Source organism: Talpa europaea, assembly GCF_964194135.1.
Source record: "Talpa europaea genome assembly, chromosome: 6".
Lineage (NCBI taxonomy): Eukaryota > Metazoa > Chordata > Mammalia > Eulipotyphla > Talpidae > Talpa > Talpa europaea.
Genome location: NC_140072.1, coordinates 9479298 through 9620408, shown reverse-complemented (window position 1 = coordinate 9620408; position 141111 = coordinate 9479298). Strand labels below are relative to the sequence as shown.

Sequence of the window (141111 nt, the reverse complement as noted above, 5' to 3'; positions counted from 1 at the left end):
AATAAAGCCCAAATGCCTCACTCAGGGCTCCCCAATATCTGAGTCAAATTGTCCACATCCTTTCCCACTCTTGACCCCACAAATGCTCCGTGGGCCACCCCTCATACCTCACTCTGGCTGCAGAGCGGGCAGCCATGGGGACCTCCCTCCACTACCAGCTGGGTGGCCCTGGCTTCGCGGGAACTGACGGACTGGCTGCCCAGAGAGACAGGGCGTCGTGTCCCCCCATCTGAGCCTCACACTCCAGAGACCATGCTCTGGGCTTTGATGATGAGCAGTCATGAGTGGTGCCAAGACCGACGGATGGCAGAGAAGAGACTCCGGAGCATGGTCCCCAGACAAGGGCACTAACTCAGACTCCCCCAGCTTACCCAGCCCTCACCACCACCCCCAGTGAGAAGTGAGCATGGGGCAGGTTGCTGTTCTCTGCCAAGTGGTCTCCTTGTTCTTTTCTCATCATCTGGACTTTTCTTTATCTTATATTGCTGAACTGTACAGTCTGAATCAGTGGCATCGACTAGGTGATAAATTGTCTATTCATCCCCTAAGTGAAATCAGGTCCACAGAGGCCATTTACACATAGATTCAGAAACTTTTATTTCTTTTTATATTTCTTTAGGTTTTTATTAGTATCTAGCTTTTAGAGAGCTTTTAAATTTGTTTTTTTTTATTTTTTTTTATTTTTTTTTTATAGAGGCATGCTTTATTTATTTATTTATTTTGTTTGTTTGTTTTTGTTTATACAAGCACTGGGTACAGTCAGAAGCACGGGAGGGCGAGAGAATTCACCAGAGCCAGAGCGGGGAGCAGAGCAGGCAGAAGGACCGAAGTACACTGCTGAGGGGAGCAGCGGGCAGCAGGAGAGGTCTGCGCGCCATGTGGGACCCTCCTCCAGTGGCCGGGGAGGAGCCGGGGATCGAACCGGCGCCGCAGAGGCTGCGGGCAGCTTCGCAACCCAGCGCTCAACCGCTGTGCCACCGGGGAGGCCCTAAATTTGTTTTTAATGTCGCCCCTTATCCCGTTTTTTAAATAACAATGTATTTGCTCTTTAAATTTTGAGATGGCTTTTAGACAAACTATACAATTCTGCCCTTTTAAAAAATTAATGAATGTAAATTTTCACCTTCATAAATTATAGAAGCTTTTTGTTTTTAAGTGAAAAATATGTGTATATACAAATCCAAACATTACTTTCAAAACACTTTACTTTGAAGTGATTTTCAAGAAACTATGTGCCTCTCCCATTATTTAGTTCTTAGAGTATTTCATCCATCATTTAGAAAAGACATCCAAATAAAGGTTCTTTAAATTGATTTGCAATGAGACCAATATTCAGTGTCATCCCATTTGCTCCACACACTTGCTCACATACACAGGAGCATGGACATTTGTATGAGCTTGGAAATTTTCTGGAAGGAAGCAGAAGAAAATTTAAGTGTAATTTCCTCTACCGAGTGAAATGAAGAAGTGAGTACCTGCTTCTACGGCTACTGGCATTTCTGCTGGTAAGCACGGTCAAGGACACCTTGTTTTTTCCTTTTGGTTGCAGAAAGAGAAATCTCAATGGCTGGCAGTAGCTGTGTGTTTGCAAAGTGACAGGGTACACTTATGTGAATCACAATCCAGATGGTATATCCTCAAGTCAGCTGCTGGGATGTGACTTCCTCGGCAGTCCAGCACTGTAGTGTCATTATTGGGGAGCCATTCCTGGAGATTCAGCCTTCAGTCAGCATCTCCTGCCTTCCAACAACTTTCCCATCACCACATCCCTGCATGAAGCCTCTTTCCACTTAAATTATCTGGAGTCATTTCCACTATCAGCAAGGAGACCTCAAACTAACACAGGGGCTGAATGTAGAGGGGAAATTACAAAGAGCAGAGAAGGAGACTTCATGTGACATCACCAGCAACCTCCTTTGTACCGTGCATCCCCTCAAGATGAACACCACCCCGATCCCAGCTGGCTGGCATTACTGAGCCTTTTCTTGTTTGAGTTTTTCCACCTCTTCAATGGGACATCTCTGTTAGGAGTATTCAGTTGCAAGTGTTGGAAATTTTAAACTCAATGCACTTTAGGCAAAAAAAAAAAAAAAAAAAAAAAGGAACAAAAAAGGGATTGTGTTAGACACAAATAGCCAGAAGGACAGCGATAGATCTGTCTCCCCCACCCTCATCTCTCTCTCTCTCTCTCTCTCTCTCTCTCTCTTTCTGTCTCCTTCATGCAAGCCTCTCTAGGTGAGCTTGCCTCTGGGTTGGCTATCATCCACAAAATTGCAACTTAGACAGCCAACAGCTCTTGGCTTCGATCACAGTTTGGGAGAGGAGAGAACAGGGGCTTTCCCAGCATCAGTTTGAAAACCCCTGGGGGATAATTCTCCCTGAATCAGCGTGGTTCACGGGCTTGTCCTTTGGATAAATCACTGAGTCATTGCTTGGATCAAGCAGGGTCTGTGACTGGACAAGACCAGAGGAGATGTTGAAAAAAGTCAATGACACCACAGCTTGGACAGCTCCGCCCACACACCCCGCCTTCACAGATAAAGCTAACAATGGTTGTGGGTAAAAACTGACTGTCAGCTGCAAAATGACCACGTTCAACACAGCTGCCATAAATCTTTTCCCGGATACCCTTGTTCTGTTATCCAAGTGAGATAATGGTAAACTGAGGGGGAAGCCCTGGTTTGTAGCTTGTGCCAGTTTCTGAGGCATCAATACCCCCATCATAACAAGATACCAGCAGGTTGACCACTAGCTTGGAAATTCCTATAAATTTAGTAATCTGCTTTCAAGTTTCCATGCCACTGTCCATACCTCCACTCCCCTTGCAAGCAGCTAGGGCTGGATCTCATGTGTGTGATGATGGCAAACTTGAAACGAGCAGACTTTTAAAAGTGCTTGCACATTGAAACTTACCCTCTCTTGATCCACTTGGAGCCCTGACATATGTGAATGAGTTAGGTGAATGAGCGGAACAGCCAGAGACGCATTACCTGGTTCCCAGAATAGGTCTCCAGACTCCAGCCAGAGATAGGAGGCAGCCATTCACTGAAGGCCTCTGAAACTGCAGAAGGGCCACAGAAGCTTGAGATTGCACAACCCAGACAATAGCTGGGTCCAGTGGACCAAGCCCAAATTGCAGACCCCTAGTCATTGACTAATAAATCCCCACGGATTCATTGACTGGTAAATACCCAGACTCATTGACTAATATAAATGGCAACTATTTTAAGCCACTGATGTAAAATCATTTGTTATACAACTAAAGCTAATTGATACACTTCTCCTATTCCCCAGGGAGAAACAGCCTATGAATTAAATCCAGTGACTGCATTCAGCTGAGTCCAGGATCTCTTAGTGAACTTTGTTCCTCTGAAAATTTAAAACATGGTTCCTCCTCATCAAACAGCAACCCACGTGTTAAAGTAGAAACACAATCATCTGATAAACAGTGCTGGAGAGATGGGATAACAAAAAGGGAAAAAGAAAAGGAAAATATCTTTTGTATCAAGTTTAATGACATTTGTCATTATTTCTGACTGCCGCCACTTGAGCTCCTTTTTATACATGGGGAATCCCTCACCTTATGAAGCAGAGCCTGTGTCCCATACACAAGCTAAAAAACATTTCTCAGACCCCCTCCCAGAGTCAGTATGGGCACATGGCCGATCAGATGCATTTATATTTTGAACTAGAAAATTGATGTGAAGAAGCAGAAAGCCCACTAGGCTCGCAGATAGTGAGGGTCATAGAGCCAGTGTCCAGTGCGAGCACCAGTGGTGTGGGCAGCGCAAACCTTGAGGTCTTTCCCAGTGCCTGCCCCCCATAATGCTTCTATTATGATCCAGAATATTGTTCCTGCCTTTGTGTCCTTGTGTCTTACCTTTGTACGTGAATTTTTTAGTCCCCCCTTCTCCCCAATACGCTCACCACTACCACCAGTTCTACAGTGCCGTGGCAACAGACACGCTTTGGAGTCCAACGGCCTGAGTTTAAACCCTGGTTTTAATTAGCTGTGTGACCTGGAGCAATTCCTTAACTTCTCTGTGCCAGCTTAAGTTCTTTAACTTCCCCACTCGAAATGTGAGGTTACTTATAATACCAATCTCAGATACTATTATTGCTATTATGAAGGCTGTGGTAGGGATTACACAAGTTTCATGCATGCAAAGAATTTCGAATGATGCTTGGTTAGTGTGAATGTTTAAAAAATGTTAGCTATTATTATTGTGTCAGTTCATTAAAAATTCCTTTATCTGCATATATCAGTCAGTTTTGTGGCTTGCAATGAGAAACACTGCCAGATCCAATTAGTCAACAATTCAGAGTTTATACCATATCCTTGTAAATAGGAATTTTAAGGTAGATGGCCATTGTTGGGGGCTGCACCTCCCTCACAGCTGACCTGCTACTGTACAGAGACAGAGAGCCTGGGGGGAGTTTTGATGCTTGGAGCCCCACCCTGGAGCCACAGGAGACCAGAGAGAATGTCTCCGGGCACTTGCCTAACAAGCCACACCTCTGTACTCTACATTTCTTGGCTCTGTCATGCCACTTGCATGACAGGGGCAATGCTATGACTTAACATGCTTTCCTGGGGCTTCCCCTGGGAAGGAAGCACAGATTCCTCTGCCCTCAAATTCCCAGACATATCATCTGCATGTTCTCTTGTCTCTACGTGACTCTTGTCCCCTCACCAGCACACCTCCCACTGCAGGGATGTTCCTGCAGGTCCTCCACAGAGCTGAAACCAAGACAAGGTTAAATGTGCAAGAAATGTACTAGGGGAAACCCCAGTGAAAGAAAATATCGGGAAAGAGTCGGAAAAGCCTGGAAATGATGTCGGCCCCTGATGCAAGTCTGACACTGAGTGAAGGAGAAAGGCCAGGAAGAAGAAAAGTTGGGGGAATGTATCTTGAGCAAGGACATTGAGGAGTCCTCCAGGCAAGGTCAGCCTTCAGAGGAGACCCCTTCTCCCAGGAATGGGTCTGCCTTAATCCTCCTGTTACACTCAGTAATGAAGTGTGAGCAGCTGTGATAAGCACAGGCTGGTGGAAAAGCAAGAATGGATTTCAGAGAAAGGAACTATTAGTACATGGCACTGGTACAATTCATTATACTCAATGAGAAAAATGTTAGCATCCTTACCTTATGCCATTAAAAAAATCAAATGGATAAAAGATAATGTATAAAAAAGAGTTATGAAAGAATGTGAGTATGGAAGAATCAAAAGACTTCTGTATAAACATATAGAGAAGAAGTCTAAATGTTAAAAGAAATAAGAAATCACTATAAAAGTCAAAAAGGATCCTCTGAGATCGAAGAGAGGGGTGAGAAGGAGTGGACCAGATCTGTAATATTTTGACTTTTTAAGCAATTAAATGCAAATAAAGGTAATTCAAAAAAGGGAATGAAAGAACCTTTTTCAACAAATCTGAAACTTAGGGAAACAAATAGGTGAACTGCATGCTTCTCTAACTTTTAAATAAATTAAATCAGAAGTTAAAGATTTTATGAGAAAAAAAAACAGGTGCAGGTGACTTTACCGCAACACGCTGCCAAATTTCAAAGAACAGATCATTCTAAGGTTATGCAAATTCTCAGATCATTCTAAGGTTATGCAAATTCTCAAAGGAAGGAAAAAACCAGAAACATTGCCCAGATCATTTAATGACATCAGGCCAGAATAAGACAAAAAAGAAAAATTGAAAGTCAACCCCATTTATGAATATAGATGCCAAATTCCTGACTTCACATTAGAAAATTGAATCCAACCATGTTTTTTTTTAGTTTATTATGACAAAGTAATTTTATTGCAGTGATGCAAAGAAGCCAAAGTTCCAAATATTAATATAAATGATCTGCCATACTAACCAAGGTAACACTAGGCATGATTAAAAAAAAAAAAAAAAAGGAAGCAACTGAAGAGCTCTACTTCATCTCAATGTAAAATCTACAAAAAAAGCTACAGTTGGGCCTCCCCTGGTAGCACTGCGGTTGAGCGCTGGGCTGTGAAGCTGCCTGCAGCCTCTGCAGCACGGGTTCGATCCCCGCCCACCGGCGAGGGTCCCACATGGCTTGATAGACCTCTCCTGCACGCCTGCTGCTCCCCTCAGCAGTGTATTTCTTTGTCAGTCTGCCTGTTCTGTTGCCCACTCTGGCTCTGGTGAATTCTCTCACCCTCTGGCACTTCTGACTGTGCCCTGTGCTTGTATCAATCAATCAATCAATCAAAAAAAAAAAAAAGCTACAGTAAACAATGAACTTAAGAGCAAAATGTTAGCGGTATTTCCTTCAAAATCAGGAGTGGGACAGAAAATCCCACCAAGTTAGCAAGGCAAGAATAAAAATAAAATTATAATAATTAAACATGGAAGAACAACAGCCTTATTTCACGGACAACCTGTCTCTATAGAATCAACAGTAGTTAGAAATAAGTTCAATTTGGATGAATCACAGTCTAATCTACTAATATTAAAAAGCCACAAGGAGTCATCTTATAAAACACACTAATCGTGTCAGCGACATGTAGCCATACTAAGACTGTGACACCTCCAAAGGGGCAGCTGGAAGTAGCATTTGTTCTTGCTTGCCTGCCTCAAGGTATTTGGAGGTCAGCCACTAGGCCCTTGGCCTGGCGGATCCGGCCGGGCAGCCCCACTCCACGTGCTGCTCATCCTCCTGATAACAGCCGGCCCCTCTCGGCCTTCATAAGGCAAAGGGCAAGAGGAAAGGCAGGAATCACAATTCATCCTAAGACCGCACTTCTATAATAACTATACGTTCCGTGTTCTCGATGCTCTGACATTTGGGGGCCTTACAGACTTGGGATGAGACTGCCCCTCCCAGGGCTACCTAACTCCTAAATTTACTGGGACCTGCCTTTTGTATACAAGCCAGCCACCCCCTTTGTCCAGCTTACACATCAAACCCCTATTTCCCCGGCCTGGACCATCCCAGGTCAGGTACCAGGCAATAGAGAGAGCCCCAACTGCTACAAAACCTGCTGGAATTATTCAAACTGTTTGCCCTGCCTGCCTGGCCTCCCCTAGAAACCTGGTAAAGGCTGTGGCCCATGCCTGCTCTTCCTGCCCGAATCTGGAGCTCTCCCCTGTGGCTCCGTGTGGCATGGCAGGCCCCCTTCTCCTGGGAAATGTAAGTCAAATTATTCCTTCGGTGGCTTTGGCCTTTTCTCATGGGCACGCAGTCACCTCCCTAAATTAAAATCCCGCGGTACCAATGAGACCATCTCAGAGTTGGTACATCGTAACTTCCACCCAGAGTCCAAAGCAAGTCTGACAGCACTTCGGAGCATGAATTTTACTCCTCATCTAGGAAGAACCACAAAGGCATGTGTGGCAAAAGCTTGATATGGAAGCGGGTAAGGAATTGGAAGCAATGATGTTTCCTGCCACAAGACGTTATCACCGCCACATTTTTTAAATGGTACCCAGGAGCTAGTCCAATAAACCATCTTTCTGTGATCTATACAGGGGAATGTATATAACTTTACTGAGAGCATTTTAGAATCTAAATAAATGGAGACATCGACCATGTTATTATACAAAGTCCCAAAGTATAAAGATGTCCATTTTCCCTAAATTAATGTGTGATCCAAAGCAAATTCAAGCTAAGAAAATTGGGGGTGCGGAGGAGGGAAGAGCAAGATGAGGAGTCTTGGCCTGAATGGCAAGATTTACTGTGATTTACAGTGATTAAAGCAGTGTGATGTTGTTACAGGAGAAGACAAAGGCAAAGGGGCAGCTCAGACAGCCATGGACTTATGAATTTGTGGGAACATTCTATGTCGGCAGACACTGCCCATAAGTGATACTGGTGAGTAGCTTAACCGTGTTGAAAATTGAGATTAAAATTTAATCCTACTTCATATCACCCATAGCATCAATTCTACACATGGTTTAAAGCACTTAGTGTGAAAACTTAATTTTAAAATGCTAAGAAAAAGGCATAGAAAAAGATGAGTCTGGCCTTAGATTAGGAAAGCGTTTGTTTTTAAAATAAAACCTTTTAACTACAAAGGGATTAATAAATATTGTTTCTATTTAAAATTTAAACTTTTAAAAATCAAATGGCACCACTACAGAACAAGCCACAGCTGAAAGAAAATCTTTCCAATTCATGTAACTGAAACAAATGAGTCTTCAGCTTATGCAACATCTTTAAATCAACATTTACAACTGAATAAGAAAGTAAAATAGCCCAAGCAAAACTCTGGCAATAAGTTAGAAACAGACAGTTCACAAAACAGACAGGAGGAGGAATGAATGACCAATTAAAATACAAAAAAAAAAAAACCCTTTAACTTATAATAATTTGAGGAATGCAAATTTAACTTTAATGAACACAGTTTATTTTAAAAGTTTTCAAATTCTTGATGAAGACAGAAGAGAAAAAATCTAGAGCAAAAGGAAAGCTAAACTATGATCTAGGTTAGGAGATTAATTAATTTTTCATTAACTGGTTAGACATGCTGAAAGTTCCAAATCTCTTATGGAAAACAATCAACCAAACAAGAAAAGCTAGGCAAATTCTGACAGATGGAGGAAGGTTGGTCCTATGGGAAATGAACATATATTTTAAGGCAAGAATAATTAAAAGATAATACTGGGGCCTCCCCTGTGGCGCAGCGGTTGAGCGCTGGGTTGCGAAGCTGCCCGCAGCCTCTGCAGCACGGGTTCGATTCCTGGCTGCTCCCCGGCCACCAGAGGAGGGTCCCACATGGCACGCAGACCTCTCCTGCCGCCTGCTGCTCCCCTCAGCAGTGTGCTTCGGTCCTTCTGCCTGCTCTGCTCCCCGCTCTGGCTCTGGTGAATTCTCTCACCCTTCCCACGCTTCTGACTGTACCCAGTGCTCGTATAAATAAATAAATAAATAAATAAATAAATAAATAAATAAATAAATAAATCTTTTTTTAAAAAAAAAGATAATACTGGCACATTACTAAGTGGAACAATGGAACAAAATTAAAAATCCAGAAATAGACTCCATATGGCTGGAAATACAGTTAATGATAATGGTGACATTACAAATCCATGGAGGAAAGTTGGATTGTTCAATAAATGGTATTAGAACTCTGGGGTAACCATCTGGGAAAAAATACTGTTATACCCATATTTCATACTTTATGGCAAGATAAATAACAAATGAGTCAAGGATATAAGTGACAAAACAGAAATCCTGAAAGCACTATAAGAAAATATGGAAAATGTTGGTTTTATAGCACAAATCCCAGAAGCCATGCCATATGTATCTGTCAGAGTCAAATTAGGTGACAGAAACCATATAGCAATTTTATTAGCAGGAGGTTAATATAAAGAATTTTCAACTACATAAAACTGCTGAAGGGGTAACAGAAAATGATGTGCATGAAATAATAAGAAAGTCTTATATACTGGTCTCTGCCCCATCACCCCACCCCGTTGGCCCCGTTCCAGACACAGAATTCCTTAAACCCGTGTAATCCCCTGAGGGGTAGAGGTGCTGGGAGCATCTTTTGTTCTACTAGTTGGTCTTTGACCCCTCTTCTTGGTCCAGAGCTCCTAAAAGCCTGGAATTTCCTGAGCGTTAGGAGTGATAACGGTGTCTTAGCAGAGCTCCTAAGTCCCGTGGAATTTCCTGGGGACAGTAGTGTCTTTTGCGCTAATAAGGCAAATTGTGGTGGGCTCCTTGATGGGAACCAAACATGAGTAGAACTTGAAACTTTCAGCCCTAATCCCTACCCTCGGGGAGGAAATGAGGGCTGGAGATTCTAGCCTATGATGTGATGAAGCCTCTAAAATTTCCTCAAGTATAGGGCTCAGGGAGCTTCTGGATTGGTAGAGGGCAGAGCGCCCCAACTCCTTAGCAACAGAAGTTCCCACCCTCAGGACTCTCTGGACCTTGCCCTCAGTACCTCTTCGTCTGGCCATTCTTCTCCAGTCTTTCTTATAAACTGGTAAACAGAAGTGTTTCCCTGCATTCTGTGAACTATTCCATCAAATTAAGGAACACGAGGAGGGGATCATGGCAACCCCCAAATAATAGCCACTTGGTCAGCAATTCAGATGACCACCTGGACTGGCCATTGTCACCTGACAATTGGAGCTGTCTTGTGGTACTGAGCCTCACCCCCGGAGCTGTGCTTACTCCAGGCAGTTGGTATCAGAGTTGAGTTAAATTTCGGTACACCCAGATGTCGTGCATTGAAAATCAGAGAACCACTTGGTGTGGGAAAATACACACATTCGATGTCAGAAGTGGCGAGCGTAGTAGTAGTAAAGCAAACATTCATTTTCTTTGTGTACATAATGGGAAAAATAACAAATTTTATTTTCAAGCAAACTAGGCAACATATAATCCACATCTCTAAAAATGCATAGAGGTGACAAGAGCTGTTCAATGCACTTCGTAATCTTTCCAAATGTTGTGAAAGCCCCTTGGGGTGGAGCAGAGAAGTAAAAAGCAAAACAGCCAAAGGGGAACAGGTCTCAGAAGCCACCAGCGTGAAGACTTCCTGTAGGTTAGAGACACAACCTTAGGTGATAAATCAATGTCCCTGCATGCACCAAGAGCTGTGAAAGTGCTCTTCGGGGAAGTGAAACAACCTAGTAACAAGCAACAGGAGACAAACGCTGGCACAAATGTGTTCCTTGAAGCAACCTCCAACACATACGTCAACTGGGGAAATTCAAAGGCATCCAGCATGAAGGCAAAGAGAAAAGTGGCTGGAAATTACTGCACAGCTTACCACTCACAAAGGCTTGGCAAATAAGCTGCCGTGAAAGAAATGAAAAGTCTGTCCAAACATTTGGCCATTACTTAAAATGATTTAACGAAGAAATAGCCTCAGTGAAAGAGAAATATAAAAAAGAAATATGTACTTGAGGGCAGAAACAGCGAGAAGGCAATCAGAGACAATAATACTTGCTCTTGTTTTTTTGCTTGTCCGGTTTTGTTTTCTGAAGAACTTTTATTGTTTTTATGTACAGCAGATGCAGCAGCCTATCCTCACCCAGCCTTTGCTTCTTCTCTTGCTTGGTCTCTGGTGTGAATTTATAGGCCAGTTTAAGCTGCTAATTAGTTATTTGGGGGTCCAGGTCCCAAGTCTGGATGGACTGGCTCACAGCACAGGTGCTCTCAGCAGCACGTGGAGAACGGCCCTCGGCCACGCAGCGGGATGGAAGGGACATTTGATAAAGCGGGTGAGGTCCCTTTTGGGTGGGATGTCCTGGCTGGTGCCAAAATTCTCGGTCCTCTTCTCAAACAAGGGACTTAACACTTCCTGGCCTCCTGCTTCTTCACAATGGCAGCAGCAGGGCCTTCCCCTTGGGCCTTTTTCCTTTTGGCATCTTGGGTAGCTGCAGGAGAGAGTGATCTTGCATTTTTGTAGAACTCAGAAAAGTGGCCCAAGAAGAGAAACAGTACAGCAATCCAAGGCAGGAGAGCAAGAGGGGGTATAAATAGAGCCCACAACATAGTAAAAGAGCCAGGGGGTAAAAATGCTACATGGAGAAGGGGGAAGTGAGGATGTAACAAGCACATACTCCCCAAAGAAGAAAAAGGTAACAATGGAACTGAACAAATAGTGCAAGAAAATGTTCCTGAAATAAATTAACATTCTGTGTACCGGAGAAATTGATACAAAATGATCACTGCCAAAACATATTAGATGCTAAAAATACATAATCTCTCTTCCTCTTTCTCTTCCTGTTTCTTTTCCTTCTCCCTTCTAATCAATTCAGTCCAAAGGTCATTTGCTGGCACCAAGCAAAGCGGGCATGTATGTTGGGAGTGAGGGAGAGCACTGCTCTCAGAGTAAGAAAATACCAGAGGCTGAATGTTTGTGTCAGCCCCAGATTAGGGTTGAAACCCTAACCCCCAATGTGGTGGGAAATAATGGGAAGTAAGAAGGTCAAGGGAGGGGACCCTGAAGAAGAATTAGTGCCCAATGAGAGGGACACAGGGAGCTTCCTGGCTCTCTTTCCGCCATGTGAAGACACATCTGAAAGTTGGCAGGCGCCAAGCTGGAAGAGGGCTTGCACCCAAAAGGAGCCAGGTTGACTCCCTGCTCCCAGACGTCCAGCCTCTAGGACAGTCAGACATAGATTTCTGCTGCTCAGAAGTTGCCGGAGTTACCTTGCACAGCGATACTTCGAAGCAGCAGCCAGAACTGACAGGGACCTGTCCTGGGATGCTGCAGGGGGTGGGGGGTGCATTGTAGGGAATAACTGACTGGCGCAGGTATCAGAGCCCAAGTGGGGTAAGGATGCCAACCTGGGCTGAGAGTGAGGGGCTGGGCACACTGTGTTGGGGCCTAAGAATGTGAGGATGGGGTCTCCCCTGGTGGCACAGGCGGTTGAGCACAGCACTGTGAAGCTGTCCACAGCCTCTGCAGCGCAGGTTTGATACCAGCCGGCCGGCAAGAATCCCACATGGCGCAGCAGGCCTCTCCTGTCTCGCCCGCTGCTCCCCTCAACAGTATATTTCATCAGTCTGCCTGTTCTGTTCCCCACTCTGTCTCTGGTGAATCCTGTCACTCTCCCGCACATCTGGCCTGTACCCCAGTTCTTGTATAAATAAATAAATAAATCTTTAAAAAAAAAAAAAAAGAACGTGAGGATTGTATCAGCACAGGGTGGGAGGCAGCCTGCAGGGTTAGGTAGCCCGACCCTGCCCTGGGCATGAGGAGCAGTGCAGGGTAAATGGTTTTCAGGCTTTTCTGCCCTCCCACCATTAGCATTGGCCTACCTGGTCGGGCACCTGCAGTTGTTACATGTTATAAGCTATCTTGTTTACTTCTGTGGGCCATGGGAGGAGTTTTGAGATAGTAACCAGGAGAAGCAGAAGCAGGAGAGAGGAGGGGATCAGGAAGCCAGAAGAGAGAGAGAGAAGGCCAGAGTGAAGACTTGCTGGGGCCTACGAGGCCTACACCCCTGCCTGGCACCCCTGCCTGCTGTGTACCTGATTGCTGCAATACATGTACAGCTCAATAAAAGCCTGAGAAAGCCACCCAGGGCTCCAGGACTCTCCTATACCCCATCTACGCAGATCATAGAAACCTGCTCAGTGCCCATCCTTGCACTACAAGCAGCTAGAGCGAAGGGGCCAGTGACACTCAGTAAAGCTCAGAAAGGGCAGGTTGTCAGGGCCAGTTGGTCGGTGACAACAAAGGCAGGTGAGGAACCACGAGAGGTAGAGATGTAAGTGGAGAATAGCTACCTGCCCCTGCGCTAGGGAAGCACGATGCCCAGTTCAGTACAGCACGGGCACTGCCCAGCATAACAGGAGGCCGAAGGCTGCCCTGACCATGAAGTTGACCCCAGGGCTGCCCATGGAGACCAACATAACTGCAAAGACAAGGTGTCAGCTGATCTGGGACACGGTGCTTCAGGTCAGTTGCCCTCCCTGCCAGCTGCCCCTCCCCCTGGCTCTTGCTTGCCATTCTCTCACTTGCATTTTTCCCTCCCTCCATCTCAGGTGTTCAGTAGACACCACTTCCAGTTCGAGGCAGGTGCTCTGGGCCTCCTACAAGAGCTGATGATAACAGCAGCCCTGGAAGGTGGAGCCAAAAGATACGCAGGCTACTCTAAGGACCTCGGTCCCAGCTCGGTCTGGCACCTTAGTGACTCAGACCTGTGTCACTGCAGGGAGCTGTGTGCTCAGGACAACTCAGCCATGTTCCAGAAAGGGGAATTTTTTCATGCAAGCGCCTATACTCACTCTCTAAAGCCACTGGTTTAGATTAGTTGAAGAGGATTCTGTACAACAGGTCCTCAAGTAATGTCTTCTCTTTCAATCTCATTTTGTTATAATGTTATGAGAAAAAGAAAATCTCAATGGATGTTGAATAAAACCCTATTGAGGATCTGCTGTCATTTTAAGTCATTTCACTTAAAGTCACAGTTTCCAAGAACCTCTCCACGACATCAAGTGAGAAGTTACTGTACTTAAAAAGCAAAGGCCGGGCCTCCCCGGTGGCACAGCGGTTGAGCGCTGGGTTGCGAAGCTGCCCGCACCCTCTGCAGCACCGGTTCGATCCCCGGCTGCTCCCCGGCCACCGGAGGAGGGTCCCACATGGCGTGCAGACCTCTCCTGCCGCCCACTGTTCCCCTCAGCAGTGTACTTCAGTCCTTCTGCCTGCTCTGCAACCTGCTCTGGCTCTGGTGAATTCTCTCACCCTCCCGCGCTTCTGACTGCCCAGTGCTTGTATAAATGAATGAATGAATGAATGAATGAATAAATAAATAAATAAATCTTAAAAAAAAAGTAAAGACCAAGCAATTGAGGAAGGAAAGACAGAACTCTTTGTCATGAGCAGATAGCAAGAGGTGCTCCTTCCAGGCCAGATAGCACGGGGCGAGGTCACAAATAGGAAAGTCTCAGCATTTAGGGTGAAGAATTCGTGGACATGACCAGGACAGAGAGGCTTGCCTCGGTCACTTCACACTTCTACGGCATGAAGACACTACATTTAATGGCAGATGGACATTCTCCCACAGTGCTGTAACTGGAGGTGCTGCGGTGGTGGACATGTTCTCCCTCTTTCTTAACACAGTAACACCAGGTCCATGTGGCTACTGAGCACTTGAAATGAGGCCAGTGCAACCAAGGAACTGCATTTGTGATTTCGCTTAATTTTAGTTGATTGAAATACTTAAACAGGCACACGTGGCTTGTAGCTGTCATACAAGACAGTGCAGCTCTCAAAAATTTGTTGATTGCTGGTGCACGGTGAGGGATGCTGGTAGCTGTCAATTGTCTCAAATCATCTAAAAATTATCCCTTTGTTAAAGGACCCTTCTTAATTTGCATACATCAAAGGCATGGGGCTCTGGAGTGGTGTGTAGGCAAGTTAAGGAACTCAGCTGCCAAGAGTGGTCCAGATGGTGGTGCTGAGTGGGCAGAGCAGATGAGAAACCACTGGCAGGAAAGTGTTCCCCGGCACATCATGGCAGGCTGCCATCTCGAGTTTTGAAGGGGGCTGTGAATGGGGAGGTGCTAAAAAGATAGCACTGGATCCCAAAGGCGTTGACTTCCCCACTGACCCCAATCCTCCAGCAACTTCCCCCAAACACCTGCCAGATGGAGGCTGAAAGAAGAGGCGTTTTCAGACCAGCACCCCTGGGGTTCTAATGCACAGGAAGTAACTGAGCGAGGGGGCCAGCAATGGGGAAAGAGGACTCTTCATGGGAAATGAGGGGGTAGAATGAGCTCAACAGGAAAGGGAAATTATCGGTGTCTGAGGTTAAAAGAACCCAGCCATTTCTGAGACCCCTCTAGTGAGAATTTATTCATGTGTGAACAACATGCTTTCCCCTGTTCCTGCACACCCCTCAGGAGATAAAAGGCTCTAGAAACTGTGAGCCATAAACCTGGGGGGAGATGGAGGGAAGTTGACCCCATAGGTGAGTGGGACCTGCGCCCAGAAGAGCCAGGTGGAAAGTAAAGTTAGTGAGTTTAAAACAGCCAAGGTCATTGTCGTGGCAGGATGGCCACTGAACAGTTTTCTGATCAGGCAGACGGGTAAAGGAGAGTCCTGGAGCCCTCGGTGGCTTTCTCAGGCTTTTATTGAGCTGTTACATATAGAGCAGCAACCAGATACACGGCAGGCAGGGGTGCTGGGGGGCCAGGAGGCAGGTAGGCCTCCAAGCCCCCAGCGAGTCTTCATTCTGGGCTTCTCTGGCTTCTTTTGTGCCTTCTCTCTCCTGCCTCTCTCCTGCTGCTGCTGCTGCTGCTGCTGCTTCTCTTGGTGACTCTCTCAATACTCCTCCCATGACCCACAGAAGTAAACAAGACAGTTTACAACAATGTAACGACTGCAGGTGCCCCATCAGACAGGGCAATCCTAATGGTGGGAGGGCAGAAAAGCCTGAAAAACCATTTACCCTACAGTCATATGGGGGCTTCCTGGTCTAAGAGGCCTGGAAAGGCTGAGGCCTGGCCTGCAGTCTTCTCACGCTTGTCAGGTCCTATAGCTTCAGCGGGGGTTGCTGTGAGGCCACCAGCAGGTTGTCACCCCTGGTGCAGGAGGGCAGCCCTGCCTGTACCCCTCTGCTCTCAGCAGTGGGTCTGGGGGACAAAGAGCAGCGCCTCAGGACCAGGCACTGTGTTCACGAGCCCTGTGGGCTGCTGCCCTCACCATAAAACAGGAATCTTAGTGCCTAGCAGGAATTTTTCTTACATTTTTTAATGTATTTCACTTAAAAAAACACTTTAAAAAATTTTTTTAATTGATGCAACATTGCTTTATGGCATGATATGAGTTTCAGATGTGCATCATTATAACTCAACATCCCACACAGGAAGTGTCTCTGACCCAAAAGTCCCCACATCCATCAGCCTGTGGATACAGATTCCCTAAGTCAGGTCTCTTGCTCTTGTTCCCACTTGCCCATTCTGAGCTCCAGGGCCCTGACATTTTCTCTGAAGTATTTTGGGAGGTTCTCACGTGTTTGCAGACCAGTCTGTCAGCCACAGTCAGTATCTGCCCCCCCCCCCCGAGTCCTCCTCCAGGTGGTCCTCTCTCAGCCTCCCCGTTCATGCTCCTGGAGTGAGGGCACCTCAGCTCCTCCCCAGGGGCACTGCCCCTGCTCGAGACCTTGTCTGTCCCAAGAATGGCCTCTGCCATGTTTCCAAAGTGCTGACAGGTGCAGAGGTGCTGGGCTCCAGGAAGAAACGTCCTTGATTTTGTGAAATACTTTACCGCCGTAGCCCTGGGGCAATCCGGCTGTTTCACCCAAATATCCAGACCTCAGACACCTGTCACTGCCAAATAAGGTCATTTTTTAATGAAAAACCTAATTTCTAATAATAATGAGGACTTCTCCCTCCCACCTCCTTCTCTGTGAGTTGGAAGTCCAGTCATGATGCCTCCCTGCAGGCATTTGAGGCCCTGGGATACTTCGCTGTCTGTGATTTACTGTCCTGTCACTCAGCAGCTTCCCCAGCCTCAGTCACGCCCCTGGTTCCCAGAGGCTGCCAAACGCCAGCCTCTGGCCAGGCCTGGAGCAGGTCCAGGTTCTCTTCACAGCACTGTTTACAAATAGGCCCTGAAGAAGTGTGCTGAACTCTGCTGAGAGAGTTCTTACATATATAGAAGCCGAGATTCTGCCATCCATAGACATGGCTCCTCCCTCTAATGGCTCAGAGATAGCGCCCCTAGAAACGCAATGATGTCCTTCTTCCCGTGAGAACAGCTCCAGACCCCACTGCGCTGGTCTTTGTCACAACTCAAGAAGGGTTGCACAAGCCAGCGGAGAGCCCCAGAGTCTGGGAACCAGATCACCTCGCCTTTGTGTGTTCTTAGCCTCACCAGCTGCTTCAGATGTCCACCCAAGTGTTCATGGGGGGCTTTACCCCCTCTGGCTGCCAAGGAAAAGACAGTCATCACTCCCGGAGTCCTGTGGAGATCTGAATGGCTCCAAGGCCAGTGCCACAGAGTGAGTGGGCGAGGCCAGCCTGCAAGTCCTCAGGGTTGCCATGCCCTACGGATGTTGTGTAGAGATCCCACTGCCCTCCAGACCTTGACACCCGGGAGAGCCTCTGCCAGAGTCTGCATGGCCCCTGGGTGTGGTGCCCAGGCTCCAGTGTCAGTGGCTGATGTACCTTCTCAACTCCCCACATGACCGGCTTATAATATGGCCTCTCCTGTCTCTACCTGAAACGGCCTCACCCATAGACAGCACCTCCAAGTACCCTGCCCCAAAGAAATATGATTTGCTTCATATTCCTACTGGGGAAGTTGTCTTCCTTTACCCCAACAGGCCACAAACCACTATTGGGGCAGGCTCAGGGCGGCCAGAGTAGACCCCGACAGCAGTGGAGTCCAGAGCACAGGGCAGTGGATGGCGATGTCCTTCCATTCCTCAGGTGTTAGCAGCAGGCAGAAGGGCAGACTAAGAGGGCCTCTGGGTAAGGCGCGTGGAGAACACCTCCAGAGGCTGCACAGTGCCTCCTCTGTTGCCAGCAGCCTTAGTGACATGACACAGGCAGCCCTGATCCCTGCTGGGGCTAGCGGATGGGGTGGGGGGGAACTCTAACACCTCAGCTGCCTTCCCCAGGGAGAAAAATGAAAGACTCCAAACTGAAGGTGCTCTGGGCACTCTCCTGAACCCACGTTTTATGTGGCAACAATGGCAAAATGGCAAGTTTAATGGTAAAATGACAAAATACAGACTCTTTTGAAAATCTCCTTTTCCAGGCAATATATAAAGCAAGAGATACTAGAAAGAGACCCCCTCCCTGCTGCCCTGTGGTCCATATCGCAGGAATCTTCACCTTTTAGAATAGTCCTCTGAGGCTTAAAAGCATGCATGGCACACAGATGGCACTCAGTAAACCTTCACCCAGTGAGTAGATGACCGGAAATCCAGGCCTTCTTACCTGTAGCTACTGGCCTCATAGCCAAACAGGCAGCTGCGTCTCTATCCTCTATGAATAGGGAAAATGTTCATGCCTTCAGAGTCTAGGCTCCTCGAAGGACCTCTATGGGACCTTCCCGGTACCCTCTGCACAAGTCTCGCTCGGCATGAACAGAATCCGGTCTGGAAGGCCCCTGTGATCCTCTCGTTTTTACTAGTCTGGGCAGAACCTGCCCTCACTCCCGTCAGACTGGTTTGGATGGCTTCATTTCTCAGGACCTGCACTCCTAAAGACAGTGTCATAAACGCCTCACAGTGTCACGTCTCCCACAGCTTGGCCTCACTTTCCCGGGGGCAGTGAGGCAGATCTAGATGGTGCCATGCAAGGGGCAGCACCCTCCATAAACCTGTCTCCTCAAGGGACAGGAGAAAATCCCTATCAAAGGTTTCCCCCCTGATGCTTCGGCCATCATGAGCAGACACCGCCCGTGAGGAGCTTCACTCCACACACACTTCCCTCAGGCCTTCCCCAGGTCAAGCACTGTTCAGGAGCTGGGAACATGAAAGCCCCTCCCTCATGGACTCACTTCCTCCCTCTATGTCAGCTAAACTACATTGTCAATAATTCACTTTGGGCCACCAAATTGGGGGGGAGGGGAGAAGTCCCCATACTACGCAATTCTCAAGTTTTGTGTGGCAACAATGGCAAAACGGCAAGTTTAATTGTAAAATGAGAAAATACAGACTGCTTTGAAAATCTCCTTTCCAGGCAATATATAAAGCAAGAGATACCAGTAGATTCTCCTTGACAGCATGAAATGATGGTGATTTATATTGGAGTTTAAGAGCATAATTTGATTCTTGGACTCACAGTCTCAGTCACCGCAATGGCATGCTAGTCATCTTCTGGGGTTGTGGAGGTGTGGTGTGGAGGAGACAACACAAAGTCTCCTGAGCCACTTTTCCTTGCCTTAGAGGTGTCAAAGTCATAGATCTCCCTGTCTCTAGAAGCCACCTTTTTATCTTAAACCAAGCAAAATTGCACTCTCCTCAATGCCCAAGTGTGAGGAGGAATAGATAGGGCTTCCCCCTGAGAAACCCAAACAAGTTGGGAGAATCCCACCCCAGACGAGGTATGGTCACATTCAGAATATGAATATTCTGTCTCTTTAATATTCAGTTGGCCTCTCATCTAAGGCTCAATACAACATAGAAGATGATAGAATTGGCTTCACACACAAACATTCCAAGGATACAATACAAACAAACCCGTGACTTATCCAAGCTAGATTTACTATCCAACACGTGTCACAATCTATCTACCCATTGTTTTACTGACTGTCATGCAAAACAACAGGTAGTTGAGGTTTAGCTGACAGTAGTGTGTTTATTTTGCACAGGTTTTAGAGTAAGGAAGTGGAATTCAAGCCTGCAGGAGCCATGTTCTCCCTCAGAATACCACCAGAATGACAGAAAGAAATTGCGGGAACTACTTTTTGAGATTTGAAATAAAAGCAATCAAGAAAAGCTCTACATGAAACAGGGAATTAAGAATATCTAAGAAAAATTTTCTCATAATTTTGAAAACAGGAAATGGATAGAAATCAAACCTCCACAGACATACTTAAGGAATAGGGAAGGAAGAGAAACGAGGGTCTGGCAGCTATGCCCGGGCTGCTAGGGAGCTTGCTTTGCTTTGGTGTTGAGACAAGGTTTACCTGCAAGTCTTGAATAAATGCCTTCACTCACTTTTGCATTGAAACATAGAGATGATAGATTGATAGTCAGCTTAGGTGATAATAAAACATCAAAAGGAGGGGGAAAAATGATGACTGGAGAGTAAAGGAAACTTTGAAATCAAAACACCATTGTATTGTGGCTGAAAATTGAATTAGTAATATGGAAAAAAGGTTTGATTTAATCATGGTGAACTTGGAAGAAAAAGACAAAGATATTGAAGCAATTAGCAAAGAGATGACCCAGAGGGAGAACAAAGATGTTTCAAATAAGGATAATGATTGTCCCTGAAGTAGAGAATCTGTCCCAGGTCAGTGGAAAGATATTCAGAGATATTATACAGAAAATTTCCCTGAAAAGATAAAAGAAGTTAATTTTCCAAATATAAAGGTTACATTGTAATATCAGGAAAATCTGTTAAAGTCTGACTGACAGAGATATGGTTAAGACATTGAACTTCAAAAGTATGGCAAAAATTCTTAAGTAGGTTAAAAATCAAATCAGCCTCAAACTTTTCCTTCAGACTCTTACAAAAAAGCAATGTCCACAAGACAGCAAGGGGGAAAACAGCAAGACCAAGAATAGTTGTTGAGCAAGGTCATAAAACAGGAAGGCATTTTCAAGCACGAAATAACTTTAGAAATATGAAGCTATGATGAAAGATTGCAAATACACACAAATTCTTCGTAATTTCTTCCCTCAAAAGGCTGAGCGTTTCTTCATCTGTTAAATCTGAGCTGGGCTTATCATTTGCTTTGGCCAATGACTTACAGAGGAAGGGACATCACATGAGTTCTAAGCCTAGACCACAAGAAGCCTTGCAACTGCCCTTCTCACTCTCTGCCACCATGTGAACCAGCCTGAGCTGACCTGCAAGAGGGGTTCACAGGAGCATCTGCTGACCGCAGGACCAGAACCACACAGCCCCAGCTAAAACACCAGCTGAGGGCTATTGGCTAGGTGAGCCCAGGAGTCACTAGCCCAACCTCCCTAGTGAAGTGGCTTAACCTACCAACTCCCAGAGTTGAGATCTAGGGAATGATTGTTGGGGGTGGTTTGTAACCCAAGTAAAAGTTGACTGACACTTGACAAAATCCATACATCCAAATCAAAATTAAGTCAGAACTGGAGCTGCAATGAACAATAAATACATCCAAATACCAAAATTACAGAAAACCAACAGGGAAACGATGGACCAAAAAAAATGTCACTATTATAAAACCCTGACAAAGTGAAAACAAAAATAAGCAAAAAACTTAGAAAATACAAGAAAGAGATAGACATGAAAGTATGCCAATTATTCCTCTTAGCTGGAATTCAGTGCTAACCAAGATTGAAGTCTGTAGTTTGAAAGTTACTCTGGCCTATTGATGAGTCTTACAATTTTTCTTAACTTCTGAGTGACCTGTTATGAATTAATCCCTCGTGCCAGGAAGAAACGTGCATCTGAGCAGTTATTTCCATTATTCTTTTAATAATATTCCATTATTCTTTTAATAATAGATTCAATACTGTATTTTTTCAGTACTGTATTATTTCAAAAATAGCGTGCACAGATTGACACTGTTCCTGTGTCACTCTCTGTGTTGTTCTCTACCCATCTTTCTCTCTATATTTATGCACGTGAGAGTGGTAGTCACCAAGTACCGATGTTAGTATTGCTGTGATATTAAACTTGGGATGACAAACTTTTCTATATTTTTTTAAAATTTTTCCAAAGGTTTTTGTATTGTTTTTAAAAAAACAACAAAGACGAAAAATGTTTACAGGAAGTTTTACAAGCAGCCCCAGTGGAAAGGGGACGTTTGCACAGGGACTATAAAAGTGGCCTTGAGCTCGAAGATATGATCTATCTAAACTGGTGGTTCTCAAAGGCTACACATTATAACCACTGATAAGCTTTTTAAAAATATCAACGTCCAGGGCCTCCCCAGTGGCGCAACAATTGAGCGCTGGGTTGCGAAGCTGCCTGCAGCCTCTGCAGCACCGGTTCGATCCCCGGCTGCGCAGACCTCTCCTGCCGCCCGCTGCTCTCCTCAGTAGTGTACTTCGGTCCTTCTGCCTGCTCTGCTCCCCACTCTGGCTCTGGTGAATTCTCTCACCCTCCCGCACTTCTGACTGTACCCAGTGCTTGTATAAATAAATAAATAAATAAATAAATAAATAAATAAATCTTTAAAAAAAAAAATCAACGTCCAGGCTTCAGCCTGGACCCATTAAATCAAAATTTCTGGAAGGGAGGCTGGAAGCAGATATGGTTCAAATGTTCCTGCAGGTGATTCTGATGTGCAACTCTGGCTGGGAACCACTTGTCTCAACAGGCCATACAGACACATTCCTAAGATGCAATGCGTGTCCTTGGAAAATCAGGACACTCATTCCATTCTATGCCCCCTTCAGCCCACAGGAACAGTCTCGGGACTTATTTACTAAGAAGGAGAGATAGATACTCTGGGCAGGCTTACTAGCACAGGCTGGGTTCATTTGTGGTCATCAGATGCCTGTTAGCAGGAACTGGGGCAACACACTTCCTTGTTAACATCTGGAAGGAGAGAGAGACACTGGCTTTTTCCCTCAGATACTCTGAATTCCCTCAGAAACTCTGAGTTGGCACCTTTTTAGGGCTCACTGGCTCAAAATGGAAAAGGCGTGCCCATTACAGGGCCACTTCCTATCAAGTGAGATGGAATTATTGTGATTGGCCTACCATTGCTTCTTAAACTTTATTGTGTCTGGGAATCTTGTAGAAATGCAGATTCTGATTCAGTAGGTCTGGCAAGAGGCCAAGAATCTGCGCTTCTAACAAGCCCCCAGGTGATTAAATAGCTGTCAGGCGTCAATGACAACATCCACCTTAAGTATCAAGCACACTGGGTATTTATAGAATCTGGGGAGGGCATTCTTTCCTGGTAGGTAAATCTGCAAGAGAAGCCAATTATAAGCAGAAGGTGCTTGATGAGCAAGGCCAGATTACAAAGCATATGTGAAGGCACAGAGCAAGAAGCTGCCACGGTGCATCAGGAACCAATTGTTGGAGACAGACAGTGTCACATCAGTGAAGGGCTGGGATTTATTCTATGCTCTGCAGAGCACAAAACTCCTGAGAGCTTTTCCGTGAAAAAAAGTCTTCTAGAGTGAAATTTATTTGGGAAATGTTACTATATGCCTCACTTGGACATTTACAACACGTGTTTTGATTAAAGATGTCAAGGTGTCTGGTAGTGTAGGTGTCTTGCCAGAATGAAATAATGCCTTATAGGCAGAACAGGGCTATGTAATTTGTGGAAACCAGTGTGAAACGAGGAATCCCCTTTTCCAAAAGTGATGACAACTTTCTAAATGGTGACAGCTGAACATTAAATCAGCTGAGGATCCCTGCTAAATCTTGGGGCCCTGAAGCTGACCCTGCTCATGGGGATATTGGGAGCATTAACTGAGACAACATATGATAGTACTTTAGTTCTTGATGCTAGACACAAAATTAGTAACTGTGGTAGACACACAGCATTTAGTTAGGACTCTTGGTTATAACAGAACCTCAGGCCATCTAACTTAGGCCAAAAAGCAGCATTTATTATAAGACCCAGGATGTGTTTCAGAACTAAGGGCAGAGGGGCCAGCAAGGTACAGAAACACAGGGGACATGAAATATTGTCAGGCTGCTTTTTCTCTGTCATTACTACCCCATGTGGATGGGGTCCCTGTCCACATGGCCAAGAGCCCACAACCTTCCCAGGGGGAGATGGAACTCTTAGTCCCAATTCTATTTTCTGAGGGTAGGCCTCCTTTGGCCCAGGCTAAGCAACTGTGTATACAGACTCTTCTGCTAGTATCAGAAGATAAATGGGGTAGCAGAAGGCAGGCAAAATATGTATCTCCTAGTATTTACCATATTTACTCCATCATGGGACATTTGGTTGTGTTTTTTTTTTAATAGTTTTCTTTGCTGTTCATTTTTGTACAATATTTGATTTCTCCCCTCACGTGTAGTTCCATAATTCTCCCACTACCTCAGCACCCATGACTATCACCAAGTCCCTTGTCCTCTTCTCTCCCCTGTTTTGACCCCTCTCCCGCCTCTTCCTTGCTGTATGCCTTAGATCTATGGTTTCCTGAAAGTTTTGTCTTTTTCTTGACTCTTTGTTTCCCTGTATCCCCTCTATAAGTGAGACCATTTTTTTTTTTTTTTTCCTTCTGGCTTATTTCACTTAACCTAATCCCTTCCAGCTCCATCTGCAAATGGCAGGTCATGGAACATTTCTTAAAGGAACATCGATTATCACTGAACAAAACACACTTGGGAAATGTGTGGGTAAAGAGAATGCAATGGAATGACTGAAGAAGAGGTGTAAGTACCAGGAATCAGATGCCCGTTTTTGATGGCAGTGAATAGAAATGCTGGGAGGCAGCATATAAGAAGGCTAATTGAGAGCCTACTACAGAAAACTAGACCTGGAGGCAAGGACCGTATTAGTGGAGACACAAAGGAACTATTTCCAAAAATATTTATGAAATAAAAATATACAGGCCTGGCAAGTTACCTATAATATAGGGAGAGGTGCACAAGAGCAAGAGACAAGGATGGGTCAAAGGACTGATTTGGGGAACTGGACAATGGCAACACCAAACTGTTAGAGAACACAGTGGATGGTGCTCACAATCAACTTGGTGGTAGTGTTATAGAGCAGCCCCGATATTAAACGGGTTCCTGGCTGTGGGTCCTCACCCGCGCGCTTTAAAGGGACTTATGAATACTCTACTACAGACACACACAAAAGGTTAATAAAAGGTTTATTTACAAGAGAAAAGTAAATAAGGAAAATGTACAACTCAGGGAGAAAATAGGGAAATAAAGTCTTTAATGCGTCCTACCCGATCCGACGACCTGGAAACCCCAAGTCACTCTCAGAGCTGCTTAACCCCACCCTCAGGTCCCAGCCACCTTCCCTTTGGTGGTGATGGGATTTGGAGTTCCCAGTGTCTTTGGCTTTGACCTGGGGTGGGGGTGGAGTCCACAAAGCCTATATGGAATTAGCTTTGGGACATCCTTTTCCCCCTAACAGTAGAAGGTGGAACTTTCCAGACTCCATCTATCCCCTGAGGTCCTGGGGAGGGGGAAAGGGGTAGAGCTGGGGTTTCCACAGTTTTTAAGCCAGTGGGGTTGATGAGAAAGGAACCAAGCTGGCTCTTTGGCAGTTAAAGGGCTGGGGCATCAGCAGTTAAAACTGCTGGTGATGGGGGCCATCAAGTTGTGAGAAGCCATCAAGTTACCATGTGTGACTTTGGCTTGGACCTTGATCTCTGCTCTGCGGACACTATCTGGGATACCACAGATGGCATCTGGCCATGTGCCAGTGTATGCATTCTCCCTCTCAGCTCTCCCTTTTCTCACTCCCTGTGTAAATGAACTCTGTTATTTTGCTTCTCACCATGTGTTTGCTATGGGGTTGTGTCCTGCACACAGGTGAGAACCCCCCAACTCCTCTCTTCCTTTTGCTCTGTTTCAGGGGTTTGGAGCAAGCTCAGTTTCAACATTTGTTACCAGGCGGTACACTCAAATGGAAATATCCAGAAGCCCGAAAATTTGGGTCAGAGGTAAAGGCTCGAGAGGGGTTTCAAAGTCATAGACTTTCTGGTTAATCATTAAAAACCGAAAAGCTCATGAACTCAACACATAACTATTCAGTGCCTTGCTATGACCCAGGCAGTGGGGGGGACACGCAAGAACAAAACACACAGGGCCCCTGTCCTGGAGGAGTCTATAGTTGCCCAGGAAGACAGACTACATTCAGCAAATTACAAGGCCCTGTTTTCGGAAGCGCACACTGTCAAGAGCAGGCTTTGTGCAGACCATGGAGAAGTCAAACCCCGCGCCTGTCCTGCGTCTCTCAGATGTGTGCCAGGGAGGGCCAGGGGCTGGGCCTCAACTCTTGAATTCCCACCATCCAAGTCATGGGTCTGGCCAGCAACTCGTGGGCTCGGGGTCCCCAACAGCAGCGGGGTGTGCGGGGCGCGCGGGCAGGCGCTGGTGCGGCTCGCTCGCCAGCTGAAGACCAACCGAGCCCTTTTGTGTCACCCCAATCAAGCACTGCGACCCGCACCCCGTTAAGCTGGCTGCCCCCGCCCAGAGACGACACTAGACGCAGGCCGTCAGCTGGAGGGGTCGCCTTTACACCCAAAATGGGGCTCCACGCGCCGCCGGGGGAGCGTGAAGGTGACACCCAAAGGCGAGCCCCGAGGGCGGGGTGCAAGGAGTCCACCGCGCTCGGGGGCGCTGACACCCGCGCAGGCCGTTGGGGAGAGCCACGAGCCCGCCACCCGGGGGGAGGCGGGCAGCGGGCGAACTCCGAAGTCTAGGCCGCCTGCGGGGCAGACGGAGCCGCGCGCAGCGTTCGGAACCACCGCGCCTGCGCCGTCCGACTCGGGCGCGCGCTCCCGCCCGGCGCCGCCGTGGAGCCCGGAACCAGCGGCGAGCCCGCAAAGGGAGGGCGGGGGAGCGCACGCCGGAGGGACGGCCCAGAGCGTGCGCACGCGCAGAGCTCCCGCCGGCCGGCGCCCGGAGCGCGGGAGAAGCGGAGGAAGCCTCTGAGAGCAGCCGCACCTCGGTGAGCGCCCCCCTCCCTTTTCTCCCGGAGTGCCTTGCGCGCGCCCGGTGGGCGGGGGGGAGGGGAGGGGAGGCGGCGGTGGCAGCCATGTTGTTGTGAGTCTCTGTGTCTCACCCTCGGTACTTCGGCGGTTCGGAGGAGGAGGGGGAGGAGAAGGAGGAGGTGGGGTGGGGGGGAGGGAGGTAGGTGGAGAAAGAAGATATTGCCGCCACCGAAGGCGGAGGAGGGGAGGACGGCCCAGAGCCACGCCGCCGAGTGCCCAACGGTCGGTGTCCCCGGCTGAGGCAGCGCGGCCGCAGCAGCCCCGTAAGTCAGGGGGCGCCCGCCCCTCTCCCCGGGCCCCGGGCCGCCCCCCGGGCTTTGTGTGGCGGCCTCGGCGGGGGCGGCCCGCGGCGGGAAGGCGAGCGCGGCCTGCGGGGTGCCCGGGCGGCCGCGGCCTGGGGGCCGCTCGCACAATGCGGGGGGCGGGGGGCGCCGGAAGGGGGTGTGCGCCTGCGCGGGGGGGGCTCGGGGCGCCGCTTCCTTCCCCCCCCACCACGCGCCCCTCGCGGCCGGGCCCGCGGGGCGCGCTGGCGTCCGCGCCGGGGGGTTGGAGACGAGCTGGCCGCCCCCCGGCCCGTGGCCGCGGGAGGGGGAGAGGCCGGTGGACCCCGAGAGGCGTGCGAGCTGGAAGTGGGTGAAGAGGGGGGGGTCGGTCTGGGGAAACCCGGGAGGGGGTGCTCGGGGCCCGGGGTGTCCAGGAAAAGCTCGCCGTGGGCAGGTGTGGGTGCGAAGGAGCGACCTGGGCTCGGCTTGTTAGGCGCCCGGGGTAAGGGATGTATTTTTGTTACTGGGGCAGATTTCGATACTAAGAAAATATGTAAATTAAGCCCGAAGAAAGGATTACACGTTTCAGATATCTTCGCAATAGTTTTGCATTTGAATCGGGCCAGATTTGGGGGAAAATGAAATGGTTTAAAATTTTATACACAAACGCGCTTGCTTCTGAGCACATAGCGAGGGGGGGACCCACTTTTTAAAAGCCTTTTATTCTAATATAGTTGGACATGGAGGGGGGTGAGTATTGAGGACATAATTAGGTGCAACAAGACAATCAGGTCAGTTAAAATCAGGACTTAGTACTTAGGAAAACTGGTGACAGATTTTATTTTTTTATCAAGGTTTTTAGGGGAACCTTTATTAGAAAAACGGCCTTTAAACGTTTAAGAGAAGTGTAATTAATACCTGTAAAGGTATTGTATGTCAAGAAAAGAATTTGAATAAAGGGAGTTACCTTAAGGATTTTTAAAAGCTTGTTTACTGCTTAGATTCGGGTTTAATAGGTGACTCTTCACCATGTGACCTGGAGTACTGGAGGATGGTTTAAGGAATTCTGGCTGGGAATCCTGTTAAGGTATAAATATTTGTAATAGGCTAAGTTTCTGTCCTTATTCTTAGTCTTTTAAGAATAACCTGCTTTTAAAAAAATGATTTGTTTCAACTGCACTGTCATAAATAGTTGCTGACATTTTCCTTATTGCAACAATGTCTGTAAAAGGCCAATTTTGGGTGAAATTGAGTTGTTTAGAGTTTTCGTTTGGTGTCCTTGAGGGCAGTTTTTGCAGACAGAGAAGGTTTACTGTAGTAGAAAAGTTAAAACTGTGTGTGTTCCGGTTTATTAGCCTTTTAATTCCGTTTTCTTATTTGCACAAGTCTAGGTATTTTACCTTGGATTTAGATTTGCTATTAACAAACATCTTCAAGTAATTTAAACTGTTTAATTATAATACATGGTTATCTCAATTTGAGTCCAAAGTTCGTAGATGTTTCAATATTTAGTAACATTTCAAGTTTTTCTGAAAAGCCTGCATTACCCTACTGCCATTTTTAAATTGGTCTTGTAAGGTTACCACTTTAATGGGCCAATTTTTCTTAGGCATTACAAGTATATAAATCAGATAATTCAGTCTTAACACAGATACTATTATTAGAATGTTGTTTCTCTTAAACCATCCAACTTGTGTATAAATCGTTCTGGTGTTGAAATATAATTTGTCCTCCTGAGTACTTACTCTTTAGCAGAAGTAATTATGATCAGAGATTTGGACCAGGTGTAACATCTAAAGCCAGTTCTGAGTGACCAGACTCTCCTTTTTATAGACACTGACAGGATCTTCATAATTTTAAGTGGGTTGCTCCAGTCTCTCGGACTCAAGAGCTACATACTTCCTAATTCAAAAACCTTTGATCTTGGGTTTCTGAGATATGAAAATATTCTGTATTTTTTCATAGTCTTAAGACTTGTGGATATTGAGCATTTGTATCATAATGCTTTGTCTGGCTTGCATTTACAGTTTAAGGCCATTTTGTCCACAGGTGTGAATAAGATAAAAATTGCACTGGTTCAATCGATTTGTGATACATTAGATTTCTTGACCTTTTAAGAAAGAATACATAATCTGACTTGCTCCTCTTGTCCTCCCTCCTCATTTCTTTCCTTTGATGAATTTGTAAGAAGGAGCTATCAAACATGGCCTGCCCCTTTCCTCCCTCCCTCTCTCTTCTGGAGTCTGCCCCCTGCGGAAAGCACTTTGTTCTGCTTCTGCATGAGGCCACCAAGGATAGACTCTGCCCCTTTCTGAAGGAGGACCATGGTTGTCCAGTGACTGAGTTAGGATAATTATGGGGTGTGGTGTTAGGAAGCCTAGTTGACCTAGGTATAAATTATGCCTGCCAGTGTAACTTTATTAGTAATAAAATATTTGGATTGGTATCATTCTAACCCCTGTTTCTCCCACCATTTTTTCCCTCCAACCTTTTCATTTAGTTTAATAGTGACCTTTATATTTAACAATATAAATAGAAGGCATTTTTCATTTAAAATTGATTGCCTTTGTAGTGTAAAAAGTGAATCTACAAAGAAATACTTTCAAATGAAACACGAGTTACATAGAAAGGTGCATGTTAAATTCTTCTTTCCTTCAGAGTTTCAACTAGCAGTGTGTTTAGAGACATAAAGGTGTTTTTTTCTTAGTGACTTTTTCTTCCAGTAGCTCAAAAGATCCAACTCCTTCCTAATGAAAAATTAAAACTTTGCTAATAAAACGCAAGTGTCACCTTCAAGAATTATTTCCATTTGTAATGAAATCGCAGAAGTTTTCATTGATACTTTTTGAAGAAGCTTTATTTGACCCTTGTCTCCTTTTTGTGTTTTTCTGAAGCACCTTAAAGGATTTTTGGTTATTCAAGCCTCTTGGCAAAAGAATTGTTTTATTAGTATATACCACCTCTGCAAATTTAGCGACTGTAATGCCAACAATTTTCAGTTTACATATGACAGATTTTTACTTAATTACTTCTTTTCCTGTTCTCTTGTGGATGGATTTTAGAGTACTGTATATGTTATGTGCGTGTCCCAGGATTTCACTGTAACTGCTTGCTACAAAAGGGAAGAAATGTGAGAGCAGAAGGGATAGTAGGAGTGTCAAAATATTGTGATTGGTTGCAAATGAAACAGGGGGAAAAAGGCAGTTGTCATTATTTACCTAGGGTAAAATGCATATTTGTACCATAAAAAAACCTCAAAAAACCTGCTTCCTGGGAGGATTTTGGTGAAGTTAACTATAAAATGACACTGCAAAACTTCCTGTTCAACACCTGCCTAGGAGAATAAAATCTGCAGTTGGGAAGGGAGATGGGGGGTTATATAAACATACACATGCATGTGCGCGTGTGCGCGCACACACACAGAATACTGAAACACCAATAGATTTGTAGAGAACCTAGTTTAAGGACAGATTTTAATTGTTTTTATTGTGGTAGGTATGTCAGTAATAGCAGGTTGTAGGTCTGAAAGTAGCGGTCTTCTATTGTAGGCATTATTTATGAAAGATTTGTTAAGGGAATCAGTGGAAGGTAGTCTTAACTGTATAAGGTGCAACAGGTTTTATTCATTCAAAACAAGTATGTTTTTATTCACTCATTTAAAGAAGGTAAATTAGGGTAGAGGTATACTGATCCTAAGTATAGGCCTTTGCTAGGCTGTCAAATCATAGGTAGAGAAAAATATGGTCTTTATGATTTTGTTGTACATATATATAAGAAGTACTTTAGTTTTCCATTTTGGTGGCTGTATCATTGCATCTATAAGGCATTTCATCTGCATTGTTGTTTTAGCATAATAAATGTAAGAAACATTTTCTGTGGGAAAACTTGAATCATTAAAACCAATTCAATGTAGATTATTTCAAATTTTCCAGAGGATGATAGCTCCAGGTTTTGCCTTTAGGTGTTTTCTTGACCCACCTTTCAATTGAAGTCTAATTGCTTTTTGTCCAAAGGAAAACAGAGCCTGCCCTAGCAAAAATAGGGAGTACTCTAGGATCTTGCTAATTCCTAAGTTTGAGAAGATATTTATGGAGTATTCTTTGAAGATCATTCGTGACTCTGCATATTGTAATTTGTATCCTTTCATCAAGATAAACTACAAAAATCCTGTACACATTTTTTGAGCTTTGCAGGCCTATGTCATACTAGACTGTCCTTAATGGTGGTGGTATGTGGGCCTTAAGAAGTTTATAATAAGGTGGAGAGGAAGATAATTAAATTCATGATTACAGTGCAGTATGCTAAGGACCACAGAAGTGGTGTTACAAAAAGTACTATAGACTGACCTAAGGAGGCATGGAAAAGCCTTTCCCCAAGAAGTAAAGCTGGGTCTAAAAAGTCTTCGGGAAGTTAAGTAGTCAAGAAAGTGGTGAGCACATGACATTCAGCCAGAGGACTTAGTATGTAGAGGGACCCTGATCCCGGAGGATGGCAGAGCTTAAAATGGGGGTAAGTAGGATAACTGGAAAGATAGGTTGGGGCCCACCAGATTTAAGAACCTTATCTAATTTGGACAGTCCTGAGGACTTTGGAAATCCAAGACTTAGACCATATCGTCCCGGAACCTTTACAGAATTGTTGTGTTATTGATATCCCTGTGTTATAAGTTAGGCTCATGATTTTTCTTATGGAACTGACTATAAGATGATGAAATCTTGCATCTGTTAAGCGATGTCATCGAAGCTGCTTCTATTATAAATCTGTAATACCGCATGTAGTGTGTTAACAGTGCTCCATGATATAAGAAATTTCTTTTAAAGCTTAGTGCTAGAAATAGGGTTGCCTCTAAGGAATTTGTGTGTCTTCTTTCTATGGATGAAAATTGTATAATCCCCCCCCCCATATCTTTTGTCTTCGGAAATTAAGTTTAAAGTTTACTATTTCTGTCATTCATTGTTATTTCCTTCCTTAAGATTAGTTTGCTTATTGTGTCTATGAAATACTTTAGTGTGCCATCTTCCAAAAATTTTGAGTGAATATAGAGTATGTTTATTTACATTATACTCAAGAATCTATTTCTACCACAGACCTTTTTTTTTTTTTTTTTTTGGTCTATAAATTAATACTTCTGAAACTAATATAGATTTGGTTTCACTTTTAGAAACTGCAGCTAAATGCTTGGGTTTTTGTTGCTGTTTTTCAGGTAGTGACTTAGAATTTCTTTTTAAATTTCAGTATATTTAGAAAATTCATTTGATCATCACACTTAAAGGTTACTGGGAAACAGAATCATCAGTTCAAGGTTTGTTCTTGAATATTTGAAGAAGTTTAAAAATCACAGTTTATACTGATCACCTAAATGATTCCTCTAATTTAATTAAAAGATTTGTATGACTTGTTTTTCATCAGACTGTTCAGAATAGTCATAGTAAACTAAACATACAAGCATTTTGAAACTTAGTTAAAAGTCATAAGTTATGTCATAAGTCATGGGTTTTGCTAGTGAAAAGTTACAAAGGTTGAAATGGTTTATATAACTTGTTCATTTTCCTTTGTTTTCTTAGAAGTGACTAGAAATACTGCTTCTCTGAATATCTTGTATTTACAGCAGAAAGTTAAGATACTTTGTTAAAGTTAAGTAGCTTTACTTGTAACTTCTCAGAACCTTTATTAGGCTAAAGATACAGAATGAGCTCCAGAATTAATGTCCTGAGCTTGCAGATAGACAAGTAGGTGCCGGGGAGCAGCATATCTTAAATATATCGGACAAAACTTATGGTGATTTAAGAACATACTTTGAAAAATTCTCTTCCAAAGGAAAAAAAAATCCTTTCAAAACTTTGTTAAAGTCTGCTGCTAAAATGGTTATTACTTTTTCCCAGATGTCTCAGACAATGCATTCAATGACTTCCTTTATTTAGTTCTTGGTTACAACCTAATTAATATTTAAGTTATTTCTCCTGGGTGCTACATTTTAATTGATACTGTATAATGATTGAAAATAAGCAGATAGCTGTTTGAGACTAGCCTTGAGTTGTTGGATATTCTGCCTAATATTAATATGATTTGAAAACAAGGTCATTTGTACTATATTCTGTTAATATATTGGTAGAACCTTAAAAAAAAGCTTATTTTGTTGGCTTCAGTGAGCCTTACAACACTGAAAAACACAAGGATAAAGCCAGCAGTGTCTCTTCCTCTACCAAAATTATGTTTTATTTTTAACATACTGCCCTTCTGTTTTTTAAACAAAAGCAGTGTCATGATAGATCATAGCAACTTGCTGTTTTTATTTAATATTATGGCATTTTACTCTATTAGTATATGCAACTTTAATTTTAATAACTTATCATTTTTCTTATCCCCCAAGCTTTATTGATTTGCATTTTTATACATAACTGTGTAATTTGGAGAGTACTGCCTCAGACCTCTCCATATGTGCACGAGCTGTATTCGTCCTTCACTGAAGCGCCAGTGCCAGCGCCCTGTCACTTTCCTTCCCTTTTTCTCTCCTCCCAATACTCCCGCTGTGTATTTTCACAGTCTAAGAACTGTTTTTGTTGTGTTTTGCCAGTTTAACAACTTAAATTTTTAGCTCATTGTTTTTTATATTGTTCGACCATTTTTCTGCGAGTTTAGGTTGTTGAGTTTCTATTTTTGAACAACTAGAAGTAATGCTGCATCAAATATGGTTAAACAGCCCATGCTGTCATGTTGGTATGTAAGGTGTATTCCCACAGGAGTAACAGCTGGGTCAAAGGATTTTTTTGTGCTTTTTAAACAAAACATGTGTTCACTTACTGTGGGTCATCAAGACTTTAGAAAGCACTTATATTTCAATTTCATGTATTAATCTCATTTAATCTTTGCAATAACTGAGAGAGACATTGTTGCTTGTATATGGTAAAACAGGATCAAAAAGGTAAAGTGGTCTGAGTTTTCACCTAGTTGTAGACAAACATGAAACTATGTAGGTCTTTTGATTGTACTTTCTGTTTCTGTTACACCAAGATGTCTTACACTAATGAAATCTTAGTTGGAAAACCACTAGTGTTTGTGGATGTAGTCCTTAGGAATGGGTGATATGATGATATAAGAGGGTAAATTTTGTACAGAGAAGTGTTTAGCTGGAGATTTTTTTATTCAATTTTTATTTTAATTTTGTATGGAAGTATAATGGAGCACTTTTTTTTTTTTTTTAAAGACAATCAAAATCCATGTCCAGACTAATTCAGATAAGTTTTGGCTTGGTAGAAATCTGAGTATTTGTAGTTTTTAAGTTTTCTACATAGATTCTGATGCACCTTGAGCACTTAAGAGCCAGTGGCCTTAAATTGCAGTTCTCATGTCCTTTGGGGGTACATGAAGAGTTTCCCAGATAGTAGTACATTCAGTGTTCTGGGAATCAGTTATGTCCTTGCTGTAAATATTAAGTAGTTGGGCCTGTGTTCTATTCCAAATCTTAATATGTTTTCTCTCAGATGGTTAAGCCTTTAGGGCACCAAACTTAGAGTTAACTTCCTTTAGTGATAAATCTTACTCCCTTTACTGTTAGGAATTAAACAGCATAGAACTGGAGCATTTTGGCTTCCATTGAGATTTTCCCAATTCAGATCCGTGGTAGTCTTTTTTTTTTTTTTTTTTTTTTAAACCAGGTCACCTATTTCTTCCCTAACTTATTGTCAAAGAATGCATTACAAAGTGAAAGCAATACTATGACATACTTTTGTTACTGATTCTGAAGGGTCTTTGTCTGACTTTCACTCATTAACCCTGCACAAACTTTGAAAGAGCCATTAATTGGTTTCAAGCTAGGAACTTCTATTGTTCCCCGGGAGGTGTGCAACTGCCCCCATGATACTCCCTAGTTGAGCAGTGGGTTGTCCTTGTTTTATGGGATTGATCTGCCAGGGCAGTGTATTGGCTGGCCAGGGTTCTGTAAGGAGGATTGGCTGATCTGGTTTTTGCTTGGGTTTCAGAACCTTTAAGCATCCACAGGTGCTTTACCTAGTCTTAAGTTTATACACACACACACACACCCACTATGAGGGAAAGCACATCCCATTTTGATTAGGTTTTCAGCAACAGGAAGGTAAACACTGCAAGGGCAAGCTTTAATAACACATACCAGGTTCCAGGGGCACTGTGCCATTTTGAAAGCTTGAAATATGTAAGTTACATTAATCACAGCATACTATCAAATATATTGTGAGGTGGTTTTTTTGGGGTCATGTTTTGTAAGTATGATGTGGTTGACGCCACTTTTTATATTTTAAGGAATATATCAGAGTAGGATAGAATGAATCTAGATGACATAGTTAGAAAACTAATTACTAACCATTTAAATGATCAATAACTGATTTTTTTAAACCCAAAGTGTCAAGAATGTATGGCTAGAGATACCATCATCATAGGTATTCATTATCCATGTAAATACTTGTATATTGCCTTTAAAAACCTTTGCATGTTTACATATAAGACTAGGGTGAGAGTATTTTTCTTTTAATTGATGCCTAGTTTATTGAAAAGATGTTTTTCTCTTATGTTTCTTTATAAGTCATGATGCATAGCTGTGTTTTGTAAAAATTGAGTGGGAACTAGTCATGATGTAAAGAAGATAAAACTATGCTTACTCTTTTTTCTTAGATGTGATTATTAACAGTTATATGCCACTCTTTCTCATTGTTTTCCATTTCTACCTGGATTTTTTTTTTTTTTTTAAGATTGATTTATTTATACAAGAACTGGGGTACAGGTCAGAGGCGTGGAAAGGTGAGAGAATTCACCACAGAGAGCGGGAAGCAGAACAGGCAAACGGACTGAAGACACTGCTGAGGGGAGCAGCGGGCGAGGCAGGAGAGGTCTTCCACGCCATGTGGGTTTCTCCCTGGCCGGCTGGGAATCGAACCCTTGCTGCAGAGGCTGCGGACAGCCCCACAGCACACTGCTCAATGCGCTGTGCCACTGCGGAGGCCCTACATGGATTTGTTTTCTACAAAAATAGTATGATAGACTGTTTTTCACCTTGTGTTTTCACTTAGTATCCTGAGCTTATTTTCCCATATGTGCATAAATACATCTGGCTCACGGTACTTAATGGATGCATGGTAGATAATTTAGTCCGTTTTCTCCCTCCCCAGCCTTACTATCCATCCTTTTGGTCTCTTTCCTTATTCCTACATTTTGTAGAATACTGTCATAATCAGAACTCTTTACAAAACTTTTTTTTTGGTCTTATTTCTGATAGAGAAATTTTGAAAATTTTTTGGATAAGTTGATATTAATACATTGACAAATACCAAGTAAATGCCATGGGAATTTAGTTAAAAGATTGCTTGAGGTAGGTTTTAATGGAGCAGGTGACTTTAGAGCCAAACTGAGGAATTTGTAGGATTTGCACATGAAGGGAAAGATGGCATAGAGCTAGCCAGAGGACTGAAATAGTGTAAGCCACAAATGTAATTGGGAAGGGAGGGCTTTTACCTTTCCAGACTTGGTAGGGAAAGATGAGCATTTGGAGTCTTGCTACTATCAAATCCTCTGACATCTTGTAGCTTGTAATACCTAAAGCTATATACAGTACCACTTAAGTTACTACAGCAACCTACTCTTAGATTATCAAATCAGACACCCTTATGTAGTGATGTAATTAGGTGAATGTGCTAGTTTTTAGGCTGGACTCTCACTCCCAAACAATATTTCTTTCTTTTTCTTTTTTTAAAGATTTGTTTTATTTATACAAGAACCAGGGTACAGGGCAGAAGTTGGGGGGTGGAGCGGTGTGAGAGGAGTCACCAGAGACAGAGGAGGGAACAAAACAGGCAGAATGACCGAAATACATTGCTGAGGGGAGCAGCAGGCGAGACAGGAGAGGTCTGCTGCGCCATGTGGCTTGCTCTGCGGCTGGTGGGGATCAAACCAGCACTGCAGAGGCTGCGGACAGCTTCACAGCGCTGCACTCAACCGCCTGCGCTGCACTCAACCGCCTGCGCCACAAGGGAGGCCCCAAACAATATTTCTTCTGACATATTTAATTCTTCTAGGATAGACGGATTTCCTGATAGGTATAGTAGGAATGCAGTACCAGTTTTGCTGAGCTTTAGTCTTTATGATCCTTAGCATAAAAATTAGTTATGCCAGATAAATTCTCTTGTTCTTTTAGGAGGCTAGTGACTGATAAAGTTAGTTCAAGGTTTGTGTTCATTTGGGAGTCAGTTTTTAGGGGGCAAAGATTCACATACTACTTTTCAAAAACATGACTGAGGAAGTAATACGTGATTAAATTTATGTAACAACTTGGACCCTAAGTCAAACCACTTGTGGAGTATATCCACCTTTACAAGCTGCCGTTTATAAATGTGTTTTCCAAAAAGGGATTTGTCCACATTGTACCTGTGCTTCAAGACCCAGCTTAAATTCCACCTACTACTTCATGTGGCTTTCTATCAGGTTGTTACATGGAAATTTTTAAACAATATTGCAGTGTACTCAGATATTTATCATTCACATTCAACAATGTGTGAAATCTTGTTTATATACATATTTTAATTTTTAGAAGAGTATTCTAAGCAAATCCCAGACAACATACCATTTTAAGCATAAATTCTTATTTATGAAGACGTCTAGCAAAATTTAATATCACTTAATACCCATTCTATATTTAAATTTCCCTGAAAGTTTTTTTATACTTGATTTGTTAGAACCAGGATTCAAATGAGGTTTACACAATATATTTGACATTTAAGCCTCTTTATATAATAACCATTCCCTTTAAAATTTCATACCATAGATACATTACAGAAACCAGTAAATTTTCCATTTCCATATTCTCAGTTGGACAATTACTTGTGTTATTTGTTATTTTGTTCTTCTGTCTCATATTCATGACAAAACCAGTATTTAGATTTAGCGACTATTAGTTTGAAATTTTGTGTGTATGTGTGCACACATGCGTGCTTTAAGGTAGTAATTCTTTGTAAGTGATGGTGCTGTGTCATATGACATCATGAGACATTTCACATCTGCTTGTTCCACTTTTAGGATGGCTTATTAAATCACATAAAATGTTAGTTTAGAAATACTGCTTTGATAAGGGTTCACTTTATAATTCATCTTGGATGTCATTCAAGCCACTTGGTGTTACTTAACTTTTCTAGCATATGTCGTATTAATTTCCGGAGTTATTTGACCTGCTTCTCTTCTTGGGTGCTGCTTAAAAAATGTCAAAAACTAGCTTTGATTGAGGTGGTTTTCATGTGTAGATCTTTTCTAAGTATTTTGTTTTTCAAAAGAAAGCAGTTTTCCTAAACAGTATTTTATTTCCCATATCAAGAATGCCTTGTCATCTGAGAATCTTTGTAAGGATTCAAATATATAGTAATTATTTGAGAGAGTTGTAAGGGAAAACTGTAATCTTATATTTGCATAAATGTAAATATATATTTGCCTTCTGGAGCATGGGATATCTGAGATTTATCCTTAGAGGCCTAAAGCATTCGCACATAGAAATAGTTGATGGTTTTATTTAATATTAAAAGTTCTGGTCCTGAAATAATCTAACTTCTCATCTTAATTATGAAATTTTAGCTAGTAAGAGTTGTTGAAGATTTCTGATTTCTGGGAGTCTGTATGTTGATAACACAAATTTTTTGCCAATTTCATTCAAAATGTAAAAGTTGATTTTTACCTTAACTATAATTGAGTCAGTAAATGCTGTTCTTATGTAGTCTTGTTCACTGATCTTCATAATTTCTATGCAGTAACTAAAGGCAAAGGACTAGATACACTACTGTGTAGAGATTATACAGCTGCACCCTGTTGCACTTAATCAAATAGTGTATGAGGATTTACAGTTGCTTACATTGTTTCACAAAGAAGTATCTCATGTCAAAAGTTTATGCAATACTCCCACGAAGTACACGGACAAACAGCAAATATTGAAAACTTTACATGCACATTGTTGCTCACCCACTGACCTCAGTGACTTGTCCAGTGCCACTAGAAAAGTGTATGATTCCCTTCATGCTCCCAGAAATAAATTGCTAGACATTGAGTTATTAGAAACTCCTCATGTTAAATCTTTGTAGATTAATGGTCGACTCTACATACCTAAGCCCGGATTTAGGTTTACCTAAATCATATGGACAGGAAAGGTGATGCTAAACAAATTGATGATATTGGCATGTTTGCAAAGTGATTTAATTATGTTGAAGATAAAGTATTCTTAAGACGTATAGCACTTGTTTGTTTGCAATGGATGCCACTAATGCGCATGATTATGTTCATTAAAAACAGTCTCAGGAGAGTGGCTACTGAGACTATTTCATAAACAGTTAAATTTACCGTTTGTATGTATTTATGTAAATCAATTATGTTTTTATATAATTTTGTTTTTGTATTTCTGCATAGGGTAGTAGCAGCCTGTAGGAATACAGGACCAGTGGGAGAAGTGCCAATGGGAAATTGCTCGTTTTATTTTTGTAATTGTCTATCACAAATGCCGAAAGTCTCAGAAAGAGCCTTTAAAATGAGCATCTTGTATTAATTAAGTCACTATCCATATATTATTTGATTTCATGATCCAGGTTTACATTTCAGAAAATATGAGTTTTTACACAGTATCCATTGAGCTTTTAGATGGCTGATCTAGCCCCTTAAACCTCCAAGTTTCATTCCTCCTATGATCTTAAAATTAACTTCTACTATGGCCATAAATAGAAGTAATTATAATATTGTGATTAGTGTTCTGTGGTGGTAGAAAGTGCTTCCATACCATTTGTTGTAGCTCTGAATGGTTTTTCCACAATTTTTTTATTGTAGGCCTATAGTAATGAGTTGAATAAGGTGTTAGCTAAGAAAATTTAGTTTTCTCAATTATATGACTGTACTTATTAGTGCATATCTCTTGTTCTTTATACAAACTATTTGTAAAATAGTGGAATATGTATTAGCAAAAATGAATCACAGCATCTAACCAGGTTTTTGAGGTGCTTTATGTTTCTCACATAGTTATAATGCTGATTATAAGGAAAAAAGCTGATACTGTTAATTTTAGAATTCAATGAATATTTGTTCTTTTTCTAAGAATCATAATCTCAAAACAGTAACTTTTTAATTTATATTTGCCTCAGGATTGACCATGTTGTGATGTCTTTTATAGTAACAAATTTAAATTATAATTGTTCATTAAAAGAAAGAATATTGGGAAAGTTTCATGATCTAATGGGGGGGGGTGGCAGACTACAACCTGATACATTTTGGATATATTTTCTTGTCAATTTGAGATTGTATAAGTAGTTACTCTGTTGCTTACCTGAAAAGATTGTTCTGTTTCTCCCTTTGAATTAATCATTTGGGGTAAAATTCATTTCTAAATTCTTGCTTTTCCTTTGCTATCAGGCCATACCAACATTTGTAGTTATAAAGGGTATACATAGCAGATTGGCCTCTTGCAAGCATTTTGGAATCCCATTTAGTGGCTTATGAGTTACCCCCACCCCTGTATGGAAATTATTGCTGAAAAGCTGAGTATTATTTCCTTTCCAGCCCAGTGTTTTACTCCTTTTCTCCCTTTTTTCATTACCTTCCTCATCGTTATAAAATAAATGGTGTCATCCAAAAGCTAAGATCAAGTTTTGTTGTGATAGGTTTGTTTGTTTTTTTTAAAGCCTTTCTCCTGGTCATTTAATATAACAAAATCTTCTCTGTTTAAATGTAATCTAAAATCCCCTCTACAAGAAAAAAATGCATGGGGATAAATGAGAAAGTTGAAAGTAAATCCCTGTCTAACTTTTGGTTTGCTCAAATTTGAGAGTGAATTACCTGCATTTGATTCTCTGAATAGTTGAGAGTAAATGCATTAGAACAGAGGTCAAAAAACTGTGTAGGGCCTCCCTGGTGGCACAGCGGTTGAGCACTGGGCTGAGAGGCTGCCCCCACAGCCTCTGCAGCGCCAGTAGGTTCCCCGGTTGGTTCCCCGGCTGCCTGCGAGGGTTCCACAAAAACAAACAAACAAAAAACTGTGTAGCCTTCCAGCCAGATTTGGCCTATTTCCTTTTTTGGTCCACGCTCTAGGATTGAACTTTAGATTTTTGAGTCATCAGAGGAAAAAATCAAGAAAATAATTTCTTTTGTGAACATGAAAAGTATGTGAAATTCAAATGTCACTGTTCACAAATACTTGTTATTCATGTTTATTCATTTGATATTGTCTGTGACTACTTTTGTGTCACAAAGGTTTTAAAAGCTGCAACAGAAGCTGTATGGCCTGCAAAGCTAGTGTTTAGTGTATGGCTTTTTACAGAAAAAGTTTTTTGACCCCTGCACTAGGGGCACAATTCACCACAAATGTGAGAATGGAGCGCGCTCAGTTATCCAGAGATTTTTTTAACTACCACCTGATGTATTTGGTGGAGCACCAATGGAAACATGGAAGTCACCAAAAAAGGGCTTCAGTGAAGACCCTCCCCTTCAGTGCTTTACTCTTGAATAGATCTTTTTTAAAACTTTATTTCCCATTTTATTCAGATATAAATGATAAACAACTATGAAAACTTCCCTTGTTATGAGAACTTTTAAGATCTATATTAGCCCATTTTTAATTTTTTTAAAAGATTTATTTAGGGCCTCCCCGGTGGCGCAGCGGTTGAGCGCTGGGTTGTGAAGCTGCCCGCAGCCTCTGCAGCACCGGTTTGATCCCCGGCACCTGGGTGAGGGTCCCACATGGCGTGCAGACCTCTCCTGCCGCCCGCTGCTCCCCTCAGCTGTGTGCTTCGGTCCTTCTGCCTGCTCTGCTCCCTGCTCTGGTGAATTCTCTCACCCTCCAGCGCCTCTGACTGTACCCAGTGCTTATATAAATAAATAAATCTTTAAAAATATATATTTATTTATTTATACGAGAACCAGGGTACAGGCCAGATGTGCGGGAGGGTGAGAGGACTCACCAGAGACAGAGCAGGGAACAGAACAGACAGACTGATGAGGGGAGCAGCTGGCCTGACAGGAGAGGTCTGCCACACCATGTGGGACCCTCGCCGGTTGGCCGGGATCTAACCAGCGCTGTAGGGGCTGCGGACAGCTTCACAACACTGTGCTCAACCTCCTGCACCACCAGGATAGGCCCCCATTTTTATTTTTTTTTTAATCTCCCATCACCATCACTCATTACCCACTAACCCTCACTCCCCCCTCCCCTTTCAACCTCAGAAACTTCAGTTTGGTTATCAGTGTTTTCTTTTTAATTATTTTACTTTGTCAGTTTGTCTACTTTGTTGACATATTATTCTTACATATGAAGTCATCCGGTATTTGTCTTTACTCTCTGGTTTACTTTAAATTCCTTTATCCTATTCCCTGAGTGGGCACTTAGGTTGCTTTCATGTCTTAACTGTTGCTAATAATTGCAGCAATAAAAGTTATGGGACATGTAATTTTTTTGAGTTGATAATTTCCAGTGCTCCAGGTAGATACCCAAAAGCGAGTCTGCTGAATTGTATGGTATTTCCATTTTTGACTCTTTAAAATAGGTCCAGATCACTGTACACACAGATCCAGTGGCTGTACAAATGACAGTATCCTGTCCATATCCTTGCATATCCTCTCCCATGCTTGCTTTTGGGGAGTCTTTTTGATGTATGCCAGTAGAGAAAATATGTCTAGTACTTTATGCCTTTTTTTTTTAATAAAAATCTTCCTGTTTATAAATTGTAGTTTTATTGTAGATGTGTAATAAAATAGATAAAATCTGATGTGTTCCTGTTAGTGTATAGCCTGAGGGGGAACCCCAAATTTGCGTGCTCAGAAGGGATTCTGCCATTTGCTGCACAAAGAAAAAAACATACTCTTAGCGCCAAAGAACTTTAATTGGATAAGTGTGCACAGAGAAGGAAGAGAAGAAAGGACAATGGTTTTCCAGTAAAGCACCCAAAGTTATCCATCTCCTCATGGGGAAATACCCAGCCAAACAGGGTTGGCCCCAAGTGGGGCCACTGTGGCATGAAACCTTACCAGAAGTCTAAGGCACCTTCTGGCAGGGAACCACAGGAAGGGGGCAAAGGGACCAGGCAAGTCTGGGACTAACAGAACACTAAGTACAGATCCAGGGGCGTGGACTGCCGTTGTCAGCCTTCCCGTCCTCGGTGTCTTTCACCCACATCTCTGCCAGGTGTCCCTGTGTGTCTTGACTGCATGTGTCTGCCGTGTCTCTCAACTCCCTGGTGCAAGCCCAAAGCTGAGAAGCAGGTGTGCCCTTTTTCTTCATGTGTGTCTCTGCACCACTGTCTGTCCGCTCCACTTGTCTCTGCCAAGTCGTCTTTCGCTTCCCCTTCTTGCTCCACTCCACCTGCCTGGTCGGGCAGGGAACATCAAACCTTCCCAGGTTGTGGAGATTCCCCTCTGTAACTGATGACTTGTAATGACTGAATTTGGCCTTCTTTCAAGTTTTATTTATTGAAGTGTAATCGACATGTAACGTTAGTTTCACATTGCAAAATGTACACAGTAAGTCTGGTTAACATCCATACCAATATGTAATTATGTTTTCTTCTGAAAAGCATTTTTAAGATTTACTGTCTTCACAACTTTTCAAATATGCTATATACAGTGTTACTAACTATAGTCACTTTGCTGTACATTTTCACCCATGACTGACTTTATGACTGGAAGTTTATACCTTTTGACTTCTTCCTTCATTCCCCCGCCTACCTCCAAGTCTCTAGCAACCCTGTGAGCTTGGTTATCTGTTGAGTCTATGTGTGAGATCATGTGGAATTTGTCCTTCTCTGTCTCATTCTTTATCCATTCACGCATCCATGGGCACTTCAGGTCTTTCCCTTTTCAGTCTTAACATTATATGTATTTTCTTGATTATAAATTCAAATATTTTTCATAGCCACATGGTATTCCATTTTAATACTGTTGTGTCACTGTAGTATTCCGTGGGAAAGTTACGCAGTTTGTAATTTCAGGATCTGTTAGCACTTACTCTGAACACCTTTATATGGATAATGTTATGTTTAGGTTTTATTTTTAGACTTGATATCCAAAGTTAGGGGAACTGATTCAAGAGTTACAAAGCTATATATATATATATATAATATATATATTATATATATAATATATATGATGCTTTCTAAAGAAAGAATTGTAGCAGCGTGTCTCTTTGTGTTTCTAAGAGGTATTTTCTTCTTAAAGCCTATTTAAATCTTACAAGTAAACAAACTTGGATATCTGAGGCTCCAAATGGCTCCAAATTAAAAGCAACCTAATTGGAAAGGTCAGAAGTCTGGCTTTTTATATTCGGGTCCCCACTGTTTCTAGTGCAAAGTCAGTTGGGATTCATATCATTCCCCGCGGGGGGTGGGGTGGGTGGGGGGTGGGCACTGTTTTAGACAATGTTATCTTTATCTACCTGCTTTCAGAATTTTTGTTTATCTTTGGTTTTCAACATTTTTATTATGTGTGTATGTGTGTGGGTATAGAGTACCCCCATGTTTTATCTCCAACCCAGTAAACTGTTTTAAAGATACTTTACAGTTTAAGAATTTCCATTTTGCTATTTTTATAGTTTTGCTTTCCCTGCTGAAATTCTTTTCATCAGTATATTTTTCCTTTCATCTATGAGCACAGTTACAATAAATAGTTGCTCTTAAGATCTTTTCTAATTTAAACCTCTGGCTCATCTTGGGATTGGTTTTTGTTGACTTTTCCCATTAGTCTAGATTGTCTCGTCCTGTTTCTGCTATGTCTGGTGATTATGGATTGTGTTCCAAACTTTATGATTTGCATATTGGCTTAGTGGCAAATATTGCATTCTTCTTTGTTTTTGTTTTCCTATGACTAATGTGGTCAGCAATAGACATTTCTGCTTTTTAGTTCTTTTAGCGTTAGTTGGACTGCTTGGAGTCTGACCATTCACGGGTGGTTTAGGGATTGTCTAAAATCTGAACAGAATTTATGTACAGAATTTGGTTGTCTCCTTTCTGAGGTCCCCTCCTCAGTTTCAAGCAACTCTGGTTGCCCCAACCTTCTGTGTTCTTCAAGCCGAAGACTGAGTTTTCTCCACAGATGTTTTTTGGTGCCCTGCATCCACGTTGTCTGTCTTCAGGCAAAAAAGCAATTAAAAATACTTGGTGCCAGTCCTTTCTTTTAAGTATTTTCAGTTTTCTTTCAGTTTATTTTTTTAGTTGTTTGTTATTGCCTTCAAAATGTTACGTTTTGTAGCATTCAAAATAGTTACCTACAGGAGGGTGTGGTGAGGTGTGGGAACTATTCCTCTGATTACCAGAAAACATGTGAGGGCTTGTTTAAACTTGTTGACAGCAGTAACCATATTTTAACTCATTTTTTCATTGCAAAATCTTACACCTTGAAGATGCACAGTAAAAGTTTACTGAATTGAAAGAATGTATGAAATGTTTGCTTTGTGAGAACTAGCAGTGCTGTTAGCTAATGTGCTACCTATATTATCTTTGATATGGTATCAGATCTTTTGCCCATTTTGTAATTGTTCTCATTGTCTTTTTAAAGAATTAAAGCATTTTTGATACAAGTTCTTTATCACATATGACTTACAAGTATTTTGCTCAGTCTGTGGCGGGGGTAGGGGGTTCTTTTATAAATATCTGGTAGATAGAGCATGCTTTTAATATTGGTGAAGTCAGATTTTTAGACATCAGTTTTTCTTTTACGAACTCTGCTTTTGATGTTGTCAAACAGGAGGTCACACTGTGTTTTTACATCATTTTTAGAAGTTTTATAACATGAGTTGTTACATTAGGTATGTGATTCATTTTGAGTTAATTTTTATATTAAGGTGTAAGGTATGTGTTGATGTTCATTTTTTCATATAGACATGCGATTGCTCAAGTATCTCTTGATGAAAAGCTTTATTTTTAGCTTTTTTTACTTTTATATTTAGCTTTATTTAATAGATATTTTTTGAATACTGTGTGTTAGGCGCTGTTTCAAGTCTTTTATGTTATTTAATTCAAGTTTCCCAGCAAGCCATGTGGAAGCTATTGCTGCTTATCTTCACAAAAGAAAATTGAGTTTGCCCTACATGTCCAGAGTTACGGAAGTATTTGTGCCAGAACTATAATTTGAGTCCAGTTCTGTTCCCTTGTAAGCCATATTAAAGAATTGGAATTTCATCTTTAAATCAAAATTAAAAATGTGAAAGTCATGATAATGTTACGGTAACCACTCCACCTTCTTATCTGAAGTCAACAGAGATTTGAAAATGTGTACTAAATAAGATTATTTGAGAGACAGTTTCATTTAACTTTTATTACAATATTTTTTGGTAATCGTTTGCTTTGCTTGTGACTTTGTTTTGTGACTCTTACTATACCTAATTTATAAATTTTACTTATTTAGGTATGTTTGTGTAGGAAAGAACATAGTATATGTATGTAGGGCTTGATTGACACAGTCTGGGATTTCAGGCAGTTTACAAACTGGGAATCTTGGGATATATCCCCTGTGGATAAGTGGGGGGAACCTTCTATACCAAGTGGAAAGAGGACTAAATTACATTTTGGAGATTAGGTTTAGGATGGAAAGATAGGAGAGGATTGCAGTATTTTAGGTAAGAGATGATAGTGGTCTCAACAACCAGACAACTAGAAAGTGCATAGATTGAAGTGAGGTAGAAGGTCTATTTCATGAACTGGCGTATTGGTGTATTGTGTCCAGTGAACTGGATATTGATGTAAGAAAGGAAATAATTAAGTTATAAATGGGGAGGAAAGGTGAGTTGGAATTTCCTGTGATACCTTCAGGAAATGGAAAAAAGAAATAACTGGACATTTTGAAGGGGAGTGTCGGGGCAGGTTCTTAAGCATCTCTTACAGTTCTCAAAAGTTATGAGTGGATAAGGAGTGAGAGACACATAGGGGTCTATCAAGAAGCAGTTGGAGACTTAGAAAAGTGAAAAGAATTTTAAGAGACAAAGTAGCAGTGGAAGACAGTGCTGCAGGAAGGGAGGAGTGCTTTGTAATCTCAACACTATGGCTCGTCAGAGTGAATGGACTGGGGGAAATAATGGGATTATATCAAAAAGTGGGACTATATTTTAAGGCCCTAAAGTTTTAAGACTGAATTTGTAGTGGCTTCAGTCTTGAGTGATTTCTCCAACAGTATTTAACTGCAGGAGGCAAAGGGTATCTGACTCAAGAACACATTATCACATGAAAGATAAAAAGCAATTTAAATTATTAGTTAGAAATACAAAGATAGAAAAATATGCTTTCACTTGAGAAAGAAAAGGAATTAATTCTTAAGGAAACTCTACTCAGTATTCTATTTTTTTTTTATAGAGGCATGTTTATTTATTTATTATTTATTTGTTTGTTTGCTTTGTTTATACAAGCACTGGGTACAGTCAGAAGCACGGGAGGGCGAGAGAATTCACCAGAGCCAGAGCGGGGAGCAGAGCAGGCAGAAGGACCGAAGTACACTGCTGAGGGGAGCAGCGGGCGGCAGGAGAGGTCTGCGCGCCATGTGGGACCCTCCTCTGGTGGCCGGGGAGCAGCCGGGGATCGAACCGGCGTCGCAGAGGCTGCGGGCAGCTTCGCAACCCAGTGCTCAACCGCTGCGCCACCGGGGAGGCCCTCTCAGTATTTTAATTACTCTCAAGCAGAATAAGTTATATGTTGCTTTGAAGTAGATAGAACAGAATCACTTAAATAGTTTCAGTGAAAATTTTTATCATGTTATAGATAACATGTACAAGTAATGAAATGCTGAGAAAATTTGAAAAATCTTAACTGAAAGAAGTAATGCAAAATAACAGTTGTCTGGAACTAATAAAAACAGAATAATTGTATTTTACTACTTGAACTTAATTTTCCATGCATTGTTTTTGTCAGCAAACTACTAGTACAGGTTTCTTTTGGCGCACAGACTAACCCAAAACCCTTGACTCCAGGTTTTTTCCCAACCTGTCATTTGAGCTGTTATTAGAAAAGCCTATTTTCATAGAGAAATCAATTCTTGTTCATCTCAGATCATCTAACATCAGTAATAGCAATATAGTATAAAAATAGTTGATGTCATTTATTGTTAAAATTTTTCCACTAATTTTTGTTTTATTCAACAGGTCTGATCTGTGGATGAAATGAATCATGATTTTCAAGCTCTTGCATTAGAATCTCGGGGAATGGGAGAGGTAAATATTTATGAATACTAGAATGTATAGGTCTCTTTATTTGAGCCATCTAGATTTATTTTCCCATTAATTTTCTTGAGATTAGTGATTATGTCTTTCAAATGATACAGAATATTTAAATACCAGATTATATAATTCTGTGGTGATTTTCAACTTTTTTTTTTTTAACCTTTTTTATAGTTTTTAGTGAGATTATTTCTGTATAGTTGATTTGATTGACTTGGTTAGATAATTTTGGTAGTAAGCTATAATTATTTGCTCCTTGTCTTGCTTTTTAATATATGTATGCTGTTTACTTTAGCCACGCTTAATTGTTCATGATTCTCTTCCCAAAATCTCTCCTTGTTCACTGTTTTAATATACTTCTAATCCTCCAGTACTACTATAAAAAAGGTTCCTGTCTATAAAGTAAAATTAATTACTTCCTTGTCTGACTTTTCATAGATTTTTATATATACTTTATTATATTATTGGTTACAGTTTGTTTTATATTAGTCTCCCCTGTAGATTGTCAGCTTTGAATGACTAGCATATAGTGGGCACCCTAAAGTTTCACATGGATTTTATCAGCCCTGTTAATCTGATACTTTCGTTAGGGCATCTCATTTAACCTCAGCAATACATAATTTAAGGTATCAAAAATAATTTAGTTTTCCTTATACCTAATGGATATTTAGAAAACTTCAATTATGAAAACCCTTATGATCACATCTTTTATAGTATGGACTTTGATGAAAGAAATTAACAGTGAACAGACCTAACACATGTAATTAACTTCTTGCTCCTGGAGATTATTTTACTTTGGTAGATTAGAGACCTTCATGAGACTCACTCCATCCAATGCTGTGCTCTTCAGATGCAGGAAAAGAGTCCAGTCACTCCTCTGGGCCACAAGAGGGCACCCTGCAGCTAGCTAGCCCTTCCCTTCTCCAGAACAGCGTTTTCCAAAGCGTTTGTCATTTTCAGAGGACTGATTTAAGGGTGAGTTAAGGTGCTTAAGCTTAAGTATTGCCAAAATAAACTTGTTAGTTCAGTGCATAAGGTAAAAATCTGGGCCCTAACAAAAATTTGAGAGAAGGAGTAATTTTCAGTTAAACAAAAAATTACAACTTCACTACAGCGCTTAGACATTATTTACACTACGGTTAAATAAAAGGAAGCAGTGGAAAGGGCTTTTGTTTGTTTTCTTTGTCTTAGAAAGGAGAATAATAAAAGCAGGTCTGAACACTGTTTCAGCCTAATCTATGACAAACAATTTTTTTTTTTTTTAAAGAACAAGTCTAGTCATACCTCTACCTTAATTCTAGTTAGACCTCTAACACTTCCCCAATCTCCACTCCATTGTGTATATATTTACAATTTGGCTTTTCTCCCTTCCCTTTCTGTTAATAAATAGTATTTGATCAATCAAAAGAATCTTGGCAGTTTAGAAAAAGTCATAATCAGGAATTATTTGAGGGTGGAGGGAGGGCTATCTAAGGTTTTTGGAAAAGTTGGGAAACTGGGTTGAATCATATTAAATGAAATGAGCTTAAATCTAGGCTTTCTTAATGGAAATGTCAGATATGCAAAGTAAAAGTGACTAGCGTTTAGACTACTGGTGGTGAATAGCAGGTCAGCGCATCTATGACCTTCATCTAGTAAAAATGTATTTTTAAATAAGCTGTTATTCTTTAATTAATATTTTTCTTAATCATTTACCAACTAGCATTGTTACCTCTAAGAGATAGCTAGGAAACCTACTCAGGTTTCTGTCTCTGGGTTCTGTCTCCCACAAGCCTTTCTATCTTTCCTCATCTCGCAGGCAGCAGGGAACCTTCTGGGATTTCCTTCTTTGCCTGTCTCTCTCTCACCAGTCTTCTCCTCCTTTCCTGACAGGTGAGGTTTTTTTGTTTTTGTTTTATCCCAGAATTCATTCATTTTAGTAAATTAAAAGCTGCCTTTAGTTTCTGGCTCTTGAGTTTTCTAAAATTGCTTGTTTTTTAATGCAACATTCTTTTTGAATGGGTTGCCCTATTCTTGACTTTTTCTTTAAAAATAATATTTTCCTTATTTTTTTCTTAAGTTGTTATAAATCTGATGTATAATGCATTGTATTTACATATAGGACTCTTTTTATATATACTTTTTTGTAGCTTGTGATAGCTTTATTGGCCTTAGAAGGACATTTTCTTATAGTTGTTCATACAGAAATAGGAACAGTTTGTATTCATCCATTCATAAACTCATCCTTTACATTTTTTCCCTGATAACATGTTTCTTGTCAAAAGACATACTAATTTACATTATGTGGTGCGGCTTTAGAAGAATAGAGTAAATCCACAGCAGGTGGAGCTCAGCTTCTCTAGTCCAGTGTTTTAAAACTGTATTGCAGGTTGCTGGGGGCATAGTTACTAGTTACTGTTTACTTGTTACGTAAGGGAAAAGAAGCTCTGCCTGAAATTCTGAAGGGAAACAAGGATTTAATACTAAATCACTGAGTTAATTTGCTTTCTCTTGAGAATATTTTCATAACTTAGTGAGACAAATAATTCTCCCTCTTTCTCTGCTCATTGTGTCTAAACAATAATATTTAAAGAAAACATGAAAGTAAATTTATGTACCAGCATTTCAGGTAGTGTAGTGAAGTGGAAAATGTCCTAGAATAGGAAATAGGCGACTTCTGTTTCCCGTCATATCTATCACTAGTGCTGTCACCTTCAGTAAGACTGGTTACTTTGAAGACAGTAGTAACAATAACTTTTGCATGAATCACATTTATCACTCAGATGCTCTAGCTTTGATCTAAACTATTAGAAATAACGAATGAAAACTAGGCATTTCAAAAAACTAAATCGTGATCATAGTTTTGCCTACATAAAGTCACTGCCTTACCAATTCTATTTTAAAGTTTAATCCACTATAATAAACATCATATGGGCTGAATATCATGGTAATTTTGGGTTGTCAGAAAAGTCACGGCGCATATTTTTCTTTGAAAAACAGAAAAAATGCCTCCTGACTTCCCACAACCGAGTATTTGAAACTGGTTTTCATCGAATCTGGTAGTTGTGGCCTAATACTGATATGGGATCATCATACTACTGCTACTTTTATATGTAACTTTGGAAAATTTAACCTCAGATGTGTTTTTTTATGTACAATGGGACTGTATTAGGCAACTCTTCATAAGTAGTAGGATTCATGATATTCAAGCTGGCCCCCCAAAAAAGGCAAACAATTAGAGATGAAATTTCTATAATCCTTTAAAATAATCAGCAACTTTGATGTTACTGAACTACATGTTATTTATGTACCTGCTACGTCAAAGATGCTGTTCCAGGCAACTTACGTTATTTCATTCTAGTCTCATAATAACCGACAGTAGCTTTATTATCACCATTACTTTACAGATGAATAAACCAAAAACTCAAAACTATATATGTACTGGCTCCACCACCACATAATGGTACTGGAAAAGAAGTTTAAACTCATGAGTATTTAGATTACTTACAATTCTGTTTCCCATTGAAAGTGACATCACCTAATAATGTTTGCTGGTGACAGTAAGAGCTAAGAATGAAGAAGATTGGGGGAAGTAGTAGGAGTTCAAAGCCAAGAAATATTTTTCTTTTCTTTTTTTTAAAAAAAAAGATTTATTTATTTATTTATACAGGAATCGGGGTTCAGGCCAGGTGAGCGGGAGGGTGAGAGGATTCACCAGAGTCAGAGCGGGTAACAGAGCAGGCACACTGATAAAATACACTGCTGAGGGGAGCAGCGGGCGCACAGGAGAGGTCTGTCCTGCTGTGTGGGACCCTCGCCAGCTGGCCGGAATCGAACCAGTGCTGCAGAGACTGAGGACAGCTTCATAGCGCGGTGCTCAACCGCCTGTGCCACCAGGGGAGGCCCAGAAATATTTTTCTTTTAACAAACGTTTAAAATCTGAAACAGAACCATTCTTGGGTCTTTTGTTCTACACACTAGTTACTAACATCTGTGCCCATCTGTTATGAACTTCCATTATATGTAGTGTCACCTTAAATCCTGATTTGTCTGGATATTTATCTGATGTCAGGCATAATTTTTTAATAACACCCCCTTTCTCAAAAATGTCCCAGTTTTGGATAAATTATATGATTTAATTTAAAACATAGTACAGGCATATCGCTGTAAATCTTTCAAATTCTTAGGATTATGTTAATTGGGTTGGTTAAGTGAATTTGCTCATTATGTATTTAAAAAAATCTGAAGTTTAAGTATACCTCATGATATGAACTTTAGCAGGAATTTTATATATTTATTTTGAATCAGTAAGCTAGGGTATTGACTGTTTTCTTTGGAGATGGAGAGGGCAAGCTGTAAGTGCTTCTAAGAGGAGAGAATTAAAGAAATGGTGGACATTTGGGGAACAAATTTTGTATGTCCACCCGGTGATTTCTGAATTGAAAGAACAGAGGAGTGAGTTGACTATTAATGCTTAGTTGCTTGATTTTGGTTTAGGGCTATGTGAATTAGGGAACTAATATGAGGTGGTTTTGGATAATTTATCTTACAGATCTTCAAGATCTCTTAACCCTTGTTTTCTGTAATGTGCTTCCCCATTTCTACTTGAGTAAAAGATTCTCCAGGGGCAAATCTCTTATTTTTACTGCTGATCTAATCAGTGTCCTGCTTAATTTTTTTTCCATTGTTCTAAGAATTGTTGCCTTTCCCCATATTTAGTCCATTTAAACTTATTCTTGGCCACAAGTTAGTAATTTAGAAGTATTTGATTAAGTGTGTAAACTGTCACAGTTTTTTCTAGAATGTTGGTAAATACCTTCAGTGGAAGTATTCACTTTATGAACAATTAAATTATTTTCCTATCCATGACACCTTATACCTGTTTACAAAATGAAGAGATGTATTCATAGTACAGTCCTGGTTAAAAGTAGGCACAGTGGGTAAGTGCTGGACTTAGATTTCGTTCCTACATTTGTAGTTTACATTTAATAGAAGTGACCTCTGGATGAACAACATAGAAGCTTACCCAGAAGACATTGGAATAGTCTCCTCATTTCACTACCTCTGAAAATTAGTTTGTGAGGCGTTTTGTCTGTGATAAATGCTTCTATTAAGTTGTCATACCTTTATTTCTGATTAGTTGTTATTCTTTTGATATTAAAGCATTTTTCTTAGTGAAGTATGGGATGAAAAAGGTTATTCAGGAACCATTTTCTTCTGCCTAAATGAGTATACAGTATTGTGAAGTGATTAACTCGTGTTTTACAATGAATAAATGTTCAGTTATTGAAATATATCAGATATGATGTTTTAATATTGTGTTATCCAACTTTACGTTTTGTTTGAGAGTTTTAAAAACCAAAGAAACAGTGGCTCTTTTACTGGCACCTTTGTTGGGACAGATTTATCTTTTAAAATATTTTCATTTTACCCTTCTTTTTTAGTAGCAGAAGTTAGTTTTCTTTGAAATAAAAATACTTAGTTTAACAAAATATCTGTATATTAGGAATGTGCCCAGGTTGAGTTTTTCCCCTCCCTTTAAAGCTGTTTTTCCTGTTTTTTTTTTTTCCCATTTCCTGTTTTGATCATAGTACTATCAATTCACTTGTTACCCAAATTTTAAAGTTTTATCCTTTTTTATCCTTTCACGACAAATTTGTATTACTATCCTTTATTATTCTCCTATGTGTCTTAAAGTCATTTTGCTTTCTTAATTCTTTCTGCCAGTGTTTCAATTCTTCTATGGTAGCCCTGATATTCTCCTAAACTGAGCTTCTTGCCGCTAACCTAAACTATCCCTTATTCTCAAAATTTACAACTTGAGTTGTTTTCTAAAAAACTGTCACCTTTACCAAGCTATTCCCCATTGCTTCACTGTAACAGCAGTTTAATATTTAGGATGTCTTTTTTTTTTTTTTTTTTTCTTTAGGATGTCTTTTCATGATCTGACCTAGATAGCTTTATCAACATCAGTGTTGACCTTCTCACATCTGTTCCTCTATTTCATACCCTGTTCTGCACACTGGTTTTCAGGTTGTGCTTTTGGTCCTGCTTCATTCTGTCTTCCTTGCCTTTCATTCACACTTTCAACACCCAGCACACATACTATCTTACTCTCAGACCCACTTCAGGTGTTACTAGGTTACTTGTTATGTAAGTGTGGGTACTCTGAAGTTGAGGCCACCATGTCCTTAAAAAAGCGACCAAGAAATTTACTGTATTAAGTGGAGTGATAGAAGTCTGTAGGTTCAGTTATGAGCATTAAAAGACTAGGCATCTAATTATGTTCTGAAAGAGGTCCGTGTCTTACAAATGTATCTCCAGTCCACCTCCTCTGAGGTGAGCAACCTCTGTTAGGTAAGGTAGAAAGGAGAGACCAGAATGAATATTAATATATGATTAAGAATTGATCAGCTACACGTTTTGTTTTTTGTGTTACCTATGTGTTATATGTTATGTGCTATGCATGGCACAATATAGGATACATAATACAGGACAGTAGTAGGACCTTGAGATTGTTTTCTCAAAAGTATTTTAGGGTCTTTTCTGTTTGTCTGTTACGCCCTCCATTGCTCTCCGGTTTGATTGATAGATTGCAAACATTCAGGACCTTGGAAGAATTGTGACATTAACTTTCTTTAAATAAATGAAGTAAGAATGAAAACATATTTCCTGTCAGGACACTGTAGGATAGAAACTGATCAAGGTCAGTACTTGGAAGTAGAGGAAAATCAGATGTGGACTTTGATGAATCTTAGGTCTGGAACTGTTAGGACCAGTACCCAAATATAAGTGGGAAGTTACTATGGACAAAACAAGTTAAGTGGTTCAGTCTGAATTTTCATAAGCTTTGAAAACTCACATTTATTGGTGGTAAGTTTGCTTTCTCCTATGTATTAGTGCTTTGTAATTAGAATAAAGTTTAAATGTAGTCTTTCTTTTCCTTCCCTCAAATAGCTTTTGCCTACCAAAAAGTTTTGGGAACCTGATGATTCAACAAAAGATGGACAAAAAGGCATATTTCTTGGCGATGATGAATGGAGAGAGACTGCATGGGGAACTTCTCGTAAGTTACTGTTATATGTAGGAGAAATATGAATTTACTCAGTTTTATTAAAACTGTCCTATTCCCCAAACAATATTGAGAGAAAATTTGTAATGTTTTTGTTGAGGATTTTATAAATCATCACATGCATTTTTTATATAAATTAATTTAATTGATGGCCCACTTACTGGTTAGAACTGTTTGTAACACTAGTATTTTCCTAAGAATTTTTAAAAAATTACCTCTGATTATAAAATTCTGAATTTTCATGAAAATTGAGGACACTTTAATCATAGGAATTTCAGTCTTGAGTTGTATTATATGATAGTGACTGATTTATCCAATTGCAACTTGGTCTGGTTTAATTAGACATCAGCCACACCCAGAAAGGGAGCAGAATTTTGAGTTTGTTTTTTTTTTTTTTTTTTTAAACCAGAGACAGAGTGGGGAACAGAACAGGCAGGCCGATGAAATACACTGCTGAGGGGAGCAGCGGGCCAGGCAGGAGAGGTCTGCCACGCCATGTGGGATTCTCGCCGGCCTGTTGGGATCGAACCTGTGCTGCAGAGGCTGCGGACAGCTTCACAGTGTGGCGTTCAACCCGCGCCACCAGGGAGACCCTTTTGAGTATTTTTGATAACTAACTGTAAGAGGTGGAAGAGAGACTTGGGTCCAAGAAACTGCTAAGGGAAAATAGAATGGAATGTAAAGGGTATAACTCACAAGAGTACTTTTGGCAATTAAAAGGCATAGTTACAGTCTTAAAATAGTACTGATTATATTTTTTAGGTGTTTCTGATTAGTAAATTTTGAGAGATGTACGCATTAAACTATCACCAAGTATTTAACATAAGTTTATCATCTTATGATTGTGTTTGCTGGAGCTTGCTTAAGCTATGCAAGATGACCAAAGTACTATAAAAACAAGTTTCTCATTGGTAATTATCAAATTAACTATATATTTTGAGTGTAGAAGCCCAGGTATTTCATTCTTCACCAAGCCACTGAAGCATATTTAAGTTCTATCTTTAAGATTTGTTAATAAGCTAAAATAATTTGTAAAACCCAAGAAGTTAGAAAAATCTAGAAAAAATTAGTGACTAATACCCCTTTATAGTCAAAATTGAAATGAAAATTGTAGTAACTCTTAATTTAGACAAAAATTTCTCCAAGATACTCTGATTTTCTTTGAATTCTACCAATATGTAATATGGTATGCCAGATAGGAGGATACAAAGATAAATGAGATGTGATCTTTGTCCTCAAGGAATTTTTTTTATTAATTTGAATTAATCTGTATTAGAGTAGACTCAGTTTAAATTTCTTAATTATCTGGACTGGGATACGTTTTTCCCATAAAAGGCATTTTCTTTGTAAAAACCATGTATGATTGGGCCTCCCTGCTGGCGCAAGGGGTTAAGCATCACACTATGAAGCAGTTCACAGCCTCTGCAGCATGAGTTCTATCCCTGGCCGGCCAGGGAGCAACCCACATGCCCCTTCTTTCTGTCTCAGTAATATCCTGATTATTTTTATTGAAGCACTTTTATTCTGTTACAGTTACCGTCTCTTAAACCTATAGTTTCTTTGAGGGCAGGGACTGTTTTGTTTGTTCTTGGATTTCCCCATATATAGCACAATGCCTAGCATAGAAAAGGTAAGTATATCAGTTTATGAATTTTGTCTATGAATGGGGTAACTGATTGAATGAAAAAGAGAATGACTGATTTCCTGTGGAGATACTGAAATGGAAATGTTTGACTATGGATTAACGAAAAAAAGTCATTAAAAAATTAATTGCAATTAACAAAATGATGACTGACCAATATAATAATTCAGTTCTTCAAGGACTGAACCTAATATTGAGTATATTGTATGGGTTTAAAAATTGAGCCAGCGGGGCCTCCGTGGTGGTGCAGGCGGTTGAGTGCAGTGCTGCTGTCCGCAGCCTCTGCAGTGCTGGTTCCATCCCCGCTGGCCGTGGAGCAACCCACATGGCACAGCAGACCTCTCCTGTCTCATCCGCCGCTCCCCTCAGCAATGTATTTCAGTCACTGTTCTGTTCTGTTCCCCACTCTGTCTCTGGTGAAATCCTCTTACCCTCCCGCACATCTGGCCTGTACCCTGGTTCTTGTATAAATAAATAAATCTTTTAAAAAAAAAAATTTGAGCCAGGGGCCTCCCTGGTGGCGCAAGGGGTTAAGTCTCAGCACTTGTGAAGCTATCCACAGCCAAAAGTTCTATCCCCACCAGGGAGCTGATCCACATGGTGCAGCAGACCTCTCCTGGCTTGCCTGCTGCTCCCTCAGCAATGTATTTCATTCAGTCCTGTTCTGCTCCCTACTTTGTCTCTGGGGAATCCTCTCACCGCCTCGCACTTCTGGCCTACACCCCAGGTCTTGTATGCATAATAAATAAATCTTAAAAAAAAAAATGGAGCCAGAAATAGCTGGTAGGTTTTGGGTTCCTTTAAACTTTTTTTTTGACAAAAACTGTGAACCTTGCCTCATTTTCTTTATATTTGTATGCCATTTGCTTTCGGATCTTAAATGTCATTTCTTTTTGTCACAAAAATATGTAAAGGATAAATAATTCCTTTGTTGAACAAAACTAAAGCTTTTAAACTATAGAAGGATTTTAAAAGTTTATCTTTAGGTGATACTTAGTTCTTTCATCAAACCTATAAAATTTGTGGAGTTATTGCTACTTTTCCCAAAGTCACCCTGTGTTTTTATTGTGGTAAAGCTGTGTGTTACGAATCTGTCTGGTACATAACTGTGAGCTTGAGGAGTGCCTCTGCCAATTTGGAAGCAGTTATTTTTATTCTTCAAGGTTTTGTATCTATATTTTCCTGATACGTTCTTGTTTTCATTACAATTGTTATAAATCATCAAAACAACTTTAACAGCTTTCAGGTTAATGTTTTTATCTCCATTGACCCTTTTGATCTGACTTTGGTTCATCTGGGCTTTACCTATTTATTACCAAATGGCTCTTTCCATCTGTAGTCTCAAAAAGTGCCCAAGCCAGTGAGTCTCAACAAAATATAGAACTTGTTATAAAGATTGTACCGTAACATCCAAAATGAAATAGTGTATTGCTTTTTTCTTATTTTAGCCTATTAATTTGTATGACTATATTTTGTTTAGTTCAGTAGTACAAATATTAATTGTGTTCTTTCTTTCAAATAGACCATTCAATGTCCCAGCCTATTATGGTACAGAGAAGATCTGGACAGGGTTTTCATGGAAACAGTGAAGTAAATGCAATACTGTCTCCGCGATCAGAAAGTGGAGGCCTTGGCGTGAGCATGGTAGAATATGTATTGAGTTCTTCTCCTGCTGATAAATTGGATTCTCGATTTAGGAAGGGGACTTTTGTAAGTATTTTGATAAGAAAATATTTAGTAACTGCTCAGTGGTTACTTGGTTATCTTTAAGTGAGTTTATTTTTCTGGCCCTTCATTGAATTAAAGGAAATTGTGTCACTATTGGAACTCTTGTTTTCTTCACTTGGCCACTTCTTGCAATACTTGAAATGATAGACCCACCAAGGTTACTTACAATCTTCACCATGTTATAAAAATCAAACTATTAATTTAAAAATACAATTTGCAAGACTAAAATTACATAGTTGTGATAGTGCTTGATCTGTGCATTAAATAGAATTTTAATCTTATTTGTGGTGTTACTGCTTTTCCAGCACCGCTATAGTTAAGGTTGCCTTAGCCCTTCTGTTATAAATCACAGGTTTGTTCTCAATTTTTTGGACTTTGATAAATTAGTTGACTACAAAATTAAGATAGAATTTAATGCTTTTGTTGTTTACATGCACTACAGTGTAGTTTTAGGTTACCTTATGGTACCTTTTTTGTGTGTTCTATTAAATATTCAGAATCAAACAGATTCTTTTTCCTCAGGGCACTAGAGATGCTGAAACAGATGGACCTGAGAAAGGAGATCAAAAAGGCAAGGCTTCTCCATTTGAGGAGGACCAAAAAAGAGATCTTAAACAAGGAGATGATGATGATTCTAAAATAAATGGCAGAGGTTTGCCAAATGGAATGGATGCCGATTGCAAAGATTTTAAGTAAGATTTTAAACTTTCTCAAGAAGAAAAGCATATCTCTTTAGGGATTATTACTACTAGTTGATGTGACTGACAGATGTTTTTCCACTTTTGGTTTATTTCATTTCCCTTTGCGCCTTGTGTTTTCTGGAATTTTAAATTTTTTTTCATATGGAACATGAATGATATGAGCCATTAAAAAAACTGGTTCTTTAAAAATACTCTAAAACAGTGCATTCCATGGAGTAATGTTAGAAGCTGCTTTTACCTTTCAGCAAATACAATAGTCTAGATACTAGCTTTTTTCCTCTCTGCTAAAAACTTAGTGAATTTTAAGCTTAACCTGTGAATTTTTTCCCTTGGCAAACTCTTTTTGGGGTTGCTTTTTAGCACCTTTCCATCGAGTTTCTTCTTCTGTCCCTATCCAGTATCTTTCAGAAATTTAAACAAACATGCAAATTGGTGGCAAATCAGTAAAACAAAAAAAATAATTTATTGTTAAAAAAGAATCCCATCAGGCCTTCCCAGTGGCACAGTGGTTGAACACTGGGTTGCTAGGCTGCCTGCAGCCTCTGCAGCGCCGGTTTGATCCCCGGCCACTGGGCGAGGGTCCCACATGGCGCGCAGACCTCTCCTGCTGCCCGCTGCTCCCCTCAGCAGTGTGCTTCGTTGGTCTGCCTGTTCTGTTCCCCGCTTTGGCTCTGGTGAATTCTCTCACCCTCCTGCGCTTCTGACTGTACCCAATGCTTGTAAAAATAAATAAATCTTTAAAAAAAAAAGGGAAAAAAAGAACCCTATCTTTGAGGTCTATGGGGGGAAAAGGGGGAATGAAGAGCTATAACTAGCATGGGATCAGTTACCTTTCTTAAAATAGCTAATACTTAATATCATTTCTAAAATTAGAAATTAGGGAACATAATTAGAGACTTCAAAAAGTTAGATTTAAGCTCAGAATTTGTAACTTTTTAGTTTTCTCCTTATGGCAATTGTATTTCTATCCTTTCATCTTAAGATTAGTCAGTGCAGATTTTTCTAAATATTAGGAAGATGTTTTTTCATACTGATTTTCTATACTTTGTATTTCAATAGTCAGAAACTTTGGAACCTATCTGAAAATAAGCTGCTGCTTTGCGATATTGTGTACTGTGGGGTCTCAGTTAATGAGTGTAGGTACATGTGGGTGGTATACTAAGTTTGTTGCCTGTAATTATCAAAAGCATAACAACACTGCTTCTTAAAAACAGTGCAAAAAAGCATCCAAAACCAGTAAACCTCTTTTGACTAGAAATAAATTTAATTTTAATTCAGTTTGTTTCAGAACCTTATCCTGATTTTCTCTTTGCTATTACCTAATCTTAAGTTTTAGGCAAAGGTATACATTTCAAACTGAGTTGATAAAAACCCGTAGAGTATAAATTTATAATTGAAGTGTTAATACATCATTAACTATAGCAAGAAAATAGCACCACTGATAGAAAAACAGCTTTTTTATATTGTATCTTCTACTTTTTGCTATCTTAGAGTTGTTTTGTGTGAAAGGCTCTACTCCATATTAATATAAATTTCATATTTATTAGCACTCTTATTTCGTTAAGTTTGGGGTATGTACATAGAATTATTTGTAAAGTATTTTAGCTGCAGTATTTACTTGGCAATGTAAAAACATTACAAAATAATCGTTGTGGCCATTTAGTCACTATACTATGTCATAATTTCTGTGCTAGCACAAAGTTAATCTGTATGTTTACTGATACATCATCAAAAAGTGCTAGAGTAGGAATCAAAGAACTTTAGTAGGCTTTTGTCTTACTTTTTTTGTCAGTTAATAGATTTTTGAAAGATTCTAGAGTTTTATTTTTTCTTTCAAAATATGTTGAATAAAAAAGGACGTTTGTTGGATCTCCCCGGTGGCGCAGAGGGTTGAGCGCAGCGCTGTGAAGCTGTCCGCAGCCTCTGTAGCGCAGGTTTGATTCCCGGCTGGCCAGGGATAAACCCACATGGCTCAGCAGACCTTTCTCCTGTCTCTCCCACTGCTCTCCTCAGCAGTGTATTTTGTCAGTCTGCCTGTTCTGCTCCCCGCTCTGTCTCTGGTGAATCCTCTTACCGTCCCGTGCTTCTGGCCTGTACTCAGTTCTTGTATAAAAATAAATAAATCTTTAAAAAAAAAATGCAAAATTAGATATGGTTAAGAGAGAAAGGAATTTGCAATGTCTTCTGATACTCCAAGGACAGTGGTTGACTTTTATTTTTAGTATAAGATCACTTAGATATCTGGAGAATGATTCTTATAATTAAAGAACTGTTTTTGTAAAATGCTATGTACATGTTAGTATATTTATCCTAATGTCAGATACCTGAAGTTGGAAGCAGAATTAGATAGGTTTGACATCTCACTTGAAAGCCAGGTAAAATAATTATTACTGTTTATTAAATGTACTTATGTTTGATTATACTATGAACTCATGGTTCTTTAAAACAAACACTTCTTTCTGGGAGGGAGGGGATCTTATGTGAGATATTTCTGTAGAAGAAAAATATGTATGAGTGACAGTTGTGATATATGTAGTAATAAGGTTTAGACTATGAAAGATACTGGAAAAAAGAGGAAAATGAATGTGTAAAATTTAGTTAAGTCTTAGTGAATTTCTTGGGAAAACCAATGAGGTATTCAGTAGAGAAAGCTGTTTTTACATGCAGAATTACGCTTTTCCATTGGTTTGCTAACTTCATTTTTGACATATGCTATACAGTTCCATTTTATTCTAATGATTTAAACTAAAACCATTTAGGGTCTCCCTGATGGTGTAAGGGTTAAGTCTCAGTGCTATCACACTATCAATGCTGCGGCCTGAGTTCAGTCCCCAGCCAGGTAGCTAACCCACATACAAGGCAACAGATCTCTCCTGTTTCGCCCGCCTGCTGCTCCCCTCAGCAGTGTATTTCAGTGAATCCGTCTATTCTGTTCCCCACTCTGCCTCTGGTGAATCTTCTCCCCCTTCACTCTCCCCTATCCAGCACTCCTAGCCTATAACCCACTTCTTGTATGCACTAATAAATAAAAAATAAACTAAAACAATTTCGTATAATAAAGAGAAATGAAGACCTGATAGAGGGTTTTCACAAATAGTTTTTGTTGTTGGAACAAGGTCATGTCTTCAGTCTCCTCCACAAAGAAAATGAGCCTTGAAATGATTTGCTCAAAATCATTACGGAATTCGGGGCCTCCCTGGTGGCACAGGAGTTAAGTCTCAGCGCTGTGAAGCGCTCCACAGCCACTGCAGCATGCGTTCGATCCCTGGCCAGGGAGCTACCCACATGGCACAGCAGACCTCTCCTGTCTCGCCTGCTGCTCCCCTCAGCAGTGTATTTCAGTAGATCTGCCTGTTCTGCTCCCTACTCTGTCTCTGGTGAATCTTCTCACCACCCCCACACCTCTGGCCTATACCCCAGCTCTTGTATGCATAAATAAACCTTTAAAAAAATAAACCTTTAAAAAATAAACCTTTAAAAATTTATTTAAAAATCATAACAGAATTCAGGAGTCAATCTTTTGTCTTAACTCACTGTTCTTTTGTATTCAATCCTCAAGTTATGAAGGCTGCAATGATCCTTTATGACCAGTTTTTTTCTGAAATATTAGTAAGCAAGATGTTAACAGCAAAATTATGTGCTGGTACATGGTGCATGGGAGGTGGGTTTTGATTTTGAGCCTTCCCATATTTGTCACTCGATAGCCTTCTCTTTATAGCTACCATTTTGTCAGTGATTTAAGACAAAAGTTGCAGATAGTCAAAGCCTAAATTTTGATATTGACCAATTATCATATCTGTAAAATTGAGTTCTATCTTTTTGCTACTCAAATTGGGGAGAAAAAGCAATGATACTAAAATCCAAAACAGTATTCACTCTTAAGAGGATGTTAGATTAGTGGGGAGAAAGTGTAATAAAGTGGGATGGTTTGACATGGAGTGGCCCTGTTTTTGCTTTCTGTATTTTAAAAGACCATTTGTTTTTCAATATTTTCTTATTTTCTCATCTCAACTTTTGACTTGCAACTTTTGATCATTAATGCCTTTCTATTTTCTTTATATAGTCGTACTCCTGGAAGTCGTCAAGCCTCTCCAACTGAAGTAGTTGAGCGCCTGGGCCCCAATACTAATCCCTCAGAAGGATTGGGGCCTCTTCCTAATCCTACAGCTAATAAACCACTTGTTGAAGAATTTTCAAATCCTGAGACTCAGAATCTGGATGCCATGGAACAAGTTGGGCTGGATTCTTTACAGTTTGATTATCCTGGTAATCAGGTACCAATGGACTCTTCAGGAGCTACTGTAGGCCTTTTTGACTACAATTCCCAGCAGCAGGTAAAGAAGCCCCTTCTCTAAAGTTCCTTTTAACTATTTACTGATAGAGCCTGAAGCAGGATGAGGCATTGACATGAATAATAGGAGAGACCTTGAAAACTTAATGTATTGAATAAAATGTCCTTGAAACTTAGAAAGTGATGCAAATATGTGTTTAAAATATACTCTTTCCAGCTTTTGAGACTAATCTTTCTATCAAATGTTTTTCATAATAGCTCTTTCAGAGGACTAATGCACTAACAGTTCAGCAGTTAACTGCAGCTCAACAGCAGCAATATGCATTAGCTGCAGCTCAGCAGCCACATATAGGTGAGTATTCATGAGTTGCCGTGATTAGACTATTCGAAAATCTTATTTTAAAGTGTTTAGAGTGTTTGGTTTTCCTTTTACTGAATGGTGATAATTTACATTTTGCAACATCTGATTGTGATAAAGTGATAGATGGCAAGGATAAAGATTAACTATGGAAGAATAGTTTCTGATTATTACTTGTGTCCTTTTTTAAATAAAATCTATATTTAGCACTTTTTTCCCCCCAGTGTGAAGTTAGAGTTGAATGTGGTTTTCAAGTCCGAATGCTTATTTTAAAAATTGTTTGGAAACAGGTATCCTAAGGCAATTTCTTAGAATTCTTTCTTATTTTCTTGTTTGGTCTTTGACCATTAGTCTTTACTATATTCGTGAATTACTACATTTAAATACCATTACTGCTAGAGACCACACTTTGGTACTGTTTGTCTATGTTGGGGTATTTTGTTTTGTAATTTTTTAATTTTGAAATAATTATAGATTTACATGGTTACAGAGAGAGTACAAAAGTTATACAGTATCAGAACCGGGACTATGACAATGATAAATGTATAGGGATAGTTTGTCTTTTTAATCACATATGTAGATTCTTGTCACCATTTTATGCCTGATTATGGCTTAACTGGATTTATTTCCCATTTGGAAATGAGCATCTCAACATCAGAATCTATGGAATAGTGAGGGAAGTGAGGGCTGCTATACCAAATTTATTCTCTTACCTTATATTTGTATTTTTGTCTTGACTCCAGAAGTCTTTCCTAGGTTCCAGATTTTATTTCTCGTTTTAACCAAAAATGACCACACATTTTTAGATGTTATCTAATAATAGTGTACATGCTGAACCTCGTCTTTTCCCCCAGCCTTTTTTGTTGCTGTATTTAAGCTTTTTCTCAGTACATTGTTAGAAATACACTGATTCTTGTTTGTCTTTTCTTGGGCCATTACAAAAGTTTTTATCTCTTGAGATTTTGTTAGGTTTTAACATTTGGCAGTCTAGTACACCCAGTATTGCTCTTTCTTTTGAAAGTTTTAAATGTTTTATTCTTGTTTATTTGCTTTTTTCATATAAACTTTAGAATCTATTTATCTGTTTCCAGAAGATCAGGTTATAGGGTATATATTTTTTAAGGATTTATTTGTTTATGCATACAAGAACTGGGGTGTAAGCTGGAGGTGGCGGGGGGGAGAGAGAGGATTCACCAGAGAAAGTGGGGAGCAGAACAGGCTGATTGACTGAAATACACTGCTGAGCGGAGCAGTGGGCGAGACAGGAGAGGTTTGCTGCGACATGTGGGTAGCTCCTTGGCGGGCTGGGATGAAACTTGTGCAGCATTGACTGGCGATAGCTTGATAGTGCCACCAGGGAGGCCCCTACAGGTTATATTTTTTAAGTAACTTATGGGAAATTGATATCTTTATGACAGTATCGAGGACATGGTTTTATCTTTTGGTTCCAGTCTGCTTTTGTGTTGTTTATAAGTGCTTTAAAGTTTTTCTCTTATGTTTGCATTATTTCTGGATTTGTTTGTTCTTAGGTATTTTATATTTTGCTATCACTATAAATGGCCTTTCTTTCATTATATCTCTAAGTTGGTATCATGTAAACTCTTGTTTAGCATATATTAAATTTTATGAACATGACTGCGTTCTTGTGAAACTTATGAAAACCGAGTTTTGTATAATTTCCATGTGTTACAATTTTTTTGTTTTCAATCATTTAAAGTTTTAAAAATTGTTTATGGCTCGTTCATAAAAAATAGATAGTAGGCTGGATAACCAGAAAGACACAAATAGATACACTACATTTTATTTTCTATATAAGTACACATCCCTACTCAGAAGGGAAAGAGAAAAGGGTGGGGTTGTTTTAATGGTTGGGGAATTTCTGTAGTGCAGGAAATTGAGAGGGAAATCTATAACAGCAAATTTGTGAACCTGCAGAGTGCTAAAAGAGGGATAGATAAAAAGAGGGCCCACACACAAGTAGGTTGTGGGGTTGGTGCTTAACAACCATGCAGGTTAAGAGGCCCCAAGCCACTAATACAAGTCTTGGTTTGGAAAGTTAAATTTATAGTTTATAGTTGAAGCATTTGTGATACCACCTGATAGGTGAGAAAGACTCTACCTTATAAGGTTGCATCTCAGACAAATGTTACAGTGTAAAGAACAGTCAGAAAGCAGTCATATCATAGAGTTGACACCCAAGACATTTAAAGAAAACATTAAAAATGTGTTCAGAGTGTCCCTGGTGGCGCAAGGGTTAAGCACAGCACTGTGAAACTATCCAAAGCCTCTGCAGCACAAGTTCAATCCCCGGCTGGCCAGGGAGCTACCCACGTGGTGCAGCAGACCTCTCCTGTCTTGCCCACTGCTTCCCTCAGCAGTGTATTTCAGTCAGTCTGCCTGTTCTGCTCCCCACTCTGTCTTTGGTGAATCCTGTTACCCACCGCACCTCTGGCCTGTACCCCAGTTCTTGTATGCATAAATAAATCTTTTTTTAAAAAAAGTATATTCAGAATCTTAAATGGTAAAGGACTTAGACATCGAAGATCAGAGGTCTTGAATGATAATTGATGTGAATACAATCAAGTTCAGAAGACAACTCTAAGCAAATGAATTTTAAAATGGTGCAAAGATTTTTATTGAATTTTGTTCAGTTTTGATATATTAAAGGCAGCTTTTTCAAATGGCCATGTTGTACATGGGTATGAAATTGATTTTAGAGCATATGACCAGTATTCTACCTTTGATCTTAGCCAAAAGGCCGAGAAGTGATGTAACCAGTATTCTAAAATATCAAATAGATAATAGAGATTAGTTTTTGGGTACTGCTAGGTTGATGGTGACATGTATTTCATATTGTGGATTACAGCAAATTTGAAATATAATATAGTTAAAATTGGGTTTCTGATTCTTAATTTGAAGGTTTAGATTTTAACATATATGCTTTCATTGAATCCTATTTGCGAAGTTAATTTATGTGCACCTAGTTAAATATCCAAAACCCCTTTAATCATATTTTAAACATGAACCTTTTTCATTTCCTTCAACTTGAAACACATCCTTTTCACCTTCTCTGTTACCTCTTTTCCAAAAGAGGTAACTCTCAGAAATTTTCCAATAAATTTTTTTGTACCTTTGACAAAGGATGTGCACAATGCTTCCTTAAGATCAGCAGTTTTTTCTCTTTTTAATGAATATTACAAATGAAATTTTAAAACTCTTTGTTAGCTTTTACTAAATTTATACTGGCATATATCAGAAGTGAGCTCAAAAGTCAGTCTCCAGCTTACCATTCATCATTGTCTGTTGCTTTCAGGGTAAAGTTCACACTATGTAGCATAACCCAGGAAGCTCTTCATAGGCCTTTTGTTCTTATTATAGCTCAAGTTTTTTCTTTCTTTTTTTTTTTTTTAAAAAACATTTATTTATGTATTTATACAAGCACTAGATACAGTGAGAAGCGTGGGAGGGTGAGAGAGTTCACCAGAGCTAGAGCGGGGAACAGAACAGGCAGAATGACGAAATACACTGCTGAGGGGAGCAGCGGGCGTGGCAGGAGAGGTCTGCCACGCCTTTTTTTTTTTTAAACCCCCCGCCTTTTTTTTTTTTTTTTAAAGATTTATTTATTTATTTATTTATACAAGCACTGGGTACAGTCAGAAGCGCGGGAGGGTGAGAGAATTCACCAGAGCCAGAGTGGGGAGCAGAGCAGGCAGAAGGACCGAAGTACACTGCTGAGGGGAGCAGCGGGCGGCAGGAGAGGTCTGCGCACCATGAGGGATCCTCCCCTCCTCTGGTGGCTGGGGAGCAGCCGGCTCTGGTGGCTGGGGAGCAGCCAGGTATCGAACCGGCGCTGCAGAGGCTGCGGGCAGCTTCGCAACCCAGCGCTCAGCCGCTGCTCCACCAGGGAGGCCCTAGTTTTTTCTTACATATGCTACAGACCCACTCTCTTCTTCTCACCCTTCCAAACTTGTTAGATGCTCCTCTGTGTTCATAGTGCGTATTTATACTGTATTCTAAATATTGGTGGTTTGCTTTTCTTACTAGACGGAGTGATAAGTGAGGGCAGAATTTTGTCTATTATCCTCATTGAATCCCTAGCTCAGAGTATGGTTCAGTAAAGATTAAATGAAAACTACCATTTGACAATAGTAGTTCCGGTTTGAAACATTTATTGTGTCTGTACATTGTGCTCAGTAATACTGTGTGGTCAATTCATATTCAGTATCACTTTTAATTCTCACAAAAATCCTGTAAGTTTTTGATAAACTTATTTTATAAATGAAAAAATGAAGAACCTTAAAATCAATCAGGTCATGTGGCATACCCAGATTCACTCAGTTAATAAGAATTTGAACCACTGTGCTCCCCTACTGCAAAGTCAAAATGTTTTTACTTAATGAAGAAAATCATACTTTACATTTTCATTCATTATTTCTCCCCTTTTTAAATACAGCTGGTGTATTCTCAGCAGGCCTTGCTCCAGCTACATTTGTGCCAAATCCATATATTATTAGTGCTGCTCCTCCAGGGACTGATCCATATACTGCAGCAGGATTGGCTGCAGCAGCAACATTAGCAGGTAATTTACAGTGTTCATCCTTGTTGATTGTTACAGATTTAGTTTTCATTTTGGTGTATGCTTTATTTTTGTCTATTTGAATAATTTGACGTTCTTTGGAAAACTTGAAACATCCAGAACGAACTGAAGTTTCCAGAGTTAATTTTTCAACTGTAATACGGCAGAAGAAAGCCTATCCTGTTAACTTTTTCCTCCTATACATGGTTGGTTTACATTTCAGTTTCCAGAAATTTTACATTGACAAACTACATATCTTTATTCTTGTGACCAATCCCTTTACCTACAAAGACAGTACAAACTCCTCAGAAAATAGAGAGTAGATGCTATAAATACTAAAGTCAGGGATTGTGTACGTTAAAAAGCTTCTTGAGAATGAATATCTAAATAGTTTATTTAGCAGTGTTAAAATAAGTACGTTAAGGGTCGAAAAGATACGGTAGGGTTGGAAAGAACTTACTAAAAACTGTCATGGCCCAAGACCATCACTCAGTCTGATATAAAAATCCAAGCTATACAATGTTATATGTCAGTTACATTTCAGTGAAGCTGGTTCCTTTTATGGGTGCTGGTCAGGCACAGTCTTACTGAACAGACTAATTTATCATGTTCTGTTTGGTGGGGCGGGGGGGGAGGGTGTTTTAGGTTGAGCTGTTTATAGAGATAGAAATGAGGTAGTATTAGGCCTCATTTATGTTGGTTATTGAGGCAGGAGCAGAGTGATGTTAGCTAACTTCAAAAGTGTGTTCACTGAAGTGAGGCAGCTGATTAACTTCCATAACTCAAGGATATCACCAACTTTTTAACTTTCAGATATTTGTTCACTGTAGTGAAATGTCACTGATCAATTAGCTGATTTTAAATCCACTTCTGGTAATTGTTTATCATGACAGTAGAACAATTGATCTTTCCCTAGGAGTTTAGGAACTTTTTTATATTTGACTTTAAAAAATGGGGGGGAAACAAAGCACTTCTGTTTCTTGTGTGATATCTTAACAGATTGTAACTATTTTGTCATATTCAGTCATTTTTGAGTGTATATCTGCATGTGATTCCATAAGGACATGAACTTTCCTGGTGCCATATAACTGGATGTTAGTATAGTAAAGTGCTGGTATTAGGCATGCACAGAGTCATTAACCTAATGGTCTGAAAGGAGGAAAGGAGCAACTTTAAGAGGTTATTAGTTTTGAGATAAGCATTCTAGTCACTGTTCTGGATTTAAGCATTTCTATAATTAATGCTGTCCATTAAAACTATAATATAAGTAAAGTAATAATACAGTTTTTAGTAACCACATCGTAAAACTAAGACACAGATGAAACTAGTTTCAGTAAGTTTGAGTTAGACCAACAATATCCAAAATACTGTAACATGTGATTAATATTTTAAAAATTAACAGGTATTTTCATGCTTCAAAATCCTCTACATTATATATAGCCCACTTCAATTTAGACGATCTACCTTTTAATTGTTGTCTTTTGGCTATTGTGTTGAACAGTGAGGTTCTAGATAGCTGACTCTCTTGTTTTGATAGTGTATCCTTCATAAATCCTTTTCGGTGTTAATAGCAGTCCACTTTTTTGTTATCCTGTTAATACTAGGCTTTATTTTCTCAGTGGAACTTTAGGACATGGTTGTTATGTCAGTCAAGAATTACGACATTTTATTCATTTAATGGTAGACTTACTGGGTGTGATCCTATTTACTCTCCAGTAGTCAGATTTTATCTTTAAAGTAGAATGGATCAAGAATGATTTGTTCTGTTTTTCCTAGTATGCTTTCATATGTCTATGTTCTTTATGTTTATATTGCCTAGTTCTTTTCTGTCTTGACTTACTAGTCCCAAATTACTAGCCCTATAAGCACTAAAGCAGTGTTTGTTTTTGTGTGATTTTCAATTTCTTTGTGGTCATTGGGACTAATTGTTTCAAATCTGCAAAATATTTTTAATTTCAAGATTTACAATTAAAATATTGTAGCAAGCTTGGTACAAATATGTTCACTAGTTTTATGTTATAGATTGCAAAGCAAAAAGATAAGTGATTTATTTTTGTAATTCTTAGTAGTCAGAAGATACTCTTTTAACAGCAGTGATGAACTGTACATAGCAAGTCTTAAACTTTATGACATGATAGTCCATAAATATATTTCTGTGTTTGCCAGTTTCACACTCATTGAATAGTTTTGATATTTTAACGTTGAATAGATAGTTGAATAGTTTTAAGAGCCCTGTTGAATAGATAGTTTTAAGAGCCCTGTCAATTAATTGGCCTTCTTGAATTTAATGGCAAATTTCTCCATTAAGAACACTGCTATTACTCCTGAATACTTTTTCTTTCAATAATCAATATTGAATGAAACTTTGTCTTCAACAGAATTGGGAAATAAAGGTGTTGAGTGGGCAACAATTATAAGGACATCTCTTAGCTCTTTCTACTGATGATTTGACCTAATGGCAGCTGACCTCATTTATCTATAAAACTACTGATTTCTTTCTTTCTTTCTTTCTTTTTTTTTTTTTTTTATGGAATGTTGGGTTTAGGTCCGGCAGTAGTTCCACCTCAGTATTACGGTGTTCCATGGGGGGTGTATCCAGCCAATTTATTTCAGCAACAAGCTGCGGCTGCGGCAAACAACACAGCTAATCAGCAAGCGGCATCACAAACTCAGCCTGGACAGCAACAGGTATTGACCTACTTTCATTAAATAATATCTGAAGAATCTTTGAAATACTGTGAGCAACTTGAATTCAAGATGGTTTTTTTCTCCACTTAATTTTTCTCAATATATAACATAATACCTAACATATAATTGGTACACAAGTATTATTTGGGAGGTTTTCTCCCTGGTTGAATGTATTATATGAATTTAAAGACATGGCTGTACCTCCCTTTCTGCATTTCTGTTACTGAAACATTTTGAAAGCTCTAGCAGTTTTTAACATTCTTTTATTCACTTAAATGATTGTCACTTCATTTTTTTGTGGGCATTTAAATCACTATTTTAAATACTAAATATATTTCTGACCAGAAAAAGGAGATTACTGGGCACTCCCAAGTAAATCTCTTTACTTCTACTTTGGTAAATTAAAGAGTACAAGTACTAGACATGGTAGTTCCCAGAAATCTTTTAGGACCTGCATGTTACTTATAAGTTGTTAGAGTTATCATGAGCCAATGATTTTTTTTTTTAATGTTAAGTATTTTGTATTATTTCATTAGTAAATCTGTATTTTATTGTATATAAATATGTCCAAAGACCATCCAAAATCTGTTTGAGGTATAAAAAGTTGTCCCAAGATAAATGTTATTTTATTATTTCATTTTTAAGGAAATCATTTGTCTTTTGTAGGTTCTCCGTGCTGGAGCAGGTCAGCGCCCTCTTACTCCCAATCAGGGCCAGCAAGGGCAGCAAGCAGAATCACTTGCAGCAGCAAATCCAACTTTGGCTTTTGGTCAGGGTCTTGCTACTGGCATGCCAGGTATACATACAGTTGGTTAATTGTAGGAAGTCAAGTAGATTTAAAATGTTAAATGTAGACTCACACTGAAGGGTGGAACAAATCAAGAAATGTTTTTAAAATCTTGCCTACTTTGCAGTAAACTCTTTAAAACTTAGATGTCTGTTAAAACGATGCTGTTTGTGAGATTTGATGATGGGAATGACAAATATTTAGTAGAATCCTCCACACAGACAATTTTTTCTTATTCTGTTTAATGGCATAAACCATAGCATCTTTCCAGCTCAGGGCAGCCCAGAATTCTCATTGCAGTGCTTCAAGAAATAAAACCAGTTGGTTGGAGCTGGCGTGTAAAAACTTTTGACTATTCCTGCCTTATAAGAATAGTCACTCAGTTAATACCAAGATGTTCATAGCAACATTTTCTAGTTTGAGCATTGTTTAATCTTGTTTACCCACTTACAATGATTCGTTTATTTTTACGACATAGCAAGTTTATTAAGGCAAGGTGAAAAAAGGAAAGCGATGCCTGCATAGACACATGGGCAAGGAGCCGCCACATTTATATTTTAAACTATTGGTATTTATAACCTAACAGCAACATTTGTACTATAATATGCCCATGAAAGCCTAATATAGAAAAAAATTGTAAAAATTTCTGCTCATTGCCACAGTGCAACTTTTTAGACAGGGTATACAAAATACTTTTTGTGTGAACTAGATTGTGATGAAACTAGATTCAAAATTTTTGCTTAAATAACAATGGAAGAAAGAAGGTTTTTTTCTTAAGCCAATAAAAGCATCTGTTTTGTTTTTAAAGCTATATTTGATTATTAATAGGTTATATCACTTTCTAGTTCTTCTCTGCACTCCTAAAGACTGTCTTAAGTAAATGCTATTTTTTTCACTTTGATATATGGGTAATAAGTAGCTCCTATGAGTGTAGATTACTTGTTAATGAAATATGATTTCCAGTTTCTTTTAAAGTAACAGTTAAATTTTCCATTCAGATCATTTAGGAAATGTGGCTAGTATATTGGAAAAGATTTTGACTTACATGATTGTTTATTATGTGCTAATTGCTGCTGTATACTTTTGTATGTTATTTTGAGGATTTCTTTTGTTTTTGTATCAATTGTTTTCATTCTGTTCTGAAATTCTAAGGTCTTGGTTTATCATCTTGTCTGTCCCTCTGGATATGGAGATGTTAATACTGCTCTCCCTAAAGTACAAATGATAACAGAACGGGGGCCTTATTGTTCTCCCTTGCTATCCCATCTGTATACTTGTCTCCCTGTCACTGCTATCCTGGAACCATTGTGGATTTGAGAGCTTGACAAAAGCAGCTCTTGGTAAATGGACTGTGAAGCTAAAGTTGTTAGAGATACTTGGAAAGACATGGAGACAGATGTAAAGGAACTGAACTGGAGGTCACTGCTAAGATTGTTCTAGGATCCTCACAGAATTAGCTATAGTTATAATGGGGAAAAGAGCCATGGGATCCAGCAGGTCATGCATTATTAGGTTCTAAATGGGATGAGTGCTTGTGTTTGCCATTGCCTTGTAACTGTTGATAGTCTGACTTGGTACTGGTCCTAGTGTTTACTTATAAATGCTCTTGCTTCCTTTCTTCATACTCAGCTCATGTTATTACTAAAAACATCAAGGTAATTTTTCTCTTTTTTATCATCTTTGATTTTATTCACTTTCCATTCTATGAGAAAGTTGTTTATTGCTTTTTTGTTTTATTTTGTTCAATGATAATCTTTATATTGGCGATTCTAGAAGAAAGACATCTTTAACACCTTTTTTATCTAAAACCAATTGACTATAATTTAGTGATGATAAAATTTAAAATAGGCAAAACTTTTTTTTTTTTTTTAAGATTATTTTATTTATACAAGAACTGGGGTAGAGGCCAGATGTGCGGGAGGGTGAGAGGATTCACCAGAGACAGAGCAGGGAACAAAACAGGCAGACGGAACTGAAATACACTGCTGAGGGGAGCAGCCAGCGAGGCAGGAGAGGTCTGCTCACCATGTGGGTTGCTCCGAGGCTGGCGGGGATGGAACCGGCACTGCAGAGACTACGTACAGCTTCACAGCACTGCGCTCGATTCCCTGCGCCACCAGGGAGGCCCAATAAGCAAAACTTTTAAGGGAAAACAGATTATTTTACCTGAACTTTTGAGCCACAGCATTTAGTCCCCTTACAAATAAATGCGAAAAATCATTTTCATAAAACTGATTAGCGTATTTCTGGCCAAATGAGTTGTTGTCCGTTCACATGATTCCCTCACTCAAAACTTCCTCTCAGGCTTTGAGTTGTACTTCATTCTGCCCAGGACTATGGTTAAAAAGTCCCCACTTTCCCTTAAATTGTTACAAAGTTTCTAAACTTACTGTGCTAGTGAGAGCGTTCACTTGAGAAAATTGATGTTTCTTCAGGTCTCTCGTAATCTTTAGCCTTTCCCTCCTAACTTTCTTCCCTCTCATCCATCAAATCCCTGGTCCTTGTACTATATTGACTATTAACCCCTTCTGTTTGATCCTTTATGCCATTTTGGTTTTAGTCCCATATTTTCAGTCTTTCTTGCTCTTCCATCTCCTTCCCTACTACTACCATGCCTAGTGTACTTCTTCACCCTAAAAGACTTCTCTCTCTTTGCTCGACTTTTAGATTACCCATCAGAACTCATATTCTTTGTATTTTATATAATTCTTACATCATTTTTCATTTTCACACAATGTATGCATTTTCATTTTGGTTATACTCCCCATACAATTCCCACCTCCCCCTTATTTTGACCCTAATCCCTCCTCTCCTCTTGTTGTTGCAAATTGAGTTTATCTTTTTGGATTGCGGCGTAATATTCCATTGTGTATATATACTACATCTTCTTGATCCAGTCATCTGTTTTTGGGCATTTGGGTTGTTTCCAAAGCTTAGCTATTGTAAATAGTGCTGCTGTAAACATAGGGGTGCAGATGCCCTTTTGAATTAATGTTTCTCTGTCCTTTGGGTAAATACCTAGGAGTGGAATTGCTGGATCATATGGAAGCTCCATCTTTGGCAGGTTGAGGAATCTCCACACAGCTCTCCATAGTGGCTGGACCAGTTTGCACTCCCACCAGCACTGCAGGAGAGTTCCTTTTTCTCCACATCCTCACCAGCATTTGTTGTTGCAAGTTTTTTTAATATGTGCCTTTCTCACTGGTGTAAGATGGGCTCTCATTGTAGTTTTGATTTGCATTTCCCTGATTACAAATAATGTTGACCATTTTTTCATATGCCTGTTGGCCATTTGCATTTCCTCTTTTTAAAAAAAAAAGATTTATTTATTTATACACGCACTGGGGTACAGTTAGAAGTGTGGGAGGGTGAGAGAATTCACCAGAGCCAGAGCAGGGAGCAGAACAGACAGAAGGACCGAGGTACACTGCTGAGGGAAGCAGATGGCGGCAGGAGAGGTCTGTGCGCCATGTGGGACCCTCGCCCGGCAGTCGGGGATCAAACTGGCGCTGCAGAGGCTGCAGGCAGCTTCGCAACCCAGCGCTCAATAGCTGTGCCACCAGGGAGGCCCTGCATTTACTCTTTGGAGAAGTTTCTTTTTAGTTCTTCTGCCATTTTTTGACTGGATTATTTTCTTTGTTTTTGTGGAGTCTCATCAGCTCTTTGTAGATTTTTGTGATCAGTCCTTTATCATTAGTGTTGTGTGCAAAAATTTTCTCCCAGTCGGTGGGGTTTCCCTTTGTTTTGGTTACTGTCTCTTTTGCTGTGCAGAAGCTCTTTAATTTGATGTAGTCCCAGCTGCTTATCTTTGCCTTCACTATCACTGCTTTGGGTGATGTGTCTGTAAAGATGTTTCACCTATATTTCCTTCTATATATATTTTACGGTTTCAGGTCTTACCTAGTTCTTTAATCCATTTTGAGTTGGTTTTTGTGCATGATGTGAGGTAGTAGTCAAGCTTCATTCTTTTGCATGTAGTGACCCAGCACCATTTATTGAAACAAACTTTCTTTGCTCCATTGCATATTCTTTGCTCCTTTGTCAAAGATTAGTTGACTGTAAATCTGTGGGCTTATTTCTGGATTTTCTATTCGGTTCCATTTGTGCGTGTGTCTGTTCTTGTTCCAATACCATGCAGTTTTGATTATGATGGCTTTGTAGTATCAGAACTCATATTCTGCCTCACACTTTTTTTTTTTTAAATAGAGGCATGTTTTTTATTTATTTATTTATTTATTTATTTTTTGTTTTGCTTTGTTTGTTATACAAGCACTGGGTGTAGTCAGAAGCGCGGGAGCGGGAGGGTGAGAGAACTCACCAGAGCCAGAGCAGGGAGCAGAGCAGGCAGGACCGAAGTACACTGCTGAGGGGAGAAGCGGGCGGCGGCAGGAGAGGTCTGCGCGCCATGTGGGACCCTCCCCCGGTGGCCGGGGAGCAGCCGGGGATCGAACCGGCGCCGCAGAGGCTGAGGGCAGCCTCGCAACCCAGCGCTCAACCGCTGTGCCACCAGGGATCTGCCTCACACTTTTAAGCCCTGCCTTGATTTCTTACTGTTCAGCTTTCATCCCTTAGCAGAATGACTTCCATATTGCTAAATCCATTAGTCAGTGCTCAACTCTTAATGGCTTTTGCAGCATTTGACATTGTTGATCAGTCACTCTTCATTGCATCTCTTTTTTTCTTTGGCCTCCAATACAACATAGTTGTTCTAATATTCTTAGGCTGTTCCTTCTCAGTTTCTTCTTCAACTTCGTTAAGTGAAGTATACACACACACACACAATTTATACTTATATCCATTATAATAAATCTGTAATTGTAAAACAGTCAGAATGCTGTATTTAATTTAAAACAACCTTTGCATATGAAGGTGTTGGTCTTAATGGTGAAGTGTAGCCTTTATCTCAACTCAGTTTATTGTACTTTAACAGAAATTAGGCTAAGATGTTTGAAGGCAATAAAATATGCATGCTGTTTTGTGACTAATTTTACTATGCTTGTTTCTGCATAGCCATTATAAAATAAGACTCAGAAGTTGACATTGGATTATACCTCAGTTTATTCTGTGTTTTTAAAAAAGAAAAATATCAGCGGTTGCTGGCACATTTTTGCAAATGATCAGCAGCTGTTAAGCTTAAATTCTTGTCACTATAAAAGGCAGTCTTTCTCAGTCTGAGTGCTAGGAGAGAATTGGTCCTATTGCCTTAAAGTATTCACTATACAGAGTTAATTTCTTTCCCATGCATACATGTTGTGTACCATCTTGGGAGAAGTAGCAAAATTTGCTTGAATCATTCTCTCCATGGTTCAGATGAGGAATCCCCATTGAGAAGAGGTGAACCATAGTCTTATAGTTTTGAATAATACAAATTATCCCCACCTTGTGCTCAGGCTATACTAAAACTAATTTTTATGATTTTTAAACTCTAGCTTAAAAAACTTTATAAATTGATTGTCATGATTTTAAGGTGTCTGTTTTTGTTAAGATTGAATATTTTGAAGAGATGCTTACCAGTGAAAATCTAAAGAAATGCTGGTAATGAGGCAGTTGGTGTGGAGTTTTATTAAAATTGCAATAATAAACATTTCTTTAGTCTTCCACTCCTCTCAGAGTTGACTCAATGGTGATACTTTTAGAATATCAGCAATTGCTTACCTGTAATTTCTATATCAAAGAAAATACCTCATTTTGTGGCCTGTAAATAATGCATCTTAAAATTTAGAGAGAAAAATTTTACATATGCTCTTGAAGTTTTGTGTACTTGGTATAATACCTTAAATGTGTTTGCTTTTCATGCTGTAGCTGTTTAAGGGTTTTAGATTAATAGCTTGCAATAGCTATGTTTTGGCTGACAAGTGCATACGTATAAGAGAAAATATACATGTTTTCTGTACAAATGTTTTTTTAATTATTTAATATGTATTTCAATGTTATATAGGCTATCAAGTACTGGCTCCAACTGCCTATTATGATCAGACTGGTGCCTTAGTGGTTGGCCCTGGAGCAAGAACTGGCCTTGGAGCTCCAGTTCGATTAATGGCTCCAACACCTGTTTTAATTAGTTCAGCAGCAGCACAGGCTGGTAAGTGTAAATGGTATTTTCAAGGATAATAATTTTCTGGTGGTGTTTGAGATATCTTTACAATTGAAAATGGTTTTCTGGATAGTTTTAAGAAGTATCTGAAACTTGTTTTACAGCAGCAGCAGCAGCAGCAGCAGCCGGGGGAACTGCTAATAGTCTTACAGGCAGCACAAATGGTCTGTTTCGGCCAATTGGCACTCAGCCACCACAACAGCAGCAGCAACAACAGCAACCAAGCACGAATCTGCAGTCTAATTCATTTTATGGGAGCAATTCTTTGACTAGTAGCTCCCAGAGCAGTTCTTTATTTTCCCACGGACCTGGCCAACCTGGAAGTACATCTCTTGGCTTTGGAAGCAGCAGCTCTTTGGGTGCTGCTATAGGCTCCGCCCTTAGTGGATTTGGTTCATCAGGTAAGTTTATTTTTAAGATGAGTATACTCAAGTGAACATGAGGCATGTGTATGTTTTTTTATAATAAGATGAGCAATAATAGTATGGGAAGGTCAAGAATAAAATAATCACTGTTGGTTTAAATTTGTAGAAGAAAAACTACCTCCTTTAACTCTAAACATTTATGAATGCTTAACTCATATCTAGCAGCTTATCCTTTCCTCAGATTTTCCACCTTAAGAATTATTTTGCTGTAATTTTTGTTTTAGTTAGGTGTGGCCAATATACATTATGCTAATTGGTAGCTACTCCTTATTTTCTACATAATAATAATGTTTAAGAAAGTGAGTATTTTTACACCTTAAATTTCTGGTGTTTTAACATAAGAATTATTTTGTATGCTTATCAGATAGTTCATTCTTATTAAATGCCAGTGGTTCATTATGGTTTTCTTTATTTGCTATAATACCTAAAAATAAAATATTTTAAATAGAAACTCCTAGGAAACTACCAACATCATTATACTTATTTTAGATTAAATAATATAACCTTTACCAGTAAAATTTCATGTTAAAGAATGCATCTTCCCATATCCTCATTTTATATATAATTCTTACAGCCAAATTTTAAAGAACTTCACAAATAACCCATAGAAGTTGATCTTATAACTGAGGAAGTAGAATCAGAAAAGGCCTACATAGTCTCCCTGTTGACATACCCTGAATTACCATTCAGGAAACATTAGGGGGGGAAATGGCTTATTATAGTTCTATTGCTACAATTGGCAGCCTTTTCTTGGTAAGACTATCAGACCTCAAGAGATTATATATTCCTATAACATACCTTAATCTTTAATATCTGCTTCTTATCTTTTTCCCTGCCTTATCAAATTATACCTTTTTCTGGTATGGAAAATGGCAAAACTAACATGTGCCAGTCATTATGTGTGCCAGTTTTCTAGGGAAATATTCTAACTTTTCAAATTCGTAGTTAGAAGAGATCCTAGAACAATTATAAACTTTTAAATGCAGGATGCTTTTACATGTGATGTTACAGTGAATTACACTAGGGAAACGCCGTATTTGCCTACCACAGAATTACCTAAAGAGTGGGCGACTTCTGAGAGAAAACCCTAGTGAGCATGGACACTGTTTTTTAGTTTGCTTGATATAGTGTATTTATCCCTTTTGGAGTTCACTGTCTTTACATCTAGCCAGAGCACTCCTGTGGACTCGGTCTTTGTTTCTGGCACAAATGACAAGCATTCTCTGCTACCCTGCCCCCACAGTTGTCCTGAGGCAAACCAAGAGAACATACAGCTTAAAGACAAGCTTTGTAGAAATAGCTGCCATAGGTTATATCCCCCAAATAACCTAAGAAAAATAGAGGAAAGCTTACCCTCCTTTTTCCCTTTCCTAATAAAATATGTCACTGAAAGCCTGGCATAGATTTGTAGGCCCACCCTCTGCCCAGTTCTTGCAAATTCTCATTTATCTGTTAACTAAGATCTTCTCCCCTATATTCTGAAATTGGTTGGCATGAACAGTTTGTTTTCTGCAAGGGCCCTTATAGATGCCTCTTTCCCCAAAACTGATCTTCATGCCCCCTTTATTACAAATGTTGCTTACTCAGTTCTAATTCCCAGTCCTGTTTTACCTTGCCTCAGGGGATATTAACAACTGACACCTCTGAATGTCAGTAAATAGCCTATCATCCTCTGCCTCCTGTTGGCCATGTGTTAGCGTTCATTCAAGTGCTACATGTATGTACATAGGACAAATCTGCCCATTGCTGCTTCACATTTTGACAATTCCAAGCCCATATGAAAGATCTAAAAATATATCAGTAGTATTGTGTGCATGTACACATACAGTAATGTACATGTAGTTATTCTACCTATATGATGAAATTATGAATGCTTATCAGTGTTAAATGGCCCAGTTTATGACATAGCTAGGAAACGTAGCTGTTGTAATACAGTAATTAAATAATCCTTTGTATGACCCATTATTTAGAGAATCCTGTGATAGTTGAAAATGTGTAATCTAACATTTTATTCCCAGTTGATAAATGGTAGTGGCTCCATTGTCTCTGTCTATCTCTTAGATATTTTAGGTGTATTTCATTTCATATGTCATAGTCTTATTGCTGCAAATAATGTAGGCCTATAGAACAACTTGAACCAGATTGTTTATGTTTAAAGTAGAGCTATTTCTGATTTACTTTTACATGTTTGGCTTGGGTTTCCTTTTTGGAAGAAAATAATATTGCATGTGTCAAAACATGGATTCTTTGGTTATTTGCCAGGAGAATGATAGTGCTGCTGCTCTCATTCGAGGGCTGTTGTCTTTTTCCTTTTCAAATTGTTTTCTGAAATAAATAGGAATTTAAAATGTGACCATATTTTAGAAAAATCACTTTGACAGTGTCCTTTTAAATTAGCATAGTTAATGTAGCATACAATCACAGTTTTGCCAAAAATACACTCAAGAAGAGCTGTTTATTACATGGTGTTCATATTTATTTTTGCTATTTAAATGCATTGCTACTTAGTATTTCCCTGTCATATCTTAAAGTTTGAAATTTTCAGTAAAACATGAACAGTCTTTCAGAAACTATACTGGCTGGTCTAGAAGGGTGAATAGTAGTATAATCTTTTGCCTAACACAGTAGTGTGAGCCTGCTCTTTTTTAAATATAATTTTGAATTTGGCAGAAACCAAGGTAATTAAGTTTACTATTTAGGTGTTATAAGCTTAACTTGCACTGCTTATTTTTGCTCTTTAATCTGTACCCTGTGTGACCAATTTAACAATTGACTTGGTTATTTGCCAGGGGAATGATAGTGCTGCTGCTCTCATTGGAGAGCTGAAGAAAACCAAGACCTAGTTGAACTTTAAAATTTTCTTGGAAAAAAATGCCATATTGGTCCGAATATAGAGCTTGTCCTTGAAAAATTTAATGGGTTAAGAAGTAATGTGAAATTCCCTTTGATATAAAAGGCGTTCAGTTAAAAGAAGCCAGTGCTTAGAAATAGGAAAGAAACATACTTGAAATCTGGACTCTTGGTGAGATTTCAGAATTAGGGGTTTTGGATTGACCTTTTAATCACTTAGTAAAGAATTTGATTATCTTGATTTATGTTGATTGGTGGCCAGATTTTGGATTGCTCTTCTGAGCATGCAGAGCTATGTGGGAATGTCATTCTGCCACTCTTTTATCATTTTGTGGAATACAGAAGGAAAAAGGGACTAAGTTAATAGTTAAATTTGGGATTAGGTAAAAAGAATTTTTTATGTAGTACAGTAAGGGATGTGATATAATTGTTATCCAAAGGGGGGAAATGCTCATCGTCCTTACATCAGAAGGCCAGAAATACAATTTTAGGGATGGAAGATCCTAAAGGGTAAGTGAAAGCATGTATTTGGTGTGGTACAGTTACAAGAGCTATTAATTTTCTGAAAGAAAGTTACATGTTTTGTAACCCAGTTGTTGAAGAATCAGGTATATATGAAGTATGAAAAGTACCGAGGAGTCAGCTGCCATTTTAGCTCACAGGTGACTAATATTCGGGCCAATATGGATTTAACAGACTATGGTTTGAACACAATACAGAAGCCAAATCAAATGTGAATGGTGAGGGAAATGTGTCAATATTCTGTTTATCAGTATGATCTTTTCCTGTCACTGAGTTGAAGTCTAAGAATCTGGTTGCAGAGATTAGGATACTACCAAAATTTAATCTTTTGGAATTTAATCTCTAGTGTATCCTAAAGCAGACAACTTAAAAATGTAGGATTTATAAATCATACCAGGGTATTAAAGCACATTGTAATCATATGTGTCAGTGGTAAATATGTGTGAAATAATGAACAGATGACTGCTCTGTTAAGTATTGGTTACTTTATTTGGGGTGCATTTATACCCTTTTATGATTAATAAGTTAGTATATGTAGTTATCACAGTAATTATCCTCTCCATAATGTTTCTAAAAATAATTATTGTGATCACTTCTGTTATTTCCCAGCAAGAGTTGGGGATAGGTTTTATTCAGTTAACACTGTATGTAATTAGGGTTTTTTTTATTTCTTCTTCAGTTGGCAGTTCTGCAAGTAGTAGTGCCACAAGGAGAGAGTCTCTATCTACTAGCTCTGACTTGTACAAAAGATCTAGTAGCAGCCTAGCACCCATAGGGCAACCATTTTACAATAGTCTGGGATTTTCCTCCTCTCCAAGTCCAATAGGCATGCCTCTGCCAAGCCAAACTCCAGGACATTCACTTACGCCACCGCCATCACTTTCATCACATGGATCCTCATCCAGTTTGCATTTAGGTAAAAAAAAAAAACCAAAACCCTTTTTATTTGTATGTATACATGTAAGTGTGTTTGTGTGTGTGTTTATAATATATGTAAAATATTTAATGTTGGATAAAACATGCCAAATTGCTTTTGCTTTTAGATATTAGCCTTTTGAAAAAATTCTATTTTGTGAAAATTCAAAGTGAGGGTATAGTGTACAGTAAGGTAAAGACCCCTGTTATATCTTATGTTCCTCTTATGAAATACAGTGGTGTGTTTTTTCTTGTCTGTGCTTTTGATTTGTGTGTGTTTTAGACCATCTGAAACTACTTTTACATGATAGTGAAAGAGAAATTTCACTGTCAGAAGTTTTTGAGCACCTTAAGAAAAACATAAGTCACTTAGTTGTTGAACTTAAAGAATTTAGTTTAGTACAGTGGTTTTTGTTTTGGCTTTGAATGCCTTACCTTTTTACCAAAGGATTTATCGGTATATGAATTTAGTGTGTTTGTGAGTTAGAGAATCCAATTTATGGTTTGGTTCATACACTTTTCTTACTTTTGAATATGTCGTTAGCTTAAGGGGAGAAAAAGTGTTTTAGTCTTGTTTACCCTTGAAGTTGACGTTACCCTGCTTATATCTGTATACTTTAAATTTGCCCCCACCCCAAGATTACCGAAAGGTGGTTACCTTTTTCCTCTCCAGGAGTATTTATCCATGTAGTTAACAGTATATATTGAGTGGTTTTTGAATATCAGAGGCTGTATTTGAATCCTGTCTCTTCAAATAAAGCATTTCAATACTTTTAGATTTTGGATTTTTGTAATCTTAATAAATTCAACGAAAATTGTGATTCAATGGCTGAATTTTATGTGCTTGGAAATTTACAAAGTAACGTTACTATTGTAAAATCAGTGTATTCACTATAAGTTAGTGATTCTATTTGCCCTCCCCAATAATTGGGGTTGTGTAATTTTTCCCTACTTATCAATACAGTGAATGTCCGTGTAACAAAGGTGTCTTTTGCAGTCATCAGTATTTAAACTTACGTCATTGCAAAATGGGCTAGATTTATTTTTTTCGAAGACTAATTCTCTGCCCCAAATTCTGGGCCTTTCCTCTTCTGGAGAATATTGAATTTATACAACCAATTAACATATTTGGGTGGGATCCAGAAATCTGCTTCATAATACTGTTTGTGTAAACTTTACCCATTTTTAGCTTAACACCTTCATTTATCATTTTTTCCTCTTAGTCACAGGAACTCCTCAGTTCCTGATTTCTGTTATTTCTGTTCAAAGCCACTTCCACCATCCCCATGTAAGGCAATCCTTTGAAACTTTGAATGGACAAAAATTTGGAAGACAACAAACTTAAGCATAGATCTTTTATAGTAGTTTTTGTGTTTTATTTGTTAAGATTATATTTGTCATGTCCTGTCATTTTTTTCATAGGTAAGTTTCAGATCAGATTCTTGTTGATTGTTATTGCTTATGTTGTACTTTAAAGCCTGTATAGATGGCATTCATAATACTACCTAGCTTGCTTAGAAATGGATCATAAATGACTTTAATTGACTGTAATTAAACAGCAATGTACATATTTTTCTTTAGATTATAAAGAATCCCGCCTCCTGGATGCTTATGGAAGGCATCTAGTCAGTTATGAGAAATAATTACCACTTGGACAAGCAGTTCAACATCATAGATTGATACATAGTTTAGCTGCATTTTGAAATATATCTCAATACACTTCTGATTGGAATTATCTATAGATTTTCTTTTGTGATGCCCCAGTTTTCCTTTAGCTATAGTTGCAGTATGACTGACTGGCGACATTAATAGGGACTAGACCCTCCCAGGTTGAAAATAATTCAGCAGTCTTTATAAATTTGCTGTTAGATACTCTTCATGGAATAATCTGTCCTGCACTATCCTGTTACTGAGTCATGATTCGAGACTTACATATTCTGTGATCTAAAAAAGTACTTTGAATTGTAGATCCTTGAAGTGAATTTCTTTATGAATCATTTTAAAAGGGCTACTGATAAAATACCTATGAAAATAAACTTGCATATCCGTTTTTTAAAAATGTTAATTAAACTCACATGTTTGCATAAAATCATGATACAGAATTAAGTTTTCAGTTCATTAGAATTGATTGGAATTAATTGATTCCAGGTTATTTTCTTACACAATTTTAAGACATGTAACCCCTATAGTTATTGATAGATCTTCAATTCTACTTTCTTAAAGTACTGGGTAGAACATACTAACATTTTAAATCAGCTCTCCCTTTGCTTGTGCACAGAAAAAGCCTGATAACAACTTTGTGTGTTTCTGGCTTTCAAAAAAAGAGGTTTCAGTTTATTTAAAAGACAAAGGTTCCTCTTTTAAAAACAATCATAATACATGCCTTTTGAAATCAGTCATTTCTCACTACTCTGACTTCCCTATTTGATTTAAATAAGTCTTTTTACAGTTATCATGTTTGAATCAGGGTCCGGACAAGCCCCATACGTTGCATTTATTTGATGAATCTTTTAATCTGTCACCATTTCCCCATTCCTTTTTTTTTTTCCCTTTCCATTTGTTGAAGAAACAAATTTGTATTTTCCACATTCTTTTGGTGTTTGCTCTCCTCTATCTTCTGTATTTCTGGTAAGATGAAGTTAAATTAGAGGCTTGGCCTGATTGTTCTTTAGTTTGGTTTTTGTTTGTTTTTTTGGCAAGTTGTGGTTCTATATTCTTTCTGTTACAGTGGATCAAGAGACACATGTCTGGTTGTCTGCACTGAGAGATTGTCAGCCTGACCCACTTAATGGCTTTTGAAATGGTGACTTTTGATCATGTTTGTGTATTTCTTCAGAGCTTGCAGTATTTCAATACTGTCATTCCTTCTGCATTTATTAGCAGGAACTTATCTGTAAAAAAGAACTCTCCTTCATGAATTGTGAGGAATAGTGTTCCTATTGGAGTTAGGGTATTACTTGATTTCTTTCTATTTCCTGTGTTTCAGAATAAGTTGATTGTCTGGTAACGCCTAAAGATGACTTTTTTTCAATCATGACCTCTAAGTTGATGGAATTTAGGGTAGTTGATATGCTTCAGTCCATTATAGTGTAAGAGACATAAATTTTATACTGCTTTTGATCCAAAAATTTTACTGTTAGGAGCTCCTTAAGATTGGCTTCCATGTTGACTAAAACTTTAAAATCAACACATAAGTTACAAGGGGTTAGAGAAACAAGTGAAAAGCACAAGAGAAGATTTTTAAAGTTAATAGTTTTTATCTTGAATTAAAGAGCAGTGTCAAATTCTGGATTTCAGATTCAGTACTGAATATTAAATGACTTATTTTCTCATGTTGTATTGATCTGTGTAATTATGAGGAGGGGAAAAAAAACTACCTGCAATTGTTTCATGAATCATTCTCTGTTACAAATAACCATCTTATTTAGAAATATATCACTCCCTGTGACAAAACATTAAAAATTTCCAGTATTTCATTCTATTAGAATTAACTAGTTATTTCCTTCCCTGTTTCCTTTGTTTTTCTTCTTTTAATTAACTTATACAATCCAGTGTTTATGATGTTTATGATTTCTGCTTTAATCTTTCCTCGTAGTTAGATATATGAAACTTCTTGGATATGATGCATCATTCTGTGTTTTTATTTAACTTTAGAACTTGACAAACAAATGTCCTCTTGCAGTTCATCATTTTTTGCACTGACATTGTTTCCTTAAGAAAGGGATACTAAAAAGTGGAATGCAAACTTTGAACTCCAAGAAATTAGTTATTGAAAGGTGACATCAATTCCAAAGAGTCATTTAAGGTCATGTGTTTAGTAATCAAATAGTGCTTTAGCTTGCTGTGGATTAGAAAATTCCATAACCTGTCTTCTCGTTATCAAAGAAAATTTTAAGCATAGGTGGGATGACATTGACTTTTAGGATCATTTTTCCTATTATATATTAGTTATCTGTTAAAATTGCTGGCCTTTGGCAGATTTAGTCAGCTGCTCCTCTTGAAGTGAAATTCTTAAGAAATAAAGCAAGTATGTCCAAGTTTGGTTATAAGGCTCTGCAGTTTTTTTTGTTTTATACATGGTCTTTAAAGGTGTGGAGGGCACAGGGGGGACTTACTGTGAAGCTTTTATTGAGAGTGCTATTATCCTTTAAGTAGTAATAAAAGTTCCCCATGACTAAATAGCATTTGATAATTTTCTAAAGCACCTTCATATTCATTACCTCATTTCATCCTAATTGCTGATACAGATTGACTGACTGAATGATATGCCCATTAAATAGATGAGAAAATTATAGGTCATTTGAGCCCTAGAGACTTGCCCAAACCAACAGATGACAAAACTGAACCCAGAACACTCTTGTGGCAACTATCCTTGCCTTTTATAGTCTGTAATGAACTGAGAAGTTCATAAAGTATATAAATAACTATTCTAGCCACTCAAGAAACTGTTTAACTTCATAGTGCCCTGGTTTATATATTTTAAAGTAATATACAAGATTATTAGACTTCCAGATCCCTTTCTCAATTTAGTTATTCTTGAGATTAATAAGAAAGCTCTTGCCTAAGCATTTTGAAAATCCAAATATATTATCTGCTCCATAAAATAAGGCTATGTTTTAATCATAAAGCAGGCTACTTGGGGAATGGCTACAAGGCATCATACCCACTCAACAGAATATTATTTACAGGTTCTTGTTCTGATAGAAATTAAAGCACTGCTTTAACCCTCAAAGTCATTTACTTGCTGGTGAGAACGAAATAGGTTGTGAAGAAATTTTTAAATTATATTCTTGTGTGGAGGAGATACTGTTTATTATCTATTATGTTTTGTTTCTGTGTGTAAATTTGATATTCTAGTTTTGGATCACAGTGATTGTTGCCCTTGTATTTTATTCATTATCCTTTAGTAAAATCTGTGACTTTGTGGTTCTAATAACTGATAGTGTTTTCACCAGTTTACTAAGATAATCACACATTGAGTACTAGCAAATACTTGATCTGATTCAGCTCAGCATTGGGGTCTCTTGGAGTACCTGTTTAAAACACCAGGTTTGAGGAGATGAACAATTTGGAAATGTGTGGCAACAGTCACAATTATAGGAATGATTTTGGGGATGATTGTGAGGGTTCTGTTGGCTAGATGCTGTACTTTTCATGTAAAAAGATGGATTATCCCACTGAAATTTTCAGTAGTGACCACATGGAGAGAGACACTATAGAAGAAAGAATTCATAATTTACATATGATCACACCAGTTCACACTAACTTTTTAATTCATAATTACTGGATCTTTTTTATGTGTTCCTGTGAACCTTGACAGTGAGTTCTCCTCTCAACCCCACCCCTTTATCTCCCTGCAGCATTTTTTTCCCCTTTCTTTGACCTAGACACTCTTTGCCATTGCATATTTAAAATTTTTAAATAGCTTATAGAATGAGAGCAGAAAATAGAAATGTCTGATAGCATTTTGTGTTTTAAAATGTTTTTTTCCCCTTGAAAGTATATAAATTTTTATCTTTTTGCTGACCTTAATTCTGTTTATCATTTGCTGTCATTTTCCTTTTTTATTCATAGAACCTATGCATTTACCTATGCATTCACCTATGCATTACAGCCATCACTCAATTGTTTTTCTGCCCTTTCCTTCTTTCTGAGTTAGTAATTACATCTTCATGTGTGCCTGAAAAATTATTTTAATCTACAAAAAAAATTCACCTAAAATTTACATCATTGTACTCTGTTTATAATATATATACTGAGTATATATATACAGGATCAAAAAATAACCTTTGGCAGATGTGCCTCATGAGTGATCTGGAAGTTTCACCAAATAACCTTTTAAAATGAAAGCAGTGTATGTCTAATGTGGTGACATTGAAATTAACTTGACCTTATGTGTTCAGTGTTTTCATGTGAGGTGTTTCCTTGTAGTGAACATAGGAATAAATTCAGTGAAAGAGGACAAGATCTTTTACACTGTAAACTATAAAACATTGACAGAAACTAAAGAAGACAAAATGGAAGGACCTAACATGTTTGTGGGTTGAAAGACTCAGAATTACAAACATACTTCTTCTAGTAGATACGTAGATTTAGCACAACCTCAATAATTTTTCAGGCCTTTTAGAAGAAATTGCCAGATTGATTTTTAAAATGAAAATTAAAAAGCAGCTGAGAGTTAGTTATTGGATGAAGTTAGAGAACTTATAACTTAGCCAGATATCAAAACTTACTATAATTGTTAATTAAAATAATACAGAAATTTTACTATAAAGATAGAAATTTTTAATATAAAATTTAAACATGTGTTATTGTCACCAGGTTAGATAGGTAAAATAGAATAAAAAATCCAGATGTAGACCTACTTTTTTAGTTACCCAGTTGTGGTGAAGGTGCCATCCCAGAGTATATAAGTAGGACAGATGTTTCAGCAGGTTTAGAATAGAGTCAATGGATATCCACATGGGGAGAAATGAACTTACATGCCACATACAAATTTCACTTTCAGAGAAATTATGTAACTTGCTTAGAGTCATGTAATTAGGCAGAACAAAAGTTATGGGCCGGGTTGAGCTGGTTCATTCCAAGATGTCACACTTCTCAGAGAATGCTTTTATTTCTAGTAACTATCCAAAGAAAACTATGTAAAGGAGTAATGTATCTCTTCCTATTCCCTGAATTTAAAATTGTGTGAACTTTTTATAAAATTTTGGTAAAATGAGTTGGTGAGGAAAGGAGTTTGAACATCAGTATATTTGGCTTCTTTATGGTTTTTCACTTGCTAACAATTTTTTTTTTAAAGATTTATTTATTTATACACGCACTGGGTGCAGTCAGAAGACTGGGAGGGTGAGAGAATTCACCAGAGCCAGAGCAGGGAGCAGAACAGGCAGACTGATGAAGCACACTGCTGAGGGGAGCAGCGGACGGCAGGAGAGGTCTGTGCGCCGTGTGGGACCCTCCTGGCAGTCGGGGATCGAACCGGCGCTGCAGAGGCTGCGGGCAGCTTCGCAGCCCAGTGCTCAACCGCTGCGCCACCGGGGAGGCCCTACACTGCTAACAATTGACCTTCAATACAAATTTAATCTTTTCTACCTCAAGAATCCTAAGTATATGTATAAATAATATGCAACTTGATAACTAATCAACTAAAGATCTCCTTTATGGCATTTTAAATAGAATAGAAATAACAAGCTTAATTTCTGTTAAAACTAATCTCTTTTTATTGGCCTGCTTTGAAAGTTTTGTCTTATCAAAATTATTACTTATTAATGTCATCAGCCAATATTGAATATCTTCATGTCGGGCTTTTCTTGACTGGCAAAACAGTATTGAGGAAAAGAACACTATTCCTACCCACCATTGTCAAGTTTGTAGTTTTGAGATGAATACAGACAAGTAAACACAGCAATTAGAATAAAATAATTGTGATGCTGTTACCTTCCTGCACTTGAGTAATTCCATTTTATAAAAATATACTGATTCTCTCCATTAGCATTATCTCGCCCCCCAAAAGGAGAAGTCTCTATCTTTTATGGTTTTTTAATAACAAATTTGCCACTGACTGGGTTATATTATGCTTATTTCAGGGTTTGTTTTTCCTACTAGATTAGAAGCAAGGAAGCCCAGACCTTGATCCACAGCTTTGGGGTAAAATCTTTTGGATAATCGAATTTGAATCCGGGAATAGTAGTGATGATGTGTCAACAAGAGTTTTGTTTTGCCTTATATTTCAGTCTAGGTGCTATCATAGTGGTGTTTTTGTTTCATTTTGTTTTTATCACCCTTGATATTTTACTGATAATCTATTCTTGGACACTGGAAGCTTTGTTTTTAAAAATTATACACAGATTTCTATATTAAAGTATTACTGGGCTGTTTTAAGTCAGTGTATTCTCTGGTCAGCGTTAGGCTAATGGCCTATAGGATACTGTAGTTTGAAAAGTTTAATAGCTCTAGGTTGTGAGGTTTCTCTTTTTGTATGTTTTTGGGGTTCTTTTGTTTGTGGAAGGATTTAGGTGGAAGGATTTATGGTTTAAATGCATTGACCACATTACCTTCCCTGTTCAGCCCTCTTCCCACCACTAACAACCCTATCAAAAGAAAAAAGAAATGTGCCTGTAACATTTGTCTAGGATCAAAACTATTCTCCCCAGTATTTATAACTTAAAAAACCTTGAGATTGTATATCTCCTTCTAAATGATCAAAACTAAAAAGAAAAATTCCAGCTCCTGCAGTTTTTCCTTCACCAGAATCAGGAAATTGCAACTATAGCTTGATGGCTTACTGGCTGTCACCAAGAAAACAGTTCAGCTCAAATCTGAGAGGATAATTTGAAATATACAGGGAAATACTCTTGCCTACATGTTCCTATTAGACAGCCAGTAGAGCTTACCTCACGACTTTTTTGTGCGGTATCATCATGTTCAACAATCACAGAGGTAGTTTTCACTACAGGTGATGATTCGGGCAGTTTTTGAAAACAAATAGAAACTAACCTTTTTGGTATAATAATGGAAATTGGCGTGGAAGCTAGTGATATAAATTACATAATAGTAACTGAGCACTTTAGTTCATATAGTAAAAGCTCAGTCTGTTTAAATGCTCTTGATGAATGAGAGATTATTAAATATCTTCTGTTATGAGGTCTCCATATTATTGGGTTTTTGTTTGTTTTTAAGGTAAAATTGCTTAATTGCTTTTAGGAAAATATTACAAGCATTAGAAATGGACACAACAGATATTTTTGTTTTGTAGTTTGCATCTGATGTTCGTTTACATGTTGTTAAAAATTTACAAGTGTAAAGTTAACATGCTTTACGTTTATGCCTTTTTATATTATACTATTAAAATGATAGTTTATATTTTTAAGTAGAATCACTTTGATTTTTAAAGTAAAACTTCAGTTTTTCCTGATAAAATGTCTTTAAATGGCAAATAGTTAATGATAACTGGAAAACTCCATGTAATCTTAAGCATATTCCATATTTAAGAATAGTATATATGTCATTCATTCTTCGTGAAGTATAAGCAAGTTATAACTGAATTTTTTCAGCTTTTTTATTATTATTATTTTGTGGGGGGGGGGGACCCTCGCAGGTGGCCGGGGATCGAACTATCGCTGCAGAGGCTGCGGGCAGCCTCGCAACCCCAGCACTCAACCTCTGCGCCACCAGGGGAGGCCCGAATTTTTTCAGCTTTAAGTGAATTATGCAAAGGATGATAAAAAATATAACTAGTTTTAGCTCTGCATGCTTGAGTAAGGTATTTAACTTCTCTAAGCCAATTTATCACATAGTATCTTTATCTCAGGATTGTTAAAAGTAGATCATGTATTTATTTTCTAGGGCTGCCATAACAAATTATTACAACTAAGTAACTTAAATAACAAATTTATTATCTCACAGTTCTGAAGGTGAAAAGTCAAATCAAGGCCATGCTCCCCTTTAAAAAAAAAAAAAAAAAAGCTGGGAGCTGTAATGGAAAGTCCTTCCTTGTCTCTTCTGGCATAGCCTCCCTGCAAATGTGGTGATTGACAATCATTGGTTCATTCCTTCACTTTTAGATGAATCACTCCAGTCTGCCTCCATTCTTATGTGGCCTTCTCGCTATGTTTGTCTTTACTAATTTTCTTCCACTTAGAAGAAGGGGAGGAAGGGGAACTATTTGCCGTTTTCATCCCCTGGATGAAAGTCCACTATAATCCATTATGACATCGTTTTGATTGCATTTACAAAGACCCTATTTTCAAATAAAGTCAAATTCACAGGTACCAGGAGACAGAGCTTAAACATATCTTGGGGCAGCGGAGGCAGATCAAAATCCAACCCAGTGCAGTATATTAGAACAGGCTTTGGATGGATAGATAGTCCCTTTCCAAGGGGAAAAATTGGAAGTGTAAGGAATAAAAATTTTCAATCCCAAGCAAGAATAAGACCTAGCAGACAAATCCCGGTCGATTTCAAGGCCTGACGACATTCATCTGTGGTTAGTGGTTGTGTTCTGTGCATCTGTGACTCTGCCCGTCCAGTCAGTTTTCATTTTGTCCCATTTCTCCATTTCAGCCCTGTTTGACAGCTTTTCTGCAGAAAGAAAAGTTTCAGTCTTCCATTGATACTGAGAGGATGTCTGGCCAATCCCCTTGACTGTGTCTGGATAAAATATTTTCAAATTAGCTAATTCTGGTTTTCTTTTGCTTAACAGTTCTTTCTTCAAATTTTCTTTTGTCTTTTATTTTCTCTCTGACTATAAGCAACTCTGAGAAACCAGGACACACCTACCTTTAACACTTGCTTAAAAATCTCAATTAATTGCCAATCTGTCCCATCTAAGTTCTGCTTTCCACCCAGTGTAACAGTTTAGTTGCATTTTCCACCAACAAGGATTGCCTTTCTTCCATTTTCCAATAACATCTTTCTTATTTCCTTCAGAGGCTTCACTTGGAGATACTTGGAGTATCTTTAGCATTCATATTTCTACCAAGTGTTCATGGCACTAAGACAAGAGAAACTTTCTTCATTATGCTCCTCATATCTCTCCGAGCCCTGACCAGAACTGCCTTTGAAATTGGATAATGAGCAGAGGTCTACAGGATCTGAAAAACGAAATGAAAAGTCCAGGGTTGCCTCAAATAGGTGTTTGCGTAGAAGAACTGGGGTGTGGGCCAGAGGTGCGGGATATAAAAGGATTCACCAGAGACAGAGTAGGGAGCAGAACAGGTGGATATACTAAAATACACTGCTAAGGGAAGCAGCGGGTGAGGCAGGAGATATGCACCATATATGGGTTAGCTCCCTGGCCTGGGATCAAACTCAGGTTGTAGTGGTGATAGTGCTGAGACTTAACCCCTCGACCACCAGGAAGGTCCACATTTTTTTTGTCTTAATAAAAACTACCCACTTAGATCCTGAGTAAGGCTAAGGACTCTATTTTTAAAGGAACACACAGGTCTGATAGGTTGAGGAGCTACCATTCAGATCTCAGGGAAATGGAAAAGAATGAAGTGAGGCTTGTTTTGTGGTTGTTACAGTTGTTACCTTGGTTTTTCTTCCTTCTTATTTTTAAAGCTTTTTGATTTCTGGTATTTGATAGGGAAGAAGTTTAAATTCTCAAGGAAGTCGATAAAAACTTGTATAATCATAATTATCTCTACTGGAATATTATTGTAAGGCGTCTCCTGCATTCAGTTTTTTCATGAACTGGAAAGATACCCGTTAAAATCCCATATAAAGGACTGCAGGCTATTATATCATAAACTCCGGGCTGACAGTCCTGACTTACTAACTGCATGTCACATCACTTTGGGTCCAGAGTTAACTTCATCTGTAAATTAATAGTACAGATCTCCATGTCCCATACACTATTACTCAAAATGAAGTAGGGGAGAGATTATGTCAGTGATGAAGCAAAATAACTTAATAAACCTTAAACACATTTGGTGCAGAATGCATCTGCTTTTAAACTAACAGGAGTGGTATGATTATAGATGATCTGTTTGTTTTTACTTATGGAATGATTTCAGACTTATAAGGAAGTTACAAACACTAAAATAAAATAATTTCAGAATACCCTTCATCCAGTTTCCCCAAATGTTACCTTACCACATTTTCTTTATCATTTTCCCCTCACCTCCTCTATGCATTGCCCTCTTCCTTCATATCCAGTTTTTTTCCTCATAGTTTTAAAAGGAACTTGCAGATATATTGTCCCTTGCTCATGTCAGTATTTTCTGAAAATAGGACGTTCTTTCATATAACCGTAAATATCAAAGTCAGGAAATTAACTGACACATTGCTATCAAATTAGCTAACTTTATTCAAACTTTGACAGTTATCTCACTGATGTTCTTTATGAGAAAGAAAGCTGGGCATGGGGGAGGTATTGAGAAGAAGATTGATTGATTTGAGGACCCATTGTTCAGTTGAGACTTAAACATTTGGCATTCATTTGTTGTGGCTTTATGCTCTGATTTAATCTCAAACTGTCAGTGTTTTAGGACCTCAGCACTTCCGAGGAGTATAGGTCATTTGTTTTGTAGAATCCTCAATTCCAAAATAGGTTTTGAATGACATCCTGTCACTATTTAGACAACCATATTTAAAATACTTAATGTATATTATAATTGGGTTTTAAATGTGTGTGTTTTTTTTTTTTTTTTAAAGATTTGTTGTTGTTTTTTTATACAAGCACTGGGTACAGTCAGAAGTACGGGAGGGTGAGAGAATTCACCAGAGCCAGAACAGGGAACAGAACAGGCAGACAACTGAAATACACTGCTGAGGGGAGCAGTGGGTGGCAGGAGAGGTCTGCACGCTATGTGGGACCCTCACCCTGTGGCCGGGGATTGAACCAGCGCTGCAGAGGCTGCAAGCAGCTTTGCAGCCCAGCGCTCAACCACTGCGCCACCAGGGGAGGCCCGGGTTTTAAATGTTTAATAAATTGTAAGGAAAGGAAGGGATCCTTCCTTGATTGAAAATGTTTCAGTTTTGTAATTAGAGCTGAACTTATAAAGATTTTGTAACTCAAGGCGGTTGAGAGTTTTTCAGACATTTTAAGTTGTCAAAGTGTATCAGGAGTTTGGTATTAGAAGCTTATAGAATATATAATCAAATAATATCCAGGATATTTTGTGGATATTAATAGGGCTACTTGCGTAGAAGAACTGGGGTGTGGGCCAGAGATGCGGAATATAAAAGGATTCACCAGAGACAGAGTAGGGAGCAGAACAGGTGGATATACTAAAATACACTGCTAAGGGAAGTACCAAGTAAAATTGGTATTATCATTTCTGGGGGGTAAGTATATATTTTGAATTTAATGTTGAGTATCTAGGATTAAGATGTATGTGTAGGCCTTATGTTTGCGGTAACGAACGGCAGTACATAGATAGTTACAAATAGAGGGGAGGTACTTCTAACACAAATTGGTGCTAGAAATAGGTTTGGGAAAATGACTTGGAAACCAAGTTAAAAATTTAGAGGATGTACTCTAGCAGAATGCTATAGATTTTTAGCATAAAAGGACATCACAGTGGCCATTGAACTAGAAAATATAATTGCTGTTTGTAAAAAGTAGGTTGGAATGATGAACAGAATATCCCTGCCCTACAAAAAAGGTTAAAGAATTGTTGGGGAAAACTAATGGACTAGTGATCAGTTATTGTTGTGAACAGTTGATAGAACTATGGAAATAGAAATAATAATGGGACTAGGAAATTGCGAAAGTATTAAAATCTTCCACATTTTAGATTTTTGCATTGGTCATTGAGATAGTTACGTAGAGCTGAAATGAGGATGAAAATTTTAAGTTAGTGGTTTGGGTGTATAAAATGACACTTAAAGATACAGCACTAGAACGTAGACTTTGATGTTATATGGAAATAGTCATGCTCCCTAGTTGTCTTTCAAAATATTTACTGTGTGAATAATAATTGTCAAACATATTTTTAGGCACTTGGCTTCTAGGATGTAGAAATACATATGTATTTTATGATGGCAAAGGGACTAAGGATCCAAATTAATAATAATATGTATATTAATCCTGGATTATGGGAAATACAATGAAGAAAAGTGAGACTAGGGCAGTAGAGATGGAAAATAAAAGCAGAATGCTGTTAACTCAGTTTACTATCCAGGATTATAATTCTGTTACTACTCCGTGTCCTTATAACTCTTTTGGACCTGTAATTTTGCACTGACAGTGTGTCCTTGGCATCATCTCTACCCAGTGGACTGGATTGTATGTGTAGGAATACTCTACGTAGAACTGGTATATAGTAGCATAAAGCTAATAGTGGATTTTGTATATATCCCAATAACTAAATCTGCATTTTATAATTTTCCATATAGTTTTCTTTTTTAAAAGGACACTGTCAAGTACTTTTAAACTGTGATTTGTAAAAAGAATAATTTCCTGTTTGTGTTTATTTTCGTATCTACTGCTCTTTAATTTTCTTTTTTGGAATAGCATGTAAGTTTAAAGAGGCTTTTTATTCGTTTGTTTTAAATGATCCGTATTAAACTAGGAATAATAACTGTTTATCACAGTTCTGATCTGTAAAATAGACTTATGAGAGATAAGTCTTAAAAATTTAAATTTTAAGTGCATAATATAGATGTGTTATCTAATATTGTGGGTTTTCTAAGCTCAAAATTTTAATCAGTAGGTTCACTAAGAAAAGTTACTTCTTCTTTACACATAAATATTTATGACTCCTTTTTTAGTGTTTCTTAAAAAGTACAGATTTAGCCATTGATGTTGCCTTAACTGCAAAGAAATATCAAACTCTTATTTCAGTAGTTAAAATCTGAGTTTGCTGGATATTTATAACTTGCTGGTTAATGTAACTAGGAATATTGGCGGTTACAGTGTCTGGTATTGATATTAGTATGCATGAAATAAGATGTTATGTTTTAAACTAAGTTTCCAAGAATAAATACAGGTTTTATGTATTAGATTTTTTAAAATTATATTTTAAACAAACTGGAAGAACAAATATGGGCTTATTTTTCCTGGCTTTCTACTCTCACCCCTACTGCTTCTCTCTCCCCGGCACCCCCCTTACACACACATTAAGTAAATGTGTGAGATTTTCTATTCCCAGTTTTAATTTCCTGTTGTAATAAATTAGAAATTTGTGCAGTGACTATTTCTTTATTGACTGAATTTTTAGTTTAACTTTTATTTGTCAAAAATATTTGCTGACCACAACTGCTTTGTTGTAGGAGGACTTACAAATGGTAGTGGTCGCTATATCTCTGCAGCACCTGGAGCAGAAGCAAAATATCGAAGTGCCTCAAGCACTTCCAGTCTATTTAGCTCCAGCAGCCAGCTCTTTCCTCCTTCTCGACTTCGGTATAACAGGTCTGATATTATGCCTTCTGGCCGAAGTAGATTATTGGAAGATTTCAGAAACAACCGCTTCCCAAACCTTCAACTTAGAGACTTGATCGGACACATAGTTGAATTTTCTCAAGACCAGCATGGTTCTAGGTAGGTCATAGTGATTTATGGTATTTCCATTTGCATTTTTGCTTGAAATTGCTACAGTAGAAGAGCCTAAATTTTTCTTTACTAGAATCACTGAAACGACAGAAAAGTTTTTAAAAAGTAAATACCCAATGTGGATTGTATTTTTTCTTTCATATTAGGATAAATGATAAAATGCAGATTTTGAATTTATTTTATACACAATCTTTAAAAAATGAATTTATTTTAGTCTTCCCAGTTTTTTTTACAATGAGAACATTATAGTAAACATGTAACAGTGCCTTTTTATTATTTTTATTACATTGATTATGAATGCATTAAGCTTGCAGTGCTCACAGTTGCTAACTTAGTTAAGAATTTAGCTGTGCTTGGTGTATTTTATTTCAAAGACTTTGTTAAAATAGATATCTAGTAACATTGTATGTTATGGAAGCTAGATTAATAACCAGTAAAACATTTGTAACTTTCTCTTTTTTTAAAAGATTTATTTATTTATGCATACAAGAATTGGGGTACAGGCCAGAGGTGCAGGGGGTGAGACGATTCACCAGAGACAGAGTAGGGAGCAGAACAGGTAGATTGACTGAAATACACTAGTGAGGGGAGCAGCGGGCAAGTCAGGAGAGGTCTGCTGTGCCATATGGGTACCTCCCTGGCCCTAATTGAACTTGTGCTGCAGTGTTTGTGGATAGACTTGTAGGTTGCGTCTTAACCCCTTGCACCACCAGGGAGGCCCTGTAACTTTCTCTTATGTGCAACCATGTTCCAGATATCTTGTCAGTCTAATTGTTCTCTTAAATTAAGGTCTTATAAAGAAATTCTTTGAAAATTTTGTCCTTTTTGTTTTAAATCAGCTGTTCACAGCATAAAGTATGTTAGTAGTATTTCTGGAAATAATTTTGTGTGTATAAATGTAGAGGGAGGGGTATAATACTCAAGTCAGAAAGATAATTAATTATAGGGGATCATTTTAAATGTACTGTGTGTCATTTAAATTTTCCCCACATAGGTTCATACAGCAAAAGCTAGAAAGAGCTACTCCAGCTGAGCGACAGATGGTATTTAATGAAATTCTACAAGCAGCCTATCAATTAATGACAGATGTTTTTGGCAACTATGTTATACAGAAGTTTTTTGAGGTAAGCCTGAGTTCATGCTTGTATATCCATGTATCTGCTTGATAACTTAAACAGCTCAAAGTTTAATAATAATCATGTTCTTATAAACATACACTCTTGTGAAAAAATGTTTGTAAATCATATATCTGATAGTGATTTTATATCTAGAATAAAGAGCTCCTAAAATTCCAACAACAAAAAGACACTCAAAAAATGGATAAAGGACTTGAATAAACATTTTTCCATAGAGCATTATAAATAACTAATGAGCACAGGAAAAGAAGCTTAACATTCTTAGTCAGGAAATGTAAATCAAAAACAGTCACATTCCACTTTACATTTACTAGATTTACTATAATAAAAAATTGGAAAATAACAAATGTTGGAGATGTGGAAAATTAGAACCCTCATACCATTGTTGGTGGGAATGAAAATGGTACAGTCGCTGTGGGAAATGGTTTGGCGTAGCTAAACATAAATGTAACATAGTTGTGTAACCTAGCAGTTCCACTCCTCGGTAACTACCCCAGAAAAATTGAAAGCAGGGACTCAGACACCAGTGTTCATTTTAGCCAAGAGGTAGAAATTTTTAGCCAATTCATAATAACCAAGAGGTGGAAACAACACAAGTGTTCAACAGATGAATGGGTAAACAAAGTGTAGTGTATGTGTGCAATAGGACTATTCAGCATTAATAAGGAATGAAGCTTTGATACCTGCTGCAACATAAATGAAGCTTAATGAAATAAGCCAGATACAAAATGACAAACACTATAGGATTCCATTTACATAAAATAACTAGACACTGCAAATTTATAGAAACAGTAGATTGGACTTTGAAGAGTTGAGGGAAGAGGAAATGGAGGATAATATATATGCCATTTGTTCTGGGGTAATTGAAAAGATTTAGGTATAGATAATGGTGGTGGCTACACAGCAGTGTTAAATATGATTAATACTCTTGAGTATATACCTAAAAATGGTTAATATGACATTATGGGTTATATTTTTCACAAAAATATTTTTAAATATATGGGCCTGGTTTAATCCTGATTAATGTTTGAAAATATAAAATATTGGGAATGAGTCTTAAGTGAAACAGTTAATGAATAACAATATGGTCTTTTTAGATTTGTTAGGTTTAAAGTTTTATGATTTTGCTACTTTTTAGTTTGTAAGTAAACATCTGTGTTGTTGCTTGACTTAACCTATTTCCTCTACAATTATGTCAGTATAGAGTTGAGAATTCTCTGGTCTAAATGTGTGGCTCAAAAATTCGTTATATTAAAGATGAGGGGAGTTTTGCTTGTTTGAGGTGAAGATTAAGTTAAAATGTTTACTTTAAAAGAATAACAAATGGCTAGTATGTTAGTAACAAGAAAATTATTTGGTTAATGACTTAACCAAAACAAAAACATTGTTTTATTTCAAATATCTCTGAATCTATCTTAATTAACCTTCACCTAAATAACCTCATCCCTGCATAATTACCAAATGTAGTATTTTAAAATTTGATTTAGTAGACTGCAAACAGTGGTTGTTCAAATTTAGTAACGTAATAATTATTGTCACTTTTATGGAATATTATTTTCTTTTCTGTCAGTTTGGGAGTTTGGATCAAAAATTAGCCCTGGCTACTCGTATTCGTGGTCATGTTCTACCGTTAGCCTTGCAGATGTATGGCTGCCGTGTTATTCAGAAAGCATTAGAATCTATTTCATCTGACCAGCAGGTAATTGTAAGTTAAGACAAAATCTTTGCACTTTATTTAACTTCTAAATTATTGCTTTTTTATATTATAATAATCTTGAAGTAAAACATTAAATATTTTCAGACATCAATATATTTAGAAATCAGTCATAAACAGATTTATATAACTCTTCAACAGCTTTTCATCTCTAAAAATAAATGAAGATATTTGAGTACCTACTCTGTGGCAGGAAGAGTGCTTATTAGATAATGGGTATTAGTGCTGTCATTGGCTTAATGTGATTTCTGTGGTAATAGTGGTACATTTTACTGTTTCCAGTATTTAGATTGTACCTTGTATTTCTGACATGTAACACAACACTCAAAATGTAGAAACCATTTGCATTCCTATATATAAATTTTTTCAAGTCTCAACAGGAAAAGTCACCTAGAAATCTTAACAAGATTTATAGTTCTTTTTTCAAAATTTATTTATTTATGCATACAAGAACTGGGGTACAGGCCAGAGTTGCAGTGGTTGTGGGGGTAGAGGATTCACTAGAGACAGAGTGGGGAACAGAACAGGCAGACTGACTGAAATACACTGCTGAGGGTTGCAGCAGGCGAGACAGGAGAGGTCTGCTGCACCATGTGGGTAGCTCCCTGGCCGGGGATCGAACTCGTGCTGCAGAGGCTGCGGATAGCTTTGTAGTGCTGTGCTTAACCCCTTGCGCCACCAGGGAGGCCCAAGATTTACAATTCTTTAAGAGAAAAGAGAATACATAAATCAAATGGGAATATACCTTGTTCTTTACAGGAAGAATTTAAATATTTTAAGTTAAAAAGGGAATTAATGCTGTTCCAGTCACGTACTCAGGGAAATTTTCTTGTAAATGATCAAAATAATTTTTTTAATTACTTGAAATGACAAGAATATTGCAAATAGGAAATGAGAACAAAATGATGTGATCTGCTAGATTTTTTTTTTTTTTTTTTTTTTTTTGTCTTTAAGGATTTATTTATTTATTTATACAAGCACTGGGTACAGTCAGAAGCGCGGGAGGGTGAGAGAATTCACCAGAGCCAGAGCGGGGAGCAGAGCAGGCAGACTGACAAAGTACACTGCTGAGGGGAGCAGTGGGGAGTCTGGAGAGGTCTGTACACCTTGTGGGACCCTTGCTGGCCGCTGGGGATCGAACCTGCACTGCATAGGCTGTGGGCAGCTTTGCAGCCCAGCACTCAACCACCACTGGAGAGGCCCGATCTGCTAGATTTTTAAAATAAATCATGAAGTACTGCTTACCACAATTTGTATGAGATTAAACAAATGATTAAAATGAAATTCATAACCCAAGTTGATTCTATTTTGTATGTATTACAGTGACACGTAATAAAGATTAAAATAATTAACTACCTCTTAAAAGACATTGATAATTAATAGGTTTGGAAAGAAACCACCTTTGACTATCAGTCACGTAAAGTTAAATCTAGAATTAAAAGCAGTTATAGATAAATGGATGGCTATGTATGTATGGATATATATGCATTAATCACAGCATTGAAAATCTGTGTGAGGCACTCCTTGGTGGCGCAAGACGCAACCTATGGGGCTGTCTGCAGCCACTGCAGCACAAGTTCAATCCCTGGCCAGGGAGCTACCCACATGGCGCAGCAGACCTCTCCTGACTCGCCCGCTGCTCCTCTCAACAGTGTACTTCAGTCAGTCTGCCTGTTCTGTTCCCCACTCTTGTCTCTGGTGTATCCTTCCACCCCCCACGCCTCTGGCCTGTGCCCCAGTTCTTGTATGCACAAATAAATAAATAAATAAATCTTTTTTAAAAGAAAAGAAAATCTGTGAGAAAAGTTTTTTTTTGCTCCAAGAAGCCATGAGTTTTAGAGTAGTTGAAGCTATGTCACAATGGAGAAAGATCAACAAATTTGATTATGTAGAAGCTTAGAAATTCTCTGCCGTAAGTCTCAAATTGGTATAGATTCTTTAAAAATAACTAGAGACAGGGCCTCTCTGGTGGCACAAGGGGTTAAGATGCAACCTATGAAGCTGCCTGCAGCCACTGCAGCACGAGTTCGATCCCCAGCCAGGGAGCTACACACATGGCACAGCAGACCTCTCCTGTCTTGCCTGCTGTTCCCCTCAGCAGTGTACTTCAGTCAATCTGCCTATTCTGTTCCCACTCTGTATCTGGTGAGTCTTTCTCATCCCCCTACACACACACCTCTGGCCTGTACCCTAGTTCTAAATAAGTCTTTCAAAAAAAATACTAGAGACATTTAAAGTCTAGTATTTGAAAATATAACACTGGGAGTAAGCCTTAGATAAATCAGTTCATAAATAACGGTAATAGTCTATGGATTCTTCAGTATTATTTTGTAATTAATCCATTATGTTAAATTTATAACTAAACATCTGTGTTAACAAGATTCCCACACCATTATATCAGACTACCAGAGAGATTTTTGTTTTTTTTTTTTTTTAAGATTTATTTATTTTTTTATTTATTTATACATGCACTGGGTACAGTCAGAAGCGCGGGAGGGTGAGAGGATTCACCAGAGCCAGAGCGGGGAGCAGAGCAGGCAGAAGGACCGAAGGACACTGCTGAGGGGAGCAGCGGGCGGCAGGAGAGGTCTGCGCGCCATGTGGGACCCTCCTCTGGTGGATGGGGAGCAGCCGGGGATCGAACCGGCGCCACAGAGGCCGCGGGCAGCTTCTCAACCCAGCGCTCAACCGCTGTGCCACCGGGGAGGCCCCAGAGAGATTTTTGGATGAGAGCTATTTTAAATGTCAGTTTACATACTAGGTGTTGTGAATTTTTGCACATTATTGTTCCCTATTGCACGATTATTGTTCCCTATTGCACGATATTGTTCCTCACAGATTATTTTGTGGCTACCTTTATTTTTCCCACAGGATTAATATTTTTATCTAACAAGTTCTCACATCCATAAGAAAAAATATGAAAATCACTAGCTAAAAGAAAATGCACATAGTGAATAAAGCTTACTATAAGTATATTTAACCTTATTCATAATCAAAGAAATAAAAACTCTCCCAAGAATCTATCCAAGTTCTCAAAGGTTTCAAATAATAAAAGCTATATTGAAACAAGTTCTTAAGGTCATAAAAAAGGAAGAGTAAAATGCCCTACAGTTTTTCCCATAGTTGAGATAATGTATTAAGAAAATCACATGGGGGGGCCTCCCTGGTGGCGCAGCGGTTGAGCGCTGGGTTGCGAAGCTGCCCACAGCCTCTGCGGCGCTGGTTCGATCCCCAGCTGCTCCCCATCCACCAGAGGAGGGTCCCACATGGCGCGCAGACCTCTCCTGCCGCCCGCTGCTCCCCTCAGCAGTGTACTTCGGTCCTTCTGCCTGCTCTGCTCCCCGCTCTGGCTCTGGTGAATTCTCTCAACCTTCCGCGCTTCTGACTGTACCCAGTGCTTGTATAAATAAATAAATAAATAAATAAATAAATAAATAAATAAATAAATAAATAAATAAATCTTTAAAAAAAAAAAAGAAAAAGAAAAGAAAATCACATGGACCATAGTGCTCGATTCCTACCTGTGTTCACACATTGGAGAGAGATTCAGGTAGCCATTTAAAGTTAAGAAACAGCCATAGAATTCTGAATTAGTTTTATTAGTTATCAGCTGAGAAAGATGAGTGGGAGATGTATATATCGAAAATTTAGCAGCACTAGGTTTTATTTCAGCAAGTATCGTTTGCTTTATAATCCTGCAAAATGCTTTACTAATTCTCATCTTCAGTGACTTCTGCTAATTTTACTTGGGGAATATAAAACTTTAAATCGCACACAAAATTTTGAGTATACTTTTGTCTTCATTTCAATATTTTTAATCCTGTTAGTGTTGTTTGATGAGGTGATTATTTAAATATCACCTTCTCTTTTACAGAGTGAAATGGTCAAGGAGCTAGATGGTCATGTACTCAAATGTGTGAAAGATCAGAACGGAAACCATGTTGTACAAAAATGTATCGAATGTGTTCAGCCACAGTCACTGCAGTTCATCATTGATGCTTTCAAAGGACAAGTAAGATTGACTGTTAACTTCTAAGTAGTTAGCGTAACTATTATATAGAGTTTGAGTGTTAACATTTTCTTAAGTCACAAGATAATACCAGTACTTTCATACAAAAATAAGAGACAAAATAGCGAGTGTGCATTGACTTCTGCCACTTTCATAGAAGCAGTGGAAATGTCAGTTTAGTTGTATTATTTTAAGAAGCAGAAGATAACCACCATTAGTACATAAGCCCAATAATGTTTTCCAAATTTCCTGGAGAGACTTAAGACTGTAATAAAAGGCAGAAAATAAATAGCAATTAGTAACTAATATGTAGTAACTAATTGCTCTTAATTACAGTAATACCCCTCCAGCCATTCTCATTATTACATGTTCTCTATCTTCTGTAAATTCCTTTTTAATCAAATATCTGTAAGCTCTTAAACCAAGCAACCCACTTCTCAGTCTTTGGTAATACTGTGGTGGTCATATAAAGATGAGTCCCCCACCCTTCCACTTTAAAGTAATTCATCATGTCATCAAAAATGTTTATGCCTCATAGAACTTTGCAGATATGTCAGAAAATGAGTGTAACTTAGGAATAGAGCATTTGACTACAAAAATAACAGAAAATGAAAATTTAATTCTTCTAATTGTTTTAAGGTATTTGTGCTCTCAACTCATCCTTATGGCTGTAGAGTAATCCAACGCATCCTTGAGCACTGCACTGCAGAGCAGACCTTACCTATCTTGGAAGAACTCCACCAACATACGGAACAGTTAGTACAGGTATAAACTCCTTAATAATTTGAAATATTTATATACTTTTTAAAATGGTCTGGTTTCTTTTTTAAAACTATGTAATTGTTAATACACTGTTTGAAACACATTGTGAGACAAAAGTCTGGTGTAGTCTCCTAACTATACTAAAGTGTTTTTAGGGAAATGATGCATATCTTTTTATTTATTTTTGGCAGTTTCTCAGTGTATCTTTTTAAATTTTTTTTATTACCAATTTTTTCCCTTACATCGTTGTAGTCCCCATAGTTTTCCCACTGTGGTATCGCCCATGAACCATCTGTGTGTCTTTTTAAAGAATAATCATTATTCTTATGGAATGGCTTAAGGAAATTAAGATTTACATATCTGTACTTAGGATCAGTATGGCAACTACGTCATTCAGCATGTGCTGGAACATGGTCGACCTGAAGACAAGAGCAAAATTGTTTCTGAAATCAGAGGGAAGGTCTTAGCCCTGAGTCAACACAAATTTGCCAGGTATTGCAATATTTTCTAATTTCGAGGGTCAGTTCTTTTTAATGTTTTGGTTTTTATTAAGTACAGAAATGCATGTAGATTGTGATCTGTTTTTGTTTTTGTTTTTGTTTTAGTAGTGGCAAAAGGATATATAGATAGACCATTGCTTTTATACCTAAAAAAATCTACAGAACACATTGATTTGCCTACATTTAGTCCATATTTTTTATGTGTTTAGAAAATTTTATCCCTTAAACCTGCGTGTAAATTTTAATATAGTATGTTTTCATGAGCGTCTCATTCCTTTAATGCCCTATTTTTTATTTTATTTTTCTTTTTTTAGAATTTTAAGAGACTAGTGATTAAACTTGAGGATGTCAAATATGGGATCTCCCATTATACTAATTTTTGTTTTAAAAATTAATTACAAAAGCGGCCTCCCCGGTGGCGCAGTGGTTGAGCGCTGGGTTGCGAAGCTGCCCGCAGCCTCTGCAGCGCTGGTTCAATCCCTGGCTGCTCCCCGGCCACCAGAGGAGGGTCCCACATGGCGTGCAGACCTCTCCTGCCATCCGCTGCTCCCATCAGCAGTGTGCTTCGGTCCTTCTGCCTGCTCTGCTCCCTGCTCTGACTCTGGTGAATTCTCTCACCCTCCCGTGCTTCTGACTGTACCCAGTGCTTGTATAAATAAATCTTTTTTAAAAAAAAAAAATCTAAAAAAAAAAAATTTAATTACAAAAGAATTCCATCTTGACTCTTTTGTTCTTGCTATAAAGGAAAAAGACAAAATAATTCTTTTGTGTATGTTTAATTTTTAGCAACGTAGTAGAAAAGTGTGTTACTCATGCTTCCCGTGCTGAGAGGGCTTTGCTGATTGATGAAGTTTGCTGCCAGAATGATGGTCCTCACAGTGCCTTATACACCATGATGAAGGACCAGTATGCCAATTATGTAGTTCAGAAGATGATTGATATGGCTGAACCTGCTCAGAGAAAGATAATCATGCACAAGGTAATACAGTTTATAAAACTTAATATAGATACTTCATTTTGTATGACTTTAGGCTATGCATTAACCTCTGTAGGCTTTCATTTTCTCTTATGTCTGTAACAGGAATAAAAGAAAACTAAAGTTAATTGACTAACCTTTGACAGGTGTACCCTTATATTAAATTCTTAAGGTAATCTCAATAAAACATCCATTTCTCATCTATTTACCTAGTTTAAGCATTGTTCTCTTTCCCCATCTTATTCAGGTATATATGATTTGCCATAATAAGTTGGTTAAACACTGACTTTGAAGTCTAATTAAAATTTTTCACTAACTAAATCTGTTTTCCTAAAGAGAGAATTTGTTGGCTTGAATTTTTTTTTTTTTCTCATATAGTGGTAACGACTTCAAAATGTTTTCTCTCTGAACCCACTTCCTAAAATCTAATGATCTTTTAAGAAATTGTTGATTTGCATAGGTAAATTTACTGCTAAAATGACTACTGGAAGAAGTAATACTTGAATATTTATTCTGAGTCTTTTTCTAAACTTATTCATTTACAAACAGTAGACAGTACATACATAACCTATTTGGACTCAGCTGATATAACAAGAATATGATGTTATAAGATCGTAAAAGTATTTTTTATCTGATTTTTTTAATTCTTCAATTTGATACATTAAATTTTCTTAAATACAGTAGTGGAAATACACATTTATATAAAATTTCCAGTCATAGTTTAAACAGCTACATTGTTTAATCAATATATTTATGACATTTGGATTATTTCTAACTTTTTAACTATAACAAGCTATGCTTTATCTTTGCATAATTCTTTTGTCTGATAAATTTCTAAATATTCAGTTGCTGGCACAAAGTGTATATAATAAGCATTATACATTTCAGTAGTGCCAAGTTGCTCTCAAAAACTCTAGTACTGGTTTTTACATATCTGTCCAGCATATGAAGAGTATGCCTATTTCACCATTGTTTCATCAATACTGTTATTACTTATAAAATCTTTGCCAATTTGGACAGAAAAGATAATGGTATGGGTTTTTTTGTTTGTTTGTTTGTTTTTGCATTTGCATTTTATTTTATTTTTTTTAAATAATAAATTTTATTTTTATATTCCCCATACAATTGCAACCCCCCATTCTGACCCCAATCCCTCCCCTCCCGCCCCCCACCCCCCAGAAAGTGTCTCTGGTTTATAGTTTTTTGTTGATTTTGATTTTCACTTATAGTTATTCATTTTCCTGGTCCCTTATTTAAGTTTTCTAGATTCCTGCTATGAGTGAGACCATCCGGTATTTTTCTTTTTCTTTCTGGCTTATTTCGCTGAGCATGATCCCTTCCAGCGCCATCCATGTTGCTGCAAATTGCATGTGTTTATCTTTTTTGAATGCTGAGTAATATTCCATGGTATATATGTACCACATCTTCTTGATCCAGTCATCTATTTGGGGGCATTTGGGCTGTTTCCAAAGCTTAGCTCAGCTGCCGCCGCCCCCTCCCCTCTGCATTTGCATTTTAAAAACTAATGAGATAATGAACATCATCAAATGCATTAACTTCCATATCTGATTTCTGGGTCATTGTCTTTTGCTGCATTTTGTATTGAATTTTGTCCACCTGTTTCAAACTATAAAATTCTGCCTTTTGTCAATTCTATAAGAATTTAATAGCTAGTAGTAGTGACACTTTTCTGCCATGTTTGGAGCCCCTCGACATTTGCGTTGTAGTAATAGTTTTCAAGTAGTTGTTTATTCATGGTGAAGAGCTTTAAGATTAGAAGCCTGGAGAGATTGAGTTGGTCAGAATTACTTTTGTGAACAACTTTCTGTGGATTTGAATTTTAAAATTGCAGCTAACTCTTCCAAATCACCCAGATGTGAAGATGTTTTTTTTTAAGAAGTGAGAAACAAAAAATCACTTAGATTTCCTAAGCAGATACTTGTCTTTCAGATTCGACCTCACATTACTACTTTGCGTAAATACACATACGGGAAGCATATACTGGCCAAGTTGGAAAAATATTATTTGAAAAATAGCCCAGATCTAGGGCCTATTGGAGGACCACCCAATGGAATGCTGTGAAGAAAAAAGAGAAAGAAGAGGATGTGACCATGTGAAAGGAGCGTTTCTTTTGTGAATTATCAAAACACAACTCAGCTACGAATCTTCAAATTTTTTTTAAAGCAAAACTATTTATTGACTTTATTCATCCATTTGTAAATTTTTTAAGGTTCTTGTGTATATTTGGGGGGTGGGGGTGGTGAATTATAAATTATATTCAGCCCTGAGTGGAGACCTATCAGATTGGATTGCTGGCAAAGCACAGAATGCCTGTATATGATGTAACTGTATCAAAAAAAGCTGTCACATATTTTGTAAATTTTTACCTTGTAAAGTCACAAAAATAGTTTTTAAAGGAAAAAGTACAGTATTCTTTTAATAAACTGGCTTGCAGTCTGGTAGGTCTACGGACCCCATAGCACAACAGGTTTATAGAGATGTACATAGAAATATAGTCCTTATTTTTTTTTTTTTGTCCTTTGTGTGAAGCCTTTTATAACAGATTAACAATCAACTGCATAAATATTATTAATATTTTAAAAAGGAAGTTAAGTTGTATTTTGGTAATTCACAAATTATCATGCAAATAAAAACTCAGCAAGTAAGACAAGAAGTAAATGATTTGGGATGAAAAGAACTTACGTTATCTACAGTGGATGTGGTTTTAATACAAATACTGCCCTAAAACATGTCTGGCCATGTACAGAAGAAATATTGTATATACTTACATATGTAATTGTTATAAGAGATAGGAAAAAAAAAAAAAACAAAATCACGGTGACACTTCCATCCAGCTAAGTGCACTAAATGAAAAGTTAAATGCCATTTTTAACTTTTCAGTTTGGTTTGCAATGAGAAAGAGTGAAAATTTGTATATTGTTTTGCTTATAGAATTACAAGGACGTGTTGAGGAAGTGTTGAGCTTTATTTTACTTTTTCATAGTAGATTCTGAAAATAGGAACCAGATAGAGGTGAAAAGGGGCCACTGAAAAGTGAATTTTGATAGCTCAACATTTAAGCATGATTACATATTCAGATAGCTTCTTTTGCTTCCTATAAATATATGCATTGTGTGTGTAGTAATAGGTGTAAGTTTACACTTTGAAAGCAAATCTTGTTTCAATGTTATTATAAAAGCCTTGCTAATTTAGTAGTGATGCTTCCCTTGGTTGTACAGGTGTACATTTGTAAACCTTCATGCTGTAAATGGAATTTGTTTTATCTCTTTGGGAAACATTTGCATTTTAGTGTACATTTACGTCCCTGCCCTCTTTGACCTGGCATATAGTATTGTATAATGTAAATTTATTTCTCCAAATCGAGAGTGATTTTTTAAAAATTTTTTATCTTTATATGGTTTCAGAAGTATGAACCAGCTTTCTTTTTATTATTGTGAGAAACATTTTGTTTTATAACATAGTTGACTCTGTTAATATGGACATGCTAGGATTTGGATCACTTTCAAGAAGTCAGGGTATTGTGCATAATAGAAAGTATTGGACTGAGATATTTGGTTACCATGGAGGCCAATGCTTTTTCCATCTTATTAAATGTGATGTGACTTTTTTCTTTGTACAGAAGAGTACTGTATTTTTGAATAGCCTACTCCCAAGTAAGAGCAAATCTGTATGATAACATTTTTTTCCTGGACATAAGACATTATAACAGTAACATGATGTACATTTACAAGCGGCCTTATGTACATTTCCCAACAATCTTTTTAAGGCAAAATTGTGACCATATGTGTATAATTAAAATCGTTTTTAATCCTTTGCCTATGAAAATATTTTGGAAAAAATACCTTGCTTTGTATATTCAGTTTCTGAGAGATAAAGAAAGTGCTTTGTATTTTGTTGAAGTCAGTATTTTGTATAAAACATTTACGTTGACCCACTTACGTTTATTGCTGAAAACTAAAACGAACCATGCTAACTCTTTTGATTGAACCTGTAAGGGATTTTTTTATTAGAGGTCTGCAGAAGAAAAGCAATCTTCTGAGCATAATATTGAATATAAAGGTTTTATCACCTAGCTGTTCATATCATGAACCTGAAAATAATGGCATAAGGTTTGGGGTGCCAGGCGTACTTTCTCACGTTTTTTGATGTTGAGTTATTCTAGTTTTCTAACCCAGCATTCCATGTTGAGGCCATTAAATCTAGCCCCTTGTCACTGTCCCTTCCCTTGGTCACACTGGTTCATCCGCATGTCCCAGTCACAGTGGCAGTTGCTTCCATACGCCCAGCTCCATACACAGCTTCCACCCTTTCCTACTTTGTTTGGGCAGCCTCAAAGTGTCTTGGCCCCATATGGAACTTTTGTTCCCAGTATTGACTCCTGTTTTCAGGATCAAAGTTGTCCTTGTTGGAGATTGGTAATGACTTTGCTGTATTTGCACAGTTGAGTACCTAGTTTTCCTTTATCCTTACCCTCTGTTGGCACAGGCCGTTATCTCTACATACTGAGAAAGGCCTAGAGAATAATTCATCAGGAAACAAGGTTCCTGGTTTTGCCATGTGCTCCAGTGTTACCAACCCAGTCTTCCCAATATTTCAGGTCCTGTTCTATCTGCTAGTATCAGAATTTTATAGTCTGCCATTTTGGTACCCACCTCCCTAAATTCTACCTTTTAACAAATTGGCATGGAGTTTTGGTAAAATCTGAAAATGACATTTCAGAATAAAGAAACTTAATTGGGCAGAACTGCTTAGGCTTTACTCTCGAGTGTCTCCTTTTGCTATGGATTGTTTCTGGACCAGTTTGTCTAAGTCCTGGCTCTTATTGGCGCATATGAAATAATGTTATCTTCACTTCTTTGTATATTATGTATAAATTAGAAAATGAAAAATGTGTGAATAACATTGTATGAAATAAACCTGGTCTTGTGTTTTTCTCTAGATAAAGCAACCCTCGGTCTGCAGTTCCGATTCACATTGCCCATTCAGGTTCCCTCTGACTCAGCTATTATCACATGGGCGGGGTCTTGGGCCACGGATCCCCCTGATAGTACTAATCCTGTCTTTTAATGTTCAGGATCTCTGTCTAATTGTGTCATTACACGCTACATAGGATGAAATAGCCTGTTTCCTTACTGATGAGGGGCCTTCTTCAAGGTGGTTTTGTGGATTAAATTCAATCAGGTGTCTTTACCCACAGGAGTTTGTTTCCTTTCTATGTGCATTCCCACAAGACAGTTTTTCTCCAAAGCAAGGTAGAGCCTGCGTTAAAGCGTGAATTTCCAGTTCACCTCACTATTTATCCTGTAACCTTGGCTGTGTTAACTTCGCTCTGTGCCTTCATCTTTACCATGAGTTAGTAATGTTTTATCTCATTGGCTTTATGAGTTGAGAAAAGATACCTAGAAGCTAATTCTCATTAAGTGCTAATACTTTCCCAAAGTATGGAAAGTAAGGTCTCAAAGACAAGTTTACATACCCAAGTTGATAGCATTATTCACAGTAGTGAAAATGTCCTAACAACCCAAGTGTTCCTGGGTGGATGAATGGATAAAGAAAATAATGCGCACACAAAAGGAACAGTTTTCAGCCTTCAAGGAAATGTTGACACCTGCTACAAAATAAATGGACCTTGAGGACATTATGCTAAGTGAAATAAGCCAGTGGCAAAAAGACTTAGGTATGATTGCCTCTAATATGAAGAAGCTAAAGCAGTTAGATTCTTTCCGTGTAGAAACTGGTGGGTGGGAATGGAGAGGGACTGTCAAATAGATGCAGAGTTTAGTTTGGCGAGGTGAGAAAGTTCTGGAGACCATTGCACAGCAATGTAAATACAATAATGTTATTTAACTATACACTTAAACATTAAGATGGCTCAAAAAAAAAGTCTAAGACCCTTAAAGACACCAGCCTAAATTGTCTTGGGGATGACTTGTACTGTAAATCTCCAAGAAACATACAATCCCTAGTTGAGTAGAAATTTCACAGAGCATGGGGCACAATGAAAATACCTGAGTCAGTGCTACAAAACTTTGATACCTTAAAATAGAACGATAGTGCACACAAACCCAAAACATGGGCAAGTTTCATTTATGCATAGAGGTAAAAAAAAAAAAATTCCTGAACAATATGTAAACCAGTTGAACCGAGCAGAAGCAATGCCTTATGACCAGGCAGAATGCTTGCCAGGAATTCAGGATGGTTCAACATCAAATTTTATTAGTGTAATTTATTACATTAACGGATAAACAGGAAAAATGTAGTCATAAAATAGTAAGAAAAAGCAATGACAATCGCCACCACTGGCGGAGGTAACTCGGGAGGCCCTAGGCAGTACTCCAGGAGGAGCATAAGAAATTTAAGTGCTAGAAAGGGGATTGATAGGCCTGCTTACCTGAAAATCCAAGAGGGCCAAGTGAAAAAAACTAGTAAGAGTTCAAGAAATTGGCCGGATGCCAGCCACTGCAGCTTGAGTTCCATCCCAGGCCAGGGAGCAACCCGACGTGGCACAGCAGACCTCTCTCTAGCTCGCTGCTCTCCTCAGCAGTGTGTTGCAGTAGACCTGCCTGTTCTGCTCCCCACTCTGTTTCTGGTGAATCCTCTCACCCTCCCGCACCTTTGGCCTGCACCCCCAGTTCTTGTGTGCATAAATAAGAATAAATTGTTTCAGAAAAAAAATTGGCCAGATGCACGATTTAAAAAACTAGTAATAGTCATACCTTTTCTATACACCAAGTTAATTTTATTTTGGCAGTAAAAAATCTAAAAACAGGGCCTCCCCGGTGGCGCAGCGGTTGAGCGCTGGGTTGCGAAGCTGCCCGCGGCCTTTGCAGCGCCAGTTCTATCCCCGGCTGCTCCCCGGCCACCCCCACCCGAGGAGGGTCCCACATGGCGCACAGACCTCTCCTGCCCCGCTGCTCCCCTCAGCAGTGTACTTCAGTCCTGCCTGCTCTGCTCCCCGCTCTGGCTCTGGTGAATTCTCTCACCCTCCCGCGCTTCTGACTGTACCCAGTGCTTGTATAAACAGAACAAACAAACAAACAAACAAAACATGCCTCTATAAAAAAAAATTTTAAAAAAAAATCTAAAAACAACCATGAAAAGCAAAGAAGAAATTTGTCAATGTGAAGAAAGTAAGCTGTATTGGAAGAGGTTGAGAAGACCTTGTCAATAGAGACACTGCACACCAGGACAGGAAACTCCCATGTACATTTCTCGCTGGCTAATCAGGTCTGGTGTAGGAAGTCGAGGCCTGGCGCCTAGAACATTTTGTCACGCTATAATGTCTCATCTGCTGTGAAACAAACCACCCCCAAACCCAGGGTCTTCCAATAACAGCTTTAAGGGGTGGGGGCTGCCTCAACAGGGAGAGGGTGCACAGATCAGCAAGGCAGCTGGTCTCTGACCAGGATTGACTCTCCAGCTAGAACTTCCTTGGGAGCTGTCAGCCAGAACCCCCCCACTTCTCTCAGAAGCCTGGGGTGTCCCTCCTCCAGAAGCCTGGTTTATAAAGGATTCGGGGGGGGGGGGTTGGGTGGAGAGATGTTCAGGTAAGTACCTCTGACCCTGCCTTCCAAGGGCCTCATAGGCAGGTGTCAGCCCCCAGCAAGTCCTTCAATCTCAGGAACAGATTTTCCTCACCGGTGAGACCAGGGGCGAGTGTGGGGTGAGTGCGGGTGCGCCGCGGACGTCAGCGGGGGGGGGGGGGGGGGCGACCGTTCGCGTCCTGAAATGAAACGGGAGCCCGGGCCCGTGACCCGGCCGTCCCGGCGGGTATCGCCCAAGGGAGCTGAAAACCTCCATCCGCCCAAACTCTGCCCAGCTGCTCCCAGCGCCTCCTTCCTAACCGCCCCAACTTGGGCCCAACCACGATGCCCTTCAACAGGCGGGTCCGCAGACACGTCCAGATCCGCGGATCTTCGCGGACAAGGAAGAGGCGGCGCCGCCGTGGAAGCCGAGGAGGACCCGGCGCCGCACAGCCGCGCGGGCCGGCCGGGAAGGCGCAGACGCCGGCCCCCCCTGACGGCCCGCGCGCCCGGGGCGGAGGAACAGCGCGGCCGTGGGGCTCGGGGCGCGCGAGCGGCGGAGGGTGAAGGGCGGCGCGCGGGGACCCTCCAGGAGCGCAGCGGCCCCGCGTGGCGGTGACGGGCGCGGCCGGAGCCCACGGATGCGCCGGGGCCGCGCGGGGCGCCGGGCTCTGCAGCGGGGAGCTGCGTCCGCGCGGCTGCTCCCCGAGGGGGCGCGCGCTGGGGAGCAGGGGAAGGCGGGGGCGCGAGCGTCTCTGCCTCCGCCTCGGGCGGGACATTCACCCGCCCCGGCCTGGCAGTTGGGCCCTCGCGGGGCGCCCCCCCCACCCCCCGCCCTGCAGAGGCGCCGGGCACGTGTCCCCCGGCCGGGCGCGCCCTCGGCGGGAGCCGCCGTTCCCCCCGGCGCCTCTGCGGGGCGCTCTGCTCCGCGGCCTCGGCGCTCCTGCCTCGGGCACCTCCCCTCGGCCCGCTCCCACCCTCAGCGCGGGGGTCCCCCGGCTCCTGACAGCCCCTCAGAGCCCCTCCCGCGAGGAGCTGCCGGGAGCAGCTGAGCGGGGGCAGCGCCGCGGCAGGATGGCGAGGCCCCGCGTTGGAGAGACCCGCTCGCGCCCTCTCCAACCGCCCCCGCTGCGGGCCCCGCGCGCTCCAGACGCGCCGGCAGCTGCGCGGAGAAGCCGGGCAGGACCCCGCGGCGAGGGCTGGGTCCCGGGGCGCGCGAAACCACCCCCGTCGGAAGCGGAGGGCTGCGCCCCCGAGGTGGAGCCGGGGCTGGGGCGCGCCGCGCCAGGGGCAGGTGCCTCGGGCGGGGCTGCAGAATCTCCCCGACGCAGGGAGAGGGGTGAGGGGGAAGCAGCAGGAGGGAAGGGGGAGGAATTTTACTTTTTCCCCCATTGACCTCTGTGCTGTTTGACGTGTTGATAGGAAAATGTAGTATTGCATTTTCTAAAACTTGGGTGACTCCATGGAGGTTGCTTTGGAGATCCGCCCCGGCCGCGCCCCTCGCGGGGATGTTCCCACGCACGTGCAGGTGCGCGCGACGGGAAACCCTGGCAGGACCGACCCATCCCGAGCCCCGCGCAGTGGCTACTCCGAAGGCGCGACTGGGCGACGGGACGAGGAGGCTTCGAGTCTGATGCTACTTGCACTGGCGCTTTTTGATTCATCATGACAAGCAAAGAGTAATAAATGCTGACCAGTCTTTGGCGGGAGGCCCGGCGCGCACGCCTGCCGGTCCCCGCAGCAGAGAGGGCTGGAGGAGTTGGGGGGCGGGGGGCGGCCCCTCCAGACCTGGCCAGGAGACACGCAGGAAGGTTGTCAGAGGGGGCTCCCCACCGCCGGAGTTGGGGTCCATGGCCCACTCTGCCTTCCCAGCAGAAGCCCCGGGGTCTGGTTCCCAGCGCACAGGCACGGCCCAGCCCCTCCGTGGCCCCGAGGGCCTTGTCCCTTCTCCCGCCACTCTGGGCACCCTGCGCAGGGGCTTCCTTGAAACACCCCAGTCTGATCGCCCGGCCTCTGTTGGGTCCTTCATCTTGAACGAGTGTCTGTGGGTCCATGTGCTCCGACCCAGATACAGGGTGGGGGCTTTCTCCAGTGACTCCACTGTCGGGCCTGATAGTTGAAAGGATTCCTGGGGAGTGCTCAGCCCTCCATGCCCCGGAGAGGGAGAGAACCGGCTGTGCTGCCCCAGGGGAGCTCCGGGGGTTCTGTGTCAACAGCAAGTGCCTTCCCCACTAGGCCTCAAAAAGTCAGAGCTGGGGGGGGGGAGATGGGGCAGGCGCCTGGCGGTCAGGTGCAGAAGGGACCATCTCGCCTGGAGGCTCCCTGGGGGTCCAGAATGCCTCACGCTGATGATTCCTGTTCGCCTGGCATGGAAAGTGGAAGGAAATGATAGATGCGCTGGTCACAGAGCAGCAGCTCCTTCCCCCAGGGGTGAGTCAGAGGGCTGTGGGCTCCTCAGACACCAGGTCATAGGTGTCAGCCGCTGACCCCACCCCAGAAGGTGGCTCTGAGGAACCTGCCGGCTGCACCTGGGAGGGTGTGGCTGGCGCGGTACACCCAGGCGGTGGCGGGGAAGCTTCCTGTCCAAACCTTCATCCAACAAGGGTTCTGGCGGCCAGAACTGAGTCCAAACCACAGGGGAGTCCAGCCCGTGACCTGGGCACCCAGCGCTGGCCCTGCCACGTCACACGCCCGCGGGCCCTCTGGTGCCGGCCGTTCACACAAGCCACATGGAGAGACGGGGCCACCACCGAGGGTTTCCACAGTCTCAGGCTTCCTCTCCCTCGCCCATCACGGGCCCCTCATGCCTTCTGCTGTTCTGCCCCAGTCTCGGTCCCGCCCCACCCCCGTCTTCCTTGCCACCCGCTGGCTGCCTTTCCTTGTCCCCCCCGGCTCCCATAAAGTGGCCAGAAGATCCTTCTCACTGCAGACCTGACGAGTCCCTCCTCTGCTCTGACGGGCACGGTCCCCTCATGCCCAGGTCGGCCCCTGACCGCCAGAACCTTTGTTGGATGAAGGTTTGGACAGGAAGCTCCCGCGCCACCCGGGAGTACCGGGCCAGCCGCACCCTCCCTCGGTGTGTTACAGGGCAGCCCCGATATTGAGCGGGTTCCTGGCTGTGGGGCCTCACCCGCGCTTACAAGGGACTTATGAATACTCCACTGCAGGCGCCCACAAAAGGTTCATACAAGGTTTATTGACAAGGGAAAAGGAAATAAGGAAAATGGACAACTCAGGGAGAAAATAGGGAAATAAAGTCTTTCATGCGTCCTACCCGATCCGACGACCTGGAAACCCAAAGGCCCTCTCAGAGCTGGCCGGACGCTGCGAGCTGGCGGAGAGCCAAAATGGGGGGGGAACCCCCCCAAGCCCACGTGTCTGGCTTTCTATCCACCTGGCTGCTGAACCCCACCCTCAGGTCCCAGCCCCCTTCTCTTGGGTGGTGATGGGGTTTGGAGTCCCCAGTGTCTTTGGCTTTGGCCTGGGGTGGGGGTGGAGTCCACAAAGCCTGTGTGGAATCATCTCTAGGACAGCCTTTTCCCCCTAACAGTTGCGGCCCAAGGCTAGGCAGGCATCTCCATCTGACCTAGCCAGGGGTCTGTGCTCAGCACGTCCAGGCCGCTGCAGACGCTTCCAGTTCCTGAACTTTCAGAAACTTTCTTGTTTCCTTGCCTGCTCTTTGCTGGCTCCCCCACCTGGAATGGCCGTTTGCTCATGGAAATGCACTGTGGTAGGTTGAATAATGGTCCACGGAATAGCCCTGTGATGTTACCTAACACTGCAAAAAAACAAAAACAGGGGATGGGTGGGGGCGTATGTGCAGATTGGCAGGTGATTAAGTTAAACATTGAAGCTGGGGACGGCATCCTGGGTCACAGGCTGACCGGCGTCCCTACAGGACGGAGGCGAAAGGAAGATGACGGCTCACGGAGGTGGAAACCAAGCGAAGACAGCGACAGAGCAGAGAGGGATTTGAAGAGGCCGACCTTGCAGACCCGAGTGACACAGCCACAAGCCAGGGAGAGCCGGAAGCCCTCGGCAGCTGGAGCAGGAGACGAGCCTCCGCGAGAGACTGGGCCTGCTGACAGCTCCATGTTGACCCAGCCAGTGAAACGGCTTCAGGACTTCTGCCTTCCAGGGTGTGAGAGAGCAGCTGTGCATTATTTTAAGGCACAAATTTATAGGACTGCCTTAGAGCAGCCACAGGAAACTAATACTCTTCTAAAATCCTCTTTCATCATATAAAGACAGGTCCGGATGGCGCTTCCTTCCTCGCGCTCTCTCCCAGTCCACCCACGTCTGGGAAACCTTAAGGAACCTGTTCTCTGCCTCCTGAAGCAGCTGTTGCCTCCGGTACACAGGCCGGCATGGCATGTGCGTCTTTCTTTCACAATGATTGTTTGTATCTGTTTCTCCCCAAAAACTGTGACCTCCTCAAACACAAGAGCCTGATATTTTCACTTGGTATCTGCAGCCTCCAGCCGGGGCCGGGGCCCAGGAGGCACTGCGCTGCTGTCACACTGCCCACTGGCCACCCCAGGGGCACAGTCAGGCATGGGGTTCCTAGGGACAGCGTTCCCCAGCACAGCTCCGAGGGGTCACGGGAACGGTGTCCTGGAGCTGGTCACGCCGAAGCTCTGGACCCGATATAAATGAGCGAATTATGCTCCACCTTCCCCCACCCCTAAAAGCTGATCCTGGACAGGGTCCCTTGGCCTCCCTGGCCGCATTGGGTGGTAAGCGCTGTGTCCCCAGGGAACTTCTTTGGCGAAGTTGGGACCTGATTTGGATGTGTAAATTTCAGTGATATTTACAGAGGATCTATACTCTTTCCCTGCTGACATTCTACCAATCACGGAAGGCAAGGGAACTATAAGTTAGAAATGGGTGGGTAACCTGGGGAGGCGGAGAGAGTGCCGGATGTAAAGCCAGTCAGTGCACGGCAACAGCCAGTCACTCCCTGAACAAGCGAGAACAGACCACACGCAATTCCAGCTTCTCAGTCTCTGTGAGAACAAACACATCAGCTGCTTTGAAAAAACAAAAATTCACTGCCTTTGAGTTCTTCATGTCACACAGCTGACAGCAGGCATGGGTGATGGGCTTCCCTAGAGACCTCAGAGGTCAGGGCATGTACCCTCCCGCTCCCACCCACCCCCAACAATGGGGTGCCTCCCTGGTGGCGCAAAGGGTTAAATCTTAGCATGATGAAGCTAGAAGCTATTGGCAGCCTCTGCAGCAGGAGTTCGATCCCTGGCCAGGGAGCACCACATGGCACGGCAGACCTCTCCTGCCTCGCCCGCTGCTCCCTTCAGCAGTGTATTTTGGTCAGTCTGCCTGTTCTGCTCCCCACTCTGTCTCTGGTGAATCCTCTCACCCCCACCCCCTGCACCTCTGGCCTGTACCCAGCTCTTGTATGCATGAATAAATAAATCTTAAAAAGAAAAGAAAAGAAAAGAAAGTTCACTTCAGCACAAATTTGGGACACACTAGCATCTGGGACACACGTTCTTGGCTGGCTAACCTACCTTTTAACCCACAGGACTCCCCGAAGGCCCTGCCTTCAACTTCTGTGGTGCTACCCTGCTGGATGATCCCCAAAACCAAGGCACTCAGAGACCTGGAGCACCCTGATGAGGAGCTGTCATCCCCCACAGACAGACTTGGGGAAATGGACCCCAGAAGGAGAGTTAGTTGCCTGAGTCCCTGCAACTAGGAGCTGGGGCCAAGGCAGGGCTGAATGCTGTTTGGGGTGGGATCATCTTAGGGCTCTGCTGGAGGAGGGGGCTCCCTCCGTGCAAACTGCTGGCTGGTTGGGGAGCCCAGCCCTGCCTGCGTAACCCAGGACCCAGAATGTTCAGTCTGTATAAAGAGAAATGCTGGAGACTGAGAGGCCTAGAAGGCCCAGGAGAACTTCTCGGTTCCCGTGTCAGGCCAGCTGGGGCCCGCCTTGTCCTCCGCCCGGGAGGACGGTCTCCAGGGCCTGGTACAAGGTCACTGGAACCGTCTCTCCTGCCTCCCAGGCTGCAGGCAGGGCCCGGGGTTCGTCCCATTTTCTCCGAAGACGGTGCGCTGTCCTTGCAGGCCTTCCCCAGCCTTCTCCACGGAGGCGCTTGATGGGGATGGCGAGGGCGCAGCGACTCCAGGGGCGCTTCTCAGAGCTGCAGACTGGCGGTCACCCAGGAGCAAAGGGTTTGTTTCCTTTTAGCTCAAAGGATGAAGAGAGAGGGCATTGTTCTCTACAGAAAGTTGCAGAAAACTCTCTTTCCCCGCCCCTCCCGAGAGCGTCCAGCTGTGCAAAGCGAGGTCCCGAGCTCCCACCCAGCAGTTTCCAGCACCCCGAGGGGAGCTCGCGGACGCGCAGCTGCGGGAACCTCTGCAGGGGCAGCGGCCCCAGGGACTCCGTCCGCCACGAGGCGAAGCAGCGAAGGGAGCCGTCGGCTTAAGATCAACGCGGGGCTCCAGCAGAACCCCAGAAAGTGTTCCCACCAGCATCTGGGAGAGTAACGCACCTGGAGGGCGCTCCGCGCTCACGCCCAGAGGGCGCTGCAGACCGGGGCCCGCCGGCGAGGTCCGCGGCCTCCCTCGCGCCCCTCTGCCAGACCGCCCCTCGGGGCCCGGGGCCGGGGGGCCGGGGGTGCCCTCGCCCCCCCCTCCCGGCGCCCACGTCCGCAGCGGCCGCCCGCGGGAACCACCTCCCCGCCCCGCGCGGCTCTGCCCGGGCGCCCCGGGGGCGGGGCTGGGGCGGGGGCGTTCCGGGGGCCGGGCTGCGGCTTTGGGGGCGGGTCCGAGGGGGTGTGGCCTGAATCTGGCCCCAAGACCCGGCGAGGTGGGGGTGGGGGGCTAGTTCTCGCCGCGGCTAGGGCCTGTGGGTTTATTCTAAGGCGGAGCTCGGCGGGCGCGGAGCGGGCCGGGCCGCGAGGATCCGGCGGCAGAGAGCGGACCGCAGCCGGCGCACCCCGCGGCCCCCGGACAGCCGCGCCGGGGCCTCGCCCGAGGGCGCGCAGCCTCCCCGCGGAGCCGCCGGGACCCCGCGCAGTCCGCGCCCGCGCCGGTCCGGGCAGCATGGGGCGCGCGGCGCTCTGGCTCTGCCTGTGCGCGCTGGCGCTGCGCCCGCCGCCGGCCCTCGCGGTGAGTGCGGCCCCGCCGGGGCGCGGGGCGCGGGGCGCGGGGCGCGGGGCGCGGGGCGCGGGGCGCGGGGCGCGGGGCGCGGGGCCGGCCGGGCCGCGGGGCCGGCGGCGGCACGTGGAGGGGGAGGGGAAGCGGGACTCGCCTCCTTCCCGCGCTGGCCCGCGGGACCCGGGGACCGCGGCCCCGACGCCGGGCTGGGTCCGGATCGCCTCCGCCGTCGGCGGGCGCCGCGCGGGGCTCGCCGCTCCTGGTGGGGGACCGGGGCGCCCCACGGAGCGGACCCGCCCCGCCGCCCCGGTTCTCCGCCTGCAGAGGGGCGCGGGGCCCGCCAAGCCGAGGCGGCGCCGCCGGCCGCCGGGTCTCTCCGCCGGCCTCCCCCGGGTCACGCGGGCCCGACCCCCGCCGGCGCCCGGGAGGAGCGACCCGGCCCCGCGCGCCTCCCGCCGCCCCTAATTCAAACCAGACGCGCCAAGCGCGGGCGCCGGGTCCTCCGGCGGAGGCGACTCGGGGCGCAGCGCGCCAGCGCGGGAGGTGGCGGGCGCGCTTTCGGGGAGCGGGGGCCGGGCTGCGCGGGGTCGCGGGCGGAGGGGGCCCTGGGTTTGGCCGGGCTGCGGGCGGGGACCCGGAGCGAGCTGGCGGCAGGACGTCCCGGGAGGTCGGCCCCGAACCCCGGCCGAGGGCCCGCAGGACCCCGACTTCGGGCAGCCGGGGCCGTGCGCCCGCCGAGGGCGCGCGCGGGAGCGGGGCGCGGCGGGGGCGCGGCGGCCTCCCCGCGAGTGGACTCGGGACGGCCCTTCCCCTCCCCCGGCCCGGCTTTGTGCTGAGCCGCGCGGAGGGAAGGCGGGTCCCTCGGCCCGCCCAGCGGAGCAGGGGGGCAGCGGGGGTGCATGTGGAGCCCCGGCCTGGGGGGGCCTCCGGGGAGGGCTCCGGGACCCTCCGCTGGCGGGAGCTGGGTCCCCTCCAGAGAGGGACCGGCCGACAAAGAGCATCCCGGGGCCCCGAAAGTGATCTCGCGTCCAGCGCCGCCCGCCAGCCCGCCTTCCCCAACGGGGGCGCTTTGTTCTCGGCCCCTGTAACCCTCTCCGGGCACCGCCCCGCGGCGCCGGCCCTGACGGGGGCCGGGACCCGGCGGCTGCCAGGTGTCAGAGCGCGCCCGGGGCCCGCGTCCACCCCCGCCCCCGCCCGGCGCGGGAGCCCGGGGTCCCCGGGGGGGCGGGGCGCGCGCCCCGGCTGGAGGGGGCGCGGCCGTCCCTCCGGAAGTGGCCGTCCCGGCCCGTCTGGGCGCCGCCGCGCGCCCGGCCGCAGGCACGTGGACCGGGCAGGGAGCCGGCCGGCCGGGGCTCTGGACCCCGGGGACCGTGGCAGCCGGGGAGGGCGCTCGGGCAGGCCGCCTTTCTGCAAGCGGGTCCCTGGATCACAGGAGCAGCCCCCGCTCTTGAGAGCTTTGGGGAATTTTCCTGGGTCGGGTCTGGCTCCGGGCAGGGGTTTCCAGGCTGATGCGTGAGTCGCCCGACCTGTCTGCCAGGTGACTTGTGCTCAGAAGCATTTTGAGGTTCCGGAGAGGGTCCTTGATGCCCCTGAAATTACTGATGAATTGGAATGTGTTTGGAGGGGTGCCATACCTGGGGGGCCCCCAGAACAGATAGGGCTTTTGAGCCGGGTCTCCCGTGGACGCTTGGCTTTCAGGTCTGAAGGGAAGCACCTGGCTTCTTCCACCCTTCAGGGCTGTGCCTTCTGTGGGGTGCAGATTGGGCCTCCAGTTGTAGCTAACACTCGGGAAGAGCGAGGAGGTGCTTGGCCAAGCCCCTGGCCCACCTGGCAGCCCCAAGATGGGGCCTTGGGAGGAGCTGTGGCAGTGGCTCCTTGGGGGATCAGGGGTGAGGCTGGCATTCCTATGAGCTCAATTCCAGAACGTCAGGGAGGCAGATGGGAGTTGAGATTCTCAGGGGGCCATGTTTCCCGGGGTTTCTGTGAGCTGGGTAGGGAAAGAGGCTGCGTTATGAGGCATTTTTTTTGCTCCCAGAAACTTTGACACATTTTGAAAACACAGAACCCCTGAGGCAGTTGAATCTCTTGGGAAAGGAAGGGGAGAGGGTATAAGGCTTATTAGAACTGGGTAGTGGAAGACTTCCTGGAGGAGGTGGCTGAGCTGAGACTGAAAGCATTAAGCTTTGGGGTCAGACTCTGACGTGGAGTTGAGGTTTCCTTCATAAAGTTGACTGTGTGTTCTCTTCCCCAGCCCTGTCTGCTTCCTCTTACAGTGGGTGTCCATGTTTGGTTACAAATGGGGGCACAGAGTGGTACAGAGCCTCTGCCACCCCCTCGCTGAAGGGAAGAGGACTGTGGTTTGTGGGGAAGGTGTCTACAAGTTGCAGAGATCTGGCCCTCTCCCAGGGTTCACTTAGGCCTCAGTGGGAAGCAGGTCAGAGCCCCCCTGGGGACCAGTGAGGTGGGGCACGGTCCTGGGCGCCTGTCCTTGAATGGGCGAGGCTGGGCTCCCGGGGCGGAGGTGCTCAGATCCCTCCCAGGAGACAGAACTGGTTTGTCTGAAAAGGTTTCTTCTGTGCGTGTGTGTTTCCCGCTGTCTTTTGTTCCGGCCATGCAAGAGAAGTGGCTTGTTTGGGAATAGTTATTTTCTGTTTTTCGCTCTTTTTCTCTTCTCTTTCTTGAAAGGCATAAAATCCCTTTTTGGCTTAATTATGGGGGCCAGTAGAGACAGTTCCCCACGGCCAGGCGGAGCGGGTGGGGGCGGGGGAGGTGCTAACTGCCAGGGTGATGTCACTCCTGGCCGCCCGCCACGCGGAGGGTGGAGCCGCCGAAGTCTACCTGTGGCTCTGGTGGGTTCCAGGAAAACCTCATTAACCCAGATTGGAGGGGCGGAGGGAGAGGACCCTGGAAAGAATAAGCCAAAGCTGGATGGAGAGTGTTTCATAGCGGCATCTTTCCTCGGGCAGCTGAAGTTTGGGCTCTGGACTCTCCCCTTGGGAGTGGGGTCAGCCGTGTGCGGGTGTCCTCCCTGAGCTGACAGTTCATAGCGCCCTGCGAGCATGACTTGCGGGCCGGACTCTGAAGTATTTATTGCCGTCCCTTTACTCTCAAAGGGATACTAGGCACTCTCGCATCTCTGGATGCCGGGTCCCCAGTGTGTGGCCGGGGTTTATGGAGCACAGAAGAGCACTTTGTCCCCGGGCCGCTGTATGTTGAATTCTGACTTCTTTTCCTCTCCCGCCCCGTCTGAGAACAGCCCAAGATGACGCGGGCCTGCTCGTGCGTTGCAGTTTTCAGTTTGCTTGTAGTGGGGACTCTCTCCAGCAGCACCGAGAAGCGAGTTTGATGTGTTGGAACGCTTTCGCCCCCGGGGGGGGGGGGGGCGGCTCTGAGGAAGTGCCCGCCCGTGAGTGGCGTGTGCCCCGTCTGGGACGTGTGGGGCTCGGGCCTTCGTGGCCCTCAGCGGGGGCCTGTGCAGTCTCCCCTATAGTACCTCGACTAACACATGGCCTCCCGGGGAGCCACTGTGAACAGATGTTAATGACCTCTTGGGGAGGCTCCTGGTGACCATCTATTCCCAGTTCTTCCCCCTGGCTGTGTGGTGACCGGCCAGGCGCAGGCAGCCTGGACCCCGTGGAGCTGACTCGCTGGCAGTCCTCGTTAGCAAGCCCCTTTTTCTGCCCCTGTCCTGTCTCCACCTATTCCCCTACTTTTAGTTGGATGGGGTGCGTGGTTCCAGTGGCCCTATCTGTGGGGCAGCCCAGAGACAACTTTGGGTTAAGCAGAGCCCTAGGCCCGAGTCGCTGCTCAGCCTCTAGCTCCCCAGGTAATCTCGGTGAGTCACTTTACTTCTAAGTCTCGCTGTCCTCTGCAGAGCGGGCAGCACACCTGTTCTCCCTGTCCTCATTCTGTCGCTTGCCTCTGCATTTCATAACGAAGGCGTGAAAGTGTTTGGTAAGAAAGCACCGGAGGAAAGTTAGCTGTCGGTATAATTAGGGTTACCTTTCATCAAGTGTCTGCTATTGAGGGCTCACGGCTTTGCCTACCTTTCCTTCTGATCTTCACCCCAAACTTTTATATTCATCTTGCTCCCATACTGTTGGTGAGGCCTGTAGAGGTGACTCCTCCCTTCCATGGGCAGATATGGCGGAACCAGCGTGTGTGTGTGTGTGTGTGTGTGTGTGTGTGTCTGTGTGTGTGTGTCTGTGTGTCCCCCAAATAAATGGATAGGTCTGAATAAGCAGATAAGTCTCCCCCACAAAGCTGAAAAATGTAGGGACTGGCTGAACCCTACAGGGTCACGTTGGGTACTTGCTGCTTATCTCGGAGAACCTTGGCGTGTGTGTTTTGGATTCAGGGGTGTCTGGCTGGGCTACACTGACCTGAAGAGCCCCTGGAGGCAGAACTTGGACGCTGGCAACCTCCTGGGCATGGGCTGGGGACACCTGATGGTCACTGAGGGACAGACAAGAACTCCCCCAGGAACCCTGGGTCAGGAAGCAATGGACTCGCAAGGACAGGGTGGGGCGTGTGCACCCAAGACCCGCACGTCCTTGGCTTGATGTGAACTAGCCTGATGGGTGTCCCTGTTCTCGTGTTCGGAGGGGCCTCCTGCCTGCCCTGACAGCCTGCGCGTGCTGTCTTTCATCTTGGCCAGTGGGGACACTGGCAGTCAGTCAATTCTGGGATTTGGGTACCCTGGCACCCCAAGCTCCTGGCCCCCTCCAGGGCCAGTGCCGCTGAGGTGGGGGCACCAAAGAGATTGGTCACGAGATGATGTCTTCACCAGAGCCTGGTAGTTTCACAGAATGAACTGTTTCCTGATCTCCTCCGTTTCAGCAACCAGTTTTGGAGACTTGGGCTGGAAGCCCCCCTTGAGGGCCTGTCCAGTGTGTCTAGAGAGGAACGGGATTAAGAGAGTCTGTGGAAAGAGGGCTTTTGGCGCCAGGAACCTGCCCTCTGGAACCGATTCAGCATGGAGTCATTTCCCTCTTGGCTGTTCCAGCAGAGGCTGGGCTTGGGATGGGAGCGTGCCTTCTGGAACCTTCCTCTGAGTGGACCATGATGCCTGCAGGAGGGCAGGCACATATGTTTCCTGCAACACAAGGATGCACACTGGGGTGCAGGCTGTAGAGGTGAGGCCACAGAGGGCATACCCCGAGCTCAGGGTCCCTCGGCGACTGCTCCTTCCAGCTCAGGTGGATACAAGTCCCCGCAGCCTGAAGGGCTGGCTTTACTTGCGGGTGTTACTGCTCTGCTACTGCTCTGCCCTCCTCAGGAAGCTGACCTGGGCGGGGAGTCCATCCCAGAAGATGCCAGCCTCCCCGGGCTACTGGGCCAGCTCCCCTGTCCTGCGTGCCGTGGGGACCAGAGGAGGGGGTGGCTCAGCTCAGGTGGGAGTCGGGAGGCCTAAGCTTCCTTTGGAAAGTGTCCCACTGCCTGTCATGCCGGCAGTTTTGGGGAGCCAGGCGTTCTTGCAAGTCCACAAGGTTGAAGGCAAGCTTGGGAGGAGGAGAGCACAGAGGAGAGTCTCGGGTCTCGGGACCCTCTGGTCGGAGAGGGGAGGCTGGCGGAGGACCCGCCCCGTCGGAGGATCCCAGAGGTGGCACCTCCTGCCCTGCACCCCTGCAAGGTCTCCTCCTGGCATTTACGACTCTGTGGGCTGTTAATTATATGTAGAGACTGCTGCTCTGGCCTTCAGCCCTGGGAAAAACTCCTCTTCCCAGTGACTCACCTGAGGGCTGCAGGCCCACTAGGAGCTCTGTGTGAGCGTGTGTGTGTGTGCGCGCGCGCGCGTGTGTGTGTGTGCACCAGGGTGTGGGTGGTGGGCCCCTAGCCTGGCTTGCAGGACAGCGGGGCCGTCCCTGGTAGGTCCTGACTGCCTCTCCCCCACTGGGCTTTCCCGCTGCTTAGGCAACAGTCCACACATTTCTGGGAAACCTGACTCCCACCTTCTTGCCACTTCCTCCTCAGAAAGCAGGAAGCTGTGTTCCTCTTTCTCCCTCTCTTCTTCCCTTTCTGGCATCTTCTCCCTTTTTCAACAGTTCTGACACTCCTTAGTCCCTAGCTTTATAAGTCTGAGAAGTTCTTCCCCCAGAGGGGGGGGCCGGGCCCTGGTGCTGTGTGGCTTGGGGAAGTCGTGGCCACTGTCCCTCAGTCCCTCGTCTGCTGAGGCCTTCCTCCCCTCGGACGGCTCCGGCGGCCTTGCGGGCGGGTGACGGCCTGGGGTGGACTTGGCCTGGGCTCAGATACTTCACCACTATTCCTTCTGGGGAATCGAGGACCACAAGCTGCCCTAGGGGTCACCTGGGGGGTGGCCCCGGGCCCCTGGGGGTGGAGGTCAGGGCAGGCTGCTTGGAGGAAGTGTTCTGTCGAGCTCAGCACTGCCGGCGCCACGGTCAGACTGGGGGTGGGGGCTGGTGCTGTCTGCACACACCTCAGCACTGGGCCACCTGCCCGGGTCCGCTCATCAGCAGCAGGAGCGGAAGCCACGGCGGGCAGGTTGGGGCAGTGGGGAAGATGGGCATGTTTATCGCGCTGCTCATCAGCTGAGTCACGATGCCAGGCCCACGATCCTCCCCCGAGACTCGCCCAGGCAGCCTTGACTGTGAGCCCGCTGTGGGCTGGCTCGGGAGAGATGCGGGCTAGGGCCCGGCGCCTGGCTTTGACGCTGCCCTCCTCCTCACTGCTGGGGGCCTGTGTGCAGGGGCCTCCCTTAGCCCCAGTGAGCCCATCCCTGAAATGGCAGGAGGCAGCTGAGTGGCTGCGGTGAGGTCGTGGCTGTGTTGGGGGACAGTCCAAGGGTGTCCCTGAGCCTGCTGCCCCAGAAGAGTTTTGCCTCCAGCACAGTTTGGGATGGGCACTTGGGGCCAGATCTAACGGCCAGAGCCCAGGTACCTGCCGTGTGCACAGCCCGTGCTGGCGGGAGGGCGCGAGCCTGGCCCGGGCGCCCTGTAACCGGAAGCAGCAGCAGGTGGGTCTGTGGAGACAGGCTGGGGGGGCAGTGACACATGAAGGCCCGAGAGAGGGGTTGTCCCAGAGTCCCCCCATGGCAGTTTCAAGTCAGGAGCTCGAGCTGGCTGCGAGGCAGGGCGTTTACTGGCTTGGGAAGCCTCAGGCAAGCGGGGCCCTGAAGGGGGCTGCGGGAGCTGCGGGGGCTGCAGCCATGCTCCCGACTGCCCTGGGCGGCTCCTGATCTCCCCGGGAGCTAAGACCTGTTTCCCTACGGTGATGTCCACTTGAAGCCACATCTTTCCCACTTGGGAGCCCCTGGCAGACCCCTGGCCACGCTGGCTCGGGCTGGGTGTGCGCATCTACCCACAGCACCCGGCACGGGCTGGGCGTCCGGCCTCAGGGGCACTTGCGGGCAGGCTCCGCGGTGGCCACGGGCGCTCCTGGGTTGGGGACTGCTGCCGTCCGGCGGCAGGGCACAGAGCACCTGTTACCCAGGGCAGCACCCGGGGCCTGACAGTCTCCTGCCCTGGAGGGTGTTCCGGGTGGGTGTGTGGTCTGCAGGGACCTAGGCTGTGGGGTGTTTTGGGAGCCGCTGAGACTGAGCGCAGGCTGACGGTGCTCCCACGTCTCCGTGGCCGGAGGTGGAGGTGCCGAAGTGCAGGGGTGTGGCGCTGCTGTTCCTGGATGGAACACGGGGTGGGGGGAGTCTGGTAGCAAGACATCTGGGCCAGCCAGGACCTGCTGAGCCAGGCTGGGGGATGGACCCATTGGGCTACCCTGTCTCCCCATACTCCATCCATGCAGGTGCTCTGGGGGGATAGGGGTAGGGGAGGGATGCGCACAGGTGCTCAGTTTCCAGGGGCCAGGCCTGGTTGGGAGTCCTGGGAAAGGGACCAGCCAGGATGCAGGCCCCGATGTCTCCGTGGTCTGCAGCAGCGGCTGAGGGGTCCTGGACTCTGAGCAGAGTCCCTGGCATTTCCCCATCTCCCCTCCAGCGCCCTGTAGAAGGAGGATCCTTCATCTTGACCCCCAACTAGGGACTGGGCATCCTGGCCCATCCCTTCTGCACGTGTAACCAGAGCAGCCTGAGCCTGAAGGCGTGGTTTGGCTCCCCTTTGGGGTAGGAGCTGGGGGTAAGTCTGGAGTCCTGGGCCCTGGGACCGGGCAGATGAGGTGCGACCCGAGCTGCTGGATCGTCTGCCTCGGTGTGTCCACTTTAGGCTTCACAGAGAGGTGTGTGGAGGCTGCGAACAGGGTACAGCCTGCCCAGATGACATCCAGGCTCCATCCTGCCTCCTGTGCCCCCACAGCTCCTTCTCCACCCACTCCTAAGCCTCGGTTTCCTCACCTCTAAAATGGCTTTTTTCATATCCTGCCTCATGAAGCCCCTTCTTTGCCCGGGCTCAGATGATCTGGAGGAGCCAGGAGCTGAGTTTGTGCCCCAGGAGAGAGCCCCCCACTGGCTGTGATTGGGGGAGGGGTACAGTCTGTACCGCCTGGGTGTGGAGCTGCTCTGGGCCCGGTGAATGGCTGCTAGTCTTACCCCAGCATGCTGATGTAATAGGGTCTGCAAATATGGCTTTTGCCCCCTTCTCAGAAAGTCTGGCAGCGGCTGGCTCCTGACCCAAGGAGGTGTGGTCTAGGCTGGAGGGATTGGGAGGAGACTGGTAGCCCCAACACCAGGGCAGCTGGGTGGGGTTGTTGGCTTAGGCTGTGGGGGACAAGGTTCTGTGCCTGGAATTGCAGACAGGTTGCCCCAAAGGAAATTTAATCTTTCCTTCTTGGGTGTTGGGTTGACTGGTGATCACATTCTGACACAGGTTAAAAATTTGTTCTTGGCATCCTACAGCCTCTCTTTAGTAATCCTCTCCCTGATTCTGTAACTCCTGCCCACCCGCAGTGCTCCAGATCCAGAAGTAGCCCCCTCCTCCATGTGACCTGATTTATACTCTAGTGTGAGCGACTAGCGTCCCTTAACCTTTTCAGAGGCATTTTTATTTTAAAGGGGATGCTCTGTAGCTGCAGGGACAGCGATAGGAGTGCCTCGTCCTTCCCCTCACCCTGACGTACACAGCTGGAGCCCTGGCTGGGTGCAGGTGTCGAAACTGCAAATTTCTGCCTCTGTGAAACTAGAGGACACTTTATTTAGCAGAGCAGGGGGAGGCTGTCTCTAGCAGCCCGTATGCCAGAGGTGCCAGGTGGAGTCTGAAGATCAATGAGCTGGAGAGCGGTCGGGGTGGGGGGGGGTGGGGGGCAGGGGGGTAGGGGGGGTGGGGGGGGCCCTCATGGGGGGCTGACGGGAATCCTGCACTGAGCTCATTAGGTCAGCCTGGGCCGCAGAGGGACAAGCACTGGAGGCCAGGCTGTCGTCTATGCCCCTGGATTGCGTTTCCCACCCAGAATCATCTTCATCTGGGACATCTCCAGCTTCCTGCCTCGGCCATACGCTCCTTCCGGAAACTGAAAGTCATGACCCTGAGTCACTGCTCAGTGCCCCTTCCCCCACCCAGCCTCCCTGGGTCCTCTCTGCGCCGAGTCCCATGTCGGGGATGTATCTCCCTTGGTAAGACAGCTGCCAGCGGCCCCTCAGGCGGCCTTGACTGCCTAGCACAGACTTGGAACTAGGACTACCCCACCGCCCGTTGCTCCCGCTTGGGCCAAACCCTGTTGTACCTATGAGCAACCTGGGCAGGGTCTTTGCCAAGGTCACCCAATGACCCAGTGAGTTGGGAACAATACCCAGGCTGTAGCCAGGCTGTCCTGGTACCGGGACTTGTCACTTTCTTCTGACCATCCCTCATCTGTCTCCCAGGTCAGCACCAGGAGCAGAGGCTGGTGGGGCTGGGCCGGGCTGGGCAGGGCTGGGCTGGGCTGGGCTGGGCTGGGCTGGGCAGCCCCACTCAACGCCCAGTGGAATCCTGCCCTGCCTGGCTGGGTTCTGGCAGGCCAGAAAGCAGAGGAACTGGTCTTCCAGCTCCAGGCCCCAACCCAGCCCTCAGCTGGGCCTGTTCGGAGGCGAGTCCCAGCACGCGTCTGCCAGGCAGGCGCCAGCTCTGTGGAGGGGTGGGTCTGGGGGTGCTGGTGGAGCCTTGGGATCCCTCCTCTCTCAGCACAACCCTGGCCTGTCCCGGTACTCCAGGTGGGCCACAAGGGGCTGGGGACAGCCCTCAGACCTTGACCTCAGGTTTCCCATGCAAAGCGCCGGCATTCAGGCCCAAGGGACCTGGGACTGCAAAGGGGTCTTTAAAACCAAGTCCAGGTGCTGTCCTTGCACCCCGGCCCTGCCTGGGATCCCCCAGAACAGTGAGGTCTGTCTCCAAGCGGCCAGGTGGGGACACTGAGGTGTGATTATGTGTGTAGCTGGGGGCTGGGGGGTGTTTCTCACGTAGGAGGTACCCTACAAGGAAGTGCTGATGGATTTGGGGGCCTTGTCTGTGCCCCCAAAGATGCATGTTTTCTGGGTAAAGGCGGAAGGACACCCCCTTCACCTACCTGCCCATTCCCGGCTCCCCTGCCCTGGGGCTCACTCATCACCCCCTCTGCAGGCCCCAGCTTGACTCTGTGGGGAGACACAGAGTCTTTAAATCACTGTGCCTGTCACCGGAAATGCTGATGTTGCTCCCAAGCACCGGTGGGGCCTCCTTCCCGGGAGTGTCTTTAGCCAGGAGATTTCAGGGTCTTGAGGACAGAGCCTTGAGTTCTGTGCCTCCCTGGCGGCTCCCAAGTTAGGAAAAAAAGCCTTCAAAGAGGAAGTGATTTATTATCCACCCCCCCCGCCCCCCGTGTGGAAGTGCCTGTCTTCCTGGGCCGCCCTCCTGTCCCCCATGACCCTCTTGTGGCCTCCTTTTCACCCCACATCGCTGGCCTTACTGACAGGGAATGAGGCCACGCCTTCAGGAAGTTTAGGGTTCTGCAGCCAAGCCCCTTCTGTTGTCCTTGTGGAAAACAAGTCCAAAGAAAGGCCAAGAGCTGCCAGGTCACCCAGCCAGGGTCACCCAACCAGGTACTGGAAGGTTGGGCCACACCCTGGGGCAGCCTGGGCTCCTCCCCACCCCGGTGTCACTGACCTGCCTTTCCCTGACACACTTGCTGCAAGTTGCTTTGGCTTGGACCTACCTGGCCCTTTGGGGCTGTACTCAGCCATGTGAGCAGCGCCAGAGGAATGGGTTCAGATGACCTCCCGGAGGAGAGGAAGCAGAATCATAATCCCACTGTTGCCGGGCCCAGACATTTGGTAGAACTCAGGAGTGGGGTTGGGTGCTTTGCAACATCCTCTTCCCTCCTTCCCTTCCAGGCAGGAGCCCCTGGAAGAGCTGAGTGGCTGGTCCCCTCTCCCCACACGGTGGGTTCCTCCTGGCCTCAGCGTTGGGTCTGCTGTGGGGTTCAGCCACGCCCCTGCACCAGGCCGGCTTCCCCAGAGGCTGAGGAGGGCCGGCATAGCCCAGACAGGCTGCCAGCACCCCAGCCTCGCTTTGGGACAGAAGAGTCTTGCTTTACAGTGTGCCCTGCTGGGAACCAAGGGCTGGGTGCCTCTGGTAGCTGAGGGGCTCCCCAGTTCCATGGTGAGGCTGGGCAGGAGCTGTGGGGTACTGTCCTTGGAGAGCAGATGATCTGAGGTGGAGAGAGCCGCCAGGAGTTACTGGCCCTGGGACTTGTTTCCAGAACTCTGACGCTACTCAGAGCCTGGTGAGCATATGAGTGGGGTCTTTCGCCTCAGGGCCACTCTGTGAGGCCTCGTCCTGTCTAGACTGTTCTCCCAGCCGTCTGCGGACCACCTACAGGAGTGGGGGACATGTTCAGCACGTGGAGCCCTGGATCTTTACCCCAAACCCACTGAATCAGCCTCAGACCTGGCACTGAGGAGCGTCATAGCTAAGTCTCCAGGGGATTCTTGGGCCCCGAGGAAGAAGGCCCAGCCTGGGTGATGGCTTGGGTGTTACTGCTGGCCAGTTGGGCATCTTGATGCAGAGATGGGCTTGGGGAGGGTAAAGGCTGAATTTCTATACCTCAGAGAACTCATCCCCCGATTGCTCGCTGAAGTCTGGGGGTGAGGGGTCAGCCTGTTTCCCTCAGATCCATAGATTCTGCCATCAATAAGGGGGTGAAAGCTTCTAAAAAGTCAGAATCTCTCAAGCCTCCTGAGGGTCCCTGCTGTCGTGTGGGATCTCGACGGCCCTGGAATGGTGTGTGGTCCTGGTGTGACTGGGCCTGTCCTCTCTGGCTGGGGACTTCAAGCCTGGCCCTTATGTTCCTCATAGGGCGAACCCAGGCCCTGCAGTTCCCCTTCCACAGGTTCCCCTTCCAGGGCTTGACTCTGTGCCCTGGCAGTTGGCCAGGGCTGGGCAGACCATTTCTCACCCCCTCTTTCTCCTTCCCACAAAGTCCCAGGATGATGATCCCCAATTTCTAAGTTCAGAACTCCAAGCTGCTGTCCATTTAGCATGTGTTGGGGAACACAGTAACGCTTCTGGAAGGTCTGTTTTATCCCTCAAGTCCAGCATCGGACGACACACAATAGTGAGGTAGGGTGCGGGCTGGGAGCCATGGCCTTGGGACGTGGTGGTTGCGGATTGATAGGAGGTGGTGGGGGCCAGGGGTTGGGGTGGTACAGATGAACATCCTCTTTGGTCAGCCCCAAGTTAGAAGCCCCTCACTTGACCTCTGAGATGCTCACTTGATGTCCCATCTGTGACCCTGCCGTGGAGCTTCCTGCCCCGTGTGTCTGAAGGGAGGCTGCATCACACTCCCAGGCCCCTGGGCTAGCCAGGGTGCTACTTGAATGGAGGATGGCCCCCCTTACAGCCAGGATAGAGTGAGCGCTGGCAGGAGTTGGCTTGAGGCTACCTTCTAGAAGCGTCTCTGCCAGTGCTGCACAGGGGTCTCATGCCATGACTCCTAGAGCTTGAAGCCTCATTGAGGAGCCTTAAACAGGTGGACCCACCAGCCAGGGAAAGTGGACCTTTGGGCCACAGAGAAGGCTAGAGATGGCAGGTGAGGAGAACAAGTTGTCCAGAAGTCTGTGGACACTGCTGCTGTCCTTGGGCAGGTCCCTCACTCTGTCTGAACCTGAGTACCTTAGCTGTGAGAACTTTTTTTTTTAAGATTTTATTTATGCATACAAGAGCTGGGGTACAGGCCAGAGATGCAGAGGGTGAGAGGACTCACCAGAGACAGAGTGGGGAGAACAGGCAGACTGACGAAATACACTGCTGAGGGGAGCAGCGGGGAGACAGGAAAGGTCTGCTGCGCCATGTGGGTTGCTCCCTGGCCCGCCGGGGATCGAACTCATGCTGCAGAGGTTGCGAATTGCTTCATAGTGCGGTGCTTAACCCCTTGCGCCACCAGGGAGGCCCATGTGAGAACTATTAATGTCGCCCCCCTGACTTACCTGCAGGGGAGATGGGAAGGGAGGGAGAGAGCTCCGATGCTGGAGAAGGCCTCATGCCATCCCTGGCCACTTTCCTGCTTTCCGAACCCTTGGCCCCTGTCCTCTCTTGATCCTTCCCACGCAGTTTTGGGCATGTCCAGGAGACCAGTGTGGCTGAGATGGACATGGACTCCTCTCTGCCTCCCTGCCCCATGACCCCCCAACTCCCACCCGACCCAAACCTGACTTTTCCAGCCAGGAGGCTGCCAGGGCCTCTGTGAGGGCTGTGAAGGAACAAGTGGGCCTTTCCCTTGAGCAAACTGAACCTCTTGACCTGAACATAAGGGCTTTGGTTTATTGTATGAAAAATGGATTTTCCCTGGACTTGCAGAAATTGAAGGTGCCCTGAAAAATGGGGGCTGGTTTACCTTTGCCTCTCACACAACTCTGAGGTGGTTTCCGAGCCAGGCTGGTCTGTCCCCAGGCAGCCCTGATCGGGGATCCCAGAAGGACTCAGGTCAGACAGGGGCAGCGCTGAGGTGAGCCCGAGGGCTGGCCTCGGCGCCCGGCACAGCGGCCTGCACGGTGAACCAGAAGTCTCACCCAGACTCCAGTGTCAGCTGGCACCTGGTGATCCAACTTCAAACTTAGCAGTTTCTGCTAATTCCCTCCCCAGGTTGCTGAGACTACCACAGAAGGTTCAGGCCGGAGGGGGTTTGGGAGGTCACTCTGGCCCATCCCTGGGTCACTGCAGCCCAGCCCCACCGTGCAGACCCAGCCCAGGGGAGGAGAGGCAGCCTGGAGGCCAGGGAACTGGTTTCAGTGGAGAAAGCGTTTGCTTAAGAGCTTGTTGTGTAAACATGATTGCAGAGGAATAAGCCCAGCAGAGTTGAGGGAACAAATTGTTTTTAGGGACTGGGCAGATCCCGGGTCTTATCTAGTCAAGAGAGGAGCCCTGCTCTTGGGAAACTGTTAACCTGTGGGGCCTTCCTCTAGGTGAGGGCTGCGCCTCCCTCGTCTTCATCTGGGTCTCTGCTGGTGCCTCCCAGGTTCTGTGGGGTCCCTGGGGCGTCTAGTTCTCTGCTTGACTCGGTTCCCTCCCTGTGAAATAGGGCCTGGGCCCTTGACTCTGGCTTCTCTGGAGGTTTGGTGCTCTGAGGCTGCTCCGGCTGGAGCCCTGGTCCAGGAGCTTCCTCTCCAAGCGACGGAGTCGGTGTATCGGAAACGTGCTCTTCCTGTGGGGACCACCTGGGAAGCAGGACGCCCAGGGCGGGGGCAGGCACTGGAGAGTGTGACAAGGGTCTCCATGGGTGTGAGGGAGTGGGACCCCAGAATGCGGGCTCCCCTCCAAGCCGCCTTGCTGGGAGCAGTCTGCTGTGGACCTGGGCGGGCGCTGGCTGCTCTCGCACTGGCCTGCTGGGCACTGTGCTGGGTACTGAAGGGCGCAGGCTTGGGGGAGGCAAGGGGCAGCTCGGAAGCTTGTGGAGTGAGGACAGGGATTTGAAACACCTGTGACGGTGGACCCAGCATGTGGCTTGGGGAACAGGTAGAAAGTGGGGAACTTAACTGTTCCTTGTAGGTGGGCCATGACGGCTCAGACGGCTCCTTCTGGGACCAGAACCTTTTCTTGTGAGGGGAAGGTAGAGTTGGGTTTTGTGCTTTTGGAGGAAACTCAGTGGTATTTCTAGCCTTGCGGTTTCTACACGTGTCTGATACAGCCCTGACCTGGCAGCTGTGCCCCGGCCTCAGGAGGTCAAAGTCTTGTCTTTCCCTCCCTGCCGGCCTTCTCTCAAGAGGGGGCCCTGTGTGGCCTGTGGCCAGGACCTGGCAAGGCCTCTTAGGCTGAGGACGCCCTGCAGCCTGAGCCCACGCTCATGCGGGAGCTACCCCCTCTCCTGCAACCCGACTCACCGCCATCTTCCCTGACAGAGCAGCCACCCCTGCTGCGGGGTGGAGGAGCAATTCTGACACGAGGGGCTCTGTCGGGGTCTCTACATGTCTAACCTCATCGAATTTTGCAACCATCATAGAGTATGATCTCTGCCACCCCACTTTACAGATGGGGAGAATGGAGCCCTGAGGGGTAGTGATGTCCCCAGGGCCATTCAGCTGTAAGTGGCAGAGGTCGGGGGACTCCCAGCCTGCATGCTCTGAGCTGTTCTGCTCCTTTGTTCCGTCTCTGTTCTGACCTTGTCTCTGGCCCCTCAGGTGAACTGTGTCATCAGGCCACCTGGGTCAAATGCTGAACAGGACACTGATGGCTACTTTTCCTGCCACCAGTCTGTGGGCCCTGCCTTCCCATCCACTGTACTGGGGCCGGTGTTGGGGGTAGGGGTGGTCCCCCATCCCAGTTTCTACGCAGGCCTGCTTGTCTATGCTCAGGCCCCTTCCTAGTCCTGTCTGGCAGCCCCCAGGCACCCCCTCCTCCCTCACCCCTGGTCTGTTCACACTCAGGCAAGGCCGCCTCTCGGAGCCGGACCTGGGAGGCAGCGTTCCTGGGCAGCTGTTTGCACACAGATCCAAGCCAGGCCCAAGCCCGTTTGTGGGGTCCCCCTTAGTGCAGGGTCCCTTGAAGATCAGGTTCATGGGTCCCTAGCCTGTTGGGCGTTCCTTTCTTCGTCTCCCATGTAGGCCTGGACCCAGCCCTTCCTGCCCCTAAGCAAGTGGCCCACTGTGGGGAGGCGTCCTGGGCAGGCTGGGTGGGCCTGTGTGGGGACTAGCCTCACTGCAGCTCCCTGCCGTCCCTGCCCTCCCCCGGGGCTGCCCTCTCCCTGGAGCCAGGTCCTCATGAGACTGTTTCTGGGGCCTCCAGACACTCAGTGGGATAGGTTTGGTGGTCTTGGACTGTGAAACTCCCTCGACAGTGGCCCCCCAAGACGTCTGAGTTTTAGTGTAGGGTGGACTGAGGGGGCTCCACAGCCTGTGTTCTAAGTAACAGGGTCTTCTGAGAGGTCTGGGGTGCCCTCACTTGACTGAGCTTCTCTGACAAGGGCTCTGCCTCCTGTCGTGTTTCTGCGCCCCAACACCTAGTACACAGCTGTGCTGTCATAGTGTTGGAGGGATGCATGTGGGCCAGCGGGCTTCCCCGACCCGAGGGTCCTGGCGTCCACATCACACGCGCGGGCTTTCCTCTTGTGCTCTGGTGGGGAGAGAATTTACTCAACTGTCCAGGATGGAGGACCAGGAGTAGCGGGGCCTGGCCAGGCCTCTGCTCATACCATTTTCTGATTCTTTTCCAGCAAATAGTGGCCACCAATGTGCCCCCCGAAGATCAAGACAGCTCTGGGGATGACTCTGACAACTTCTCTGGCTCGGGTGCAGGTGAGGCTGATGTGAGACCCCCTCCATGCCCCAGGTCATGGCTGGGGGTAGTGGTCAGGCAGTCCCCAGCCTGGCCTGCTGGGGTAAGATGGGGTCTGTGCTACAGGAGGAAGTTTGTATTGCATGGGTGGGGGCAGTGCATGTTGTGGGCTCCAGGAGGCCCCAGGAGCTGCTGCTGCAGACAGCCGTGTCTGCCCCTCTGACTCCCTGGCCCACCTTCGGAAGTTACCTGTCTATGCTTCTATCTTCTCATCTGTAAAGTGGGAATATCTTGACTTCCAATGGTTGTCGGGTGCTGTCGGGCAGCACACAGCCTGGGGGGTGGTGGTGTGCATCTTAGATAACTGTTAAACCATCTCTCCTGGGGAGTGAAACCCCCGAGCTGGAGGTGGTCAGGGAGCCCCCCCCAGAGGAGGTGCTCTTGCGCTGGACCCCCACTTCCGAGGAAGTAGGGGAGAGCTGAGGATGAAGAGCTGAGGCCACCCAGGCGGAGGGCTGAGAGCTGGGAGGGAGGAAACTGGCCTCTGTCTGCAGAGTCTGGGCCTTTCTTTCTGGGAAGGGGGCCGGCAGGTAGAAAGGTGTGCATGCTGGGGATCAGGCCTTCAGGCTCCTGGGGATGTCCCCGCCAGAGCATGGGCTTCAGCTGTCACAGGAAAGCTCCCTCACAAGGCCTTGCTGTCGCCTGGCCTCAGACACCAGGCTGCCCTGGGCACATGCAGCAGAAAGGGGCAGCTTCCCTGTCCACTTCCCAAAGTCCATCGTCACCTCAGCTAGTTCCATGCCAGGGGGTGCGGCTTCTCACGGAGGGGACGGCTTGCTCTGCCGATCGGGGAGCCGGCGTCACTGTCCCGGCCCCAGCACCCTGGCCTTCCTCACAGCCTGGAGTTGGCCTGTCCTGAGGTTCTGGTTCCGTCCCAACAAACGCTGCTTCTGGCCCTGCAGGTGCTCTGCCAGATATCACCCTGACACGGCAGCCCCACCCCACCTGGAAGGATCTGGGGCTCCTGCCGGCCACGCCCACAGCCCCCGAGCCTACCGACAGGGACACCATCGTCACCTCCTTTGCCCTGCCGCCCGGAGGGGGCTCAGAGGGTGAAGAGGCAGAGCACGTGGTCCAGGTGGAGCCTGGCTTCACCCCCTGGGAGAAGGAGAGCACCCACCCCCCCCACGAGACCACACAGCACCCGACCGCCCATCGGACGTCGACAGCGAGGGCCGCCACGGCCCCGGGGCCAGCCACCTCCCATCCTGACCACCACGAGACCACACCTTCCGACCGAGCTGGCCAGCACGGCCCTCATATTCACAGCCTGGATGGAGAAAGTCCTTCTGCCACCGAGAGGGCCACCGAAGACGGCGCCTCCAACCAGCTCCCAGTGGGAGAGGGCTCTGGGGAGCCGGTGAGGGCCTTCGCCCGCTGTCCTCTGCATTTCCTGGGAGGCTGGGTGCCCTGGTCCTAGGGGGAGGCTCTAGGTCTCTCCTGCCCCCAGGGCAGGACAAGCTAACTGAGGCCAGAGCAACTCTTTCTAGGTCACCAAAAGGAGGGGGCCCCACCCTTAGCCAAGGCCCCTGCTTGAAAGGTCAAGTCCTGACGAGTGTCCCCTCTCATCTTCTGGTGCTCGGTAACGCACGCTGCACCCCACGAGCCTCCTGTCCTGCAGAAACATGCACTTTGCACCACCGGCCGCGATCCCGCTGGTGTCGTGTGGGAGGGGCGCCTGGCTTTGGGCCCCAGGAAGTCTGGGTTGGGGCGTGCACCTGAGCCGGTGGCCGAGGTGCCTAGGGAAGGCCAGAACCGCTTCTTTCTGGGTTTGGAAAGGGACTGGGGGCTGCGGCCGGCAGTGGCAGTGGCCCTAATCCTGCTCTTGCCCTCCCACAGGACTTCACCTTCGATACAGCTGTGGAGAACTCGGCTGGGGCCGGCGTGGAGCTGGACCGGCGCAACCAGCTCCCCGTGGACCACATGGTCACGGGCACCTCACAGAGCCTCCTGGACAGGAAGGAAGTGCTGGGAGGTGAGTTTTCTTGCAGGGGCGTGGGGAGGGGACAGACTGCGGCTCGGGGGGTGGGTGTGTGGAGGCTGTCTTAGCCCGGGTGTGGGGCTGACCACTGCCGAGGCCCCTGCTTGGGCTGCCCAGTGGGAGAGGGGCCTCCGCCTAGGGGCCTCCGCTCAGTCCGAGCTGAGCCCGTCTCTGTCTGTCCACCCTAGGGGTCATTGCCGGAGGCCTGGTGGGGCTCATCTTTGCCGTGTGCCTGGTGGGGTTCATGCTGTACCGGATGAAGAAGAAGGACGAGGGCAGCTACTCCTTGGAGGAGCCGAAACAAGCCAACGGCGGGGCCTACCAGAAGCCCAGCAAGCAGGAGGAGTTCTATGCCTGACGGGAGCGGCTCCCCTCCCCCGCCATTTGCTAGGCCCCCATTTGCCTCTTCCATGAAGAACCACAGGCCCTGCCTCCCTGCCACCACACCGCAGAGCTGGGGCTCCCTGGAGGCTCTCCTCTGCTTCTCTGACTTCTGCCTGGGGACTTGGGCGCGAGGGCTTTCTTTGTATGACCTTTCCGCCACAGCCAGGCCCTGGCGTCCCACCGTTCTGACTCAGTTTCTCCAAACTGGTGCCGCCTCTCCCTAGCCCAGCTCTGGAGACACAGAGGACTCACCCCGCTCCCTTGGACCTGGACAGCCCGGTGGGCTGGAAGATGCTGTGCTGAGGGCTGAGCTGACACAGCTGTAGCACTTACTGGCAGAGACCCAAAAAGACCTAGGGGGCCTGGACACCCGAGCAGCAGGGAGGGGTGGTCCGGCTCGCCTGGTCCGGCTCACCTGATCCAGCTCACCTGGTCTGGCTCACCTGTCTCGTCGGCATCAGTTGGCTTTGTGGGGGTCTAATTTAGATATCAACTT

The 141111-nt window shown here is 43.2% G+C and overlaps 2 protein-coding genes across 10 annotated transcripts; both read left to right on the top strand.

The window, feature by feature from the left end:
* Positions 1–48119: 48119 nt before the first annotated feature.
* PUM2 (pumilio RNA binding family member 2) lies at positions 48120–108987 on the top strand (the record flags this gene model as incomplete). 9 transcript variants are annotated; one of them, XM_084235169.1, is made up of 20 exons in its annotated part: positions 48120–48170; positions 55113–55221; positions 58392–58579; positions 59120–59289; positions 63362–63632; positions 63848–63941; positions 68401–68526; positions 71069–71211; positions 71878–72007; positions 77937–78080; positions 78203–78493; positions 82569–82805; positions 97529–97796; positions 98803–98932; positions 100515–100643; positions 104533–104670; positions 105307–105432; positions 105800–105921; positions 106716–106908; positions 108856–108987. In XM_084235169.1, the coding sequence occupies 20 exons, from the start codon at positions 48120–48122 to the stop codon at positions 108985–108987; spliced, it is 3192 nt and encodes a 1063-aa protein (XP_084091295.1). The 9 variants fall into 9 exon arrangements, with proteins under 9 accessions (XP_084091295.1, XP_084091293.1, XP_084091294.1 ...); XM_084235167.1 differs by having other exon boundaries at positions 100515–100649; XM_084235168.1 differs by having other exon boundaries at positions 78200–78493.
* A 12302-nt stretch (positions 108988–121289) lies between these two features.
* On the top strand, positions 121290–140589 carry SDC1 (syndecan 1; the record flags this gene model as incomplete). Its single annotated transcript, XM_084234584.1, has 5 exons — positions 121290–121580; positions 138129–138210; positions 139153–139610; positions 140090–140225; positions 140420–140589. The coding sequence occupies exons 1-5, from the start codon at positions 121515–121517 to the stop codon at positions 140587–140589; spliced, it is 912 nt and encodes a 303-aa protein (XP_084090710.1). The 5' UTR covers positions 121290–121514.
* Between the last annotated feature and the right edge of the window lie 522 nt (positions 140590–141111).